This window comes from Cricetulus griseus, chromosome 6 (assembly GCF_003668045.3).
Source record: "Cricetulus griseus strain 17A/GY chromosome 6, alternate assembly CriGri-PICRH-1.0, whole genome shotgun sequence".
In the NCBI taxonomy this organism is placed as follows: Eukaryota; Metazoa; Chordata; class Mammalia; order Rodentia; family Cricetidae; genus Cricetulus; species Cricetulus griseus.
In genome coordinates this window covers 147,057,198-147,201,376 of record NC_048599.1, presented here as the reverse complement: position 1 = coordinate 147,201,376, position 144,179 = coordinate 147,057,198, and the positions used below count along the sequence as shown (strand labels likewise).

The 144,179-nt window shown below is 45.9% G+C and overlaps 2 protein-coding genes across 4 annotated transcripts; one reads left to right on the top strand and one right to left on the bottom strand.

The window, feature by feature from the left end:
• The first annotated feature begins 41,611 nt into the window (after window positions 1-41,611).
• Window positions 41,612-64,389, top strand: Stom (stomatin). The gene is made up of 7 exons (XM_027423675.2): window positions 41,612-41,766; window positions 51,623-51,726; window positions 52,698-52,770; window positions 54,340-54,422; window positions 56,535-56,738; window positions 57,993-58,127; window positions 62,421-64,389. The coding sequence occupies exons 1-7, from the start codon at window positions 41,676-41,678 to the stop codon at window positions 62,619-62,621; spliced, it is 891 nt and encodes a 296-aa protein (XP_027279476.1). The 5' UTR covers window positions 41,612-41,675; the 3' UTR covers window positions 62,622-64,389.
• A 6,458-nt stretch (window positions 64,390-70,847) lies between these two features.
• On the bottom strand, window positions 70,848-126,614 carry Gsn (gelsolin). 3 transcript variants are annotated; one of them, XM_035446724.1, is made up of 19 exons: window positions 126,487-126,614; window positions 113,439-113,506; window positions 97,406-97,476; window positions 95,975-96,179; window positions 95,306-95,460; window positions 88,462-88,623; window positions 86,095-86,244; window positions 85,103-85,192; window positions 83,566-83,698; window positions 82,133-82,221; window positions 81,766-81,981; window positions 79,368-79,501; window positions 76,795-76,885; window positions 75,651-75,821; window positions 75,014-75,188; window positions 74,086-74,210; window positions 73,812-73,889; window positions 72,141-72,201; window positions 70,848-71,263 (listed from the first exon to the last, which is right to left on the bottom strand). In XM_035446724.1, the coding sequence occupies exons 3-19, from the start codon at window positions 97,427-97,429 to the stop codon at window positions 71,094-71,096; spliced, it is 2,229 nt and encodes a 742-aa protein (XP_035302615.1). In that variant the 5' UTR covers window positions 97,430-97,476; window positions 113,439-113,506; window positions 126,487-126,614; the 3' UTR covers window positions 70,848-71,093. The 3 variants fall into 3 exon arrangements, with proteins under 3 accessions (XP_035302615.1, XP_035302616.1, XP_027279479.1); XM_035446725.1 differs by having other exon boundaries at window positions 97,406-97,467; XM_027423678.2 differs by lacking the exon at window positions 97,406-97,476.
• Between the last annotated feature and the right edge of the window lie 17,565 nt (window positions 126,615-144,179).

Below are 144,179 nucleotides of genomic sequence, written 5' to 3'. Positions count from 1 at the left end.
ATATGTATTTAAATTTAAATTATGCATATGAAAGAAAAATATATTGTCTTTGGCCTATTTTACTTGTCACAGTAGATGATCTTCAGTTCTGTCTATCTTCCTGAAAATGACGTAATTCGGTTTTTCTTTATGGTCAAATAAACCCATTGTACATATGTGCACTATATTGTCTCCATCTGTGCATCTGTAGATGGGCATCTTGGCTGACCTCACAGTGGCTGCTGTGAGATATGCGGGAGTCTCTGTGTGCTCTCTGGTTTCCTCAGATATACATATACCTAGGAGTTTTATAGCTGGATCATGTGGCAATTCTATTTTTAGTTACCTTTTTTTTTCTTTTTTGGTTTTTTCAAGACAGGGTTTCTCTGTGTAACAGACTTCGCTGTCCTGGAACCCGCTCTGTAGACCAGGCTGGCCTGGAACTCACAGAGATCCTCCTGCCTCTGCCTCCAGAGTGCTGGGTTTAAAGGGGAGTGCCACCACCGCTGGCTCTTTTACTTTTTAACTTGAATTTTGTACAGGGTGAGAGGTGGGGATCTGGTTTCATTCTTCTACACATGGATAGCACGTTTTTCCTAGCACCATTTGTTGAGAAGGTTGTTTCCCAATGCATGTTTTTGTTTTTACTATCAGATGGTTATAGCTGTGTGGGTTTATTTCTGGGTCTTCTGCTCTATTCCACTAGTCTACGTATCTTTTTTTCCAGTACCGAACTGCTTTTGCTATGGTTCTGTAAAATAAATTTGAAATCAGGTAACTGTGATGTCTCCAACTTTGCTCTTTCCAAACAGGATCAATTTGGATAAATTTGGGATCTTTTGTACTTCTGTATGAATTTTAAGGTTTTCTTTTCTAGTTCTGTGAGAAGCACATTGGAATTTTGATGAAGTTTGTGTTAAATCTCTAGAACACTTTTAGCATTGTGCCCATTTTCTTAGTACTAAAATGGAACTCCAAGTCCAGGAGAGGTCTTTCCACCCTCTATCTTCCTCAGATTCCTTCTTCAGGCTTTTAAAGCTTATGTTATAGAATCTTTTACCTTCCTGCTAAGTTTATTCATAGTCTTTTCTTTTTCCCTAATTATTTCACATTCTCTTTCCCCTGGGCTAACATCTACAAAATGATAGAATCCACTCCATCATTCCCGAGTGGTTAAATCTTGCTATTACAGTTTGCCCTTAACATTCATTGTCATCAGTAGGATTATCCAGGGTTACCCTCAGACAGTTTTCCTTCTCTCACTTTTCAGCAGCAACCTGTTTTTCTTTTAACTGAGCAGGATCAATCTCCCTACAAAGCACAATTTAGTGAGATTCTAGGGGAAGGCAGAAAATATGAATGAAGAAAGCTACTTTCTCTTCAATTACTTAACAATGGACCTGTGTTATTGTAGGAAGCACCACACATTGATAATTCCAAACATCTTCACCAATTCTGTAACTGAGTTTTCAGTCGACTGTACAACTGTATCAGGCTAGTTGGTTTTGGACAATGAGTGTACATGATCAGATTAATGGTTTCCATAGCTCAAAAATCTTAGTTATACTCTCTTGATAGATGCTCACCCTGTTCAGAAACTGTGTAAATAGAACGTCATGACAGGGATGTTGTGGCTGCACTTGCATAAACACAACTTAACTGTAAAAGTGAATTTGTACCCAACTTCTTGTCTATTACAGTAAAAACATTTCTTCCATGGTGGGAAGGATGCACTACTCAATCTACCGGTGGAAGACTGCCTGATCCCCTTGATAAATGGTGCTACACACTGGAAACTCAAAGTTTAGATTCTGCTCTTGGTAATTTAGCCACTCAATAGCACCAACAGACGGATTAGCTCATTAAGGGGAGTCCATGTTGTTGAGTTTATGCTTCTGTCTTAGCTAGGGTTCTCTATTGCTGTGAAGAGACACCATGACCATGGCAACCCTTATAAAGAAGACATTTAACTGGGGTGGCTCGCTTACACTTTCAGGGGTTCAGTGATTATCATCATGATGGGGAGCATGGCAGAGGTGGTGCTGGAGCTGAGAGTGCTACATCTTGCAGGCAACAGGAAATCAACTGGCTACCACACTGAGGGAAGCTTGAGCAAAAGAAACCTCAAATCCCGCCCCAACAATGACACGCTTCCTTCAACAAGGCCACACCTCCTAATAGTGCCACTCCCTTTGGAGGCCATTTTCTTTCAAACCACCACAGCTTCTATTCCTGCCATCGCGGACACTTTGTTCACAGACCCATTAAACACTAGTGTGTGGAAAGATGAAGAATGACAGCCACAGGACAAGCCATCCGGTCCATCTCTATTACAAGGCCTCTGTGCTTGGGAAGTATTCGTGCTAGTTCCTTTGTGCTCATTTCTGAAGGATCCATTCAAGTATCTCCTCTTCAAGCTCCCTTGTTACATCTTTCAAACATGTTCAAGTTTCTGACTAATGACTAAAGATCTGCCTCCCATAGTAAATGCAGCCCTGTGTCACAGGCCACTGCAGCTTCTTGGCCATAGTGACAGCAAGATACTCTGCTCGGGATCCTGATGTCCTAATGTCTAGGACTTGTCTTGCCTATTCCTCTTCAGTGACATCCCCAAGTGAATATGCTTGTGCTAGCAAAGATAGAGATCTTTTTGTGAATAAAGTACAAACTTTTATTCTTCCTTCAATGTGTTATATGGCACTCCCCATAAAACTGTTAAGTGGAAGGTAAGGAAAAGACCACAAGGCAGCAAAGTAGATGCTATAGCCAGTAGGTGTCAGAACGATGTATGCATTCATGGAAAACCTTGTGTCTTCTGGATTCACTTGAGTCTGAACTCACAATTTCCATTTGATGATAGACAGCTGTTGTACATGTCCGGCTTTGTCACAACATTTTATGTATTGCCCCAACAACTATGGGCAGTGACAGTAACCATTTAGAATTCTATGTTAATCATTCCATTTCTAGTAGGGCACAATAGAGCAAGTTATGAACTTCTCAAAAGAAGAATAAAGGTTCTATCAGTAGAAATCGGCATAGTTGCAAGCTCAGATATTTGTTCAGTAATTTTCCTGTTAAGTCTTGCTTAAAGAAGACATGCAACATTCTTAACCACTTACACTTTGACAGAATTAGAGTGGACTTGCAACACCCCTGCAGAGCCTTCTCCTGTCCCCGGGCAATTCCCAGAAGCAGCAGTCAGATGTGTTGTGGTGTAGATGAGTCAGACCAGTGTTTATGAGCAGGCTTTCTGTTGTCTCCAGCGAAGGAACCTCAGGACTGACATTCTTGGGATCCTGAACTAGGAAAAGATTTCACATTACTTTTTGACAGTGTGACAGGGCATTATGGCTGCTACCTAGTCATCTGTGGCTGAACATAAAATAGCACATTTTGCTAGACGGGAACATTTTTAGGCTTGTATTATGGTAAGAAAGTGTGTGTGTGCCCGGTCTACAAAAGGGGGCAGAGTTGGATTGATTCTTCCCTACCTTTCTTGTCTACATGGAAGGCTTTACCCTAACAAAAACTCCTTTCCCAATTTCAATATTTCTGATGAGAACTTAAAGGATAGAAGTCAGTCTAGAAACAGAGCTACAGAGGCAAAGGCCCTAGTACATGCTATGAGTTTTGACTGAAGCCACTAGTTCATCATAAGCAGGAAGTGGTGTTATGGGTGGAGAAATGAGAGGAATGGGAAGGTCAGGTGGGGTTGTACAGTGGGGTTTATGTATTATGCTAGGAGCATGAACAGCATTCTATGGGCTAAGGGAACGTAGTAGTGAGTTTCCACAGGCTGGGGACTCAACTGCATCTCTAATCACAGTTTTTACAGAATGTAACAATGGCACAGAACAAAAGCTATTTGTGGATTATACCTATGGCCGAATTAAGACATTATTAACCACAGATTATCAACAATTGGAGCGATCAAAAGGTGTTTATCTCCCAGATAAAGATGGCAGATTAAACATATCAATACAATATCACTACTTATGAAACCCCACTAAAACATAGTAAATGGATTTTTAAATCCCACAAACCTATCAGTACACAGAGAGGAGATAGTAGCAAAATTTTAGAAGTCATCCTCAAGGAAAATGACTCAAAATACTGTTGGAAAAGCCATGATCTGAAATGACATATACTACAGATTCTTACAAAGAGGTCCTCCAGCCTGACCTGTACTCCTCGGAGTGTCTAAGGGGAAGAAAAAGACAGACCAAGGAGCTGGCATAGGTTCCAGATGAAGGAGACATGGCGCAGTGCAAGTTTCTAAAACAGGAAAAGAGCATTGATGGGGAACTGGTAACATCCAAATGAAGCCTGGTTTAGTCAACAGCAGGGTTTGCCATCATTTCTTAGTTTTAATAAATATGCCAGGGTTATGTTCAATGTCAGTATGAGAGAAGACTTGGAGAAAAGTATGTGGGAACGGTCTATCTGTTCCAGTCCTAAGACTCTTCGCAAGCATAAAATAATTTCAAGATTAAGCTTTAAAAGTACCACCATTGTGAAAGGAGAGAGAGACCTCTGATTCCCCTCTCTCACACGTGGCACTTCCTGGAATTGATGATCTCCGAAGTACAGACTGACAGAACCAGGTTGAATGGCTGTGGTCCTGGGAAACAGGAGCATGAGCTGAGTATGTGCACACACTTTGGTGAAGCTGACCATAGAGGTTCACACCCGGCTGCACACGCCGCTGTACAGCCCTGTGCATCAGAGAGAGAGCACACACGAGTGTCTCCACCAGTGTCCCCACCAGTCTCCCTCCAGCAGTCAGGGCTAACAGAAATTTCATTTTTGCTCTTTAACTTCAAATTCCACTTGTTTATTGATGACATTTGAGACAGCAACAAACTTTTCTTGCCTATTAATCTATTCCTGCCATTTTGCTACAATCACTCATTAGAGAGGTCTTATGTCAATTCTTCGAGATTTTTCTATATACGGTTGTGTTGTCTGTGATTTTGTTTTCTTCCTTCTCAAACTGTATGCCTTCGTTTTCCTTTCTGCATTGGTTACTTTTTTGTCATAGTGACTTGACAGAAACCACTTAAAAGAGGGGTGATCTACATCGGGCTCCTGGAAATACAGCCCATCAACACAGGGAAAACATGTCGCCTGCAGCTGTTTAGTCTATGGAGACAGGAACATGGACAGCAGACAGGAAGCAGAAAGCTGGAGAAGTGAGGCCTCCAGTCCCCTGTGCACAAAGTGCTTATCTCAACTGCACCCTGTCTTTGTGTGAGCCTGATTTGTCCCCATCTTTTTTTCCCCCCTTTGGTTTTTTTGAGACAGGGTTTCTCTGTAGCTTTGGAGCCTATCCTGGAACTAGCTCTTGTAGACCAGGCTGGCCTCAAACTCACAGAGATCTGCCTGCCTCTGCCTCCTGAGTGTTGGGACTAAAGGCATGTGCCATCACTGCCCGACAACTTGTCCACATCTTCATCTTGGTGTTTGCTTATTTTTGAGACAGGCCTGGAACACAGGCATAGTGTGCCTGTGGATGACTTTGAATTCCTGATCCTCTGCTCCCAAATTCTGGGACTGAGGCAGGCACCAGCATGCCTGGCTCTTGTCCAAACTTCAGACATGCCATTCTTCTTTCCCTTTCCCTGACAAACATTCTCCCACTCTACCTTTTTTCTCTCGTTAGAGGTGGTGGGAACCATCACACCAAAGCCTGGCTATTAGGTTATCTTGAAATTTTCTCCACCAAACACATTAGCCCATTCCTTTAGAACTCAGTGTAACTGAGTTTTAGGTCAAGGGCAGAACAGAGTCATACTCTGCCAGAATGTTGCATAAATGGCCTCTAATCGTGAGCTCGGCCTTCACTGTACTCACTTTTATCAGCATCCTGGACTGATCCTTGGACACTCCCTCCAAAGCAACCCGTCGAGCTCTTCTTACAGCTCCGCATTCCTCCTGCAAACCTTCCTTTCAAAGGCCTGAGGACCATACAGTCAAGTTCGTCACAGCAATGGCCCACTTCTCTGTACAAGAGTTTTGCCTTGGTTATTATTTTTTTTGTCACTGTAAAGTAGTAAAATAACCAACCAAAGAAATTTGAGGGAAGAAGGTTTCATTTTAGCTCATGGTTTACAGCAACACAGTCGTCACAGCATGGAAGGCACTTGTAGTCTTGTATGTTATTATGAGTTAGAATACATTGTCCCCAAATTCAGATGCTAAAGCCTTTGATGTCTTTGGTGTTGGTACCTTGGCACAGAGCTATATTGGAAAACAAGATCTATAAGGTAATTAGGTTGAAATTAGGTTGTTAAGGTAGACCCAAATCCAAAATGATGGCATCCTAAGAAAAGGGAAATCTAGACACAAGCAAATAGGAAAGAAAATATGAAGAAGCAGAAAAATGAGTTATTTAGATATCAAGGAGAGAGGCTTGGGACAAATCATTCTCTTATAGTGCATAGGAACAAATCAACCCTACTAACACAATGGTCTTGGACTTCTAGCCTCTAGAACAGTGGGTCTCAACCTGTGCATTGCAACCTCCTTGTGGGGGCTAGAACAACTCTTTCACAGGAGTCATACACTGGATATTTACAATTCTTAACACTAGAAAAATTACAGTTATGAAGTAGCAGCGAAAATAATTTTATGGTTGGGAGTCACAACAACATGAGGAACCGTATTAAAGGGCCACAGCATTAGAAAACTTGAGAATCACTGCTCTAGAATAAGAAAGGCAAATTTCTGGTGCTTAAGCCACCCAGTCTGTGAGACTTTGTTATAGAAACTCTTAACAACTAATGTGTGCAAAAGAGAATACTAGATCAATAAGGACAGGAATGGTTGTCATTTTGTTTATTGATACACTGTAAACACTTAGTACGCCATCTGGCAGATGGTAGAACTTCAATAAACATCGACTAAGTGAACTCACAAAGCAAATTAGTGAGAGTGCCCCTTAGACAAATCTATTAAATACCAACAATGCTATCATAGTAATGCCTCACCACCGCAGTAAGGCCCCTAAAGCTGGACTGCTGATGTCTTACCACATACTGTGATGTAATGGATCTGCTGCCACACCCCAAATGAACAAAACCTCCCAGTGCTGGCTCACATCCTGGAGCAATTTCCTGAGAAAAAAGAAAAGACAAAAAAGTCTTACTGTGATGCAGTAAATTAGAATTAACTCATCCAGAGAAATATATCAGATGTGCCATCTTGGACAGAATGGCACAAACACACTGCTTGTTATTCCTGTTTCTGCAAGGCATTTGATTGGCTGACAGCATTAAAGGAAGCAAGTGCAGCCTGGATCAGCAGTTTGAAGTCCTTGATAATTAAGAACTTCCTGTTCTTATTGAAGTCTTTCTTATGGGCACAGGAAAAAGACTGATTAAATTTCCTCAGGACTCATTCAATTATGGATTCATAGCACATCTTTCAACCCCATCTCCACGTCCTAATGTTATCATTATCATTGTGATCAATCAGTATTTAATTAGGTGACCTGAATATGCTAATCAAATACCAGAAACATAAAAGAAAAAGCAATAAAAATATACATTCTGCTTTTTAGCTACAAATGCCCTTTTCTTTTTTGTGGAGTCAGTGAGAGAGAGGAGGAGACACGCACAATCTGAGGGTGAATCTGGGTGGCTGTCAGCTCATCTATTGAAAAAGAAAACACTTTTAAATTCTATAGTTGCACATAGGAGTGGGATAGGAGAAAGGAGGCATGTGAGCTGGGGTGTAGCTTGAGATGAGGGGTTGAGGAAGCTAGTATTAACTGGTGCATAGCATATGACAATAGACACTAGTCATATGTTAATGAAAGGACCTCAAGTTCCTCTTGCCAGAGACTAGAATTTGTCTCCATTTTAGCAAGTAGGAACTTTCTTCAAGCCCCTGATGGAATGGAAACTTGTCTAAATGCCTTTAGGGAAAAAAAACTTTTGTGGGGGATCAAATGTAAAATATTGAAGTTTCTTTTTGACTTAAGTTTATCCAAATAGCTAAAGCTGAAAAGTGACTGTGGGGCCCAGAACTTGGGCACTGTTAGTCCCCCCCCACACCGGAAAACTCAGGCCTCCGGGGTCCCAGCCCAGGACCGAGGAGACCCCAATCACCAGGCAGATTCGAAAGCTTGATGTAAACTGCATGAGGCTTTATTGTTGTTTAACCAGCTAACCCCATGTTAGCTCGGGTCTTTCACCCACCCACCATGGCAGATGGCTAGCAAAGACAGCTTGAACCGGCTGCATAGAGATCTTGTAGGACAGCATAAGGGGAGTGTCTAGGGGTACGCACAGGCTCAGGATTGGTGTGCCTCCAGGCTTGGAGGGCTTGCCCTGTGTTGATTGGCCAACTGGTTGTTATGGCCCATAGGCCCTCCCAGGGTGGTTGTTATGCTCTGTGCGTCATTGCTGTGCACTTATCCATAAAGCACACCCAGAGCCGTAAAGCATAGCGCCACCAGCTAACTTCTGATTGGTTCCTTGCCACGAGACAGGCATCTGACTTCTAGTGACTAGGACAAGGTCATGGCAAGCACGTGTTACTGTCATGGCTGCCGAAATGGGGAGCTGGTCCCTTCAGGCACATTGCTTGGGCACACTGCTGTCATGGCAGGCTTAATAAAAATCAGCTAAAAAAAAGTAAGCCTGAGTTTCAATTTACTGGCAGGTAGCACTGGGCTCCTGACATCATCCAGAGAGGGCCAGCATCTAAGGGAATGTACCTGACTTTCCAAACATCCCAACCATTAGATAAGATCACCAGATGTCCCTGAGCTTAGAACATACCTATTCCCCTTTTACCAAGACACCCCCAGACAAATGTCAGCCAATCAGGGTTTTGAACCCTGGAAATTCCCTCACCCCCAATTTCTACTATAAAAATAAACAAACAAAACAAAACAAAAAAACCCTACCCCACTCGGGCTGGCACTCTCTGCTCTCAACCTCCATGTTGGACTGACAGAGACTCCAAGCTCAAGCTTGAATAAAGACTCTTTGCTTTTGCTTATGAGTGCGGACTCTGTGGTGGTTTTGGTGGGACCCCATGATCTGGGCATAACATTTGGGGGCTTGTCTGGGATCCCCAAACCCACAGGGACCACTGCCCCTTGGAGCCTTCAGCCAGCCGATAAGTTTTCTGTGTTTTTTCTTTCACTTTGTGTCTTTCTTTTTTGGATATACTTTTGTAAGCAGGCCAAAGTTTGTACAGGTTTTTATGTATTGATACAAATTTTAGAGTTATTTTTGTTATGGTATATGGATGTTTCTGTTCTTGTTTAATATATTATAGCCATAGGACATATTCTAGACTACTGAGGGAAACCACAAGAAAGACTGTGGCAAAAGTTTTTATGTTGTCTAGTGTTGGAACCCAGCCCCCATGGGGTCTCTAAGAGTTGTTTTCCAGCATAACCACAGGTACCTCCTGTTTGCCTGACCTCACCCCACTGGGATCAATATCCTGTTGTGAACCCTTTGACCTGGGTTTTTTGTAAGTTTGTATATAAGGCTGCTCCACAATAAAGGTGGGAGACATTCTCTCAGCAAAGGACCAGGAGTCTTGTGGTTCATCCAAATCTCCAGGCTTTCACCCAATACTCGGACTTAGTGGCGAAGAGCAGCCAGTCTAGAAAGCGAAAGAGTAGGCAGGACACTGACATAAAAAACGAAAGAGAAAGGGAGAGGAATTTGTCTGAAGTAAAAATGTCTGAGGAATCAGAGGAATGGACTGAAGCTATGAGGAAATTGTAGAAGACCAGAGGGGATGTGAACTATGTATGCTGTGGTTTCTCATATCTGCAAATACTGAATTTGAAAAGAAACTATAAAATAAGTTAGAAATTTGACCATATTAGGCTAATTCTTATTGGAAAGTTTTGTTTGTCTTGCTGAAAAGTTTGTCTAATTCTGGAGAAAGTTGTGTATGCCTATTTTGTTGGAAAGTTTTGTCTGTGTTTTCTTGTGTGTTTGTAAGTTTTGTTGCAAGCATGGAGTTGAAACAGAAATGGTTTAGATATTGTTGCTGTCTCTGCTGCTGACAACAGCCAAGCACCACCCACCACTGCTGTGACTGAATTTATGGGCATGGCTTAGAGTCTGTGCCTGAGGTCTGGTCACAGGACTTGGGTTAGCAGAAATTCAGATGTCTTTTTGATGTAGATAGTATTAAGAGTGTTTTATTCTGTTGTTTATTGAAAAGCTGGCTCTAGAGTTGGATCATGGCTCTTCCTTCACTAGACCCAGGCATGCCTATTTAAAAGTTTCTTCTATGTCCCTGTGTCAGTCTGAGCCCCTGACATAGTGAAAAAGAGAAGAAAACAAAACAGAACAGCCAAAAATTTTAACTTTGTTTTTGTGAACATTATGTACCTTGAGATTATTAATTTATTTTGTTGGATATGGTTAAAAACTGCTGAAATTAAAACTAGTAACCCTGGAAATTGATAATTTAAAATCTATGCTGGGGTAATTTTAAAGGAACCATGAGACATGATTCCACTGTGGATTGCCATCATTTTTAGTCTGCCACTTGGCTGGTTGCCATCTTTGCTAGATTTAGAAAAGATGATGTCATATGATTTCACAAGCAAATGAGCTACTAAGGAGGCAACAACAGGTCTCCAAATTATTTTGGATTGGGATGGCTTTTTGTATGATAATTGGTGTCTTGTCCTGAAAACAAGCATTAAAAAATATATAAGATTTAAAATAATAAAGCTACACTTCAATGCTTTTATACTCAAGAGTGTGCCTTGCTCTGGCAGATAAACTTTGTATTTTAAAAGTCACCTAAAAGTCATCTAGGTGATAATCGTTTTAAAGATATGGGGGGTCCTGGGAAACAGCTGAGGGTTGCAAATGTACCGCAGAACTAGAGTACCAAAGAGTCCGGTTACAAGGATGGACCTTAACAGTTTTAGAAATGCCAGTGCCCGGTGACAGTCACCAGAAGCACCGGCTACAGTGAAATGGAGCAGTAGGAGATCTAGAAGCCAGGCTGGCTATGTATATGTTATCCATGGTGGAGCCAAAGAGGTGGTCTAATCCTCTCAAAAAAAGGGGGGGGGTACTTTATTTTTAATATTTCAGGAAGACATTTGAGATATTTAAAATTTCTTGAAACAGTTTTTAAAATATTTAAACTTATAAGGCTATGGGACATTTGTGGTTATGAAATGTTTTATGGTGTCAATATTTGGACTTAAAAGGCTAAAAATTAGGGTCACAGCCATAATCACCAAATGCTAATCATTGCTTGTGATGCAGCAATTGTTGAAGACTGGCGATTGTCGGAGCTGTGATAGGGACCAGCAGAGCAGCCCTGGGTCTGGTCCTGAGCAGGGCAGTGTGGGTGAGGGAAAGGATAGCTAAGACAGTTAACAATCAGAAATACAAAATAGCTGTCAGGAGGGCAATTTCAGTCCATACTGAATGTGCCTCAGCTTATTCATACACCATCTTAAGTAATCAACCAAAGGTGGGCACAATGGCAGAAGAGTTCTATTATCATGTATAAAGGGCAAATAGCAATTACTTCCCTTAATCCTAATGACACTCCATAGCAGCACATATCACTTGGCCTGCAGTCCTTCATAGCTTCATAGTTGTACGTATCACCTAGCCTTCAGGGTGAGAGTAAACCTGCCTGGGCCCAAGTCTATTGTTATTTAGATTGGAGCCATTCACCACTGTGGCCAGGGCATCCTGTAGCCATTAAGCTCATGTCTTAGAGACAATAGGAGCTAGTTGAGTTCTCTGAACTCATGGCAGGACAGAATGGATTTCTATATACAAGCAAGACAATGACCTAAGCATTCTGGCAAAGGACCTGGGGCAGCTTCTAAACCCATGGGTCTCAATCCTTTGGGGGTAGCCTAGGACCACCTGCATAGATGTTTGTTTTAAGATTCCTAACATTGGCAAAACTGCAGTTGTAAAATAACAATGGGAAAAATTTTATGATGGGAGCCACCACAACACTGGAAACTATATTAAGAGGTCCAGTGGCTTAGAAAATGTCTCTCCTTTCTCAAGGTCTATTCAGGCTTAAGAATGTATGTCAAGCCTCCTTGTCTTTGATAACTTTGTTAAGCTTAAGCTATTTGGATAAACTGAGTCATGTAAATGTTTTCTATTAACACTAAAAGGAGCTTCAATTAAGAAATTATTGGTTTTTTAAGGTTCATACTTAACAGAGATAAAGCTACAAAATCCTTTTCCCAAGGTCAGGCATTTAGATAAAGCTCCCATCCACTCAGAAGCTTAAACAAAGTTCTTGATCACTAAAAAGAGAGTCACCTTCCTTACCTCTGGCAAAAGAAATTTGTGGCCCTTCCATTAACATGTGGCTATAGTGCCTGGCAATTTATCAAAGGCAATGCTAAACTCTAGGCTCCTTCCTGTTCCCATTTCACCCTGGGATCTTTCCCTTGTCACTTTCCAGAAGACAGCCTTAACAGCTTGGTTCAAACTTGCTCTGTGTTTATTCATGAAATGGCTATTTTGTTTTGGTTTCTTTCCTGAACCCATTATCTGTGATTAAAAGTTTTATTTTAATACTGGAAGAACTTCAATTCAAGATGATTGTTTTTAAAGCTAAACCTGACAAAAATGTAATGGAAAGTCCTGGTCTTATGGAAGCTGCTAACTTATTGTAGACTGTTAGGGAACACAAGGTAATAGTCAGCCATCTTATAAATAATCAAGTTAGTTCATTGTAGTCATGTTAAGTAATACAAGTAACTAGAAACAAAGTTGTCTATTCAGATATACCTGGACAGCCCTCATATACTTCAGAGATCTACAGAATGTGGCATTTTTAAAAAATGTTGATTTTTAAAAAGCTTATTATATAGAGACTCCCAGATCCTGGCAGTGGCCCAGGGTCTCCAAAGAAGATGATGGGGAACCTCGATGCCTCCACCTGCATTTGGCAACACTGACCAATGGGTGAGAAACCCCAGTGCAACACCTGCCACCAGAATCCAGCCCAGACTTTGGACATCAGGACACTGGAGAGTTGATTGCACCACTTTTGCCTAGACAGAATAAGGTCAGTCTTTTCCATGTCCCTCCTCCACAGGAAAGAAAAAAAATACTCTCACCTTATGTGCCTGGTAAAGACTGCTGTTCTGATTGTAAGAACATACACCTGGATGGCCCGGTCCCCCTAACAACAGGCGGGGCTTGCACAGGAAAACATGCTAAATCATCACCACATCACCCGCCACGCATTACGGCCTGTGTGAGGACTCTGCGCATGTGCAAAACACCATCGCACATGCACAGCCTTCCCTTTAAAAGGTCCAGCCTTCTACCTTTCTCCCTTTTTGGCTCCTCTTGGGTTGGCTGACAATCCAACCCCATCCTCCCCCCTCTTCTGGTAAATAAACTCCACGTGGGTTGTTCCTTTCTTTATATCAGCAGCTGCAGCCTAAAAGAACAACACTGATACTTCTGCTTCCAGTGCTGTGGAGACCTGGGTATGGCTGACTGGGTATGGTCTGGTCCCCGTCTGCTTGATCTATACTCAAGTATAATTTATCTTCTTGGATGTCTGATAGTATTGACAATTAGGCTAGCTATGACTTTTCAGCAGGCAACCAGGTTCTTTACCAAGGCTTAATATGGGCCTAAAAAAAGCCTGAGTATATAAAAGCTCATAAGCTTTGAGGGTCTCAAAAATGATTTGAGATATAAATGCAAGTTATAGAAATATAAGTAGATAATTTAAGATATTAAAAATGTTCAAATTGTTTTCCTCTTCTATGATATAAAAGTTCAGGGCAGTGGTAGCATACACCTTTAATCCCAGCACTCGGGAGGCAAACAAATCTCTGTGAGTTCGAGACCAGCCTGGTCTACAAGAGCTAGTTCCAGGACAGCTTCCAAAGCCACAGAGAAACCCTGTCTCAAAATGCCCCCACTCCAAAAACAGTTCAGAGCTTAGTATTTAATAGAGTTCTGATAAACTGGTAGAGCAGCTACTACTTCCTGTTCAGTCACAAGCTCAAGATTTTGGACTTCTTTTGGCTGTCATCTAAATATAAACTTAAAGAGCTTCTCATCAGGCCAAACCTGACTCTCTGGACAGAAAAAAAAAATGTACATGCTTCTAACCCAAATCTGTAGTAGTTTTTGCTAGGACTCAAAGTTATGGTCTCAAACTCACAGAGATCTGCCTGCTTCTCCCTCCCTGGTGCTGGGACTAAAGGCATGTGCCACCACTGCCCAGCTATTCCTGCTGCTTTACACCTGCTTTTTCTATAATATAGATTTCAGTACAGATTGGTAACACTAATATATTTAAAACTTTTGTGTCCTTTTGTAAAATACAAAATTCATATAGGCTTCAGAGGATCAAAAATCGACTATAAAGCTTGGATCCACTTCTCACAGGTCAAAATTACTCCAGATAAGTACAGCCTATGCTTTTGCCACCTGTGTATTCCTGAGGATGGGATTTTTCTCTCTCCTGGTCTTGGGACTCCTGCCCTTCCCAATTACTAAGACTATGTGACTAAAAGTTCAAAAAATACGTAAATTTTAACTTCTGTCCCTAGTTTAAACTTGTCTCAACAGGTTTCCAGTTGGCTGGCAGACACATCCGAGCATCCATTGTTGACTACAACCTGCTCCAAATGACTGTGAGCTCTGGACTTGCTAAAAGCTGCTGTGGACCAGCCCAGCAGATGTGAATTCTCCCTGTCTCTTCAACAGAGTCTGCAAACCGGATTCTTCTGATAAATACCCCAGAGCCTGAATTCCCTCCTTGCTTTTGAATAGCATTTCAGCCTTCTTGGGCCCTGACAACAATTCCCCAATCAGCTAGAAGTAGTTACAGATAAGAATATGTCATCCGGTGCTCCCTGGTTGAAATGACGAGTCAAAAGGAAACCCCTGGCATGGGGGTCAAAATGGCTACCTATAATAACCATTGATATGCAAATGTCACTGCCCCCAAAAATCTATCAGCTAATGGCTCTTGAGTCCCAGTATCACCCTGTTGAGTACCTAGGCAGGCAGGACCCATGATTGTGTCCTGTCATCATTGGTGTTAGGATTCAGCCATTATGCTGGCCTGCCCCCCTCCCCAGCCTGGTAGGATGAGTTCAGGCAGTATCCTGGCCAGCCCAGGTTCTTATGACTGCTACATCACTATCTAGTCTGCACAAAGGTGCAAAGGTCCCCAGAAGCAAACTCTGCCCACTTCTGCTCCCTCTTTCTCCCACCTCCCATCTCCCCTGCCCCCTATTCCTCTGAAGGGGCAGTCAGGACTTTTCCTGTCTCCCTCTCTTATCTTTCTCTCTCTGTCTCTCTCCCTATCTTTCTCCCCCCCCTTCTCTGCTCACTTCCTTTTCCCCCAGTAAAACTTCCCTCGCCTGCCATGGATCTGTAAAGGTTCCCTCATTCCTTAATTATAACAATTGGTACTTGTAAAAGGGAGGAATGTGGGGCTCAGAACAGCTTGGACACGCTGCTTCCATGGCAGGCTTCATAAAAAGCAGCTAAAAAGTAGGCCCAAGTTTTAGTTAACTGGCAGGTAGCACCTGGTTCCAGAAAAAGCCATAAGCTGACATCACCCAGGGAGGGCCAGCATCTAAGAGGATGTCAAACATCCCAACCATTAGATAAGATTAGATAAGATCACTAGATGTCCTTGAGCCCTCTATGCACCTATTCCCCTTTCACCAAGACACCCCTAGACAAATGTCAACCAATAAGGGTCTTGAACCTTATCTCCAACCTCTACTGTGATAAAAAAATAAATAAAAACAAAAACAAAAAAAAACCCTACCCCACTCGGGCTGGGCACTCTCTCTGCTCACAACCGCTGTGTTGGAGAGACATAGAGTACAAGCTCGAGCTTGAATAAAGACTGTTTGCTTTTGCATGTGAGTGTGGCTTTTGAAGGACCCCATGATCTGGGCATAACAGTGAGCAAAGGCAAAGCTAGACAAATGCTGTTCAGTTGGAACCTCCAGCTCACTTTTGCAGTCTGGGAAGCCCCATTCCTGTCTCTCTCAATCTCCAAACCCCATCACCTCAAGTCTCTGAACAAAGGAAAGACACCAAAAAGCCCAGTTCCAGTTCCCCTTGGCGGCTACTGCAGCTTCCCCCCCTGAAGTTGCCAGCAGCCCGAGTGTCCACCATACTTGGACACAAACCCAGCTTGTGGTGGACACATCATCACCCTTCTCCTACAACCTAGACAAACTCACTGCTTTAGTTTGGTTGGGCAGCCTCTCCAACTTGGGGCTCTGGGACTGGAGAACCTGCCCAGGAGTTGTTTTGCTCAACAAACTTGTTATACTTTTTCAATTCAGCTTAATCTGGTTTACTGTGTTGGCAGAGAAACTTAATATGGGGGCAGAAAAGCTATTATCTTGATGCCAAAACCTGGGAGGAGTTGAGCTTCCAGCTGGGTGGGCTGGGTCTTCTGGCCACATTGGGGCCACTTGTAAGGTTAAATAAAACGAAGCGGGTACCTTTTGGTGGGCCTTGCCAAGGTATGCCACTAAGCAAACACATCATGAGTAACATAGGTTTATTGGGAGAGGGGGAAAGGAAAGGCCATGTCAGAATGGGGACATGAGAGAGGTAGGCAGACATAGACAGACAGACAGACAGACAGACAGACAGACAGACAGACCAGAGGAAGAAAAGAGGCAGGAGAGGAGCAAGAGAGGAAAGAAGGGGCAAAGAACAGACAGAGGAGACAAAGAGAAGAGCAAGAGGCAAAAGAGACAAGAGGGGAAAGGAGAGGCAGAAAGCATGAACCGTGCCTGGCAGGCACTTTAAATGTGTGCCCACTTTGCACAGCTGACAGTGGAAAGGCCCCTGGCACCAGACAATGACATAACTGCTTTGGCAGCAGAGGCAGGCTGCTGCTTCAGTGAAAACTAACTTTACTCCTCTCCCTTTGTCTTCCTCTCTGCCAGACATAGTTAACTTTCAACGTGGGGTAAGTCATTGGTTTTCCAGCCACCACAAAAGGTACCGGGTGCTTCTTCCCAGTTCAGGACCCTCAGGACCCTGACAAGCCGTGGCCACACTAGCAGAGCAGAGACAGTCTCTATTCTGGGGTGCCCTGGGTTTGGAGAGGTCTTTCCCAAGAGGATGCCCCATCCCCACTGCTTGACCCCAGGTTATTGCATGGAACACCTCACCTAGTCTTGTGTCTCCAGCACTGACTTGGTAATGGGTAACACTGGGTGTAAACCAGATTCTAAATCACCCCTGAGGTGTCTGCTGTGAAATTCATCCAAATTGGGGCTGTCTCACACCATAAGCCCCAAACAAGTGGTTTGAGCCCCCTTATGTCCAGTACTGTTGAGCTCTGCACTCCTTACCCTCCCCCTTAGCCAGTGCTCCGTGGCCCAGGTTTTGGCAGGGTTGTGGTGGCTCCAGACACTTTCACTCAGGTACTGACCCTGTCCCTCCAACCCTACTGAGCCTCCTGAGTCAATGGCACACCCACCTCTCCATTTCCTCTGGTCTCTATTGTCTCTTCCCTGTTCTTCCTTCCTTCCTTCCTTCCTTCCTTCCTTCCTTCCTTCCTTCCTTCCTTCTTTTTTCTTTCTTTCTTCCTATCTTTCTTTCTATCTTTCTTTCTTTCCTTCTTTCTTTCTTTCTTTCTTTCTTTCTTTCTGTCTGTCTGTCTGTCCGTCTGCCTCTCTCATGTCCCTACTCTGAGATGGCCTTACATGTTTTTCATTTTCCCCATCCCCCAATAAACCTCTTGCACTAACTCTGTTATTATGTGTTTTCTTAGTGGCATACCTTGGCAAGGTCCCTGAAAGGAACCCACTTTGCCTTTTTTTTTTTTTTTTTTTAATCTTTCCATTGGTGACAAAGACTCCCTAGGCTCTCCTGGCATTTGATCTGGCCACGCTGGGATCTTACCCACCCTCTCCACCAGCAACAGAGCCACTCTCCCCATTTGTTCTGTCTGCTATTCCACCCTAAACTGCATAATGGCCTGTGGAAGTCAGAGCCAGAGGCCTGCTGCTGCACGCCCGGCACACACCTGTTCTCCCTTGCAGCATCTTAAGATCTGACCATTTATCTATGCATTTGATTCCAAATTCTAGAGTGCTATTCTTCAGCTGTGACTGCCCCCTACCCTGCATCACCATCCAGGTGGGTACATGTGTGCCTGCAGCAGCCTGGGACTACCACAGCTTCCTGTCTTCCTCTAGGGTTTCAGATTTTATTACAACAGCTTGCCTTCAGTACAAATGAATGGCCAAAACTGGCAAATGGTTTCTCACAAATTGTTAACTGCTACTGCCACAAACAAGTGATCCCCAAATATCTTACACCTAAACTTGCTCTGCTACACTTCCAAGTCCCTTACCTCTGAAGGGACTAGCTCCCCATTTCGGCAGCCATGACAGTAACACGCACTTGCCATGACCTTGCCTTGGTCACTAAGAGGTCAAATGCCTGCCTTGTGGCAAGGAACCAATCGGAAGTTAGCTGGCGGCACTATGCTTTATGGCTCTGGGTGTGCTTTATGGACAAGTGCACAGCAATGACGCACAGAGCATAGCAACCACCCTGGGAGGGCCTATGGGCCATAACAACCAGTTGGCCAATCAACACAGGGCAAGCCCTCCAAGCCTGGAGGCACACCAATACTGAGCCTGTGTGTACCCCTAGACACTCCCCTTATGCTGCCCTACAAGTTCTCTATGCAGCCGGTTCAAGCTGTCTTTGCTAGCCATCTGCCATGGTGGGTGGGTGAAAGACCCGAGCTAACATGGGGTTAGCTGGTTAAACAACCATAAAGCCTCATGCAGTTTGCATCAAGCTTTCGAATCTGCCTGGTGATTGGGGTGACTGTGGTCCTGGGTTAAGACCCCCGAGGCCTGAGCTTTCCGGGGGTCTAATACCTCTAAGGCTCTACTTTACACTCTCTTCTATAGCTTAAAATTATACTGTAAACTCTTGTCTCCAGACTTGTAAGTTGCTTTTCTGACATGGTTTAAAATCTACATAATTTGTAACAAAGTCTGTTTCCCTTGGAAAGTTTTGTAAATTTTGTATGTATGTATAGATATGTGCCTGTAAGACTTCTTGTGGACATAGAGTCACACAAAATTGTGTCAGGCTCAATTAAATGTACAAATGTATGTGGCCACTGCATGTTTGTTTCTGACTGGTCTTGGATTACTGTGTTCTGTGTGTTTTGGTGATAACTTGGCTGCTACTGTTGCAACTATCCACCTGAGCTCAAAATTTGCCTCTGGGCTTTCTGGACACTGAATTTGGTGTAATAACAGAGATTCATATGTTATTTGGGTGTAAATAATATTAAAGTAGCTTTATGGTGCTCTACTTTATAAAAAAAAACAGCTAAGGGAAATGGGTGGAGTTAAAAAGTTTGTAACAAAAAGTTAAAACTGATAACTCTGAATTGGGGCTGTTCTGGAAAACAACATGTGGTTTGCCACCATCTTAAACTAAAGTGGACAATCGTCAATTTCACTAGGATTGGAAAAGAGGGAGGTCATTTGATTCATTGCTATCTTTATTAAAGGTGACCACATGGAGCAGGCCTACCAAGGAGGCAACAACAGGCCTCCAAGATATTTTGGATTAGACTGGATCTTTGTATAATAATTCCTGTCTTGTTCTGAAAACAAGGTTTATGAAAGATATGATTTAAAACAATGCTGGTTTAATGAGGTATTAAAGCTGCACTTCCATGTGTTCATGTAGTAATATATTGTTCATTATTTATTAAAGCCACTGAAGATCAAAATAGCAAAGCAGCTATACTAGTTACCCATAGAAGTCAGGCAGTGATGATGTGTAGGGAGCCGAAAATTATGCTATTAGAGAATTTCTCGGGGTCCAGACCTCCAGTTCCAGTATCAGGGAGCTCTAGTCTTCATTGTATTGCAGATGCTAGCTTATTTGCTGTTGAATGTCATAACCTCAGTGGAGAATATCCCCTGGTTTTACATCTCTACAGAACTAAGCATTTGAATAGGCCTGCACCAGAGTGGAGGGCTGTGTCTACTGGAGTAGAGACTGTTTTAGGTATCTGCTGGTGGGGTCTACAGAGAGGTTGAGGAGAATGGCCACTGCTATCACAGAGAATGGTTAGAAAGCAGTTGAGGAAAATGCTAGACTAAATGGGAGACTTCAGTTTGCAGCATGGAACTGAGAACTCTCCAAAGATGACAAGATGCCTGTGTCTGGTCTTTATCACTGTTGGGTTGCTAGGAATTTCCAAGTCCATGCTCTCCCACTCAGGCTGGACCTCGTGGCTTCTGTGATTTGGGACTGAGACATTTCGGGCCAACACAATGGTGCTCATCTTTAATCCCAGGTCTCAGGAGACAAAGGCAGATGGATCTCTCTGAGTTCAAGGCCACCCAAGGCTACAGAAGATTGAATTAGTCTAAAAGAGAAACAGAGCTCACGCCTCTGATTCCAGGACTCATGAGAGGTATTTAAGACAGGAACAGTCTCAGCGCTGGCATTCATTCTCCAGCCACATTGAGGATAGGAAGACATTCATTCTCAAGCCAAGCTGAGGAGAGGCAGCAGTCTGAGGTTTAGTGAGAGTTTGTGGAGACAGGACCAGCCCTTTCAGCCTGAGGTAGAAGTAACAGCTAGTGAATTGGCTACTCTGCTTTTCTGATCGTCAGTGACCTTAATAAATCATAAATAATATATCACCACATGTTCATATATAGGGCAAACTTGCTGGCAGTCAGATTTTGATTTTTGTTTTTTATTTTATTTAAATAACATTCTGTGTTGATATATTATTTATGATTTAATAAAGCTTGTCTGAGGGTTCAGAATGCAGAGCTAGTCACAGCCATAGAGGCCAGACAGTTGTGGTACACACCTTTAATCCCAGGACTCAGAAGACAGGCAGATGGATCTCTGTTAGTTCAAGTCCACATTGAGTTACACAAAATTGATCCAGTCCTAAAGAGAAACAGCTCACACAAAGGTAATCTCAGCACTTGGGATCCCACGCCTTTAATCCCAGCACTAGGGAGGTATAAAAGGAAGAAGCAAAGGGTCTCATGTGGAGATCAGTTCTGAGGATTCATGGATCACCTATTTTGCTTTTAGAGGTGAGAGCTAGTGGTCAGCTGCTTTGCTTCTCTGATCTTCAGCTTAAACCCAATTATCTATCTCTGAGTTTTTATTTTTCCTGTTAAAACATTCCTCTCATCCATTTTACATAACAACTGAAATTTCCCCTCCCTCCTCTCCTCTCCATCCTCCCACCTCCCAACCATCACTCCAATACTCTTCTGTCTCCATCCAGAAAGGGGCAGGCCTCCCAGGGGCCCAAACAAAGCATGACATACCAAGTTGAGGTAGGACCAAGTCCCCATACACACTTCCCCACACCCCTGTGGCAAGACTGGGCAAGGCAACCCAGAATGGGGAACAGGTTCCCAAAAGCCAGCTAACCACCAGGGACAGGTCCTGAGTCACTGCCAGGAGCCCTACAAAGAGACCAAGCTATACAACTGTCACCAACTCTTTGTTTCATTGATTCTTTGCTTGGTTCTATTTGTTATTTATTTATTTATATTTATTTATTTATTTCAGCCCTGGGTTTAATTATTTCCTGCCATCTACTCCTCCTGGGTGAGTTTCTTTTTGTTCTAGAGTTTTCAGATGTGCTGTTAAGTCACTAGTGTGAGATTTCTCCAAATTCTTCATGTGGGCACTTAGTGCTATGAACTTTCCTCTCAGCACTGCTTTCACAGTGTCCCATTAGTTTGGGTATGCTGTGCATTCATTTTCATTGAGTTCTAGGAAGTCTTTAATTTCTTTATTTCTTCCTTGACCCAGTGATATTTCAGTGGAATGTTGTTCAGTTTTCACGCATTTATAGCTTCCTGTAGTTTGTGCTGTTGTTGAATTCTAACTTTATCCCATGGTGATCCAATAAGATACAGGGGGTTATTGTGATTTTTTTGAATCTGTTGAGATTTGCTTTGTGACTAGTATGTGGTCCATTTTAGAGAAGCTTCCGTGAGGTGCTGAAAAGAAGGTGCATCTTTTGTGTTTGGGTGAAACATTCTGTAGATGTCTGTTAAGTCCATTTGAATTATAACTTCTATTAGTTCCCTTATTTCTCTGTTAAGTTTCTGTCTGGAAGACCTGTCTATTGGTGAGAGTGGGCTGTTGATGCCTCCTAGTCCTGGTGTGTGGGATTTGATGTTTGATTAAAATGTTTCTTTTACAAATGTGTGTACCCTTATATTGGAGAGGCATAAATGTTTAGAATTGAGACTTCATCTTGGATTTTTCCTGTGATGAATATGAAATGTCCTTCTTTATCACTTTTGATTAATTTTAGTTTGAAGTGTGTTTTGTTAGATATTAGGATAGCTACCCCAGCTTGCTTCTTAGGTCCATTTGATTGGAAAATCTTTTCCCAACATTTTACTCTGAGGTAACGTCTGTCTTTGAAGTTGAGGTATGTTGATGAAAGTTTCTGTCCCACCAGGTCCCGCCACCATTCAGCCCCAAATAAACACACAGATGCTATATTAATTATAAAACTGTTGGCCAATGGTTAGGACTTCTTACTAGCTAGCTCTCTCTTATTAACCCATACCTACTAATTATGTATTTCCACATGGCCTTATCTTACCAGAGAACACCTGGAGCATCCTATCTTCCTGGTCTCTACATATTGTCTCCTTGAGGCCTCTCTCTCCTCTCTCCCCAGCATTCTCCTTGTCTCCTAGTCCCACCTAACTTCCTGCCTCTACTGGCCAATCAATGTTTTAGTCATCAACAAATAAGAGAAACATATACAGAAAAACATCCCCCATCTTCTCCTCTTTTCTGTCTAAATTTTAAAAAGGGGGGGTTAACTTTGACATAGTAAAATTATATATAACAAAAGAGTTTACCGCTAGCATTGGGAGCCCTGCTCACTGCCTCAACTCCTTTTTTGTCTGCATAAGTAGTAAAAACTAAATCTGCCATGCAGCATGTTGTGTGGCGCCAAGACGTGGTCACTGCTGCCTCCAGGGCCTCATACACACCATTTAATTGTTTGGTACAGAGCTTCTTAAAAGAGCCCTGCACTTTTTGCCTCTAATACCGAGTCAGGAAGCCTTCCTTAAATGAGCTGCAAGCCTCTGCTTGTCTCTAGCAAACAGAGCCAACCCAAGAAAATGTTGCAACCAAGAAGCCATGCTTGACTTTGTTCTGTTGTTTTTAGAATCCCTTTTAGAGCTTTTGTCAGGTTTTATGTGAAAATTCTTGCAACCCATGTTGGTGGCACCAATTTGTTGATGAAAGTTTCTGTCCCACCAGGTCCAACCACCCTTCAGCCCCAAATAAACACACGGACGATATGTTATCAAACTGCTTGCCGATGGTTAGGGCTTCTTACTGACTAGTTATTAATCCATAACTACCAATCTATGTATTTCTATATGGCTTTATCTTACCAGAGAATGCCTGGCATGCCCTAGTGGTGTGTTTCTTGTATACAGCAGAAGGATGGCTCCTGTTTTCACACCCATTCTGTTAGCCTGTATCTTTTTATATACAAATTGAGTCCATTGATATTAAGGGATATTAATGACCAGGGATTGTTAATTCCTGTTACTTTTTGGTTTTGGTAGTGGTGGTAGGGTGTGTGTGGTTCCTTTCTTTGGGTTTTACTAGTGTGAGATTCTCTATTGCCTGTGTTTTCATGCATGCAGCTAACTTCCTTGGGTTGGAATTTTCTGTCTAGTACTTTCTGTAGGGCTGGAAAGGTATTATAGATAGGTATTGTTTAAATCTGGTTTTGCCATGAAATATCTTGTTTTCTCCATCTATGGTGATTTAAAGTTTTTCTGGGTATAATAATCTGGGCTGTTACCCATGGTCTGTTAGTGTCTGCAAAATGTCTGTCCTGAACCTTCTGGCTTTTAGAGTCTCCATTGAGAAATCAAGTGTAATTCTGACAAGTCTGCCTTTATAAGTTACTTGCAGCCAGACTTTGTAACATAAAAGTAATCCACTTGATAGTGATTTTCTAAAAATCACTAGATACTGAATTGTTTACACTTTTCAAACTTGATTTTGCCGTCTACAAATTATGGCTGTACTCTATGACTTCATTCTTGAAATAAAAAGGTATTTTACTTGGATATTACCAGAACACACAGTTGAAAGATCTTAAACTTCTTTAAAAGAAAATTTGAGTTTTACAGAAAGATTAAATAAATTGGATATTTTTAAGAAACAGTTTTTAAAATGCTTAAATTTATAAGACTATAGGAAATATTAAAGTTGTAAGACATTTTATAGGAAAGCCTTTGTTAATATATGATCTTGATAAATAGGTAAATAAAAAGCTAAAACTCAGGACCACAGCTAAACACCAGAGACCTCAGAGGTATTTCTATCTTATGATGCAGCAAGATGATGACCTAAGCAGTCTGGCAGAGGATTTCTCCTTACCTAAGGTCTATTCAGTCTAACAGAGATGGATTTAGGAATGTATGCCTAACCTCCTTGCTTTTACTAATATTGCTAAGCTGTAGCTAGATTGGTAAACTAAATCATACAAAGAACTGTTCTATAATGGTGAAGTATAAAAGGGTCAGGGATGTTCCCAGTCTCTTTATGGACTGTATTTTGAGTTAAAAATTCTTGATATTAAAAGTGCCTCAATTCAGAAATTATTTTCTAAGGTTAAACTTAACAGGGATAAAGCTATAAAATCCTAATCTTAGCCAGGTGTTGGTGGTACACACCTTTAATCCCAGCACTCTGGAGGCAGAGGCAGGCAGATCTCTGTGAGTTCGAGGCCAGCCTGGTCTACAGAGCAAGTGCCAGGATAGACTCCAAAGCTACATAGAGAAACCCTGTCTCGAAAAACAAAACAAAACAAAAAAATCCTAACCTTAAAAGACAGAAGTTAATAGTCATTTGCCTCATAAAGATGAAATTCTTTGATATGTTCCGATTTAGTTTCTTATGTAAGTTCTCAAAGTTAAGCCTAAAACAAGTAACTAGAAACAAACAATGCTTATCTAGTTTGCATAGACTTAACAGATAATGGTCCTCAAATGCTTCAGAGATTAGAAGATGTGGCATTTAAAATGTTTAATAAAAAAGCCTTTTGTGATAGAGGGACATGCTGACTCCTGGAAGCAGCCCTTTTTCCTCAGAAGATAATGGGCACAGAAGAACCTCCACCTGTAGCTTGCTTTAAATGAGGCAAAGCCAGCAACTGGGTAAAAAATTGCCCTTCACCTCAATTGCTACCAGGACACTGTCCAGGCTTTGGACCAGCAGGACCCCAGAGAGATGACGGCTCCACTTTGCCTAGACAAGATAGGCTGCTCCCCAAGTTTCTACTCCACAGGAAAGGCTATCAGATCTTCTGGGCCTGGCAGCTGAAGTCTGATGCTACCTGGGACCTCTGTCCCCAAAGACCATGGAGGAACCTCTGGTAGCTTTCTAGGTAGCCAGTAAGTCCCTATCACTTTTAATAAACCACTTGGTCTGCACTTCAGCTTACTCAGGTGAAACTTATCCTTCTCAGATCTGTTGGGGGAAGATATATTTGTGTTGATTATTCTGAGACCAACAGTAGAGTCTGACCTCAATTTGGAGAAAGGAGTCAACATTCAGTTGGCTGGGGTAGAGTATAGCGTTTCTTGACCAACTCAGAGGGAGATAAAAGGATACATGAAGAAGGAAGAGGAACCTAGGGTGGCACAATCCTTATTGATCTGGGAAGTGGAGAGAGGAAGATCCTGTCCCGTCACTCTGTGGATCTCTCAGGTTTATTCCCTAATATTTACTCCCAAGTTTTATTTTGTAATAAAATGATAAAAGAAATTACTGTATCTGGTATCCTAATGAGGTTTACAAAGTGGAGTCAGAAATAGATTAATAACAGGTAATTTATTAAGGAACAGTACTCACGCAAGGTAGCCAATGACCCGGTTTGCACCGGAGCAGGAGGGACCCACATGATGCTTCCTAGTGAGCTCAGCCAGGCAAAAGAGAGAAAGGGGACCTGAGTGCACGCTTCCCTCCTACTTAACCCCTTATTACAGCACTCTGACCATGCCCAAGCGGGCGTGGTCATCGGTACCTCTTAATCAGGGTTACTCCCTACAATTCTCCTTTTAGTCTAAAGAGGATTTAAACTTAACAGTATAAATTATCTATAATTAACAATCATAAAGGTGAATTACAAGAAGATATAATAATCTATTTATATCACATCCTAACAATATCTATTCCAACTAAACCCTAAAGTCATCTGAAAGAGATGTCCAAGGCTGAACACCTCCTTCCAAACCCAACCCTAAACAACAGGAAACTAGCCCTAACTAGGTGTACATTATCCTAGTAACAACACTGGGGAAAGGGAGCATAGTATTCTCCAAGTGACTTCCTGCTGAAATGGGATGACGATAACCTCGTGAGGTCCTGTAGGAAGAAAATGTTAGAGTAGTGAAAGTCTTGAGTGGATTATCTGTAACACAAGTATCCAGTCCATGTTTGGTGGGCGATGCTTGATTGAAGGTCTAGGTTGAAGTCCTTATCTTGATTGAAGTCCTTGTATTGATTGAAGTCAGTACCCGAAGCTCTGGCCAGAGTGTCAGTTCAAACGACTCAAGTTGGATCCAGTGGACTTGATGAGGTGTGGCCCATTTTCTTTCCAGAGAGTTCAAGGATTGCTGTTAGGAAGTTCTTCATTGGCTGTGGGGAACTTAAACATAAATGTTAGCAGAGAAAATTTAACTTTCATATGTATGCATACCAGGAAAGGCAACAATAAGGAAAATAATAATTATGAGGGAATTTATACTTTCAGAGAAAGAGCCGAGAATAGACAAATGACAGTCCCCAATTTTTCTCTTATTCTGTATTATATCAATTGGCTTCTTGATATAGTACAGAAACTCTGAATTTTATTTTAACAACATGCTTTGATTTAGAGGAGAAAAGCCAAATCCAACTCTAAAGCCAGCATTTGGTTTAATTGAATAGGGACTAGAAAACAAAGAGAAATAGATTTTATAGAGAGATTTTTAGAGTTTACCATATGACAAATTCCTTTTGTTTGATGGTTCTTTTTGGATAGCTACCTTCTCTTCCTTAAGTATCCACCCATGCAGTGTCCTTTTGCTTTCTGGAGATGAGTTTCCCTGTGAAGATAAAAACAAAACACTTCCCTATCCTTTGTCAGGTTTCTATACAATTTATGAGATACACCTTGGTGGATGACCTGTCATTTCTCCTCATCGAGAGGTTTTTCTTTTTTGACTTGGATCTTGATCAACTTTGATGGTATCCAAAGCTTTTCTTCTCCTGTGGAAACAAATGCAAAACCCCTTCCCCAACATAACACATGTCCTGGTTTCCATACAGATGTCAATACATCTTTGAAGTATACTGGCTGATTCAGTTCAGCAGTTTTTTCTGTAGTCCAGTGTCTTTCTGCAGCTGTTTGTCCTTTGTCATTAGCATTAAGAAAGTTTAGTGTTAATAAAGCATTATGTAACCTATGTTTGGGGTTTTTTGTTCCCCCGGCCTGTTTATGGAACATTTCTTTCAGTGTTCAATTCTATCCCTGTACCACTGTCTGATGGGGAGATTGAATTTTGTTAATCATATAAAATTCTAAGAATTTCATAGAATTGTTAAGTTACCTTGTTTCTTCATTTACATGTGCTTCTAAACCTTTAATATTCTCATCCTATCTGGTACTATCTGAATGACATGTGAATTGCCTTCTAAATATCCAATCCTAGACTCCAGCTTTTGGCCTGTGGCAGTAGATTCATCAGACATGGAACGAATTGTCTGTGCCAGTTCACTAATCCTGTTCTGGTTCTTAGCTATCTTTCCATTTAAGGCATCAGACATGGAACAAATTTTGGTTTCTATTTGGCCATGAGTTTGTTCTACCTGTGTTGGTAATGTAGCATGGCAAGACTTAGTATCCTCAACTTCTTTACATAAACGTTTCATGTGTCGCATTTCAGAGATCAAGTTTCCCTGAATAGCTTTTATATCTTGCATCCAACTTTCTAAGCTGTCCTTTTCCCTGTGTCTCAGTCATCTGGTTAGAGATATCACATGAACTACGAAGCTGACCACTAACATAGTATGTAGGTATATTACCGGCAAGTCATAAGCCTCCTCTAACATTGAATTCACGTAAGAAGCAAGAATAGTAGCAATTGTCTGCATTGTCAGATGTTCTGCCATAATGTGAATTTACCTGTGCCGGCTTCCCTTCCAGAAGCAGTAACTGTGTTTGACCAGCAGATGGCTCGGGTAGGCAGTTGTGGCATATGCTGGTAGGATTTGCTGAAGGAGGCAGAGGCAGGAGGATCACTAGTTTAAGGCCAGCCTGGGTCCTGAGAAGAGAGGACACATGCCACTGGCATTCTCAATAAGATAAGTCTTTATAAAATATATAGATTAATGGTTATGGTTGATACTTAACACAGAGATAGCAAATAAGAAATCCTAGTCATTTTCTGGCAGCATTGTAACTAATATTAATCTCTATGTGTTATTTGGGGGCCCTAACGAGGCAGTGAAACTCAGGCAGCTGGTGGAAAGCGTTATCGTTACAAATGGTACCCACATGGTTTTACAAACTTCCACATAAAAACTTCACAAAAACTTTAAAAGGGATTTGAGAAACAAAAAGAACAGAGATAAGCACAGTTTCTTGATAGCAACATTTTCTTGGATGAGCAATGTTTCCCAGGCTTTAAGAGACAGGCACAGATGTAACAATAATTTCACCAAAATCTTGGCCTCTTCAGGAAGTAAATGTTCAGCATCTAGGAATTGGGACTTTATCTCAGGTCAAACAAGGTAAACGGTGTGTCAGTTATATATAGGGAACCAGACACAGAAATCCACAACCAAGAACTAGGCCTAACTCTGGGAATCTAGTCGAAGAGGAGGAGGGAACATATGAACAAAAGAGGTCAAGATCATGATGGAAAAATCTACAGAGACAGCTGAACCAAGCTCATGGAAACTCATGAACTGTAGACCTACAACTGTGGAGACTCCAGGGGACTGAACTAGGTCCTCCATATATGGGAGATGGTTGTGAAGCTTGGACTATCAGAAGGACCCCTGGTTGTAGGACCACAATACAAACCTGGTACATGAGCTAGCTTGTTAGAGCCCATTCCTTATTGTAGGATGCCATGTTCAACCTTAATGTGTGGGAGAGGGGCCAACCTATTATGTCAGACTTTGTTGACTCCTCATGAGAACCCTTACCTGTGAGAAGGAGTGGACTAGGGGTTAGCTCATGGGGGGGGCAAGGGGATGCTGGAGGAAGGGTGGGAGGAAGAACTGTGGTTGGAATATAAAATGAAATTTAAAAGAATAAATTATTAAAAAAGAAATCTGGAAAATGGAGAATGTTAATAGATTTAAGAGGCATAAATAAGGTGATTCAGCCAATAGCCTCTTTACGACCTGGAATTCCCTTGCCTTCTCTATTACCTAAAGGATGGTCTATTATGGTGATTGACTTAAAATTAATTTAAATAAAAAATTAATTCTCATGGTATTATTAGATTTTCCAGACATTTTAATATAGTTACCGACTCTCAGTATGCAGAAAGATGTTTTACATATTGAAACCATTGAACTTATTCCAGATGATTCAGAATTAATTTTGTTATTTATTCAATTACAACAAATAATCAGAAACAGATATCTCTTGTATATAACACATATCAAATCCCATACAGATCTTCCAGGCCCTCTAGCACAAGGTAATGATGAAATAGATTAGCTATTTGTAGGAAATGTGCTAGAAGCCTCAGAATTTCATAAGAAACACTTATGTTGATAACAAGGGTTTAAAGAAAGAATTTTCTATCACTTGGCAAGAAGCCAGGGAAATTATAAGGAAATGTCCCACTTGCTCTTTATATAACCACTACCTGCAGGAAGTAACCCAAAAGGTACTCAAAGAAATGAAATTTGGCAAGTGGATGTGTTTCATATTGTGGAATTTGGAAAATTAATGTGCACCATACCATAGAAAGTCAGATTTCAATGGCAAATGCTTTGAGTTCTGAAAAGGCCAATTCTGTAATCACACATTTATTAGACGTTCTGGATATTGAGGGAATACCTGTACAAATTAAGACTGACAATACTCCAGTATATGTCTCTAGTAAAATGAAACTGGTTTTATTTGCATATTATAATATAAAGCATATCACAGGTATACCACACAATTGTACAGGACAAGCAATTATAGAAAGATCAAATCACACTTTAAAAGATACGCTTAATGACCAGAAAGGTGTAATAAAGATGCTCAGAAACAGATTGCACAATGCCTTATTAAGTTTAAATTTTTAAATGCTAATGAGAAAGAAATGACAGCTAACAACTTTGGATAGTAGAAAAAAACTGTTGTATTAAATCAGCCTGTATACTTTAAAGATGTGTTGACCTCAGAATGGAAACCAGGATATGTGTTATGTTGGGCATGAGGTTTTGCTTTTGTTTCCACAGAAGAAAAGCTATGGACCCATCAAGATGGATAAAGATTAGGTTTGAACAGGAGAGATCTCTTGCTTAGGAGAAGTGATAGTTCATCAAACTGCATAGTCATTGCATCTGAATTAACTTATAAGACTAATAAATAAGCCGGGTGGTGGTGGCGCACACCTTTAATCCCAGCACTCGGGAGGCAGAGGCAGGCAGATCTCTGTGAGTTTGAGACCAGCCTGGTCTACAAGGACAGCCTCCAAAGCCACAGAGAAACCCTGTCTCGAAAAACCAAAAAAAAAAAACAAAAAAAACAAAAAAACTAATAAATTAATACAGGTTAGTAGTTAGTCATCTATAACAATCCAACTTATAGTCATGTTAGTTATATTTTCAAGGTCAATCAATCTATCTATTTGAAATAGATAAATGGTCCCCAAACATGTCAGAGACTTACAGAATATGGCATTTTAATGTTTTAATAATAAGACTTTTCATGACAGTAAGACATGCCTATTCCTAGCAGCACCAATTTACTCCAAAAGAGGATGGGGGGGGGCATCAAAAAACCTCAATACAGAGTTTGCTTTCACTTGTGGCAAAGATAGTCACTGGGCAAAGAAACTGTCCTTTCCTCTACTGCTGATACATATTGAGGAATACAAATGGAATCAGAGATAGGTTATTAACCGGTAATTTATTAGGGGATGTACTCACATGAGAGAACAGCGACCAGGTTGGCACTCTGGCAGCTCAGACCCAGTGCTGGTTCAGCCCAGAGAGAGAGAGAGTGCGCCAGCTCTCCTCCTTTTATCTACACCCTGCTATGTACCTGTGACCATGCCCAAACAGGTGTGGTCGGCAGTACCTGTAATCAGGCTCTCTCCCTACAGATACATGCTGTCCAAATTGTACAAGCAGGACACAAAAGAAGGCAACTGCTGAGTCTTTGCTATGACAAGGTTGGACAGTCCTTCAAAATTCCTGCTTCACAGAAAAGTCTGCCAGATATTCTAGGCCCCTAGGCCAAGGGTGGATGTCCCAACATTTCAGAGGAACCTTGAGTATTTGATGACTAGGTTAGAGATAGCTTAGCTAGTTTAACAGCACCCCCACCCACCAAGGCTACAACCACTTGATAGTTCATTAGTCGGGTTTACCTTGTTCACAGGCTTCATAGTAAAGGTTTTAGATGTAACATTCCACTAAAGAAATGTAGAAAATGACTTAAGATGTATAAATGCAAGTTGTTAAAGTATAAGTAAATGATTTAAGGTATGTAAAGATGTTTTGGACTTCTGTCCCCATTCTATGCTGTTGTTACACTGGGATTTCAGAGGTTCAGAGCTTTAGCACTGATAAATGGAGTTCTGATAAACTGACAAGAGCAATGAATACTCACTATTCAGTCATAAGCTCAAGATTTTAAACTTCCTTTGGTTGTCTAAGAATAGACTTTAAGGTGTGTTTCGTCAGACTAAAACCAGGCTCTCTAGACAGAGGAAAAATGTTCATTCCTCTTAACCAAAGCCATAGTCTTTGCTATGACACCAACATATAAATCTATTCCAGCTGTTTTATAGACACCTGCATGTTCCTGGGGAAAGAGTGCTGCTACTGTATCAACAAATCTGGCATGATGTAATATCGAGTCATTCCACAAACTGTCTGAAAAACTTCACCAATACAGCCAGGGCACATCTCTGTTCCATTCTTTCTGCCAGTCTTCGCTCTTCCCATGGCCAGCCCCATTCATATGCCTGGTAGTAATAATCTATCTTTTCTTCTAGCACCTTGCCTTCTCCACTTCCTCTAGGAACAGATTCGTGAGGTCTCCAGGGTGGCCATTAACCAAATGCTTCTTCTCCCATGCCTCCTGCTGAGCACTAGTCTACCAATCCGCAACTCCCCCTCCCGATGTTGTCCCATGCCAACAGGAAGTAGCCAGATTTGAATTGGTGCCCATTTACCCTAAAAGGTTGGGGTATTTGGTTGAAACCTCCAGCTTGCCCCTACATTGTCTGAGAAGCACCATTCCTCTCTCTCTCTCTCTCTCTCTCTCTCTCTCTCTCTCTCTCTCTCTCTCTCTCTCTCTCTCTCTCTCTCTCTCCAAACACCACCTGTGCAGAGAGCCTCTGAACAAAGGGAAGGCACCAAAAAGTCCAGTTCCACATTCTTGGCAGCCACTGCAGCTTCCTCTCCTGAAGCTGCCAGCAACCCAAGTCCCCTCCTAAAGCTCTCAGTTTTTTACCATATGTGGGCACAAACCCAGCTTGTGGCAGACACATCATCACCACTTTCCTACAACCTATATAATCTAGCCGCTTTAGTTCAGATGGGTAGCCTCTCCAGCCTCGATCCCTGGGACTGGAGAATTCACCCAGGAGTTGCTTTGCTCAAATAAACCTATTGTTATACATTTTTAATTTGGCATGATCTGACCTACGCATCTTCAGAGAAACTTATTATGTAAGCAGAAAACCTATTAAATACTACTGTGAACCTGAGTAGACCTTAGGAACTTATAAATTTTGATTATCAAATATCAAGCATATGTTACTTACCTAAATTTCCTAGCAACATGGTGTTAACTTGGGTAAGAGTAGGCAGAGTTATCATGCTATATGGTTCCACAATGGCAGGATTTTGTCCAAAGAATTATTTTGTTTATTTGGAGAGGCTGCCATCATCCATATTTTTATCCTTTACCAGAGGAAAAGGCATAAGAGAACACCCATAACACATAGTGAGATTTATTAAAAACCAAAGTTAAAAGGTGCTGGAGAATTGTGATCTGAAAAGTTAAAATGCTGGAACTTTGTCAAGCAGCAATGGTTCATGACAAAAAAAAGGCAGAGTAACCAAGATGACTGGATTATAGGGAAGAGCAGCTGGGGGTAGGAAAGCCTAGGCCCTGGGCTGGAGAAGTTTAGGGTAGGGGGTGGGATATGCCAGCCATTCCCTGTAACAGGTAGGGACTGAAGGATTCTGGGAGAACCTGGCAGCCAGGTCTACTTTGATATGTTAGATAGCAGCTCAGTTGCCTGGATTTGAGACCTAACAATGTACACATAATTAAAAATAAAATCCTTTTTTTAATTCATCAAAATTATAAAAGGGGCTGGAGAGATGGATCAGCAGTTAAGAGTATTTATATGCTTGCAGAGGACTGGGTTCAGTTCCCAGTACTCATATGGTGGTTCATAACCATATATAGCTCCAAGTCCAGGGCATCCAACATTTTCTCCTGAACTCTACAGGAACCAAGGCACACATGTGATACAGACATACATCCAAAGTAAAACACTGACATACAAAAAAATATGGGGAGGTGGGTTCCAGCAGGATTTCCCTGTAGCTTTGGAGGGTCTACTACAACTCACTCTGTAGACCAGGCTGGCCTCAAACTCACAGAGATCCACCTGCCTCTGCCTCCCAAGTGCTGAGATTAAAGGTGTGTGCCACCACTGCCCAGCCACATAAATCTTTCAAAATCCTTATAATAGGTTTATTAGAGGTGATAAAATTGTAAGCAATTTTCTTTTCTACTTATCCATAACTTACCTAAGTTTCCATTTTTAAAGTCTAAAGTTTGTAAAAAGTTCTTAATTGTTCTAAATAATGAAAACCCAGAGTCAGATATAGAGTAAAATGCTGAGAGATCAGAGAGAAAAAGGAGCAAGCCAAAGCCACCATTACCTCCTTAGCATCTCAGGGGACAAGAGAGCAAGTTTCTATTTCTTCCTACTTATATCCTCTCTCCATCTGGCCTTCTGACTTCCTGTCTGTCAGTACAGACCTCCAGACCTCTAGTGACAAGCTCCATCCTCTGATCTTCAGTACGGCTTTATTTTTTTTTAATTTATTTATTAGTTCTAGTTAGGGAACAAGCTTGTTTCACATGTAAGTCCCTTCTCCCTCTCCCTCTCCCTCCCCTCACCCCCATCCCTCCTCCCCCACCCCCAGCCTACCCTCCACCCACCACTCCCCAGGCAGGGTAGGGCCCTCAATGGGGGCTCTGCAAAGTCCACCAAATCTTCCTGTGCTGGTCCTGGGCCCTTCCCCATGTGTCCAGGGCCAGAGTGTAACCCTTCACGTGGGATGGGCTCTCAAAGTCCCTTCTTGCACCAGGGAAAAGTACTAATCCACCACCAGAGGCTCCCTGGAGTGCAGAGGCCTCCTTATTGACATCCATGTTCAGGGGTCTGGATCAGTCTTGTACTGGCCTCCCCGACAGCATCTGGGGTCGACATGCTTTCCCTTTTTCAGGCCAATTGTTCCTGTGGGTTTCTCCAACCTGGTACAGACCCCTTCACTCTTCATTCCTCCCTCTCTTCAACTAAATTCCAGATTTCAGCTCAGTGTATATCTGTGGATGTCTGTCTCTGCTTCCATCAGCCACTGGATGAGGGCTCTAGGATGGCATAAAGAGAAGTCACCAATCTCATTTTAGGGGAAGGGCTTTTAGGTTATCCTCTCCACCATTGCCTGGATTGTCAGATCATGTCATCCTTGTAGGTCTCTGGAGATATCCCTGGTTCCAGATCTCTTCTTGGACCTATAGTGGCTCCCTCTGATATGATATCTCTCATCCTGCTCTCTCTCCTCTATTCTTCCCCCAACTCAATATTTCTGCCCCTCCATTTCCTCTCCTCTACTCCTCTTCTCTTGCTCTTATTGTAGCAGCTCCCTCCCCCCTACCCTCATGCTCCCAATTAGTTCAGGAGTTCATGCCACTTCCATTCCTGGGGACCATTTATCCCTTAGAGTCCTTCATGTTTCCTAGTTTCTTTGGTGAAGAGGATTATAGGCTGGTAATCCTTTGCTCTATGTCTAAAATTCATATATGAGTGAGTACATACCATGTTTGTCTTTTTGTGACTGGGTTACCTCACTCAGGATGGTTTCTTCTAGTTCCATCCATTTGCCTGCGAATTTCAAGATTCCATTGCTTTTTTCTGCTGAGTAGTTCTCCATTGTATAAATGTGCCACATTTTCTCAATCCATTCTTCAGTTGAGGGGCATCTAGGTTGCTTCCACGTTCTGGCTATTACAAACAATGCTGCTATGAACATGGTTGAACATATGTCCTTGTTGTAAGAACATGCACTATTTGGGTATATACCCAAGAGAGGAATGGCTGGATCTTGAGGTAGACTGATTCTCATTTTTCTGAGCAACTGTCATACTGATTTCCAGAGTGGTCTTACAAGTTCACACTCCCACCAGCAATGGAGGAGTGTTCCTTCTTCTCCACATCCTCTCCAGCATAGATTGTCATTGGTATTTTTGATTTTAGCCATTCTGACAGGTGTGAGATGGTATCTCAGAGTTGTTTTGAGTTGCATTTCTCTGATGGCCAATGATTTTGAGCACTTTCTTAAGTGTCTTCAGCCATTTCAGATTCCTCTGTTGAGAATTCTCTATTTAGTTCTGCGCCCCACTTCTTAATTTCATTGTTTGGTGTTTTGGTGGCTAGCTTCTTGAGCTCCTTATATATTTTGGAAATCAGTCCTCTGTCAGATGTGGGGTTGGTGAAGATCTTTTCCCATTCTGTGGGTGGTCGTTTTGTCCTACTGACTGTTTCCTTTGCCTTGCAGAAGCTTCTCAGTTTCAGGAGGTCCCATTTATTAATTGCAGACCTCAATGTCTGTGCTACTGGAGTAATGTTCAGGAAGCGGTCTCCTGTGCCAATTTGCTCAAGGGTAGTTCCCACTTTCTCTTCTAGAAGATTCAGTGTGGCTGGATTTATGCTGAGATCTTTGATCCATTTGCACTTAAGTTTTGTGCATGGTGACAGGTATGGATCTATCTGCAATTTTCTGCATGTCCGAATCCAATTTACCAGCACCATTTGTTGAAGATGCTATCTTTTTTCTATTGTATAGATTTAGCACCTTTGTCAAATATAAGGTATTCATAGGTGCATGGGTCAATATCAGGGTTTTCAATTAGATTCCATTGGTCTATCTGTCTATTTTTGTGCCAATACCAAGCTGTTTTCAGAACTGTGGCTCTATAGTAGAGCTTGAAGTCGGGGATGGTGATGCCTCCAGAAGATCCTTTATTGTAAAGAGTTGTTTTGGCTATCCTGGGTTTTTTATTTTTCCATATAAAGTTGAGTATTTTTCTTTCAATGTCTGTGACAAACTGTGTTGGGATTTTGACGGGGATTGCATATTGCATACAAATATGTTCTGTAGATTGCTTTTGGCAGGATTGCCATTTTTACTATGTTAATTCTGCCTATCCAAGAGCATGGGAGATCTTTCCATTTTCTGGTATCTTTTTAAATTTCTTTCTTTAAAGTCTCAAAGTTCTTATTGTACAGGTCTTTTTTGGTTAGTGTTACCCCAATTTTATGTTGCTTGTGCATATTGTGAAAGGTGATGTTTCCCTGATTTCTTTCTCATTGGATTTATCATCTGTATATAGTAGGGCTACTGATTTTTTTGAGTTAATTTTGTATCCTGCTACCTTGCTGAAGGTGTTTATCAGCCATAGGAGTTCCCTGGTAGAGTTTTTCGGGTCACTAATGTAGACTATCATGTCATCTGCAAATAGTGAAAGTTTGACTTCATCCTTTCCAATTTGTATCCCTTTAATCCCCTTTTCTTGTCTTATTGCTATAGCCAGAATTTCAAGTACAATATTGAAGAGATATGGAGAGAGTGGACAGCCTTGTCTTGTTCCTGATTTTAGAGGAAACGCTTTGAGTTTCTCTCCATTTAGTTTGATGTTGGCTATTGGTTTGGTGTATATTGCGTTTATCATGTTTAGATATGTTCCTGTTATTCCTGTTCTCTCCAAGATCTTTATCATGAAGGGATGTTGGATTTTGTCAAAGGCTTTTTCATCGTCTAGTGAGATGATCATGTGGTTTTTCTTTTTCAGTTTGTTTATATGGTGAATTACATTGATGGATTTTCGTATGTTGAACCATCCTTGCATCCCTTGCTTCAGCCTACTTGATCATGGTGGATGATTTTTCTGATATGTTCTTGGATTCGGTTCACCAATATTTTATTGAGTATTTTAGCATCAATGTTCATGAGGGATATCGGTCTGTAGTTCTCTTTCTTAGTTATATCTTTGTGTGGCTTGGGTATCAAAGTGATTGTTGCCTCGTAGAAAGAGTTTGGCAATATCCCATCTGCTTCTATTGTGCGGAACAGTTTGAGGAGTACTGGAATTAGCTCTTGTTTGAATTTCTGGTAGAATTCTGCAGTGAAGCCATCTGGCCCTGGGCTTTTTTTTTGGTTGGGAGGCTTTTGATGACTGCTTTTGTTTCATTAAGGGTTATAGGTCGATTTAAACTGTTTATCTGATCTTGATTTAATTTTGGTAAGTGATATTTATATAGAAACCTGTCCATTTCCTTTAGATTTTCCAATTTTGTGGAGTACAGGTTTTCAAAGTATGACCTGAAGATTCTCTGGATTTCCTCAGTGTCCGTTGTTATATCCCTCTTTTCATGTCTGATTTTGTTAATTAGCATGCTATCTCTCTGCCTTTTGGTTAGTTTGTCTATCTTATTGATCTTCTCAAAGAACCAACTCTTTGTTTCATTGATTCACATATAATTCATATATATTCATATATATAATAATCAAAACTTATAGTTATGTTAGTTAGGTTTTCTAGATATACATAGATATATTTCAAATGAATAGGTATTCTCCAAAGCCTTTCAAAGACCTTCAGAATATTGCATTTAAAATGGTTTATTAGGATTTTTCATGACAATGAGATATAACCATTCCTGGCAACACCAATTACATCAGAGAGGAAGATGGGCATTGAAGAAACTCGTTGTAGAATTTGCCTTCAATGTGGTAAAACTCGCCTATTGGGCAAACAGCTTCTAACAGTAAGCAAGATATCCAAACAGGACAAGCAGGTTACAAAGGAAAGTGACTGCTGAACTTGCCAAGGGGCAGGATGGTCCTTCAGGGTTCCTGCTTTACAGAAGAAAGCAACTGATGAATTTTGTCAAAGCAAGACAAAACAGATCTTCAATTTCCTACTTCATTAAAAGGTCTGCCAGACACTATGGCCTAGGGCTAAAGATGGATGTCCCAACATTACAGAAAAACTTTGGGTGACTGTCCAGGTAGCAAGATGTCTCTGTTAATTTTAGTTTATACATTATCTTTCTGAGGTCTTTGATGGAGCTGAAGACAGATAGTCATGGTTATTGTTTTCATAAGTTATGATAAAAGATAAGTTACATATAAAATTTTAGACTCACAAAGATAGAATAGATATTTCTTTAAATTTTGCCAAATTTTAATGTACTAAATATTGCTAACTATAGCTCTTGCTTGATAACTGTTTTGTTATATATAGTTTTACTATGTTAAAGTTAAAACCTTCCTTTTTATTTAGACAGAAAAGAGGATATAATGGGGGGTGTTTTTCTGTATTCTATGAATATGTTTCTCTTATTAGTTGATGAATAATTGTTTTGGCCAATGGACAGGCAGGATGTAGCTAGGCAGGAAGTATAGGCAGGCTACCAGACCAGGAGAATTCTGGGAAGAGAAACGCAGAGAAGCAGTCATGAAGGAGTCACCATGTAGCTACCAGACATTTGCCAATAAGCCAAGATCATGTGGAGATAGAAGGATTAATAGAAATGGGTTAATAATTAAGAGAGAGCTAGCCAATAAGAAGCCTGAGCCATCAGCCAAACAGTTCATAATTAATATAAATCTCTGTGTATTTATTTGGGACTCAATGGCTGTGGGACTGAGTGGGACAGAAACTTCCATCTACACACATTTTTCCTCTGCTTCAGTGGTCCATGGCATCACTGGGATCTAAATTCCCAGTCGGGGAGCAAGCCATCTCTCCAGTCCTCTTAGAAAATTCTAACTTCTAATCATTCTGTAAATCTTAAAGGGAGATATTTGCGCCGTGTGTGTGTGTGTGTGTGTGTGTGTGTGTGTGTGTGTGTGTGTGTGTGTGTTGCCTGCGTGTATGTAAGTGCTTTGCATGTATGCCTGGTCTTCTCAGAGGCCTGAAGAAAGTAGATGCATCCCTTGGAGCTGATGTTACAGGTGGCTGTGAACTGCCCAGTGTGGGTGCTGAGAACTGAACTTAGGTCCTCCGAAAGAACAGGAAGTGCTCCTAAGCACTGATCCCCTAAAATTTATTTTTAAAGTTTATTTAAACCAGGCACTCACATAGAATTTGTGGTGGCCAAAATATAACAGTATTACTGGCAAGTGTCAGTCAAAATATTTAACTCAGATTTGGAAATTCTTATCTACTCTCAAAAGTTTGTTCTTCATCTGGGGCTCAGAATTAACGCTAGAACTGATGCAATCTGAATTGAGTGCCAGCAAATGTTTACCAAAAGCCTCTGTCCCAAAGGGCGGTGCTTCAGAAATGACGCTGGCTGAGATTGCCTTGAGAGTTCAGTTTCATGCAGGAGCAGTACAGACAAATACGCTTTGAAATACAGTAAAGCTGTGACACCTAAATACCTTATCGCAATATGCAAGGTGGTTTAATTTCCTATTTGCTTTGCTTCCCTGAGAACCACAGCATATACAGGAAGTTCATGCCTCTGGGCCTTATTTATGGCAGAATGGAAAAATAAATGAAACTGTGGGGTTTATCAAGGATGATTCCAAGAGAACAGACCACTAAACTACTATAGCCCTCTCCTTCTCTACTAAACAGCTTATTTATAAAAGACGAATAATGTGATTACATGAGCTAAGACACCATCCCCAGGACTATAAACAGCTCTTTGCAAGTATGTTACCTATTTTATGGGAAGTCATTTGGGGAGAGCTGAATCACAAGGTTTAAAAGTCTAAAACCTTCACCCTCAAACAAAGGTTGGCTTGATTCCTCTCCACTGTTAGTGTTTCTGTTTTCTTCAGGACAACAAGAGCTGTAAGAAACATTTATCATTTCATGAGGAGAAACCATTGCACAGCATCTGAAATTATACAGCCAATACTGATTACACTGAAAAAAGATAAAGTGTTTCCAAGAGGAATATCTGGGCGTGATGAAATAGCTCTGTATCTTTATAGCTATGGTCATTCGAATTACCTGTGCGGTAAAACGACACATTGATGTACTTATTCTGTCAGGGTTCATTTCCTGTTTTGAGACTATACCTAAATATGACTACAGACGTACCGTGGGTGGAGGGTCTTTCTGACCTCTGTAATGTCTTTTCAGTTTCCTGTGATTCTGTGTTTATTCAAAATAAAATGATTTTAAAAGTTTATTATGTGTACCTTAACATTTCCCTGAACAGTTTGCATTAGGACCAACCAAAAAGAATAAAATGGCAGTGGTTTTTCGGTTTTGTTTTTGTTCTGGGGTTTTTTGAGATAGGGTTTCTTTGTAACTTTAGAGCCTGTCCTGGAACTCGATCTCTAGACCAGGCTGGACTAGAACTCAAAGAGATCCACCTGCCTCTGCCTCCCAAGAGCTGTGATTAAAGGCCTGTGCCACCACGTAAGGTTTTCAGTCATGAACCTCAAGGGAGGCAACTGGAGACTGGGGGTGTTCTGGCAAAAGCTTCTTCCATAGCCTGGACACTGTAAACATGTAATGTTAGAATCCAGGCCTTGCTCTCGTGAACAAAAATGTCGCATTCCCAAGGTTGGCTGGCTCCTTGTCATCTTTCAGGGGACGCCCAAGGGCCACAATCCTTATTTATAGACACCTTCCTGGTTCTCTGTGCTGTTGCCTCGCAACACCCTTAGCTTGTTTATTTGTGGTATAATATAAACTCGAGACAGACTCCTTCCTCTCACACCACCTACACTGTGTCCCCAGGCTGGCCTCAGCACCCTGCTACACCAGGGCACTCCTTCCTCCTCGCTGAAGGCTTTGGTCTAGAACCGCTCCTAGGCACTGCCCTGTTCCGGAATCTTCTCTGATCATCCCTCCGGAAGCTGGGGCGAGACCTTGGCGGGGCCTTAAGCATTCCAGTCCCGGGGCCTCTCTTCTAGACCATGCCTCGCAGACACCGCCCTTCAGGACACGCCCCTCTGGACACGCCCCTTAGTGCGGGCTGGGCAGGGGCGTGTCCTCTGCGTTCCCGGGCGCCTATTGGGAGGGTCCCTGGTGGGAGGCGGGACTGCGCCCGGAGCTCGAGCCTGGTGGTTGCTAACGGCTTTCTGTGAGTCTCTGCTTTCCGCGCTAATATGGTGAAGAGCGACTCCGACCCAAGCAATATGTCTGAGAAACGACATACCGAACACGTCGTAACTCAGCGGCTCCCAGAGTCCTTCAGGGGTGAGTCCCTCGTCCCTGGCATAGCCGCCCTGAGCCCGCCCTGGCTACCTAGCCCCCAGCCTGCAGCAAGAACCCCGCTGACAGCCGGGTCCCCGAAAGGCGCGTCTCCCTGCACTGTGTGCACTTCTCAGAGCCGCGGTCTTCTCCTTTACCCCTGGTTTCTCGGGCTGGTGGATGATGCTTTCAGGGTGCCGGGGTGCAACCTGCATCACAGCCAAGAGGGCGCGCCCTGGGCAGTGGCGTGTATCCATTGCTCCGGAACCTAGCAGGCAGGGGCTCGCTTATCCTTTGGGTCCTGGATGCCACGTCAGGTGTCAGCCCTTCCTTATCTCACGCCAGGAACGAGGATCAGGGCAGTCCCTGGCAGTCACGGTGGTAGAGGCGACTCTCCCGCGGGTTCAGTTTGCCCATTTTCCTTTCTTTCCTGCCCCAGCGCGCCTCATAAGGGAAGCCGTCCCGCCAAGCATCCTTCATCTACCCCTCTGGAATGATTCCCCATTCCTCTGGACCAGGGAGACCAGGACTCCCACCTGCTTCCCTCCGTCCCCAGCTTCGGGAAACTAATAAGTTTTATAGGAAAGGGCTAGGCGTGTAAGCAGAAGAAAGGAGGACTCTGGATTTCCTTCCGTTGTCTGCCTTATTCTATCCTCTTTTGTCTTAGAGATCCCGCCTTTCAGGTAAATAACCCAGTGCCCACCATCCTAGAGTCCTTCCTTTCTAGTCTTGAAGGCAAGAACTGTAAGAGGCCCCATCCTGTGCCCCATGAAGAAAGTAATCCTTGAGCCAACTACCTACTTGAGCCTTTAAATTGGATAACTCCTTGGGATCGGGAGATGCCCAGTAAGATAATAAACCTCACAGGAGTTCTGCTATCCTCTCAGGAGCTTTACTGACCCAAAGGAAATGTTTCTGAAGATGGAATTTCAGAGAGGATGACACAGTGGAAGAGATTTAGGGGACTGAGTGGGCTTTTCCAGCAGAGAACACCGTCATCCATGCGGATTGTTTGCAAAGGCAGTCTGTCTTCCCATGCAAATCCCAGCCCCTTAGCCAGGAAAACCTCCCTTAATTCTCAGGAGTATCACAAGAATTTCAGGCCACTCCAGAGTCAAGGTGTAAAGCACCAGGCAAGAGTCCCTGGGTTCCATTGTCAGTATCCTGCATAAAAGCATGGGTGTGCGTGTCTTTCTCTATGCTCTCCCTCCCAAATTGGGAGGATAATAAAATTAAAGAAAGTAATAGTAAAATAAACAAAAACCCACTCTTAGTAGGCTAGGCTGTGCCCAGACAAAAGTGTGGGTATATTGGTAGACTCCGAAGTGGGAAATGGATTTGGAGCAGCACCCTGCAAACAAATACAATCTCTGCACTCAAAGATCACTCCGTTTTCTCGGTCACAGTGCAGTTTGGGTGTTACTTTTAAATCCCATTTCTTGGTTCTACACTTAGCTGTTTTAGACAGAAATCTTTTAGAACCGGTGAAAACAATTGTGCTCTTTCTGAAGTATATACAAATGAAATTTTGCTTGGTTTTTGTCTTTTTTTATTTTAAAACCTTTACATTTATTTACTGTGTCTGTGTGTGGCTGCCTTGTGGAGGTCGGAAGACAACATGCAGGAGTGAATCCTTTGGACATGCAGGGTCCGGGGGTCAGATTCAGGCTAACCTTACTAACAAACCAGCGCTTTGCATGCTGAGGCGTCTCATCTTCCAACTTTATTTTTTTGTTTTTGTTTTTCGAGACAAGGTTTCTCTGTGGCTTTGGAGCCTATCCTGGCACTCGCTCTGTAGACCAGGCTGGTCTTGAACTCACAGAGATCTGCCTGCCCCTGCCTCCCGAGTGCTAGCACTAAAGGCGTGCACCACCACCACCCGGCATCTTCCAACTTTCTAGTTTGTTTTTAATGGTACTCCTCAGAGATTTAACATTAGGAAGAAATCTGTCACTATAACACATTAGAGTTTCTCAAATGTATGTCACATGTCAAACATACTAAATGCTTTAAAAATATCCAATTGCAGGAAATGTCTTTATTCCCCATCATTCAGTAAGGAAACCCAGAGATGGAATGATAAAATTACAGACAGTCTAAAAAATTCAGAACCAAGTTTCCAACCCAGGCTCCAACCTTCCAAGCCATTTTCCTGATCCTACAGCTAGCAATCCATAAAGCAGGTACCAAGGTATATTCTGGTGCAACTGAATGACTTCACTAAGAGACATTAAACATAGGCAGCCCAGGGGAGCCAAGCATGAGTTAGGACCTCTTGGATAAAGTCACTCTAGTGGATGGCTTCTGATAGAAGCAATGGAATTACAGAGCCCCAACTCTATGTCATTGTGTCTTTGTAGAGAATTCTTTCTAGAGAGTTAAATATGACCAAAGCTAGGAGTAATGAAGGAAGTTTGCCTAAAGCCAGTGTGTTCGGTTTCCAATGAAACAGTGTAGGGGATTGCAGAGATGTTGTAATGAAGAGCTTTGTCAACAAGATAAGTCCCTTTGGGAGGATCTCTTGAAAATAAGCAGAATCATGGGACTGATGTGTTTATTTCAGTTGTTACAGTTGATCAGATTGGGGAGAACTGCAGAACTTCAATAATTGACCTGAGTTACACCATCAGTGGTAATAAATGAACTCAAACTAAAGACCAAAACTACAGAAGCTGTTGTGTTGTGTATATATTGTTTATGATTAAATAGATTTCAGTGTCCCTGAATAGTGTAAGTTTTACACTGTAAAATATAGAGTAACTAACTATCTAGTCTGCTTTTGAATATGTAAAATGTTGATAAAGTGATGCAGAGGGCATGAAAGATGAGTTTTTAAAGAGGTCCCAGAAAAGCAATTTCCTGTAAGCTGTTATGAACACATAGCAGTATCTGCCAAGAGCCCTGTACATACTTCTGACATAATGCTTATCGAATGGTATTGTAATTTATCAGTTGGATTCATCTGATGAATGCTTCCCTCTCATTTTTAGCCTAATTGTAAGAACTCAGTATGAGCCAGGTGTGGTGGTTTACGCCTTTAATCCTAACACTCAGGAGGCAGAGGCAGAGGCCAGCCCAGTCTTCAGAGTGAGTTCTAGGAGAGCTAAGGTTACATAGAGAAACCCCTGTCTGGGGGAAAAGAACTCAGTATGAAGCCCATAGTAGCTGAACAAAATGTTTGCTGAAAAAAATAGGGAAGTGGAAGCGACTAAGTCATGTTATCAAGTGCTGATGAACAGCTTCTTTTATTGTTCATTGACTTTAGGATATTATATGTTTTTACTAGAGACAGACTACTTCTCTAGGTTTGCATTAACAGTAAAGGAACTATAATTGGCAAGAAAATATATTATACCTAGTAAGGAGCCTCATTTATGAAAACAGAAGTTGAGGAGCAAGAAGAAAAAAGTATGCACCAGTTTTTCATTGCACACTTGTTCCTTCTTTTTCTGGCTCTTGTCTACATTTTGGGACTACTAAAGAAACTTGAACCTCAAGCTTTTGTTTGCTGCTTTAGTAGGTGGAGCCTTGAAAATACAACCAAGAAAATGTCTTCAAGTATGAGACAATAAAAATGATGCCAAATTTATTGTCCACTGGAGTGAGCTCTTATGGGAAGATGGAGTCGTGAAAGGAAATGGGAGTGCATTAGAGTGAGAAGCCAGTTCCTCGATTCCAAAGAGTCATTCAGTTAGGCTTCACCTTACTTCCCTGTCTCCCAGGGTTATCAAATAAGATATCAAACTCTCATAGAGAAGCACTAGGGAACCAGGAATGCTAACACAGAGAGTATTAAAAGACAGATGTAAAACCTGTTTTCTGCCCAGAAGGCTGAGAGAGATGGGCAAAAGCTCGATGGCTTTTGCACTATCTGTGTGGCCAAGACCACACCAGATCCCCAGGCCTTATCATGAGCTTGTTTTTCCCAGTCAATCTGGCCCTGTCTTTGTGGAATATGTCACATGTACTTTACAAAGGGCTTCAGTGTAGTCACGTCTTAAGCTTTATTGTCACACAGGATTGAGTTAATTATCATCAGGAAAGTTTTTCAACCAAATTGTACTGTGCTTGAATATGCCTAAAATAAAAGTTTGAGTCAACACTGGCTACTAAGTTGAATTAACCAAACTGCCTTTTTATCTCTCATGGATCAAACCCTCTGCTGACCACGGTGGTCACAGAGACAACACCCCCGCCCCAAATACATGTGAATTTTTTTTGAAACTTTAAAGATTATTATGGTAGTGCTTCATGGGGAAATCAAAGAATAAAAAGATTAGTGACAGCTAGACTCACAGAAATACACTCAATTCCCATTCAATTTGCATTTAGGGGTAAGTGTGAGAGATATATGACAGATGTCCTGACAAAATTTAAAACTAATTTACTGCCCCATATATGATCTGTTCCTCCCCCTGAGATAGAATCCCCAAGCAGATTGTTAGTCTTGATATTTTCTCCACGGTATGTAGGTCCCAGAAGGCAATCCACCCAGTAAAACACTTATTCCTTATAAGCTATTAAATAATGGCCTCAAAGTGTCAAGCATTTTATATATTTTCTCATTTGGTCTTTGTAACACTGAAATGAGTACTGCTCTTGCTTCCATTTGACTGATAAGAAAATGGAGTGGTAGGATTGGAATCAGGAACTAAATTAGCAATAGCTTACATATGTCTTAGCAGTTCATCTGGGGGAAGAATTAGGAATCTAATGATAAAGTGTCCTATGCTTTTTATTTCCATTTTAAAAGAACATAATGTTTCACTCGAAGACTTTTTTTGGTTTTTTGAGACAGGGTGTCTCTTCCCTCTGCCTCTGCCTCTGCCTCTGCCTCTGCCTCTGCCTCTGCCTCTGCCTCTGCCTCTGCCTCTGCCTCTGCCTCTGCCTCTGCCTCTGCCTCTGCCTCTGCCTCTGCCTCTGCCTCTGCCTCTGCCTCTGCCTCTGCCTCTGCCTCTGCCTCTGCCTCTGCCTCTGCCTCTGCCTCTGCCTCTGCCTCTGCCTCTGCCTCTGCCTCTGCCTCTGCCTCTGCCTCTGCCTCTGCCTCTGCCTCTGCCTCTGCCTCTGCCTCTGCCTCTGCCTCTCTGCCTCTCTGCCTAGCTGCCTCTGCCTCTGCTCTGCCTGCCTGTGCCTCTGCCTCTGCCTCTGCTCTGCCTCTGCTCTGCCTCTGCCTCTGCCTCTGCCTCTGCCTCTGCCTCTGCCTCTGCCTCTGCCTCTGCAAGTGCTGGTTAAAGGCGTGCACCACCATAGTTTCTTAACTATGGATATTTTTTTGGGGGGGGGGTCAAGACAGGGTTTCCCTGTTTTGTTTTGGAGCCTGTCCTGGAGCTCACTCTATAGACCAGACTGGCCTCGAACTCACAGAGATCCGCCTGCCTCTGCCTCCCAAGTGCTGGGATTAAAGGCATGCACCACCAATGCCCGGCGACTATGAATATTTTTTAAGATATCTCAATAAAAGAGTTTTGAAGAGAAAGAAACACTAACACATGAAGTGCCTGTCCTGTCTGCATGAATCTTGGGCTGAGTCTCAATTTAATACTTAAGTACTCACTGGCAAATTGCTTTCCTCTTTTTCTGAAGGGTCCTTGTGCTTCTCCACAGGGGCCATACTTAGCCCTTCCTGAGAAGAAAACATCTGTGGCCTGTTTTGTTTTATTTTTGTTTTTTAAGAATAAACACTTTAGGAAAGCTGTTGAGGATTCCTTTAGAACAGAATGGCCTGAAGTGTCCTCTGGAATCCCCTCTGAGGCCTCAGACTGGTTCCTGTAGGAGCTTCCCTTTCTCTTCCCAGAAAAAAATTCAATTGCTTCACTCGATTTCCATTTTGGCCAGTGTTTTTCAGTGCTTGCTGTGTACAAGCCGCTCTCCTTTATAGTATCTTTCTTACACCATACCCACGTCCAGAGAAATCAGCCGGCTAGCTCTCTGTTTAGGAGAATAGCCTTTTGGGATTTTTTTTTTAGGTTTTTAAATTTTGTTTGATGTGTATGAGTGTTTTGTCTATATGTATCTGTGCACACTACATGTGTGCCTGATGCTTATTATGGCAAGAAGAGGGCATCAGATCCCCTGGAACTGGGTTATGGATGGTTGTGAGCTGCCATGTTGGGTGCTGGGAACCAAACTCAGGTCCTCTACCAGAGCAGTATGTGCTCTTAACTACTGAGCCATCTCTCCAGCCTCTGTAAATAGTGTTTGAATTAAAAGAAAAAATCCCTTCAGACCAACTTCTACATTTGTATACATTTTTAAGGGTGAATGTTTTGCTACACATGAAAATCGAATTTCAGTGTACATAATGGGTTTTGTTGGAATGCAGCCATGATCCTTGCACATGCTGCCCGTGGCTGTTTTTGTACTGCCATGGTAGACTGGAGTATTTGCTCAGACTCTGTGGGCTGCGAAGTCTGTTTCCTCTTTGCCTCTTTCAAGGAAAAGCTTGCTAAATTCCAACAGTCTACTGCGGAATGATGGTGTTTAAAAAGGAGGAACGAGAGGAGGACAGTTGTATCTTGAATATAAATGCTTTAAGAAGAAAATGAAAGTTTGCCAAGGCTTTATTTTCACTGACCATTTACTCCTAAAAACCCTGCTAGTAGACACAAATAGCATGTGTTTTTTAAGATAAAATTCCCAGAGTCCTATCTGTCTCTTCCCAGACAATACTGTTCATGACAGTTTACAACATAAAGTGTTTCACCCACATTCTGGGTAAGGGAAGGAAAGGATTACCTCTAAATACTGCAACTCAGACGGTTTCAGCAACTCTTCAGCCCATCCCTCTCCCTTTGCTCAATGCTGCATGTGATGGCGTCCTAATTTTAGATGTGAGACATGTCTCTGGCCTTTCTCAGCAGAGGAAATGCAATGCATTGTGAACTGTAGAGTAATTGGATTTCAGTGGTGAATGGGATTCATTACTCCTAAGGACTTTTAGTCATGCCAGCTCCAGTTCATCTTAAAATAACCCAGCTGGCACACAATGGATAGCAGCATAAACTTCTCTGAACTTTGGTCTAGGAGCTTACAAGGGAGGTACTCCTACTTTCCCTAGAGCCAGGTAACTTGTATAACTTGTACATTTTTATGTTTTAGTTTGATTTTATATTAGTTTTCTTGAGTTAAGTTCAGCTTGAATAATAATAAATTTAAATGTAGATATATATTATCTTAGGTCCTTTTGAAATGTATTATTATTATTATTATTATTATTATTATTATTATTATTATTATTATGTGGTTACAGACAGGATTTCTCTATGTAGCCCTGACTGTCCTGGAGCTCGCTCTGTAGACCAGGCTGACCTTGATCTCAGAGCTCTGCCTCTGCCTCCCAAATGCTAAGAATAAAGGCCAGTGTACCACTGCACCTGGCTCATTTATTTTTATTTATTTCAGTCTTTTGCTATAGGTGAGTCTGTGTAACACATGCATGCAATGTCTCTAGAGGACAGAAGAGGGCACTGGATCCTCTGGGATTTGAGTCACAGAGGGTTGTGAGCATGGATACTGGGAATCAAGCTCAGGTCCTGTGGAGGGTTAGGGTTAGGCTCTTAACAGCTGAGCCATCTTTCAACCCCATAGGCCCTGGTTTGATTGGTTAAAAGTTTATTCTTAATGTGGTTTTCAGAAAAGAGTTTCACAGTGGAAAAAGAAAATGCATAAAAGCATGGCAAAGCAAAGTTTACAGCCAAGTATAGTGGGATCCTTGATCTTTCGAAGTTCTCCCCCTCCTCCCCCTCCCCCCCACCCAGTGAAGTATTGACAAGTATTTAAGTGAAAACATCTCAGGAATGTTGATTGCTTGTTACTTGTCATTTACCTTGTAACTTGACAGAAGGAGACAACTCGAAACTAGAAACTCTGAGGGAATGAGGCTCATGGGAGTTGCTTTTTCTTACTTGCCCAACAATCATGGATGACTGAGATACATTTATGAGCCTAGCAGAACCTCACCTCCCGAGAAATGTAGTTTATGCACCTTGTGGCCAGATGGGAGAGAATCTTGGTGGTACAGAATGGATCATTTCACTGTAAAGGGAGTAAGAACACACCTGTGACAGTGCTGCTCTGGGGCTGCTTCAGTATTTCTAGCCAAGCATTAGATATGGACAAGACTGTGTGAAAAGTTTCTGCACCCTGATAAGCTTCTCTGTTAATGCAGCAATCCAAATCAGACCAAATCAAACCGAATTACAAAAAGCCATGCTGGTCTCCAGAGCAAGCTCCAGGACAGCCTCCAAAGCAATAGAGAGAAACCCTGTCTCAAAAACCAAAAAGAGAAAAAAAAGAAAAAAGAAAAAGTCCACATTTAATGGATACAATGCTCCTGGATGGCCTTCCAGTCCCCCAGAGGGGAGACAGGAAAGGGAGACTGGAAAATTACGAGTCTATTTTCTGGGGGACAGTTTAAAATACCCTATGGGAGTGGTCTTGAACATCTCTGGGGGAGGGGTCATCATTTCCTTCTGAGATGCAGCAGGGTTTGGAAGTTGATAGGGGAGAGTAGGGGCTTGGTGAAACTTCCGCCATAGCATTCCAGACTCGTTGGGTATATGCATGCCAGGGCTGAGGCGAAACTTCCACAGTAACTTCTGTCCAGTTTTCAGACTACACACCTAACTCCCTGGTCCTCATCTCTGATGCCATGTACTTATCTGGGTTTTGAAGAATTTCAGTGTAATGATGGGATCTGCACTTTTTTGTATTAACTTGTAGAACTATTTAACTCTTTTTAAAAATGTGTTTCTGTGAGTGTGCATGTGTGCATAGCATACATGACATAGTACCAGTGTGACAGCATGTGTATAATGGTCAGAGGACAATTTACAGAAAACAGTCCTCGTTTACCATGTGGGTTCCAGGGATCAAACTCATGTTTCCCCATTTTGGCAGCAAGCACCTTTACCTGCTAAGCCATCTTACTGGCTCCTTGTAAACTTCAGTATTGCAATAACTTTGACTTTTAAAAAGTCAAAGACAGGAAAAGCTCAAGTTTATGACTATAGAAGGTAATAAAATGTATAAAAGAACATTAGTTAGAGGGAGAAAATATGCTACTAACTTTATTTATTTGAAATTTAAAATATAGTGTGAACCAATAAAGAGGTTGGAAGAATGTATTGAAATAGTTACTGCTTCTGGGTTTAAAGTAATTTTCCTTTCCTTTTTATAATTTCTACATGGTTTTGCAGCAGGATGTGTATGTAATACACCTGTAATCAGACAAAGGCACTCTTTATATGCAGAAGAGGGAGGAAGACCAAGTCCAATGATATTCATGGCAGCATTGTTTTTAATAGCAAGAAACCAGACGCCCTTTACTAGTCAGGAAATGGGTGGCGGTGCTTAAGCTGGGGCAACTGTGTGCAGAAGCAATTTGTATAAAGACACTGTAATGGGATTATGTGCCTGTGTCGTGGTTTTCATCATGAGTCATGCTGCTCCATGAACTAGAATACCATTTTCTTTGTCTCTGCCTTTTTTCTGGCATTTTCCTTGCTGTTAGGAAGCTGTCGATGGTTGTGCTCTACCAACCCCGCTCCAGTCTCTCCATCTTGATGTGGGCCACTCCCCTCCCCCAAATCTAAATCTTCCTCACTGTACGCGGGTCTCGTCAGAGCTGAGTACTCTTCCTTTTTGTCATGTTGAATCACGAGTCAAAATAAATAAGCGGTATTGAAAAGCGTTTGCTTGGTAACACGGTGGGTAATGAATGTGAGAAATGAGTAGGTACTCGTATTTCAGGTCTGTGTGAGAATTAGAAAGGGAACTCAGGTAAAACAGCCAGCAAAACGGCAAGCACAGAGCTGTTCGGGGAGAGGTGCCCATCACAGGCTGTATGTTTTTGTTTCAACAGATAACCCCAAGGCAGAACTGGGACCTTGTGGATGGATTTTGGTGGCTTTCTCGTTCTTGTTTGTAGTTGTAACCTTCCCGATATCAATATGGATTTGCATAAAGGTAAAAGCTTTTCTTCCACTTCTGGAACAGGGCCAGCTCCTACCTCTGTAAGCCACTTGATCTATGGGACAGAGGGCTGCCACACTGGCCTGTGGTTCTTTTTCTCTCACCTCCCTTCTGGAAAACACATTCTGCCGATGAATTCTAGTCAATATTAAAACTTGTTCCCGCCACTGTCCACTCAGTCCTTCCCACAGGCAAAGTGAGGATCACATGCAACAGTTGTCTGTGTCAGGGTGTGAGACTACCCTACCCCTACAGCTAGGATGGCAAGTCTGGGTGGGCATGCTGACAGCACCACCATTGCTGTGTTTCCTCAGCTGTAAAACTGGGGAAAATGGCAGTCCCTGTTTCAGATGATGGTCGGGATTAAGTGAATGCCTACTTCGACATACTGACTGCAGAGCCTCGCTCTCCAGCACAGTGCTTCCCTACAAAATCACTGATGCATGCCAAATAACTGTCATTTGCATATTCCTGAATAACAAATACGCTGCCGGCGTTTACTGACAAATTTTATTATAATTGATGAAATCAGAAGAAGAGCTATAAGCTTTTCTGAGCAAACAAAACATGGATAATTAGCAAGGATGTTGATGGCCGAGGGTGGGCCTGGGGATGGATTTCCCCTACTTTTCTCTGATCCCCAGTGTGTCTGGTCTGTGTTTGGGGCAGGGGCTTCCAGGTAGTGCAGGTTGGCCCAGACTCATCACCCTCGGGCTTCTACTTCTAGAGCCCTGCATGTGTCACAACTCCCAGTGTCTATAGCTTTTATGATAAGTATAAGAAATTATGTATAATAAATAAACACTGTGCTTGGAAAGAGTAAACACCAGTTGGCTGTTTATGGACACTGTCTGGAAATGGAGACAATGCCAGGAGGCTCTGAACCTGGTCACAGCAAAGACATGTTAAAGAAGCTGTGTCCATAAATGTTCATCACAGTGACTTCATTCCTGTGTTTATTCCAGATTGTAAAGGAGTACGAAAGAGTCATCATCTTCAGACTGGGTCGAATTTTGCAAGGAGGCGCCAAAGGACCTGGTCAGTACTAGGTTTCAGTCTGTAAACTAAAGTGTTGTGTTTTTTGGTTTTTTTTTTTTAAACCTATTTGTATATATGTGGCAAGGCGGGGCTATCTGCACATGAGTGCTGGTACCCACAGAGGCCAGAGGTATGGGATCCACTGTAGCTGGAATTACAGAATTTGGGAGCCACCTGGTGTGGGTGATGGGGATCAAACTCTGGTCCTCTGAAGGACCATCATATGCTTGTAATTGCTGAGCCCTCCCCACTGATGTGAGCCCCCATTGAGGCCTTTGCTTGCAGCAGAATCTGTGTAGCAGTCAGTAGCCCTGGCCTGTCTGGGCACTGCCCTGCTCTTCCGTTACTATCTGCTTAGAGTGATTAGGTTATCATTGGCCTTGGCCACAGCTGTGGGAGCTGAGCGTGAGCATCCCAACCCAGGAAAGACTTGCTCAGATGCTGAGCTCGCAGGAGTGTGCCACCACACCCAGAGAGAAGAACACAGTTCCCTTCTCCAAGGGCTTGCCGTCCAACAACTGGACACCAACAAAGAAGCAGATAGCTACACCCTGTGTTTAGTGTTCTGATACAGTGGCCACAGAGCCATGAAAGAGAACCCACAGAAGACACAGAGAAGAGCGACTAACCTGAAGTAATAAATGAGGCAAAGCTTTCCCATCATTTATTATTTATTTTTAAAATACTTATGTTTATTGTTTTAAAATTATAAGTTAGCCAGGCATGGTGGTGCATGCCTTTAATCTCAGCACTTGACAGGCAGAGGCAGGTAGATCTCTGAGTTCAAGGCCAGCCTGGTCTACAGAGCTAGTTCCAGGACAACCAGGCTACACAGGAAAACCCTTTATCAAAAAACAAAAATAAAATAAAAATAAAAAATAAATAAAATTATATATTTATATGTGGATATGTGCACATGAGTGCAGATACTTTCGGAATCCAGAAGAGAGTCAAAGCCCTTGGAGCTGGAGTTACAGGCAGTCATGAGCTGTCTATAGGGTTCTGGGAACTGAACTTGGGTCATTTGAGAAGAGCAGTAAGCACTCTTAACTATTGAGCCATCTCAGCCCCTGTTTTTTTCTTTTTTGTTTTCCTTTTCTTTCTGGTGCACTATCTCACAGCCTGACCTGAAACTCATTGTGTACCCTAAGCCAGCTTCAAACTCTCATCCTTCCAAATATTGTAACCATCTACATGTACAACTATGGCTGGCCTGTCTGAATGCTGAGGTGTGAAGAGTTGTTAGCCACAGAGAGGTATCCCTGACAGAAATAACAACATATGCAGAGCCATGTAGGGGGAGATAGCGGAGTAGAGGTGCTGTAGGAACTGCGCCCAGTGAGGAAGCAGGGCCTGAAGAGAGGGAAGGAGACTAGAGAGGCAGGGCAAGTCCTACATGGTGCGGGACTTGAGGCTCAGGAAAACGACTCAGAGAGAGAAACTCTTAAGTTCTTAGGTGAGAAGTGAGTGAGGGACGTTAAAAACAGCAGTTGAGACTGAGTCCCTTAGAGCTGATCAAGAGTAAGCTGAAGGTAATCGTGTCTCTCTGATGCTGTGTATGTTTTACAGGCTTGTTTTTTATCCTGCCATGCACTGACAGCTTCATCAAGGTGGACATGAGGACCATCTCCTTTGATATCCCACCTCAGGAGGTGAGCAGTTCTCACCCTGACCACCTTCTCTTTTCCCATCTCTGTGACTTTGAGCAGGTCCTGAAATCCTGTGTCTCCATGTCCTCAGCTGTAAAATGGAGGTTGGAATGGTGAGAGGCCTACTTAGTGGGGTGTTGTAAGGAGGGAGTGAGACCGCACGGGGACTGTTCAGCACGGTACCCGAGGCTGGAGTGCTGTGTGCACTTGCTGCTGTTATTAGAAACACAGTGTGATACACAAGGACTTCGAGTTATCGTCATTGTTGTTTCATTGGTTTCTGACAGAAAAAAAAATCCAATCTAATTCAACATTCTTTACAGGGGCTTCATTTTTATTCCAGATAAATTTGTTAGAAGCCAAAGATTTAGAAACTTCTCATTTGGCATTTTAGGAATTTCTGTGGTCATTTCGTGCTTTTTCAGGCTTCTTCACAAACAGCTCACAGTTGACATTCGCATTCTGTTCCTGGAAAAATGCAGTCACAGTGAGACGTCCTCGGAGCCAAGCTCTTGGGATTTTCTGTTGCTTTCCCCTCTGCTCAGGGCTCACTGCACTGGACACCAGCTCCGTCATGGCCATTTGATACCCATATGTTAGGAGACATAATAACCATTGCAGACAGCCCCCAGGCTGCTGAAGGGGCTAGCTGTGGGGGCAGGAAGAGCAGTGTTCCCTGGGCACAGGCCCAGTACTCAGCATGATGTCAGAGCCTAGCTTTCTCTTATCATAAATCACAAAATCCAAATTGGGAACTTCCTTACTGGTACTGATCCAAGCATTTGGTATGGGTGGACATCTGATTCCACACATCTCCAGATTCTCTGCATGTTTCCCTGTCACTCAGGAATGTGGGCTCCCCAGATCCCTTGGAGAGCTGGGAATTGTGTGGCATTTCTGGTGTAAACACTGTGGTCATCTGGCATTTTGCTGTGAGCTTCTGCCTTTTGCTGCTCCCTTTCCCCTGCAAGCTGCCAAACCCAGAGTGGATTGGAACTTGGCAAGCAACTCTTTCCCATCCCCTGTGATCTTGCTGCAAGGGGAGATAAACACTGCCCACAGTAAACAGTGAGCAGAGATACTGCAGCTCCCAATGCAGCTGTGGCAGCCACAGTGGCAAGATCTGTGAGTGACATTCATTTCCCCATCACAGTATAACAGGTTGGCACACAAGATGATAACGAGCTGTACATTTGTTAGCAGGTTCCCCTCTTCTCCAACTAAACAACAAAACTGCTGCCTGGCAGGGCTATGAGGCTGTTTAGCTGTTGCTATTACTTTTCATTGACATAGCTGGGGTCAGCTTCCTTCATGACACCTCCTCCCTTGATTGTCATAAAAATATGGATTGGAGACAATACTGCCAGCCTCTTACAGATGAGGGGTTTCCAGGTCACATGGCTCACAGCCCGATACGGCCCACCGCACTGGGTGCCAGCAGAACCAGTTCAGGTTCTGGATCCCACTCCTGCATGGCTCATCACTCATTTTCTAGGATCTCATTTCAGTTCATCTCTCACCTGGGGACCCTCTGCCACGTGTCAGTCACACTGTCCAATAGAGAAATAAAGAGAAACTGCCTCTAAGAAATTCACAGTCACCAGGTGGTGGCACACGCCTTTAATCCCAGCACTTGGAGGCAGAGGCAGGTGGATCTCTGTGAGTTTCAGGACAAACTGGTCTACAGAGAGTTCCAGGACAGCCAGGACTACACAGAGAAATACTATCTCAAAAAAAGACAACAACAATAAAAAAGGAGAAACAGAGGCATCCACACATCCCACTCAGAGTGTCCCTCCACAGAGGTCCCGGGGATGGGCATAGGAGGTGTGCCTGACCGTGAGAGTCAGGAATTCCACTGAGAAGACATTGAGTGATGGGAAGAAATGAGCCAGAACAATGCCAGCTATGAGTCGTATCTCAAAATCGTTGAGTGATTGAATGAATCTCTGGAGTGGGATAAATAGGAACATTTTATTAAGTCTCTAAAGGTATAATTGACCTTCTGATGCCTTACTCAAGAGAATCAGCTGTTGCCTAAGGGTTCAGAGAAGGGCATTTGTAGTGGCAACGAAGAAGCTGTGCTGGTGCACGATTGCCTTTTTCCTCCTGTAGGTCCTCACTAAGGATTCGGTGACAATCAGTGTGGATGGCGTGGTCTACTACCGCGTTCAGAATGCAACCCTGGCTGTGGCAAATATCACCAATGCAGATTCAGCAACCCGCCTCTTGGCACAAACCACACTGAGGAATGCCCTGGGCACCAAGAACCTGTCTCAGATCCTGTCCGACAGGGAGGAGATTGCACACCACATGCAGGTGAGGAAGGCATCGATGCCGGTCAGCCCGGGGAGAAAACTAAGCTGAGTCCATGCCCGCCACGAGGGCATTGACTCACCAGCCAGGGGTGGATGCCCTTTTTTCTTTTTCAGGTTTCCAGATATTATAGAAATGTTTTCAGACAAACACCCATGGGTTCATAGCACTCAGGTGCATGCTGCTTTTAAATTCCTTCCAGTGTTTTATTTTTCCTGGGATCCATATTATCTTCATCGTAGATCATAACTGTAAAGGTCTAGCCTGTGGACAAGTCCATCAATCCCCACATAACCTCCATGCTTTCCAGCCATGACTGGTATAGATGTTACCATAGTAAGACTGGCTTGTTCGGGCTGTAGAGGTGGCTCAGAGGTTAAGGGCACTGACTGCTCTTCCAAAGGTCCTGAGTTCAATTCCCAGCAACCACATGGTGGCTCACAACCATCTGTTATGAGATCTGGTGCCCTCTTCTGGTGTGCAGATATACATGGAAGCAGAATGTTGTATACATAATAAATAAATAAAATCTTAAAAAAAAAAAACTGGCTTGTTCAGAAAAGATACTGTAGTATCAATATGAATTCCTGCCATTCATAGAGGCTTCATTGTGGTTAAGTCTGAAGCTTGTTTTGTTTTGAAAAGGCTGTCCCTACAGCTCAGAGTGCCCTGTAATCTGCTCTGTGGCCCAGGCTGGCCTTGCAGTTCTGCTTAACATTACTGCTCCCTCCCTGCTAAAAACAGATGACCTGTGTGACACCATCACAACTGCATAAGATAGAGAGTATGGTTCATCCCTGCCCTTCTAAAGAGAGGAGTGAAAAAGGGATTACACGCCATCATCACATTAACTCATGTAGACAAACTGCTAATAAAGGAAGCTTAGCACTCAGGCTGACTACTGTATCTGTAATAGTGTTTGTTTCCCTGGAATACAGTTCAGCTGTTCACTTGTATATTACCCGTACTGCTCTTGACCTATGAGAGCAGGGCAGAATATTGGAATATTTGCAGTAGAGACTGCAAATAAACAGTTCCTTTATGCCCCTTAGAAGTCTGCCAGCACCTGCATTAGCTCATTAGTAATAGAATCGGAGCAGTTTCTTCGCTCTCCAGCCCCTGCTTCAGCCTTCCTGTGATGCTATTTCTTTGCCACTGTCACCAAATCTTATGGACACCACACACTAGCAAATGCAGTTGCTTTTGGCATATGGACAGGAGCGTTGGTTCCTCACTTGCTGTCTCTTTTCCTTCCAGAGTACACTGGATGATGCCACTGATGACTGGGGAATAAAGGTGGAGCGTGTGGAGATTAAGGATGTGAAACTCCCAGTCCAGCTCCAGAGAGCCATGGCTGCAGAGGCAGAAGCCGCCCGGGAGGCAAGAGCCAAGGTACTGTTTCCTATTTGTTCAGGTTCTGTTTTGTTTTGTTTTCATTTTATTTCCTTTTTAAATTTCTACAGTAATAAAACACTCTCATTGAAAAAGAGTGAAACAACCGTGAATGTTTAGTATAGAAGCTGTTCCCGTCATTTCAAATCCTATTTCCTCTAAGTGTGTGTGTGTGTGTGTGCATTTTGAGACCAGGCCTCTCTGAACCTGGACCTCACCATCTTGTAAGACTGTCTGGCCAGCAAGGCCCCAGGACCCACCTGCCTCTGCTCCTCAGTGCTGAGATTACAGAGGTGTGCCACCACGCCTTGCATTTCTGTGAGTGCTGGGAAATCCAAACTCTGGTCCTCATGACTGCAGAAAGCACTTTATCTGGTGAGCCATCTGCCCAGTCCTATACTTGCATTTTCTTTAACCAGGTTGTTGGGTTATTGGCACAAGTGGATCCACACAACATATACTGTCCTGTACCTTGGCCTTTTCACTTAGGTCTCATGGGACTATCGGTCTATTATGGTTGTATCGTTCTCAGGGATTTTGAGTCATATGCTTTATTTCCTCCGTTCATTATCAAAGGCAGATTGACAGTTAGGACACAAGCTAGTTGCCTCAACTTGCTGCCACCCATCCCTCACTTGTTCTCATGGTTGTCACTCCCTCTTTCCCAGGGACTTTTTCCTTCATACTGCTTCTTCTTCCTGTTGCCACAGTTCTCTTTCTAAGTTTTCCCTTTCTTTTCATCTTAGTCTTGCCTTTGTCTTAAGCCTACATGGGTGGCCCTTTTGATAGTGCTAAGGAAATATTTGTTAAGCTAACCTCAAAAAGAAATGTATCTTTTAAGAAGATAATGTATCAAAATATGAAGATATCTCACCAAAGCCAAAGACTGGAAATAGAGGCAGGCCTCTCCAGAGGTGGACCCAGGCTTTGTCTCACTGTAAACAGCCCATGGTGGAAGATGTCTCACTCCCAAGTTCACAGTATTCCTAAGGGGCCAGTAAAAGACAGACTTCCTGTGTAGAAGGGGATTCTCTCTGGCACAACAGGGTGGAGACCACACCCCGGCATGACATACAGCCCTTCCCTGTAAACATCGAGAGCAGTTTTCATAGAAGGGTTTGCTGTGCCTTTGACAGATCTCCTAAACACAGTAACAAGCCAGTTTGTCATCACTAGAAAACATTAGTAGTTAGCGACTCTCTGACCACAGAGCCCTGTCCATCTCATGGGATTCCAGTTCAGCCACAGACTTTTCATTATAATTTCTTAGCCAACCTGTACCAAACAGAGGAGTAGCCTGTTAACATGCTGCCTCAGCCAGAGTCTTCTTGTCTTTTGGGGATATTCATGGATGCTTATGACATTGGAGAATTCTCAAGTGCTTTCTTGTAAAACCATCACTTTCAGGAACTAAAATATATAAATAAAATTGTACATAAAATACATGTACAGTGTTATTAAAGTTTCCTCTTACCATTCAGTTATTTGAAAATTAGGAATTGCTTTTACCTTATTATCTGTCATTAGCTAAAAGCCCATTTTTATACCACGTAGAAAAATAATTTCTCATCCACAGAATGTCAGACTTAAAGGGTCCAAAGGTGACAATGCCTTGCCCCCCAACCTGTGCCTTCTATTTCCATGTCAGTAATTAGTCGCAGAGCTGTTCCCCTGAGCTTAGACTCAGTATCAGAATCCTTTGGCAGCACTCCAGATAACAACCCCCAACTGCTTGGATAGGCCTCAAAATGAAACTTATTTGCCACCCTAATCGGTAAAAGCTGAAGCCCACAAGAGTAGAGTGATTTCCTCAAGGTCCCACAGTTGATTAGTGATGGGAACTCTCTACTCCCCTCTTTCCCTTCCCTCCTCCTCTGGGACTTGCAACATAGTCCTCCCACAGCATTCTGAATAGTCCCTGTCTTCTTTCATAACGAGGAGCAAAGATAAAGGAGACCAGTTAGAACTCTTGCTACCATACTGTCCCTTAGGTGACACTATCAGGTTAGCCTGACAATTGTGACATGAACCTGTCCTCAAGGTTGGGATTCACACAGTGGGCCTACTTCTGAAAAGCATACTAGTGGCATAAATAGCTCTGTAGCAGCTGTGACCTTGCTTACCCTCAAGTTCCCATGGGAGACAGAAGGCACTGCCTCTTCAGCAGCAGGTTCCAGAAGAGAGAGCTTAGACGTGAGAGGACCCAGAGACACAGACTCCAGAATGAGAGCCCTCAAGTTAATTAGCCACAGGGAAGCTCATGTTCAAGTCACAGGCAGATGCCACCCTAGATATCCACCAGAATGACTTGAAAGCACAGCGAGAGAGGAATCAGGAGCGGGCAGGCAGGAGCTGGAGCCCTTGTGTTCTGCTGTGGGGATGAATGCCTGTTGGTACCATCACTCTGAAAGGCAGTTTAGCTGGATGTTTGCAGAGTCCGAGGCCAATAACTCCACTCCTCGGTGTGTATCTTACAGAAGCACACTCATGTTTATCAGGGGTGTGCACAGTGACACTTCTCCCCAACCTGGAAACTTTCCAAGTACCTATCCTGAGTTCGATGGATAAAGGTGTGGTTGTTGTCAGGCAGTAACCATGTGGAGCAAAAATGAATGCAGAGCTGCTCCCAGACGTAATTTGAGAGAAGGAAGCCATTCAAAGGTGTCCACACAGGAAGACACACAACAGATTCTCTAGCCATGCTACTAAATGCCACCATTTTAAAGTTGCCATAGGTTCAGTCTCCAGCACAATGGAACAAATGATAAAAATAAATGGTTGGCTATGGAAATGAAGTGTTGATTTACGTGGAATTGCTGTACATTTGGACAGAGACCCTATCAGACTCAGGGAGCTTGCTTTGCTCCCTGAGAGGCTGTGCACAGTGTTCTTGTCTATGTCTAGACAAAGGCTGCAGCATCATGCTCCTATCTTTGGTAGCTTGCTCAGAGTAGCTTTTTGATGAACTAATTGTGCCCATCATAGTGGGTCTGGCTTCCTGGCCAATAACTTGTTTAGTGATTGGAGGTGAGAAGTGGAATATCTGTGGTCCGTGTCCAGACTAAAGTGGGCCTAATTGGATGTATGAGATGATATGAAAGAAAGTCTGACCCCCCACTCCTGGTGGGATGTATTTATGCATTCTCCAGGGGTTGCCTCAGAACCCACTGCCCAGTTCTCTGAGTGTATCTGGAACTTGCCCCTCCTCTCATAGTCCAAGGTGGGACATGATAGTTTGTTTGTGTAAACTGAAGGTTTAATCCTATAAATTGGATCATTTCTTCAGTGAGTACAGCATTTGGTACCCCCTATCTATTTAATGATATCATTCATGCAACCAGAATTTGGAAACTTGGGACTCAGATCCTGACTTCTCCCCTTCCATACCCATCAGTCTCAATAGGCAGAGGCAGGAGATCTCTGTGAGTTTGAAGCCAGATTGGTCTACATAGTGAGTACCAGGCCAGCCAGGCTACATAGTGAGATCCTGTCGCAAAAAACAAAAAGGAAAACCAGAAACTCTATGTGTCTATCAGGTCTGGGCTTGTTCCTTGCTGTTCTTCTCTAACAGTCTCTACTCATTCAGCACTTGGTTTCCTGGCTCTGTCCGCCGCACCATGACGCCAGGAAATGCTGTCCCATTTCAAGAGGAGTGGATTAGCTACTTTTCTATTGCTGTGCTGACACACCATGACCAAGGCAACTTATTTTATCGTCCTACAGCAATGTGTCTAGGATGGGCTAGAATGAAGGCTTCCTGTAGATATGAAGAGGGCTCTGGAGTGTTTCAGACTTTCTCCTAAATGAATCCTCTCCTAGATACTCTCCTCTGAAGGCAGCATGTGAGGGGTCACTCCCATGTATGTGGATGGTTTTGTTTGTTGTCATGCACCCCCTAGCATGCACACAAGTTAGTGTGCTAAAACTCATACTGCCATCTTTTATCAAACAAGATCTTTTAGGTTTTGGTTCAATAAAGCCTTTCCTTTCTTTGAGTTCCACCTGACGTGCAGTCGGTCACTCACCCCTTTGCTGTGAACTGTTCAAAGCCCTGTTCAATACGACTGTGATTCCCTGTTCAATGGGAGACAGGCAGCAATAAAAGACAATGCCTTGAGCCAGACACATCTTAAGCAAGTCAGTTTCAAGAGAAAGAACATCTGGCACTGAGTGTCTAAGAGTTGATGGATTCCCAGGAAGTCCCGTATGCTGCCTAAGGCATATGAACCAGACACAATGACTGCTGGGTGGCACCATGCTATTTGCCAACTCACCTCTTCTCCCCCTCTGTAGGTGATTGCAGCTGAGGGGGAAATGAATGCATCCAGAGCCCTGAAAGAAGCTTCCATCGTTATCACCGAGTCTCCTGCGGCCCTTCAGCTCCGGTACCTTCAAACACTGACCACTATCGCTGCGGAGAAAAACTCCACCATTGTCTTCCCTCTGCCCATCGATATGTTGCAGGGCCTCATGAGTTCCAAACAGAACAAGTAGCACTGTAGAACTGTGCTGAATCCCTCCCGAGGTAAAGTGGGAGCCAAATTAGCCTTTCACTCGCAGGGAGATTAGCAGGAAGCTTGACTGTCCCCATCCTTCCCTGTTTCTGTATGTAGAGTGAGGGGCTCTTAGAAGGGACAGGAGTCCTAAGAGCAGCTGAGAGACTCACTTTGGAGTTAGGAGTGTAACTCAGTAGTAGAGCACTTGCTTAGCATGCCCAAGACTCTGGATTTCACTGGCTTGTAAATGCCAAGAGAGATGGTGATTTATGTACGATAGATAACCTTACTCTTTACCTATGGCTGTGTCTCTATTCTGTGGTAGGCTGGAGCCCCCTTCTAACTTTAAGTCGTTCCAAGCCCTATGTGAGCGTCAAGCCAGGGCAAGGGGTATAGTCCAGACATACTACCTACCCCCCACCCCGTGCTGTCTCTGCGCAGTGAAGACTGTGTCACCCTCTTCTCTGGGCCACCTGTGCCTTCCCTTCAGGGAATCCCCAGTGTCCCTCCAACCAACCTAAGCCCAAACTGTGTTTTGGAATAATCCTGTCCTCTCCCATGACCCTGTCAGAACCCGAAAAAAAAAATGGTCAGCGTCAATGAGGAGGCCCAGCTGGCCCTCCTGTGACGGTACTTCTCCACTGTGGGGTCCTTTTGAAAATAGAATTTGCAGTTTTTACAAACCCTTCGAGTCCCTCCCCCAACTTTCTGTGTTGCCTTTAAAAGCAGCTAAATTACTGTCACAGAAGTGCTTTTTCTCACTTTTGCCTATTTCATGTATCAGGTTTTTAAATCATTTTGATTTTTAAAAATAACTTTCTACATTCTATAAATAATTGTTATATGCCTATTTGAATAGTTTAAGTACCAAAGTACTTTTTAAAAAATCTTAAGAAAACCATTATATTTTGCTCTCTGCATACTATTAACTATTATATACTGTGAAATATTGTGATTACTAATCCTACTTATATAGTTTAAGGAATTCCTAGCACATGATCATGTCACCCCTGATCCTGTCATCCCTAATCATCCCTAATCCTGCACAGACACAGTGCTGAGCTCTAGGTGCAGAGGGAGAACACATGTGTGACTAGGGTTTTTTTTTGTTGTTGTTGTTATTTTCATATAAAACATTGATGCCAGTAGAGGAAGTGGCCGGTCCCTCTGGACCACAGTTTCTTATTGTGACACCTTCCCCTTGGCCTGGAAAGCTTGGTGATGACTTTTGCAGCATCATTAAGGCTCTTAATTCACCTGGAGAAGCCTGAAAGCATGGCTTCCTGTGGCAGGAGCAGCTCTGTTCACATCGCCATAGCTGTGCACTGCCAGAGCCACGTGGAACCTCCCTCCCTCCATCCCTCACACCCCAATTCTGAGCCTTGAACCCAGCTGGGTTTTCTAGAGGTGAATGGAGAGCATTTCCACCCAGGACTCAAGTTGCATTTACATTTTGAACTTAAAATGGTGGTTTCATCTGTTTGGATGTGATTCGCCTTCCACTAAGAACCAAGAAAACCCATGTCCTGTATGGTACATGTATGGTAATGTACCATATGTACATGTATGGTACACTTGTTCTCTAAATTTCTCCCTCCAGACACCAACCGGCCTTTGCTTCTGTGCTAGTGAATTAGTAACTCAGTAGGCTGAAGTTCAGTCGCAGTGAGGGGTGGAAAAAATCGAGCTATGGGGAATGGTGATGGTGTGAGGGTTTTCCCAAGTCCTCGCCTTCAGCCGTGTACAATAAAGTGTGTTCCCTGTAACCAGTTTTCCTCTGTGGGAGTCTTGTTTCCCTCTGCACTGTTGCCTTAAGAATTTTGCTTGACTCTGCATTTATATTTGAGGGACCCTTAAATCTTAACTTCAGTTTTAGGTTCTCAAACCTTACTGATTCAGGACAAAGAGAGGAGTTGGCTGAAAGTCTGTAACAACATGTTCACAACACAGTCCTGAATAGAAAAAAAGAAAACACAAAACACAGGGTTATTGTACTTTCAAGAATATTGTTTCTTGTGAGTTCTCACACTGTCCATCTTCCCACGCCTGGCTACCACCTGTGAGTCCCCACACTGTCTTCCCACGCCTGGCTATCACCCTGTGAGTCCCCACACTGTCTTCCCACGCCTGGCTACCATCCTGTGAGTCCCCACACTGTCTTCCCACGCCTGGCTACCATCCTGTGAGTCCCCACACTGTCTTCCCATGCCTGGCTACCACCCTGTGAGTCCCCACACTGTCTTCTCATGCCTGACCACCGCTTTTTAGCAGCAAACCTTTATTTCTCTCCAGTGTGTCCACATCCATAGCACTTAGTGCTTCAGTGAAAACAGGGAGGCTGTTAATTGGCTACAGAAGGTGACCTCAACTTGGTTCTCCACTCAGCTCTGTTTCTTAGCATTGGGTTTTCTTACCACTTAGAGTTTCAATCCTGTTTGTAAGATCACAGAAGTCCCTCATAGGAATCTACAGATTCCCAGCTTGAATATCGTGCAACTGAGGGTTTCTCCCCCTGCACCATCCAGTCTGCACCACAACCTTGGATGGTTCCTATCTGCTGTCATTTTGAGAGTGTGTTAAAAGCTGCAGAGCATCTTTGAAAAGTGCACATATGGGGGAGGACACAAACTTGCATAGTTAAGGAGGGGCGGAGGGGAACACTGATCCAGCTACTGTGCCTGGGAGGACATCAAAACTCCTGAACAACTTATCCCTATATCCTAACTCTACGAACGAATACCCAGTTACCTAGAACAGCTTTGTACAAACTAAAGATTACACTCAGGAAGTGGTATGTATAGGACCAGGCCAAGGAGAATAATCTCTGAATTCATCAGAGCTACTCGTCTCTTACAATGATGCCCATGACATCAAGTATAGAGCAGCTCCAAGCTCAGATGAGGCTCGGGTTTGTCTAAAGGAGACACTAAAATGATGCACGCAGCTGTTTTGGGGTCTGCCCTGTAACCAGAGGGGTTCTGTGAGGGGAAGTTGAAAACCATTGTTAAAACTGAGGTTCTAGGAATCTAGAGACTTAGCACTCAACAAAAGCTGAGGGTCTTCCCTAAAAGGTTCTGAGGGAGGGACGGTAAGGTGGCTCAGTGAGCAACGGCACCTGAGTTCAAATCATCAGGACACACACGGTGGAAAGAGAGAACCAACTCCCACAGGTTTTCCTCTGATCTCCACAGATCTGCCATGCCATGTACACGCACCCCACACACACACAAAACAAAATATATTTTTTAAAGATTCTTGGGTAAGGGACTAGAGCAATAACTCAAAGGTTAGAACTTGTTCCTCTTGCAAAGAAACCTGGGCTCCCTTCCAGCACCCACATAGTTATGGGGTGTTCACCATAGATGACCACTCAGGCATAGTTTATAACCAGTTGAAAGTCTTTAGCTGTCTGGGACAGGTATTTGGGGACCCAGATGTATCCTTGAGTGTCCAGAGCATGAGGTTTCTGAAGGCAGAAATGACATTGTGGCAGCCTGCCCAGGCTTCGAGGTAGGCTTTGCAGAAACAAGCAATTGTACAAAAGCTGTAACAGTTAGCTGGAGGAGGTTCAGCACAAGCAGGCAGCTGACCCGACTAAGATAACTTAGCTGGGACGTCCTGACCTTGGGTTCCTAGACTAAAGCTGGGTAATGTCCATGGGATTCTCCATCAAAAAGACAAAATTCTGGTTAAAGCTGAAATAGTCTCAGCAAAAATACAAGATGAGGAACCTCTACACTATCTGACCTGTCATGACAGGCAGCTCACAACCAGCAGCAACTCAGTTCTAGGGGACCCAATACTCTCTGACTTAGTACCAGGCACACATGTGGTGCACATGTACACACAGATAAATGCTCAAAAATACAAGTAAACAAATCCTTAAGATGTTTCTGGGGGAGGAAGAAACGGTTTGGAAATTGAACCCTATGGGAATGACTATACACCACAAAGCAGTAGGAGTCTACTGCTAAGGTTTTTATTTTTAGCATCTGGCCCCCAAAAGAGTCAACAAAATAGCCATCCACTGTGTCGACTTGCCTCAGAACCTCTGCCTTGTTCCCTGGGATCCCACTAAGAATGCTTAGGAAAAGAGAAATTCAACCAGCAACCAGATGACTGTGATCTGGCCAGGAATGGACATGAGGATTCCTAAGAACTGAAGAAAGGTTTTCTGTGGACTTGGAAGCAGCTCATTCTCTCTCTACAGAGAAAACATTTACAGACAATGAATTTGTCTTTCCCTCAGCTTGCTGATGCATAGTTGAGAACTAAAATGTCTGTAGACACCTTACTACCTTTCTGAGGTTCAAAGCCAACAGAGCCAGTGGGAAACCTAGACCTGTAATGGTTTGAGTCAGACACCAAAGCCCCTGGACTCTGAACTCTCACAGATGTTCATGAGGCAACTTGGGTTGGGCTGGTTCTGCATCCACTTCAACCCAGCTCAGGGCAGGCTTATTCCCACAATGCACTAGGATCTATACATCTAATTTTCCACCACTTAGCAGGAATCCTACATTGGGTTAAGCCAGACCCACGGATTTCAAGGAAGTAACCTGGCTTTGTCCACAGCAACCTCAGTCTCCCTGAAAGGAAGGTGCTGTTGTAGGACACTGACCCTGGCAAGGTGTGAACACACATCTGCTCTCCCAGATTAAGAGGCAACTCTGCAGGAGACCACCAAAGTTCAACCTGATGAACCAAATGGGTTTACTGGGGTCACTAACAGCTGCAGAAATGACTCAGAGACAGCTGCATCACCAACACTCACCCCAGCATGGGTGACAGTGCAGAACCTGGGGAACCTGGAGCTCACAGAGCTTACAGGTGGGAGAGGTGTATCTTCCAGGCTTGGAATATTGAGCGTCTCTGGGGCAGCCTGGGTTCTCTGAGCACATCTCCCAGCAGCTTGCATAAACTTGGGCAGGGAGAGCCCTAATGGATCTGGTCAGCTTCAGGAACTTTCTGAAACTTTTCTGTTGTTTACTTCTGGAGTTTAATGGGTGGAGCTTCGTGAGTTTCTCTCCAAGATGAACTGTTTTATCTCCCAGGCCCTAGGAGCAGTTTCCCCTCCTGCTAAGCATTTTCAGTGTGTTACCCTTGTCGGGCCAATTGCTTTTCCTACCAAGAGCCACCCTTTGGAGGTAAACAAGGCAGGCATAGAACAGAGTCCAAGACCCTTGGCACAGTGTTCAAAGCTCCTGCCCACTGCTCACTCCCAAGCTGCTTCTCCATGTCTGCCCTGAGTGCACCCCTGTCCCCACAGCACCCCATCTTTGTTTCTGCTAGACCCCTGCTTGCGATGACCTGCCTTCACCCCCAATCCATCTCCTCTTCCACTTGGAAAATTCCTCCTCTGTTGCCCTCATCGCTCTGGCAATGACGCAGAACCTCTGGAGACAGGGCCCCACGGGAGCCATGCCTCTAAAAAGCTCCCTGGACAGTTTCTGGGCCCAGCCAGAGCTGGAAACAACAGTGTAAATACAACTCTCATAGGCTTCCTGCCATCCAAACATCACCCTGGGCTCTGTTCTGTACCTCCCCCCTGCCCCCCCCCCCCCGCCACACACATACACAAGTTCCATTCTATAACATGGAGTGGCATGGCCATGATGGGAAAAGGTGGCCAGAAGAATCTAAAAGGAAAGAAGAGAGGGGACAGGCTCTGTCCTTGAGTCCCTTGCACTGGTCTGGCACCTCCAGGAACAAAGCTTTTGAAGCAATTCCTGGGAGCGCCCAAGAGGGAGTATTGATGCTCTGAAGACCAGTCGAGATTCATGCCTAGAGGAACCACATTGGACAACCAAAGAGTGTTTTGAGTAATAGAATGAACAGAAGGGACCAGCTGTAGAAAACAGGTACAGGCAAACACCACAGGAGGTGTCTCTATGACAACACACCTTGTCCACTTCCTACTCTGTCAAGGCCAAGCCTCCTCCTAATGACAGTGCACAGGATCAGAGAAGCAAAACTCACATGCTCTTGGGAGATACACAACTCATTTGACAGCTGGCTCAGAACATTTGACAGAACATTCAAAGAATATATTTTTGTGCCCTGAATTCACAACAGCATTGTGCACAATAGTCAAAAGGTAGAATAATTCAACCACCCAAGGGGGATGAATGGATAAATTAGATGACATAGGTACATACAATGGAATAGTATTCACCCATAAATGTAGATCAAAGGCTGCTTTTGAATGCATGATTCTAAGTAAATAAGCCGGACACAGACAATAAATATTGCATGACTCCTCTTAGGTGAGATATGCAGAATAGGCAAATTTATTGAGGCCAAAAGAATAGAGATTTCCCAGGGCAATGGAAAGAGAAATGGAGGATTATTATTTAATAATAAGAACTTAGAAGCAAGGAGCAGTAAGTGCACACCTTTAATCCCAGCACTTGGGAAGCAGAGGCAGGTGGATCACTGTGAGTTTGAGGCCAGCCTGGTCTACAGAGCTAGTTCCAGGTCAGCCAGGACTACACAGAGAAACTCTGTCTTGAAAAACCAGTAACTATTTATTTATTTTGGTTTTTCAAGACAGGGTTTCTCTGTATTGCTTTAGAGGTTGTCCTGGAACTTGCTCCGTAGACCAGGCTGACCTCAAACTCACAGAGATCTGCCTGCCTCTGCTTCCCTGGTGCTGGGATTAAAGGCCTGCACCACCAATGCCTGGCAAAAACAAACAAACAAACAAAAAAACAGTATTATTATAATTTATTAATATCATTAAACTCTTAGATTGAGGGTTATAAAAATGTATGGATTGGGCTGGAGAGACAGGTCAACTGCTAAGAGCACTGGCTGCTCTTCAAGAGGACCCAGGTTAGATTCCCAGCACCCACAGGGCAGCTCCTAAGTGTCTACAACTCCAGTTCCAGAAGTTAGATTTCCTTTTTCTCACCTGCTCGGGCACTGCACACAAATGGTGCACATATATACACACAGGCAAACACTATTACACATAAAATTAAAAATCTTTTTAAAATGTTTTTAAAGTTTGGGTACAGGCAGTGGTTACAGCTTACATCACATTACATATCTGTGTAATATCACTGAATTGTATGCCTAAGACTGATTAAAATTACTCTGTCAAACACAGCTTACTATGCAAAAAAATAAAAAAAAAAACAAAACGCAAAAAACTGGGCTTGGTGTCACATACTTAGAATCTCAGTCTGGGGGAGACCGAGGAGGAGATTTGCAATTCAAATAAAACCTGGACAACTTAGTGAGACCTTTTCTCACAGTAAAATAGAACAGAGTTCAGGGAGGGGGAGGTGAAGCTGCTCAAAGGGTACAGGCACCTACAGCTCAAGCCTGGTGACCCGAGTTCCATCCCGAGAACCCACATATTGTAGGCGAGAAGGAATACCTCTCTCTCTGTCTCTCTCTGTCTCTCTCTCTCACACACACAGAGAGACAGAGAGACAGAGACAGAGACACAGAGACAGAGACAGAGATAACGAGATAGGAGTGTAGCATTTGGCTAACTTGCACAGGATCTGGGATTCAACCCCGAAAAAAGAAACAAAAACAGATCATACCATGGAATTAAAACAAAACAAACACTGTGGTACTAAATGGTGAGCAGGTCTCTTCTAGTTGGCTTCTTTCCTTCCTTCCTTTCCTTGGTCAGCTTGCCTCTTGGTTGCCGGCTTCCCGTTTTTTGTTTTGTTTTTGTCTACTAGACACAAGCTCGGGTCACCTGGGACAAGGGAACCTCAGCTGAGCAATTGCATCTACGGGTGGCCTGTAGGGAAGTCTGTGGAGACATTTTCTTGTCTAATAATTGATGGGGAAGGGCCCAGCCCACTACAAGTGGTGCCTGGGTTGTATAAGCGAGCCTTGGGGAGCAAGCCGGTAAGCAGCACTCCTCCATGGCCTCTTCTTCAGTTCCTGCCTCCAGGTTCCTGCCTTGAAATCCTGCCCTGACCTCCTTCATGACAGGCTATAAGCCAGAGTGAAAGAAGCCATGTTCTCCCCACATTGCTTTTGGTCAGTGTTCTTATCACAACAGAAGCAAACCTGGACACTCCTCAGTAGTGTGCCATCGGCTTCTCAAGGACCAAGATGAACACACAAGGTGGGCGGAGTTCATCTGCTGGCTCACAGCCCATGGGAAGCACCTCAGAATGCTCAGGGTTAGAAGCAGCTTCAGAGACTATGACTATTGGGTGCGTGGGCCATGGCATGAGGAAAACAGCGGCACAGCTAGGAGAACACACTTCAAAGGCTTTTATTGAGCTTAATCTCCAAAGCATGAATACTTGAGGCAATTTTGTACAGACCCTCACTTTTCCCAGGGCTACTGTAAAAAAAGAAAAAAACAAAAAACAAAAAACTAAACACACACACACATACACTCTACATAGTTTTCCCGCTTGCCATATGATCTCTTTGGGAGGTGGACAATTCTCAAAGGCACTGACTGGTGACATTGGTGGCTCTGGTCCTTTACTCAGGCAGACAGCTCAGCCAAGGCCCTGTCCAAGGGATCCACCGACCAGTAGTTGTCATCCCAGCCGAGGAACCAACCCACAAAGGATGGAGGCTCAAAGCCCTGCTTCACGACAGTGATGGGGGTCCGCCTGTCCCGATTAGCTGGGTCTGTCTCGATGTAGCGCTTAGCTGCAGACACACATGGAAAAGAAACCCAGGGACTCTTAGTGTCTCCTCCTCAGGGAGAGTAGAGACTGCAAGAGAATATGCTCTCAAGCCTACTGACCACCACCATCGCTTACAAGGAAAGACCTCACGTGGACTGCCCCCAACACAGGAAGAACAGGAACTTCCACCTAAATTCCTGCTTTACAAAGTTCTCTGCCCTTCCCTAGTGTATCATTTCCCCCTGGTGATTAAGATATTAAACAAAGAAACCAGTCTTGGAGGTCAGCCTCCAGATTAGCTACCAAGATCCTGCTTTTCCACATAGGTACCCTAACAAGGGAATCCCTGGGCATCCTGGGAATTGGAAATGGACTGGCCTCTGTTCCTTTCTTCCCCCGGGGAAACCCTCAGGCATTCTGAAAGGACACATTTATCTCTTCACACTGCCATAGCTTAGACCTGGAATGTCCCTCAAAGCCTTGGTCCTTAGCCTGGGCACAGTGAGAACTCTAAGAGGTGGTATCCTCTGCTCCTTGAGGCATGCCCTTGAAGGTGATGTGAGTCCTCACCCTTTCATCTCCCTTTCCAAGTCCCAATGGCCTTACTCTGTAAACACTCCCCAACTCAATGCCTCACCACAGGCTCCAAATCACCAGTCAATCGACCTGGGTGGAAACTTTCAAAATAAACCTTCATCATTATGAACTGCTTGCCTCAGGTAGTCACAAAAGGCCACTGGGACAACACCCCAAATAATGCTAACTCCTAGAACAGCATCAGAAGCTGCTCCCACCTATCCACAGCCAAAGACCCCACCCACCGCTAATGACTCCTCCCCCACCCATAGCCAAAGACCCACAGCCAGAGACCCCACCATCCTAGAGCTTTGGATCCTCACCAGATGTCAAGGCTTCTGTCTTTTCCTCTTCCTGTGAGTCCTTCCCAACCCAGACAAAGACCTGGAGGCGAGATGTGAAATGAAAATCACATGAGAGGTGCTGGTGACAATCACTGCCAGATAAAGAACAAGGGTGGAGGTGGCCTGGGTGTCAGAAAAAGACACAAGCCCCAACAGCCAACAGCCTTTAGACAGCGACTGGAAAGGTATGGGACAGATGGGGGGAGGAGGCAAGGCAGTGGCCTGCAAGCACACTTGCCATTAACATGTGTTGGCCTAGAATAGCATTGTCTTTGAATTTGGTTATCAATGATGGCATGTGAGTCTGGCTTTCCAACTTCTCCCTAAACCACAAGAGTGTTGGGGGCTATCGATCACACTGTGAACCCCAAGTTAGCATTTGCATTAATTAAATAAAGTTGACCTTGGGTCAGGAGGCTGAGTTGGCAACTAGTTGACAGAAAGTAACCACTGAGCTTCAGAGGGCATCCAGGATGTGACAGAAGGAGGAGGGGCACAGCTTGTTTTGGCAGAGCCAGAATACAGGCTTTTTGGGGAGAGGCCGGCAAGAATAGAGGTTAGCTAGTTGCTACTCAACTTCTCTGAGCTCAAAGGTTTTCACGCCAGCCTTTGACTCTCAAGTCTCATTTATAAACAGAGTGATAAGAGATTTAGTTAAAGCCACCTTTACCTGGGGGAACGGATTCCCACCAGGCTGCCAGAGAAGCAGGACAATGACTGTGGAGTTGCAATTGCTGACTGAAATAGGAGTAGATTACAGCACAGTCGCTGTGCTGAAGATAAACAACACAGGAGGACCTGGAAGCTGGGCCATCACCTTCACTGGGATGGAGCTGCCCTTCGGTGGGCAGGTCCAGTTTGCCTCAGGCTACACCATTCCTCATGTCTCCTCACCCCAGCTTGCTTCACTTATAATCACTGCAATACACCGATTCTCTCACTGAGCTGCCCCAAAGCTGCCCCAGGGGAGAAAGACAGGCTTGGGCCTTTGTGTCCAGGCATTCTACAGCCTGGAGGATGCTGGGAGCAGGCACTTGATAGAAGCGGTTATTAAGCTGGTTTTCCCATGGGGGTAACATCCCAGAGTGGGGCAGAGATGATCAACTTGATGTAATCCTTCATTCCCAGCATTCTCCACAGAGCACTGTTCTTATGCTCAATTGATGCTAGGTGAGTGAATGAATGAATGAATGAATGAATGAATGAATGTCATCCCTGCTGGGTCCTCCACAGCCGCTTCCCTAGCAGAAGACATGAGAAAACCCAGTGACAAGCCTTAATACGCTGGGCAGCTTATACCTGCACATGACACACTGCTAAGTTCAGCTTTCTTCATACAGACTTAAAGCCAGAATTCACACTCCCCTGAGGATAAGGGGAGAAGAGCACAATGCAGGGTTGTGCAAGCTGGGTTTCTACATGCTTTACAGTTTCCAGCGGCCATGCACCTGCCAGGCATATCCCTCCGCTTCCATTTTACATCTGAGGAGATGGAGGCTCAGAAGAGGGGCCATGGCTTACAGCCGTTCAGGACCTCCCTGGAAACACCTGGTGTTTCCTCCTTTATCCCCTCCTTGTGGCTCATCATCTTGGAGCTAAGAGTCCAACCTCTCCCTCTACCTTGGCCTTCTCCTTCTCTCCTTCACTCACCTGGTCCCAGGTATCCAGGAGCATGACATCATCAGTAGCCAGGTCTTCCTGCATAAGTTCCCCAGGAACCTCTTCGATCTGAGAAGAGTCAGAGAAGGTCAAGAAGCATCACACCCTCATTGGTTCCCAGGATGAGTACGCAGAGCTGGTCCTGCCTTCAGGGACCCTTCCCCTGCACTGGGCTAACAGACTGTGTGTCCAGGTTCTGAGGTTAATTGACTCCCGAACCCACCTACTTCCCTAGGTACAGCAGAGGTGTCACCTCCAGACTCACCACAAAACGCCCGATCCTGTTGGAACAGGCAAAGAGGCGAGGAGGATGGGCATCCATCTTCTTGTCCTTCAGCCTTGGGGATGTGCGGTAAACAGTCTTGCCACCTAGAGCCTCCCAGAAGCCATCTACGAGGGGAGGTCACATTAGTTGCCGAGGGAAACCATGGCCCATAAGCACATCTCACCAGACCCCAGGTCCAGCTGGCTGCTCTCCATTTCAAGATCCCAAGGGCTCAAGTTCAGAAAGCTGAACTTAGCAGAAGGGAACAGAAAGGCCCGGAGAGGGCAAGCTGGCATAAAACACATGGCAGAGACAACAGCCCTACAGGACAGGACTAATTATCTCCACCCAGCACATAGAGGCCCAGACACAGCAATTCACCTAATTCACACAGCCTGGGAATGGCAAAGCCAGGATGCAAATCTTTTCTAAGTCCAATTTCCATATTCTTGCTACAATACCTGCTCGGTCTGCGTGTATTCTGTCTGTATGGGGCCATTACCACATGTCCACTCATTCCCACATTTCAGGTATTCAAAAGCCACAGTGAGCATCAGCCACCAACCTGGGGCTAGGAAGCACAGAACCTCTATCCTAATAGCAGTTTCTGCTGGGCAGAGAGGCTGCAGACCAAGCTACCCTTCACCGCTTCCATGGGATATCAAGAAAAAGGGTTCTGAGTATCAACAGAAAAGACCGTGAGGGCTGATGCCTTCCTCTCTGTAGTTTGAAAGGTGAGGGGAACATGCACTGACACTGTCACCCCTGTCATCAATTCCCGAGGCCCTCTTCGACCGTCTACACCAAGTTCTCCTTCCTTCAGTGACTGGAGATGACCCTGTCATTGGCCATCATGCTCATTTTATCCTTCCGCTCCCATTTAACACATGTGAAGGGTGTGGAGGAAGTGGTGGGCCCCAGCTCTCACCTGGCTCACTGCCTTCCTCCACCTGCACAGGCTGGGCTCGCAGCACCCTCAGCAGCTCCTGAGCCCCAGTCTTCTCTGCCTCACTGGCTCCTGCACCCACCCACAGGTAGGCAGCTGAGGGGGTCTTCAGCACAAAGGCATCATTGGAGTTCAGAGCACCAGCCTTAGGCATCACCTGGAGGTGGATGGGGCAGGCAGCACTCAATCAGGAACATGGAAACACAACCCAGCCCTCCTGACAGGCCAGGGACCCTGCAGCATATAGACTTCTTCTCCTTAGAGATGGAGAGCATACTTTGGACATGGAGAGCTCAGGCTAACACCCACACTTCTGGATGCACTGCGATGAGTAAGAATGATCTGGAATTTGGGGCTGCATTAACAGAAGGTGAATGTTCAAAACAAGTAGGTAATAGAGTGATTCTCCACAGTGAAGAGACCACTGTGGTCTACTACAGTGGGATCAGAAACGCAGTCCAGCCCTGATAGAGTATGGGGCTGCCAGGGCAGGATGCCCTGAAAATCTGCTTCCTCATCTCACACAGGCCCATCAACCCTGAGCCACTGGAGGTCTACCGAATGGGCCTAGAAGATATCAGGAGGGCAATCCTGCCCACATTCTGGGACTTGGTGTTACCTCAACGGCTCTGGTGGCTCCAGAGCTGCTGGCTCGGACTTGGAAGAGGCGGGTACTGGCGGGCGTTGTCTGGCCACCATCTCGGGAGGTGCCACCCTTGTAGATGATCATGGGCTTCCCGCCAAACAAGCTCATGAGGTGTGCAGGCTCTTTGCCTTGGACCACTCGGCTCTGGCAGTGAGAGAGGAGAAAAATAGGTTTGTTTTCCTTCCTTTTTAATAATTTATTTATTTTATATGCATCAGTGTTTTGCTGGGAGTGTTGGAGTCCCTGGAACTGGAGTTACAGACAATTGTGAGCGGCCTTGTGGGTGCTGGGAATTGAACCCAAGTCTTCTGGAAGAGCAGCAAGTGCTCTTAACCACTGAGCCATTTCTCTACCCCCCAAAATCAGCTTTTCTATGTGGTCCTGGGCCATTCCCTCCAGAAAGGCTACCACATCTGACTATGGCAGCACCAGAACACTGAGTAGGGCAAGCTGGAGATGATGTCACTGCCAACTGTCCCTAGTTCCTGTCTTGGCTGTTTTCCCACCCTCCGCCTCTGTGAAGACTTGCCCTGCAGCCCTGAGTCTGGTCCAAGAACCAGGGGAGCACAAGTTTGCAAATATGACCTTAAAAGGAAGGATAGATTGCTTGGATACATTCTCCCAGAATACTGATGTCGGTCCTAGACAAGTGAGAGGGTGGAGGGATGCAAAGGGCCTTCCAGAGTTGGAGGCACTACTATACCCAACACAGACCCAACCTCCCAACTCTCCCCTGTCCCTGGCTTATCTTCTTTCTTATACCTAAACACAGCATGTGGATTTCCTTTTCCTAAATGTGCTCGGCAGGAACTAACTGTATCACCCCTGCTGCACAACCAAGGGAGAGTATGGAGACAATGCCCAGTATAGACAGTGTCTATATATCTGGATGCAGATATTAAGCCTAGTACATAGAAAACCCTGTATAAATATTTGTTGCATGGGTAGGTGCATACATAGACAGATGGATGATTGGATGGATGGATGGATGGATGGATGGATGGATGGACGGATGGATGATGAGTGGGCAGATATATGGATGAGTGGATGAATAATTAGGGAGGTAAATGAACAGACAGACCAAGCCCTGGCTGAAGTCCTAAGAGGACTGGCTCACCTGGACAGGAGTTCCTCCCAGCTCCTCATCTAGCTGGGCAGTCAGGATGGCGGACGCAGCAACCTCATCTTGGGTAGATTGGGCACCCTGCCTAGAAGAGGGAGAGAGACTCAGCACTAGTTTGTGTAGAGCCCTGGGCCTCTTCCTCTCCCTGAGCTCCAGCAACCTACAAGCCTCCTTGTTGTAGGGATGGAACTAGGATGGAGAAGCATGGGGACTGTAGGAGGACCAGACAACAGCCTCACCATCCTGCCCACCCCTAGCTCAGCAGACTGTCTTCTTATTCAGGTCCTAGTATAATAGGTAGATTTCCTCATCCTAAATGTGCCTGTGGAGAATTCCCTGGGTCATCCCCTGATGGACAGCTATGAGAGGATACCATGACTCAAAAGCAAAATATACAAAAGTAGTCATCTCCCTGTATATAAAGACAGGTCAGAAACAGCAGCTGTGATATGTGCCATCTGTAGGGAAAGACATCAGACATAGCCACATGGGGACATTATAGATAATGGTAGTGGCTTGCCTAGTATGTCCAAGATCTGGGCTCAATCTCTGTCCCCCTCCATGTCCTTCCCAATAGTATGTGTATTATCTAGTTTGTAAATGCAGCTGCTTTAAAAGTATGGGTTTGGCCAGGCGGTGGTGGCGCACGCCTTTAATCCCAGCACTCAAGAGGCAGAGGCAGGTGGATCTCTATCAGTTCAAGACCAGCCTGGTCTCCAGAGAAAGTTCCAGGACAGCCTCCAAAGCCACAGAGAAACCCTGTCTTGAAAAAAAAAAAAGTATGGGTTTGTTAAACTGAGTTCAGGTACATGATACCTGAGCATCACTCTTCAGGGGTTTATGGTCATCAAGGAAAAGGGCAGGGTGTGTCACAGATGCCAGAGGACTTAGGGGACACAAGGAAAAAACACCCTGTGGGATCCTAGGCCCTAGAGATGTCCCATAGGGTCTTGGGTTAGGGCCTGGGCCAGAAAAGCCACAGGAACGGAGAGACATTGATACTGGAGTAGACGCAGACAAGTGCACAGCCCTGAATCTGCCTGGCCCACAGCTGCCAGGGCTGTGAAGTGAAGCAGGCGGGGCAGTTCGGATATGAGAATTGGCCAGATAATTGGATATTTTTATTTCTGTAACTTTTCAGTGAGTCTAAGATTATTTCAAAATGAAAACTTTAACAAAGAAGAAATTCAACAACTATTAGATAACAGTCTGAAACTGTCTAGTAATAGGGACACCATTCTCTTTCCCGCCCTTCCTTCCTTCCTTCTTCCTTCCTTTCTTCCTTCTTTTCTTCCTTCCTTTCCCTCCCTCCCTCCCTCCCTCCCTCCTTCCTTTTCTTTTGACATGGTTTCACTGTGTAGCCCTGGCTGTCCTAGAACTTGATCTGTAGACCAGGCTAGCCTCCTGTCATGGAGATCCACCTGCCTCTGCCTCCTGAGTGCTGCTATTAACAGTATGAGCTACCATCATTTTCTTAATGTTTGTTTTTCAGTGCTAGGGGAGTGACCCAGAGCTACCTGGATCTATGAAAGTGCTCTGCCTCTCCTGACCCCAAATACAAAGTTAAAGTCCAATAAGATACCACTTTATAAACTATCAGACCAAAATCCATGAGTTTAACAGTACAGTCTGCTGAGGTGGAGCCAGGGAAACAGGGACTCTTGCATGTAGCTGGCAGGAATACAGGAATTTGAAACCGGGGCTATCTATCAAAATGACAGGTCCATTGACACTGATCTGGCGATCTATTTCTGGGAACTCAACACAGAGAGACTTCTCTAAATATCTGACTGTTTGCTAACAGTTATTAATCTTGACGGTGCTGATGAGATCAGGTGACTAGCACACAAGTATGCATGGGTGTGGGGAGCTCGTTGATAAATGGTGGTATAGCAACCCAAAGGCATGGTACAGTTGTTAGACATGCACACCTACATCAGGAAGCTGTCAGTTTCCAGGAAGGCTGTAGCCAAAAGGCAAGCCACAGACCAATACACTTAGCATTTGCTTACATTACATATCCTTCCAGTAATTATGCGAAAAGAATAAATAAAAACGCCAAACTGGTCAAGAGGAAAGGGCGGGGCTTGTGGCTGAGTCAACAGGGGCACAGGTGGGATGAAAAGTTCAGAAATGACACTTTTGGACTCTGCCTTGGGTTTGGAGCAATGTGATTATATGTTCTGCTTTAAAACAATTATTTAAATAATATTGTAATTGACATATATAATAATACTACATGTTTATGTACTACAAAATCATCTATATTGCTACAATGGAAGCCTCTGAGAGCATAAACTGATAGTAAGATTTGTCATTGATTGGCAGGAGGTGCTGGGTTGGTGTGTCTCTGTCCCTAAGATGGGCATGTCATATTCGATGGCAAGTTTAGAGTTGTGACTCTAGGTGAGAATGGGTCCCAGCAGGGTATGGCTGTCTGAACTCAGGCCTCTATAATCCAGACTCCCTGAGGTCAACCATATTTCTCTTCCTCTTGTCACCATATTCAGGCACAGTAGGAGCCACACACTCCCACTAACACCAAGCAGACAGCCTAGGTCCCTCACCAGTTGTAGATGATCTGTCCCTGGCGGCCACCATGTCGATAGTTGTACAGAATGATGTAGCTGTCACCTCCATAGAACTGCCCGTATGTGGCAGGGTCCACTGGTACCTTGTTGGAGCCTTCAATTCTCCAGATCTGCAGGGGTAGAGTTGGGGTCAGATAACTGCAGTGTGTCCCTCTGTCACCTCGGACTAGCTGGTGACCCCAGCATAGTAGACAGTGTAGATAACAGGACAAGCTTTTCATGGTTGCATGGTGCCATTCAGGCCCAAGCAAAGTTAAATAATTTATCCCACTCACAGGGCTGCTGAGAGGCATGGCGGGGCCATGACCCCAGGGTTCCTGTTCTTCTCACCACATTTTGGCTAGACCTGTGCTCCCTTCTGAGAGGCCCCTCAAGATAGCTCTAGATTAGAAGACTGAGTCAGGCCTGAGTCAAACCTAACCCCCAGCCCTTGAGGGGTCATATAACTTCAGACAACATCACCTCTCAGAGCCTCAGCTTTCACTCCTGAAACATGATGGCAATGACAACAGTTAAGGGAAGTCCTTGAAGCCTTAAATTCTAGTCATGAAAATGGCATGATGCCCTGTGCCACAAGCAGGCTGTGAGCATCAGCTGCTAGCAAAAGGACTGTCATTACGTCTCCAACATTTCCATTCTCCTCATTGTTATGGAATCACTAGGATTTTATGGGTCATCTCACTCATGAGGGCCATAGTTGGATGACCTCAGAATGACCCCTGCAGGCGGATCTCTGCAGAGATCCGGTGACAGGACTTTAGTCGTCAGGAGGCCCTGCAGTGACACCTGGTGGTGGTAAAATGGAGACTCTGACCCACCCCATTTTACAAGAGAGCAAGTGAGGCTCAGAGAGGTTGCATGAGTGGCCCCAGGAGACTCAGCCAGGCTCAACTCTTTGTCCACTAAATACTTTCACCGTCTCCTCTCCACACCCTAGAGTAACAAAAGATTAGTATCCAGGACAGAAATGATGCCATACAAAGATGATCCCGTAGTATGCCTCTTAGAAAACAATGGGCCCAGGCCTGAAACAGACTCTGGGTCCTGAACCTCTCTGAACACACCTCCACCTGCACTGGTTCCAGGTGCCGCATCATCTCTCCCCTAAACCATCACAACCACCCCTTCCAGACATTCCAGCTTCGTTTCTCTGCCTCCTACCTATTCTTACAGTGTGTTTCTAAAGCCCGGGACCAAATCTGCCATACACCCACTAAAAAGACAAGATGAAAGGAAAACCCAAAATACTTGATTACTGCCACACCCCATGAATGGCATCAGCACCAAACTTGGATAAGCACTGTCTTCCTCAAATAGTGGGTCACACCTGGGATGTGTCCCCTATACCCACCCCAGCAGTAAACCCTACTACTGTGATATCCCCATTGCCACTGCCCTTCCTGTGTTCCCACAAAAATCCCCTGTGCTTCCTTTCAGCTCTGGGAACAACAGACTTCAAGATTCTGTTGTGGCTGTGGCCACCTCCCCTCCCATCCAGGCACTCCTAGGGAAAAGGAGGAGTCTGGCAAAGAGTCTGGCACATAGTAGGTACTCAGGGGATGCTTGTCGCCAACAAACAAAGTCGAACAAAAGAATCTCATCTGCAATAACTGGTGGAAAACATAAAAGAAACATGCTCAGGGAGACAGAGGGTGGGGACATGAGCCATGGGTACCTGGGAGGGAGGGAAGGGGGGGCATCCAGCCAGAGCTGGCCCAAGCACAGCAATACCATAACAAGCATCCAGAAACTGCTTTTGTTAAAAAGCACTGGCTCCTGCCTGTGACCAGGGGCAACTGAAGCTGGAAGGGCGTCTAGGCCTCCATTTGGCTTGGGTCTCCCTTACTCTGAGTCACTTGCTCAGCTCTGCTTGCAGATATATTACTCCCTCAAGGGGCATCTTGCTGACCTATCTCACCTGCCTTCAAGGCTAAAGGCAGAGATAATCACAGCCCGGAACTGTGTCACTGCAAGAGCAGCTTTCTCACCCACCCGAGATGATGCTGATTATTCAAGAGGGAGAGGCAGCACCCTGAAGTCTAACTGGCCTTAACCATAGGGACCTCCTAGACCTCCCTGCAAACTAGATTTGAGGTGATTAATCAGGCCACACTTTGACCAGGACTGCTTATTTACACACACCTCCAGCCCCAACTCTCCCTCTATTTAAAGCTCATGTCCATGCTGTGAAGATGGACTTGGGAATCATGAGGACCCTTTTCTAGCTCTCCTCAATGTGGCTACATTGATAAAATCCCCCATCTGCCCTTCACCATCCTTCAACCGGTGTAACGGGACAGGTGACTGAGGAATTCCAGGCCTGTGGAATCTGGCAGAGCCAGGCTTTTACTCTAATAAACCGTGGTTCCGATACCTGTTTCTGGCCAGTGCCGTCATCATCCATGCCATGCTGGGCGGCCATGGCGGTGGAGGTGTGCAGTGTTGCAGCATCGAAAGGCACCCGCTCCACATTGGCAATGTGGCTGGAGAGGTAGCCCAGGCCTGGGCCGTCTGTCTGATCTGGGTCCCTCCAGTTCTTAAAGAACTGCTTGAACAGCGGGGTCTCACCACCCTCTGGGAGGACTGAAACCTAGGAAATGGGGAGAGGAGTAGGATGTGGCAAGGCTGCCTAGCGTGGCTCTTAGGGCACCTCAAGTGTCCATTCAGTCCCCAAGAAGGATGAGGTCTCCTCCATCCCTTACCACCCCTGAACCTGCTCCTCCCTGACCTCAGACCCTCACCTGGGTCTGCCTGGGGTACTGCATCTTGGTGATGAAGTCAGAGGCCGTTTTGAGGGCAGCCTTCCGCTCCTCCGTGTTGGCCTGCTTGCCTGCAGGAAGTCAAAGGAATGATGAAAGGGTAGCAGCTGTGGCGGTTTAAATGAAAATGGTTCCCATGGGTTCGCAGGGAGTGGGTGTGGCCTTGTTGGAGTAGATGTGGCTTTGTTGGAGGAAGTGTGTCACTGGGGGTGGGCTTTGAGGTTTCAGATGCTTAAGCCAGGCCCAGTGTCATACTCTCTTCCTAATGCCTGCTGATCTGGAGATAGAACTCTTATCTATCTCTCCAGCACCATGTCTACCTGCATGCTGCCATGCTTCCTGCCATGATGATAATGGAATAAACCTCTGAACTGTAAGCCAGTCCCCAATTAAATGTTTCTATAAAGTAGTTGCTGTGGTCATGGCCTCTCTTCATAGCAATAGAAATCCTTACTAACACAACAGCTCAGAGGTCCCAGGAAAGGGGCGGCTGGCCTACCTCCCCACTCTCCTTAAAATTAGACCATAGCCAGGGAGGACCACCCCTAAGAGGTGAGGGCTCCTAGTTTCCCCTCTGAGGTCCTGGCCAATAACTGCAACCATGAAAACCACTGTGGTTCACTTACTGAACATAGATTTGGTACCATAATTGCACAAAGATTATTTCATTTAATCCACTGGACAGCCTTAACTCATAGAGGTATTGTTCCCCCTCATATATAAGGAAATGGGCTTCTCAGAGAGGTCACAGAAAGTTGGCCTGCTGCATCGGTACAAACACCAGGCTGCACACTTGATAGGGAGCTTCTTTCCAAGGTAACATGCTCCCCCCATCCCCACCCCTGCACACAGCAGAGCCTCTGCTCCAGCCCTCGTGACCCTCAAGGAGTCAGGTGAGGCCTTGGCCAGTCCATGCCCAGATCCTTCAGGGACAGCCAGCCCAGGCTCAGGGAGTCTCTCAAATTCTTGCATCTTCACCCACCACCTCCCTCCCCCTTCCCAGCACCAGTTTCAATGCATCTGAGGAAGGGGTAGGGGGTTCTTCAGATGTCTCTGGGCTCTCAGAATCCATCAGGCCCAAGAGCCTCACAGGAGATACTCCATCACAGAACGGAGAGTGAGCCTCACAATAACGTACTGCTTACCCTTCAGCACACTGGGCCTAGGAGTTTTGGACCCACACAGCTACATCTTTTCAAGATACATAAATCTTACATGGTGTCAATTAACTTCTCAGAGACTGACCTTGTCACACACTTGGCAAACATTCATCTGGGCACAAACAGGGACTCAGGCTCTGCTAACTGCAAAGCCAGGCATTATCTTAGGATCCTGATTGCTTTGCACTGTTCTCCCTGGGGCTGAGATCCCGGAAGCCTCTGCAGGCCAATGGAACCTGGGCACCTGCCCTGTACCTTTCCAAACAAAGATTTTCCCATCTCTGCCATGGTCCAGGATGAAGCAGTCCTCAGTTCTCAAGGCGCCCTGGGCGAATGGGTTCTCATCAGCTACGAGGGAGACTGACATGCTGCCTGCACTGTTGGAAACCTGTGGGGGATGAGAAGGAGGCACCCTGTGAACACCGGAGGCAGGTGAAAGGGCGGACCAGCGTCCAGGCCCACACAGCTCTGAAGCACAGTCAAACATGCAGTCTGGCATGGGACATGGATTCTGCACCTGGAATAAGAAGGTGGGTAAACGGAGGCAAGGGAGGATCTTGGGATTGGGCATGTGGCTCTGCTTGCCTAGTATGCACAAAGCCTGGGGTTCTAGTCCCCAGCACCACATAAACCAGCTGTGGTGGTGCACACCTGCAATCCGAGAACTCAGGAGGTGGAGGCAGGAAGATCAGAAATTCAAGGTCATCCTCACCTATATAGTGAGTTCAAGGCCAGCTGAGATACACGGTCATCTCAGTAAAAGGTATAGAGCCTCAGAGAAGTTGTAGAGTTTGCTGAAAAGCTTTTGAAATCATGAGTTAAGGAGAAGAAAAATGACAAGGGCCAAACACTCAGATTTGCCACTCTGGACTGTGCTTGGAAGGAACTTGGAGAATCAGGACAACGCCTCTAATTTGTTGACAGCATTGGCCCATCTCAGTTGTTCAATGACAAGTATGCCCACTTACATTAGGATGCTAAGGAAGAGCAGGAGGAGGGTATACAAGACTATCTCTGTAATATTCCTATAAATCTAAGATATTCTAATACAAAGAGTTCATTCAACTTAAAAAAAACAAGATGTCCACTAGTCAAATTTCACGAGACTGGGTGAGTAAGCAGAGGCTCCCAAGTCCCTGGAGAGGGAGATTTGGGAGCTGGGAATTGCCACCTAGCAAAGTCCATAGGCCTCATCCCAGATCCTAAAATGACAGGGAAGGGGCAAAGGCTGGCACTAGTCTGATGATGTGCACATGCCAAGGACCTGGGACGGGCTCTAGCACTGAAAAGTGCATCCAAAGGCTCACAAGGAAAAGGTTATCAGAAATGTTAGCCATAACTGTCACCCTACCCCAGTCCTAAGATTCTTTTCTCATGCCCCTCTCCCAGCCCAGACTCCCAGAAATCCTAAAAAAACTGCAAAGATGACCCTTTGGCTAGGGACAGTGGTGCCCACCTGTAACCCCAGGATTTAGACGGCTGAGGCATGAGGATCAAGGCTAGCCTGGGCTACACAGAAAGACAAGATGCTGTCAAATAATAACAAATAATAACAAAAACCCCAAACCAAAACAACAAAAGTTTGTTTCTTTTTTCAGGGAGGGGGCCAGGAGCCAAGTACTACATGATCTAGCAGAGAGCACCCTCTTATTCCCTGACTTCAGGAAAACAACAAACACTCCCTCGGACATGGGATATCAGTCCCCCAGCCAGGGCAGCTGAGGACAATGGAGCTTCCTGCCTCCCCAGCCTGACCCCATTTGGTATAGGGAATAGTACCCCTGGGGCTCACCTTGTAGAGCTTGGCCAGCTTTCGGTTGGCTGCATCCTCTTTGGCTGTGTCCTCGGTGCCTGCAGGCAGAGTTGGCTTGGGACCCAGGACCTGGAGAAGGTGTCAGATGTGGTGGAAGGGTGACCGTGAGCATGAAGGCTTCTGAGAGAGCTCCCCAGCAGGCCAGGCTACATGGAAAGAACCTGCCTGTCCCTGACATCTTCATGACTTGCCCTTCCCTCTAGGCGTCCCTGCCTCTAGGCTTGGCCTTCCCTCATCATCTACTTTGCATTGGAGCCCACTGCAACTACAAACACCTTCTGGCCAGGAGTGGAGCGGCTCTCACTCACCAGTCTCCATTCACAGCAAGAGGTGTGAGAGCTGGAGAGACAAGCTTACTGGCTCAAACAGCATCTAAGAGACTGTCAGTCAGAATTGGAACCATCACTTCAAGCTTATTTGCTTGGTTCCATTCGAGGTCTTAACATCCCACCACTGTCCCTGATATCTGGGATCTTTTTCTTTCTCCCTATAAAATCCTTTTGCTCTTTGCAAAAATCAGAACTAGATGCCCCCAGCAAGTGAGAGCATAGTGGCACAGGGCAGACATTTCTCTCTTCATTTCCTGGGGAAACTTGCCTCCACCAAAGCAAGGTAGCTGACAACCCCCATCATACTGTTAACCTAGTGAGCAGTAAATAAACAGCAATGTCAGAGAAGACACCTCAATAGTTCCAGATAGTCCTCAAGAAATCTCCTTCCTAACCTGCTCTTTTGGAAGGCGTGGGTCGTCCTCGCTGGAGGGTGTGACATGCACTCCCTGAGATTCCAGCTTAGTTCTCATGGAGTTAGAGTTGCAGGGAGCTATCTTCCTACTCCCTAAATGTTCAGGCCAGGTAGAAAACAGAATAAGGTCTCTAGGGGCAGAGAAGGGGCCTTACTAAATAACTCTTCTTAAAGGAAGGAGGAGCACCCTGCTCCTTTGTTCACCCCCTCCCATACCCCACAGACACCTGGAGCATAGCTTCTGGCTCTCCGCCCTCTTCAGACACGTGTACTTGGGCACGGCCACTTCTCTCGTTGTCCCGGATGCCCTTGGACACCTGTGTGGCCTTCAGCCTTTCAAATCTGTTGCTGCTGGAGCCACACCACTGATAGATATTCTGAAAGACAGAGACCCCAGGAGGTCAGAGCCCAGCCTTTGCACAGCCTGCCTGGAAGGATAACAATGTGCAGACTGTGGCTATGTACAAGCTCCCCTTTGGCCTGTGCTTGCGCAGGTAAGGATCAGCAGACACGCACACACACACACACACACACACACACGCCTCCCAAGGGCGATGGAGTGATCTCTGCATTCAAGGATACTGACATGTACTATGACATCTAGATTGCTGGCTGCTCTGGTTTGCATAGAAGTTGTTCCTCTGAAGTTCATGTTAAAGTTTGATGATCACTGTGTCTGTGTTGGAATTAACATTTTTCATGTAGGCTCAGTTTTTCCCGCTACAGAGCAGGTCACCTTTGTCTCTCGACTGTTTTGCACAGGGCCATTTGCCTATCAACATTGGCCATTTTGTAAAGCAGTCAATCCCCAGCCTGTGAGCCTAAATCAACTTTTACTTAATTTATGTAATCTCCAAGCTTCTGATATAGAGACCCCTGCTGGTGGCAAGCATTGTTTACAGCTCCCACAGCATCCATGACCTACACCCTCCCTGTGTGCTAGTTTATTTTTATTGACAACTTGACACAACCTAGAGACACTTGGGAAGAGGGAACCTCGGCTGAGCAATGCCAAAATCAGACTGGCCTGTGGCCATATCAGTGAATGACTGTCTTGATTGGTGATTGATGGGGGAGGCCCCTGCACACTATGGGAAGCAACTTTCCTAGGCAGGTGGGTAAGCAGCAATCCTCCATGGTCTCCACTTCAGTTCCTACTTGAGTCCCATCCCTGATTCCTCAATGATGGACTATGACATGGAAGTGTAAACTGAAACAAACCCCTTTCACCTCAGTTACTTCTCGTCATGGTGTTGAACACTGCAACAGAAAGCAAACTAGAACACCTTGTCAGCCAGCAATCCTACTCCAAGCCACATACCCACCAAACTGCAGGTATATGCCTAAAAAGACCCATACTAGAATGTTCGGAGCAGCCCAAACCAGAAACCACCCAGCTACCCAGGACAACATGGTAATGAAGCAACAGAGTACCTACAGAGTGGACTTTCACCAAGCAAGGAGCGAGTGAGCTACCCCAAAATGCAACAATATGGAGGGATCTCAGAAATGTAAGGTTAAAAGGAATTCAACACAAAAGACGAAGGTCCCCTGCACATAATTTCAGAAAAGTGTATAATGAGGCTGCCCTTAGGGGTGAAGGACTAAGAGGGAACAACCCATGCTTTCCAGGGGTCTACAGTTAGATGGGAGTTTGACGGTACCTTCACTGGGTGAAATGCATAGAACAGCAGTCAGCAATAGAACATGCCATGCCATTTTACTTCAACAAAAAAACTACACTGAGGATGAAGAGATGGCTCAGCAGTTAAGAGCACTGACTGCTCTTGCAGAGGACCTGGGTTCAAACCCCAGCACCCACATGGCAGCTCACAGCCCTCTGCAACTCCAGTTGCAGAGGATCTAGCTCCCTCTTCTGGTCTCTGTAGACACCAGGCACGCACACACAATACACAGACATACATACAGACAGAACACCAGTACACATAAAATAATTTTTAAGACATTTTTCAAAAGCCTATGCTAAGGCAAGACAGGACATTATACCACAGGTGCATATGTACAGAGGTTTTGGGGTGTAATGTCCGGCTATGACCATTTGCAGGTTTGGGCTCATGTGGAGCTGTGAGGCAAGCATTACCCATTTAGCAGTCAGTGGGCCTGGGGATATGCACCACACACATCGTCACATACCAGGAACACAGGCAACCAATGACACATATGTGGGCACACTGTGGGTACAAGTCTGTCTGGGCACTCATCATGGTGTTAGTGTCCACAGTAGATAAAAGCCTACAGTTTCTGCCCATAACTTCCATGTGCTTAGAAATGAGTGCCTGTATTTTAAAATGTATATAGCTGTGTGTGTTAAGAAATGCCAGGAAGTTTGCATATCAAACACATTGTGCAAATAATGGGGATGACCTGAGATCTATGCATACATGTATGACATGCTTGGGTTCACCTGTGGGAACCTAGGGGTACCAGACTCACCCATACTGGGTCTGCTGCCTGACTCTGGGCCTTCTGGTCTCTGTCCCCTGAGTGTTCATGTACCCATTCTTGAGTGTTTCCCTTCCCCAGAGTTCACCAAGTTCCCACAATGGCCCTGGAAAAGGGCAGGCACAACTCACATTTCCCAGGTCCAGAATGAAGCAGTCACCATTGTTGAAGCTGTCCCAGGACACAGGCACCTCAGTGGCACGGACTACACGGCGTCCTTTGACCTGGAAGAGCCTCTGCACCACCACCTCATTGGGTACCACGTGCTTGAATCCAGACGCCACGCCTCCTTTCTGTCAAGTCAAGGGGACAGTGTTAATCCAAGGGAGAAGGTCCAAGGACATCGATCCAGAGGGGGCACAGGACTGAGGGAGGGAAATTCTGGCCAGTGGATGCTCAGCTAACCCAGGACTTTCACTGTGACTATGTCTGATACTGAGACATTCTTTTCTGGGGGTTCAAAAAGTAACATTTGCCCAAGACCACACAGTAAGAAGTATTAGAGTCCCTACACACTACATCCTACTGAATCTTACACTTCACCCAAAAGATCCCTGAAGCTACTTCCCTGAATCAAAGGACTACAAACATTCCTCTCTCAAAACCAGCATTCCCCAAGGGACACTCTGAGGCAACCTACTCATGCTACCTTCAAGAAAAGGGATCCATGATCAAAGTAGGGAGTGCTCCTTACTCATCGGCCCTGCCTATTGCACAGTGCACATGACGACACGCAAAGGCTCCCATGGTGGACACACCTGCTTGCCTTCTGTTTCACACAGTCCCTCCCTAGTTCACCACTTTGTCCCATCGCACCCTGTTCCTGCACCTCTTCTGAAAAACACACATTGCCAAGTGCTAACCCACTCATCTCCGTTCTCCTCACCCTCCCCGGCTCTCTGAAGCCCTCCTGGACTTCTCTAGCCCACTCACCCATCTCCTCCCTCCTGCTTCCACTTGGGCCTTCAGAGGCAAGCAGCGGGAAGGGACAGCCCTCTACCATGGTGCCGGATGACTTTGGATAATCTTTCTCTCTCAGCTTCAAGCCTCTCTTCCACTCTTTGGCCACCACCAAACTCTTAAGGAACTTGCTCATCAGCTCCCCTGCCACAGTTGCCACATGCCCTTAGTTCAGTAGGAAGCCAAAGGAAGCTGGCTGGGATTTCTCCAGGTACTCACCAGGCCTCAACTGTACTCTCATTTTGTCCAGTCTAACCCAAAGCCCAGAGAAATGAAGACACTTCCTCAGGTGTGCTCAGCAAGCCTGTGGCACAGTCAAGGCTTACCTCCTGCTAGAGGACTTCTCCCTATTGCACACACCACAGGGGTGGATGCTAGGAGGCTTCTATAGGTCCTCAGACCACCCCAGCCACGAGCTGTCTGCTACCTCCCCGCAGTGCTGAGTCTGATATAGACATACAAACTTGATGGAAGCAAGGAGGGAGAGGCAGCCATTTCAAACCAGACTCCTGTTATTCACAGTAACAGTAAGTGCTATGGACATGTTTGTCACGTGATCATACCCACTGTGCCACACATGCCACACGGATCTCACAGGTGAGGAGAGCAGAGCCCATACATGAAGAGATTTTCCCAAGCTCTCACAGTGAGATGGATGGTGGAGCCATGATCAAAACGCAGTGTGTCCAAATTTCCAAACCCAACACCAGGTCTTCTTACAGCCAAGGTCCCAAGGGTCACTCATCTAGTACGGGCAGATTCCCATTGCTCGGGCTGGAGCGCCCTCTGGTGTCCATTCTTGGTTTGGCCGTAAGTCCTATTCAAAGCGTTCACTTCTGACACTGAGAGCTCTCACACTCCCAAGAGCACTCTGGCAGAGCTGTAGGTGCCACTAGGTATGAATGACCTCAGTGTGCAGAGGGGCCATATCCGTTGTTCCCACTAGTGACTTGGGAAGTCCACAAGTCAATATCAGGCCAGGAACTTTTCCCATCATAAAAAGAATGAATCTAAGGTCTGAGGAAGGCCCAGGTGGCCATGATGCCTGAGATCCAAGAATGTGAGTGGGAGCTGGAGAAGGGTAAGGACTGAGGCAGGAAAGTCAGGTGCTAATAGTCACCGGGGACCAGGTGGGGGTGGACACCTGGGCAGCATACCCTATCACCCTGTGCTCACTCCACAACCACCCACAGGAACCCAGGACACTATGACTGAGCAGTAATAAGGCTGGGCACCCACTGTCCAAGCAGGACTCACAAGCCTCTAAGGTAGGGCATCTAAGTCACTGCATCAATTCTTTGGCAAGACATAGCAGTAAAGAGGGACTAAGCATGCATCTGGGCTCCCCTTCCAGCTGGGGGCACAGCTGGTTTTCAACCCTGTTCTTCTGCCTTCTAAGAAGCAGCCTCACTGCCCTTCAGCTCTGAGACCCCTGAGAGTATGGGTCTCACTCAGCTGGATGGCAAGAATGGGGAATCCAAGAAGCTTTTCCAAATAAGTGGGTACCAAGAGGACCTGCTATACTGGCTCCTCAGACACAGGGAGTGTGGGGACAAGAGAGACTTGCCTGCTTGCTTTGTACACTCAGAAATATTTTTACTTGTTCAAACATGCCTTTCATTCTGCTATTTAAAAAATAACTCTTTGGCTGGGTGGTAGTGGCACACACCTTTAATTTCAGCACTCAGGATGCAGAGGTAAGTGGATCTCTCTGAGTTCAGGGTCAGCCTGGTCTACAGAGTGAGTTCCAGGACAGCCAGGGCTACACAGAGAAACCCTATCTTAAAAAACAAAACACAACAAAACAAAAACTCTTTGAAAGAAAGGAGGGTTGCTTTGTGTCATAAATCTCAGCCATCAGGAATTCTCCTTATCAGTTCCCTCCTTCCTCCCTCCCTCCTCCCTCCCTCCCCCTCCCTCTCCTCTCTCTCTCTCTCTCTCTCTCTCTCTCTCTCTCTCTCTCTCTCTCTCTCTGGATCTGGCATCTGCATGTTAGGCAAACACTCTACCACCAGGTGGCATCTTGGCCTTTTTTTTACTTCTTACTTTGATAAATTACCCACGTTGGCATTAAACTTGAAATTGACTCAGCCTCCCAAGTAGCTGGGACTATAGGCCTGTGCTGCCAAGCCCAGCTTCTCTTTCTTTACAAAGTTTATAAAGTGAAAGAACACCTGGGGCTGGAGAGATGGCTCAGCGGTTAAGAGCACTGACTGTTCTTCCAGAGGTCCTGAGTTCAATTCTCAACAACCACATGGTGGCTCACAACCACCTTGAATGAGATCTGGTGCCCTCTGCTGGCATGCAGGCAGAAGACTGTATACATAATAAATAAATAAAATCTTAAAAAAAGAAAGAAAGAAAGAAAGAAAGAAAGAAAGAAAGAAAGAAAGAACACCTGGTGTCTCTCATGTCTTGTAGGCACTCTAGTTACAGTTGCTGACCCAGGAGATGACACTTGGAAAGATACACACACATATACATACATACACACACATACATTTATATACACATACATATGCTTAAACACACATACATAGTTAGACACATACAGCCAAATATACACATACATACACACATGTACACATACACCCATATATACACATACATACACACATGTGCATACACACATGTGCACACACATACATACATACACACACATAATACACACCCACATATACACACACATATACTAAATAAAGTGAGTTCTCAGAAGATACCAGTGGATATACAAAGGAAAGGATGGGGATTTTTAGAATTTTTCTATTACTTTTTTTAAGGATTGATTATTTCCATTTATCTAATCTTTGGGTGGCAAGAAATCGGCATCAAATTCTTCTAACAAAATCCTGCAGGGTGAGTTGCTTAAAGAGCCATTCTCCGAATTAAAGACACCAGGCTGACAGACAGGTTTGTGGCAAGAACCAAAGTAACCCAATGCCATTGGTTTGTGCCTTCCAGGGTGGAGTCCCAGGACAGTCCCTCTGAGAGCTGCTCCTTAATGTCGGCTAGTCTATGTTAAGCTTGCCTTATTCAGCCAGTGAGAAAGGGGGTGGGGCACTAAAATTCCCATAAAAATGTAAACGACTAAAAACCTTCTTGCTGAGGCTGGACCTACCCATCCTCTACCCAGAGCCCTTTCCTAGGACAAGGCCCAGCAGATGTCTGGTTCCCAGCAAATTACTTAAAATAACCCAGCCCTTGGGGGTGAGTGGTCCCCAGGGTAGCAGATGAAGATGAAAGTGTGGAGGGGCATGGGGGGGCAGGAGGGTGAGCAACAAAGTATTAGAACCCCTCCCATACCACCCAGGACAGTGACAGGAATTATCAGGGTGATAAAACAGTACGGCCAGCTCTTCCTGGCAGCTCCGTGTCCCCTCTCTGGCCCTTCTCTGATCCAGGACAGAAGTAGCTCCTGGAGGCTTTCATAGAAACAGGTCTTGTGTAACAAGCCTGGCTCCTCAGCATCTATAATAGATGAGGCAGGGAGGCTGAGGACCTTGGTCTGGGGCTGCCAAGTGCGGGGGCGGCCTGAGGACCTACAGGAGGTGGTAAACAGGACTGGCTGCAGGCCTCACTGTCCTCCAGTGACCAGTCTCTTTCATGACTGAAGCCACAAATCTGAGCCCTGATTGGGATCTGCCTCTCAAGTGTTCCTCAGAGCACGGTCAAGAACATTCCAGAAAATCCCTTTGATATAGGAGAGGCCAGTGAGATGTGCAGGGGATGAGCCCCCATAGAGCTAAGATGGAAGGTCAGGACTCTTGAAATATCCACCCTGGACGAGCTCTCAGCTGTGCTAGACTCTTCACACTCAAGTCAGACTCTCATTCAATCAGTCACAGTTTGTGCGACCTTGGGCAGGGTGCTTCACACCTCAGCACTTCACTTTCCTCATTTACACAACATGGCCAGTACCAGCAACTACCTCACAGCACGAAATAAACTGAATGAAAGCAAAGGCCATGGCAAAAGATGTAAGAACACTCTACTAGCTTATAGGTCCATTCCACAGAACCTCAGCTTTCTCATCCACAAAATGGGAATACCACTGCCACCCTGCCAGCAAGAGTGAGTACAAAATATGAGCCTATAGAAAGCCTCACTGTACTGTGCCTATGGCTCCAAACCTGGGTCACCCAGAGCCTGTTCTGCAATATTCTCTGGCCTGACACAGATTTGTCCTTGTGTTCATGACAACTGTCATATTTATATCTGCTCAACTTTCCCCAAAACAACAGGTAACTGAGACATGAGTCCTCTAGACTCCCTGTCTCTTCCTTCCTGCGTTAAGTGGGTGGAATCTCTGAAGACTGCCAATTCTCTGAGTCCTTAGAAAGGAAGCCATCTGCCCCCACCCCACCCTGGAACCCAGTGTACAGGGCAGAGCCTGATAGAATGAGGGGGAGCCCAGGCTGGGTTCAAGTCTCCTCCTGGGGATAGCTCTGAGGATAAAAGAGGGTCACACAAGTTTCCAGTACACACCTGCATCGTGACAGCCACAGTGGGTGCTGACACAGGTCTGCCTTCCCTCTCTCCTTCCTTCCCTTCATTCCCCACTATAGATTATGTAGACAAGGCCTCTTATGTAGAAGCTCAGCTGGCTCTGGATGCACTATCTCGTAGAGGACCTTGAACACCTCTTCTGTCCCCTACATTCTGGGATCAGAAGTGTGTGCCACCACACCAGCTTGATCTGGGAGCTTGAAACTGTCTGCTGAGTAAATGACTGGAGAGGCCATGCTGGTCTTTCTGCAGCAGGACACAGCTCCCCACCCCTCCTTCCTTGGGATTTCGAGGACCCTGAGGATGGCAGGAGGAGGACCGAGCAGGAGCTCAGCCATGGTAACCCAGAAAATGGGGCTGGGTACATGCCAAGAAAGCCAGCCCAGCCCCACCCATCCTGAGCTGCTGGTCCAGGACACACCCTCCCTTGTTATCAAAGTCTCACAGAAACTCTCCCATCACTCAATCCCTGTCCCTCACCTGGAAGTGAGGGAGACACTTCTGCATTGACAAAGGACTCTGAGGGCCAGAAAGTGGCAGAGACATAGGCAGGGCATACGTCCTCCCTAGAAGCTAGTCATGGGAGACAAGTTGGTTTAGTAGAAACAACACTGGGAGATTGACAGGTGATCTGGGTTCTGGTCTTAGCTCCATTTTACTCACTGTGTGACACTGGTCCAACTGCTCAACCTTTCCATACTTTACTTGCCCTAGCCCCCATAAAATGAGAGATCTAGACTCATCTGGTTCATAAAACTTGTAATCCCCTCTCTACCCTTCTACTCTTCTACAAGAAGAACTAAGCTTCATAAACTCCTGAACCCTTCCAGGAGCCAAGTTGTGGGAAAGGAAGCCATCTGCCCCCACCCCACCCTGGAACCCAGTGTACAGGGCAGAGCCTGATAGAATGAGGGGGAGCCCAACCACCTCTGCACCAAATCCTCTCCCTGGGACTGTAGGGCAGGTACAACTGGCTCTCCAGAAAGGCAAGGCAGGCTCTGAGTGTCAGGGGCTGCTGGAGTTTGCACAGCATGTTGAGGTACAGTTTCCAGGGTTCCAGCTTGGCCTTGTTCCTGTCTGGCCAGAAACTTAGGAACAAACTGGTCTACACATGTAAAAGTCCAAGTTCAAGGGGAAAGGGGGCAGTGTGAATGAAAGGAGACTGTCAAATACCTACCATAGGGCCCTGTCACCAAAGCCTAACAGCTGTGGGGCTGGGACTTGGCACAAGCCCCTTAGGGGCTGCGAGAAGGCCACCCATGGGCTCCCTGTGACGTGAACAGAAAACATGACGAGGACAGAAAGAACCTTCTTTTCATTGTAAGGCAGTCAATGAAAGGTCAGAGAGGAAGTTTGGTTTGTCTAAGGCCTCCACATTGGGAAGAGAGACCATGGTTCAAACCCATGGCTGAGACTCCAGAACTTGACACTTGGCCTGTGTGTCCATCACCCCACAAGGCTGGGGGACTGTGAGCCCTGGCCAACCAAATAAAGTCAACATCAACCCACCTTGTACTTCAGCCCAGACTTGAAGTAGCCGAGGAAGGTGGACGATTCAAAGCCCTGGACCTCGCGATGCTGCACAGCCCGGCCATTCAGATAGTCATCCAGCTGCACAGTAAAGATGGCGGCAGCCCCACTCTCATCCTGGCTGCACTCATTGCCTAGGGAACATCAGGGTAGCATGAGACTAGAATCTGGAAGGTAGTCTCAGCCCTTTGGGGAGAAGACATCCAGAGCCAACAGCTCTACTCTGGCCTGGCTATAGAAATTGGGCAAGTCCCTCCCTACTTTCCAAAAGCCTCAGTTATTCCATCTGTATAATGAGGTAATCCTAAAACAAACAGATCAGAGCCAATGTTAGAGACTGTGAAGAGAAAATGAGGGAGTGATTGGAGCTCAGCCAAGGGCGTGCAGGGGTATTCAGGGTCCCCATGTCACCTAGCATACCTGTCAGCATGTCTATACTATAAAAACACTGGTGAGTCGTGAGAGGCAGATCACAGGTCAGGGGACGGAGCTGGGATCTGAACCTGACCAGGCTGGCTCTGGAGTGTAGTGGCATGTAACCACTAACCAAGGCCTGACTTCCATAGCACTCAGTCCAAAGTTTCCAGGTATAGCCATGCTTTGGGGGCTCAGGGGTGGGGTGAGGCTGAGCAGGAGCACTTCACTCACCCAGCCAATAATGGAGGTCATACTGTAGATTTCCATTCCTCAACTGCACTGTCTTCAGAATGACATACGCGTCACCTGTGAAAAAGTCTCCATAGAGGTTTGGGGGCACAGGTACCAGGTCAAACTTCTCCACACGCCAGATCTGCAGGCCAGGCTCCTTCCCTGCCTTGAGGAATTCAGGGTGCTCCACCACCATGGTGCTGGGCTGCAGAGAGACAGAGTCAGGCCTGAGCAGGGGTGCAGGTCTTAGCAGGAATGGACCCCAGGCATGAGGGAGGGCAGGTTCTAGCACCAGGAGGAACTCACTTGAGCCTCCTGCTCACCCATGGTGGAGGAGCATCAGCCCCTTTCTGGGAGTTAAGTGTGCCCTAATCCTCAGCCACTGCTCTCTCCCTGGTTTGTTGCTATGGAGGAGGTAGAGAGCGCCCGTCCTTTTCAGTTGCCAATTGAGAAAGCTAAGGCACAGAGAGGCAGGCTGTCTTTCTGGGACCCTCAGTGGGGAACAACACAGAGGGATATCCCTGGGCTCCAAGAGCACTTGTGTGTGAGCAGACTCTCCATGGCAGGGGCACCTCTCCTAGTCCCCAGAGACTCTGCTTGCTTTCTTCCTGCACCTTCTTGGCTTGGAACTCATTATCTGCCCCTCGGGAAACTGAGGATCCAAAAGGAAGGGGGCCTGACCCCAGGTCATGTGGTCTGTTTGCTTTTGCTCTTTGGAAGAGAGAGGATCACCTCAGGCCCCTCCATCTTCTGTCATACCCTAGGAAAGGATTGGCTTAGTGAGCCCAAGTGGCCTCCTGCGCTGTCTGCCTCCTCCCTCCTGCCCTACCCCAGAACCCACCCCATTTCCACATCTTGGAGAAGGGGGAAGGATGGAGCCTGAAGTCTGCAGGAACCTTTTAGGAGGAGAAGGTAAGGGTAGGAAAGCTGTCAGGCATGCTCTGGGGGTGGTGGTGGGGTGGCGATGGGACATAAGGTTAGGTTGGCACCTAATGATAGAAGTCAGCAGGTCACCTCAGCCAGAGGGAGGTCGGCTAGGAACAAAAATCTGGTGGGAGAAGTTAGAACAGACTGGGGAGGAAAAGTCAGACTGGTAGAGGAGAACATGAAGGGGAAACTGAGGTGGGTGGGTGGGGGAGGGAAGGGAGAACCACGGTCAAGGAGAGAATAACAGTCATGTCCATAGGTATTCATAGGAAAAACGGGGTGGGGGGGCACAGACATCAAATGAGGAATCTAAGAAGAGACCATCACGGAGGAAAGTAGGGCAGAGAGGAGAAGAAATTAGACATAGTAAAGAAGATGGGATCTGAATCAGTAGCGGAGGAAAGACCCAGCCAAGGTGAGGTTAGCCTGCGGGGAGGGAAACAGCCTTGGCCCAGGACCCCCACCCTCGCCCCCAGGAGCCCTGAAGCAGCAAGAAATACTTACAAAGCAACAAAACAGTTTTTCCATTCTACACCTGAATTACTCCCCTTTTCCTAGCGCTGTATCTGCAAAAACTTACAATAGACAATTACTCGGGGAGCTCCGGGGACCCCAGGGCACTCACCCGCTCCTCAGGCACCCGAGCTTGGGGTGCCCTCGCTCTGGCCTCGCCCCGCAACCTAGTGGCAGCACCGGACGGTGCGGGTGCGCACAGCGCCAGGATCAGCAGGCAGAGCAGCGAGAGGTGCGGAGCCATGGCGACGGTGAGGACCCAGGCTGCGGCCGCCGCACGGCGATCGCACCAACCTTTAAGTAGCAGGCTGCCCCATCCCGCCCCAGCTGGGGACCGCCCCGCAGGGAGGGCCTTGTGGCTTGCGGGGGAGGCGGGGATCTGTCCTGAATCTCGGAGGCTTCTGGGTTCTCACACGGACCCGAGTGGGTGCGGTCGCCCCTTGGACCCTAGTTTCAAAGCGGGAGATCCGGCATGGGGTCTAACATACAGCAGGCGCTAACTCATGAGAACTGTTTTTTCTGTGACCCATGCAAGCCCCTCTTGTTGATGCAACTAGCAGGTCCAGCAAAAAACTACACAAACAAAACAAAACAGCAAAAGACACCTAGCACGAACTAACCGTTTGTGGCGCTTTCTACTCAAAGGCTCATTGGAGCATCCTTTTCAGAGTAAACTCTCTAAAGATTAGAGCCCGTTTCACAGAGAGGGAATCCAGACAGAATAGTTCAGGGAGGCGCAAACTCATTAAAAGGACAGCTCATACAGTATTGTCAACCACTGTCTCGAGTACTTCTGGGTCTGAACATCTGGGCTACAAGCAAGGGCTCGGGCTCCCCACCAGTGGAGCAGAAGTCTTAGCCCCTGGTTCTACTTTCCTCAAATGGCATTTCTTTTGTTCTTTCAATAACATTTTTGTTTTTTAAAAGTTGTGGGTTTTTTTGTTTGTTTTGTTTTGTTTTTTGGCAAATCTTAGTCACGTCAATTGTACTAAGTTGTTGCCTGCTGACTAGATGCACTTGCCTCTGCTGGGGGTGACACTTTTATCTACCCTTCTTAGCAGATGACACCTGTTTCCTTCTGTAACCTTGTTTCTCTATTTCAAGTCCTCTCTCCTCTCCTCCTGGGGAGCCAGGATTTGAGCCCTCCCCCACTCCTCAGCTCGTCACTGGGAAGTTGGGGACCTAGGCTGGACTCCTGCATACTGTGCCTCTGTCTCCTACTCGGCATAGAGGTTAGATCTGGCCTGCTCTGATAGCCTGCTCTGCGGTGATGACACTCACTCCCCCCAGCTCCCTTTGGGGCCTGAACTGTGTGTTTTTTTATTGGATAGGACTGAACTTTGCCCTCTCCCACCCGTTTCTTCCCACTTAACAGGAAAGCCTAAGGGGACAGAGAGGACAGTTGGGAGTGAGAACAGCATCCCAGGGAAGGGACAGTGTATGAGCAAAGGGCAGGCAAACACAGGCCATGCCCAGTGAATAACAAGGGTCTGACCTAGGGGCGGGGTGTGGGGTGTGAAGCTGGCAAGGAAGGTGGGTTCCCCAAGACCTTTGTGCACTCCTAAAAACTCTGAATTTTATCAGGTCCTGTAGAAGCCTTGAGTTCTCTGGGCTCCATGGTCTAGGAAGCCTGTGGAGCCTGTAGTGGGCTGCCCTGGACTCAACTCAGAGTTGATTAAAACCCACACTACTCAAATAAACATTCTTAGTTGGGTGGTGGTGGGGCACACCTTTAATCCCAGCATCTGGGAGGCAGAGACAGGCAGATCTTAGTGAGTTCGAGGCTACCCTGGTCTACAAAGTGAGTTCCAGGACTGTTACCCAGAAAAATCCTGTCTCGAAAAAACAAAAAATAAATAGATGAGCATTCCTGATGGCATATGCCTTTTTAACCTCTCTAGATAACAATTAATTGTACATATTCGGAACACACGATACAACATTCCCTACAGAATTGCTTGCAATGGACAAGGATATTCATTGAAGCATTGTTTGAAAAGAATTGGAAAGGACCCAAAATGTCCTGAGGAAGTAAGTGATGGAGCTGTCACACAATGGACCACAATGCAGCTGGCAAGCAGGGTATGAGTTAGAGTCAGTTGTGCCTGATGGCACATAGTAGGCACTCAGTAGGCATGAAGAGACCTCCAGGTGCAAGAAGCAAATTGCACAATGATGGCTATAGAGCAGCTCTTTTCTTCCTTTCTATAAGGGTGTAGTTGATGTGCAAACCCTTGCAAAGCCAGTAAATGCCAAGCAGTTAGAGCCCTATGAATCTTGGAAATGATAGAGAGATTTCACTCTGGACACTTTCATGGCTTCCCAAGGCTGCAGGGAGTGCTCAGATCACTGTAATTGGCACAGGAACCTTTCAGGGTGGACATTTTTTATGCCTACACCAAGATGACGATCATGCAACCAGTTCATACCACTGAAAAACCACAGAACTGTATACTTCAGTGAGATAACTGTGTGTGCCAACAAATTACATCCTGGGACACACAATACAAAACAGCTTGAAGCACAAGATCTAAAATGTGACAAGAATATATCCAATAGAGTTGTTGGTTTTGTTTATGAACTGTAATCTAGAAAGAATGCTTTAGGAACATGTGTAAAGGGATATGTGCTCCTCAGCCAACTTGGGAAATGACAAGGAACCTGAGCCAGCAGCTGAGGTGGCTAAGCAGCCCCCTCGGGAGCCCTGTGGCCCCAGTTTGCCCAGTTGGTGATTAACAGAGGGCTGTAATGGCTTAGCCTCGACCCCTGGGGGTCAGTGACCACCAGCCCAGAGTCCCTGGCCCCAGGTTAATGATCACAAAGATGGTGCAGCTTTGCCGGCCATGTGGCTATGGAGTTTGGGTCACAGTGACCAAGGCCCAGCCTCTGCCTTCTGGGACCTTGAAGCCTAGAAACTCTCACTCCAAGGATCAGTGAATGGAGACTGAAAGGAGCAACTTTATTCTGTTCCCTGCCTGGAAGAGGCTTGAGTTCAAGGGAACGGGGGTGGGGGGTTGCAGTGAAGGTGAAAGGGGGATGCCCCAGTGTTAGGGAGGCTCTACCATAGATTTCCTGGATGACTGGGGGCAATTCATCGTCCCTTTCTGGGTCTCAGTATCTATGCAAAAGGCAAGGCCTTGCTACTCTGACTCTAAGGCCCATTGCTGGCCCCAGCATCCCTAGGTCCTGGCTGCACCATCCTGCCCAGAACCTACATGCTTCTGAGCTTAAAGGTTCCCATCTGCAAAATGGGAACACTGGACCAGGTCACCTTGGCATGTCCTTCTGAATCAGACCACCTAGGACCCCTGATGTGAGGTTCTGAAATCAGTAACAGCATGTCACCTCCCCTGTCACCTCACCTTGGGATCCAGTGAGGAATCAAGCCTTGGCAGCTGCCCTACAGAACCCTGAAGCCTCTCACTATAGAGCACAGAAGTGGATAACCCTGCCTTCTTTTGTTCCCTTCTTGGAAAAGAATATATGAATTCAGGGGAGCAAGTGGGTACAAGTGCAAAAGAAAGGAAGACACACCAATGATAGAGAAACCGAGACTCAGGCCACTCATGTGGAAGGAGGCATTGCTTATCTGGGGCTCCTGGGCTCCAGTTCTGTCTGGGAGCAGGAGACCTGGCCCCGCCTCACCTGGGCAGGGAGCAGCAACCCTGCGCAGGAAAGGGGTTGCTGTTGCTAAACCAGTCCAAGCCCATGCCAGGCAGTAGAGGAGTAGTCTCTAGAGAAGCTGGCACCAGCGCATCTCCTAGGCCAGGGCAAGAGGAGGTTCCAGGGAAGATCTTGAGCCCTCCAGATGCCTGGTGTCATTACCCAGGACAACCACATGTCTGAGGCCATAGCTACTGGGTGGAGAAAGACTGTGGTGCCTCCATTTCAGACTCAGGTCTGGGATGCTTGCTCTGACTTGAGTGTAGCTCTGCTTATCATCAGTTTGTCTGATGTGCACATGTCCCTGCTCTTTGCTGTGCCTTGGGACTCCCTTGATCGTCCATCTTGGCTATCTATGAGTCCTGCCCAGTGCCCCCTACATACCAGGAACCCACCCCCCTTGGTAGCTGCTGCAGGACTGAGTGGCACAGCTCATGTCCCTCTGTGGACCCCTCCCTCCCTGTGGTTGGAGCCAGGACCCCATAACCATCTCTTGACCTGTTCTTCTCTCTCAGACTCTTAGTCAATCTCCAGATCTCTGTGGGATACCTAGAGTGGCTACCAGATGAGATGTCTCACCCTCACCCTTGGCCACAGTGTACAAAAGGCCTTGGCGGGTTGGGAAGACACCTCCCTGTTCTGTTCCCTCGCCCCAGACACTGTAGCTCTTGATCTCCCAGGCACTGGAAGAGCTCCCTCGTTTCCCCAGAGCTTGTTTGCTTTTGGCCCATTGCTGTGCTCTGCTCCCCTGGGAGCCCCCACCCTTCTGGCCTAGGGTTCTGCCAGGAGGGACAATGATCAGTAAACAAAGAAGGCTGTTATGAAACCCAGTGACACCAAATAGGGCCCGCACAAGTTCTGGCACGCCCCATGACTTAAATGCACAGGTCTCGGCACCTGTAGTCAAGGCCTCGGTTTCCTCACTTTTAAAATGGAAGGGATTTTTAAAATGCATCCTGGAACAGCAGGAGACTCCAAGGCCTGATACACAGCATCATACCGGGGTGGTCTGCTGTCTTCCCTCAGAGACCCGAACCGAGCCCATCCACACCTACCAAACAAAAGCAGCCTGCAGCAGTAGGGGTAAGACTGCAGATTTCAAATGGAACTGGGGCATGGGTTGAGCTGTGCAATCTGGAGTGGGTTATTTCCCTTCCTGAGCCTTCAGGCACTCACTTATAAACAGGGATGGTAATACCCTATGGGAGCAAGCCAAAGGACTGCCAGTAGTAATGGCCATTGGCCTTCCATCATTGTAGATAACACCAAGCAGAAGAAGTGATGTCCATAGCTTAGACTTAAAACTCAGATTTGTGGGCAACCACACCAGAACCAAGGCCTGGGTCTCATGGAACAGGGTTCCCTGACAAGGCCAGCTGGGCCTCTGTCCTGGCCAAGTCTATCCTGGGTGTGGATAGCTATTGGGAAGATGGCCAGTGGGGCTTGGTTGAATCTACCCCAGGGCCTGCAGCCAGCTTCCAGGGCCAGCCCCACCTAGTGTTGTGAGGACATTCAGAGGAAAAGGCCTGGCCCTACCACCTCCTGGCTCTGTGCCCTGGAAGCAACAAGATTTGGCCATGTGTAAGAGTGCAGATCTTTTCCACAAGGACTCACTATAGCCATTGGTCTCTCTTGCCCTAAGGCAGACACTCTAGCCCTGGGAAGCTTGGGACTGAAAAGAACTGAGTCCTAGCCCCTCACTGCCCCCCAAATTATGTAGGAACCCCTAAGGAGCCCAGACACAAACACAGATCAACAGCAGGGTGAAGGGGCCCAAGCACAGGCTTGGTGACTTGGGGCAGGATCGGCAGGAGACCTAGGTGGGGTGCAGACAGAGGCAGGGTCTATAGTGCCCCAGCCAGAGCAGAAAGGGACAAGAGATGCTGCTGGAGTTGGATTTGGGCTCCCACTAGCAAAAGTAAGGGATTATGATCTACCCCCTAACTAGCTGAGTGGCTCTGAGCAAGTCTCCTTGGTGCTCAAAGCCTCAGTTTTCTTATCTGTAGGTAAGGATATAATATCTTGTTCTCATGACAGTCATAAGAATTTAATAAGGGAGCAGCTGTTAACCTGCAGAGGACCTCAGTTTGGTTAGCAGCACCCACATCAGGTGGCTCATAGCCACCTGTAATTCCTGCCCCAGAGTACCTGGTGCCCTCTTCTGGCCTCTACATTTACCTGTACTTACATCACACACACACACACACACACACACACACACACACACACACACACACACACACACACACACACCCCTACCTTAAAAATAAAAAAAAAGAGTAACCTTAAAGAATTGAAACTGGATGAAACACACTGGGGCTCAGTGTAGGTACAGGTGACGTCTGTAAAAAGAAAGCTCCAATTTTTGCTGGGTCAGTTGCTTGGGTGAGTTTTTGTCTCTCTGAGTCTAATTTTCTTGTGTGTAAATTAGAGACTAAAAGGCCTTCCCTGCCAAGTATGATGGTGTGTACCTGTAAAGCCAGCACTCGAGAGACAGAAGCAACTTTGAAGCCAGCCAGGTTTGCATAATGAGTTTCACCCAGGACTAGCTAGCAAGACCAGATCTCAAAACAAACAATAAAATGTGTGTGTGTGTGTGTGTGTGTGTGTGTGTGTGTGTGTGTGTGTGTGTGTGTGTGTGTGTGAGAGAGAGAGAGAGAGAGAGAGAGAGAGAGAGAGAGAGAGAGAGACAGACAGACAGACAGACAGACAGACAGACAGACAGACAGACAGAGACAGGGTCTTTCATAAAATAAATGTTCAAAATTACTAAGAGGCATCTGCATACCCATGTTCATGGCAGCACTGCCCACAACAGTTAAAACATGGAAGCAAGCCAACTGTTTATGGATGAATAAGTACACAGTCAACAATCATTCAAACAGAGAACAGTAACCTTTAAAAAGATTTCACCCTGATGAACCTCAAGGACACTCTGCCAGTCACAAAACAGCAAATACTGTAAGTCCATTTCCATGAAGTTCTGAGAAGAATCAGATCTATAGGAACATACAGTGAAGCAGTAGCTATAAGGAGAACGGAAATGTGGGGCTACTGTCCCAAGACTAGCCTGACTCCATGTTGGGTGTTAAAGCCATCTTACAGTGAAGATAAACCAGGTCCATTCCTGTTTATGATTAAACCTCTTTTTCTCAAGGATTAGGCTTGCTTCACCTGTAACCTTAACTACAAATGGTTCTGTACTGCCTATTCCAGGAAACTGCAACCATATCTTTGTTTCAAAATGTTCTAACCATCTTGCAACCCTACCTTTGTTTCAAAAGTTTGTTATACTACCTGTTGTTATAGCTACCTAGTTAGGACCACCTTGCAATCATGTCTTTGTTTCAGGAGGTCTTATGTCTAACTTGTTATGCTTATGTTCTGCTCCTGTAACCCTGCCAACTTTTGCCCTCCAAATCCCCCATAGCCCTAGGCTATAAAAATCTTGCCTTCCTCATGTCCGGTGCTGATCTCTTGAACCCCGCTTTTAGGGGGAGGCAGCTCATGTACATGAATAAAAAAGCCTGCATTAATTAATTGCCTGCTTTAATTTGTTTGGCAATGATGATTTGGGCCAGTGGTCTTTCTCCTCACATCTTTGGAATTAACAATTTCTGCAAAATGGAGAGTTCTAGGGATGGTCAGTGACGAGAGGTGCAAGACATATGATGTATTTAGCACCATGGGACCATGTGTTTAAAATGTCCAAGATGCTAAGTCTCGTGTTATGGCTACTTGGCCACAACAAAAACAACTGGGAAACTTCTGCTCATCTGATGGTCTCTTTCTGAGACAATGGGCTATCCAATAGGGATGCAGTCAAGGCGACTCATGAGGCAAGAGTGACCAGCCCTTCTGCAGGACTGCGCAGGCCTTGGGGCTCAGATACAGAAAAAGAAAAGGTGAGCACTGCCTCTGGCCAAGTTGATCTGGAGACCAAGTTCATTCTTCACCAGGATCCAACAGCTGAGCTCCCCAAGCCTACCCTCATAGGGTACAGCGACCGGGCCAGATGGTGTCGCATGCTCCTGCTAATGGCTCCATATGAAGCCCTTATGGTTCCATACTCTCCACAGCTAACAACCCCGACAGTTTCCTTGTGTTGGGCTGTGGCCAAAGCATGAGCTGATGGCCACTGCAGCCTGCAGGCAGAGGTCCCAGAGAGGACAAAGGGGCAGGCATGGGGAAGAGGTAAGAGATGACAGGCCGTGTTCAGGGTGGGATGAAGTGGTCCCTTTCTACAATGATCCAATTTCATTTTCTGAAGAACTTAGTGACAATGCTACCCTGCTGGATGTCTGGAAGGACAGAGGCCTCTGGCTCTGAGTGTGCCACTCAGCTGGTGCCTAGCACCCGTGATGTCCAACCATGGCCCCTCAGCACCTGCAGCTCACTTGCTCCATACCCTCCTTTGACCTCTACTTAGTGTTTACTTTCAAAGAGAAGGACAGCTGGGGGGTTCCAACCAAGGCCAGAGACAGGGTGGTGGCTAGTCCAGGGGAAGGTGACTGTCTTGGGAAGGGCCTCTCCCTACACCTGAAGAGCCAGCCTTCCTATCTACTTGGAGAATCTCTTTCCTCTATGGACTTACTGCTCTGTCCACTCAAAAGAACACAGATGCCAACATTCACAAACTGAGTATGACAAGAAACTCAACCACTCTGAACTTCACTGCCCTTGGACATAGAATGGCCAGACTTATGTCACAGATTGCTAGATCTACTATTAATTAAATTTTTTTTAATTCCAGAAAAAAAAAACTTCAATGGAGAGATGAAGGCCAGGGGCTAGCAAGGATCAGAGAAGGACTCACAAGATCTCATGTTCAGTAGGCCGGTGGCCACCACTGCTCTAGACCCCTCCAGGACCCCACTACAGACAGGACTCCCCAGTGTGGCCGTCTATGCTCTGGTGCCCACGTGCCCTAAGCATCATAGCTCAGTGACCACCGGGACATCCAGGCTCTGTAAGACTTCAGCTCCCTGCCTCGGGAACCCTGGAAACCAGCTATGTGACCTTGGTCCTGCAACTTGTTCAGAAGAAACAGAATAAAATGGTACCGAGAGGGCTCAAGAAACTGTTGCCTACAACCCCGCAGCCTCCTCCTCGGCAGCTCCCACAGCAGCTGTTAGCAATCTACACTCAGGCCCCAACAGTGGTGTAGCTCTCTCCCCAAAGGCCTGGAGGCAGCCAAGGAGCCAAGAAGAAGAAGAATGGGGAGAGGAAAATTACTGGTGCTGGCCCCAGCCAGTGCGGGGCGGGGGTCTGGCTTGGAGAGAAGGGAGCTGGGGGCCTGGCAGGCTCTTCCTGAACCATGGGCTTGGCCCCATTCCTTGACCCCTGTCTGAGCTAAAGGGATAATGGGCGTACTTGGGGCCCCAGTACTCTGGAACATGCCTACTCTTAGGCATCCAGGAGCAGGAGGAAACAGGCAGGCTTTGTGAGGTAGAGAACGGAAAAGGCTCCTGCCTGCTTGCTGGGCCCCAGGTCCTACCATGATAGAGTCCACGGAGCCTCGGAAGCCATAACTGCCAGAGCTCAAGTACCAGGGTCTTCCAACCAGCTCTTATATGCTGTACCACACCCAATGTCACATACACATCATGTGACTACTCACACTCCAGGCCTTTGTGTTCCTCAGACCTTGTGCCTAGGATCTACTTTGCAGCTTAATTTATGTCCCTCTTGCCTTCTGTCATGATTCAGTCACAGATACACCCCGCTACGTGCTGTTGTCTGTATCCACCTGATCCTGTCTCAGCCCTTGGAAATGAAACATGCCCTATCCTTGTTTGGGATCCATAAGTGATGGTCCTTACCTCAGGGATATTCACAGCCTAAGGAGCAGGGGCAATATGATGTCATAGTTAAGGACACACTCCCCAGCCTCTGTCATCACGTGACCTTGCCAAAGTAACTCGTCCTGTCAGTGCCTTGCCTTCTTCAGCTCCAGAATGTTAGGACAGTAACATTTACTTGACAGGGCTGTGTACATTAAAGTAAATAGCACACTGGTGTGCATCCCAACACTTGATATACTAGGTAAGTGCTTTGGAATGTTGCCCGAGTCTGCGTGTGGTGCTCCAGGGCCCACATGCCCCTTGTCCACTGTGCATGAGACACTGCATGCTGGGGGAATCCTAACAGACTGCAAGAGGGTGCAGTGATCCCTTCTCATAGAAGGAATCCTATGCTCAGAGCAGGATGACAATTTGCACAGGGCCAGAAAGGGGAAGAGGGGATAGACACAGATAATCAAAAGGGGAGGCTAGACATAGATGCTGATGGGGCGGGGAGGGGGGGGGTTAGACACAGACGCTGATTAGCTGTAGGAAGTGGAGGAAAGACTGCAAGCAGGCAATACAAGGGATCTTTCTGGAGTAATGAAAATGTTCTTGCCAGGTGTGGTGGCTCATGCCATTAACTCCAGCACTCAGGAAGCAGAGGCAGGTGGAGCTCAATGAGTTCCAGGCCAGACTGGTCTACAGAGCAAGTTTCTGGGAAGCCAGGGCTACATAGAGAAACTGTCTCTAAAAAAGGAAGGAGGGAGAGAAGGAGGGAGGGAGGGAGGGAGAGAGGGAGGGAGGGAGGGAGGGAGGAGGGAGGGAGGGAAGAAAAGAAAAGTCTCTCAAGCATGATTGTGGAAATGGCTGTAAAACTCCAAATTCAATAGGAATCAGGGTCCATGAAAATGGGGGGGTTATACATAGAGAAACCCTATGTAAATTTAATCAGTTATGTGAATTATTTCCCAGGAATGTTGTTGTGGGAACAAAAGTCCTTGTATTTAGCTGGGGACCAGGAGCTTTCCATTGTCGACTACCTGAAGCCCAGCTGAGAGTAGCCTAGAGGCACTGACAGTAGAGGGTGGCTGTGAACATCTCCATACACGGAGGTAGGCAGGCATAACTATTGGGAGAGCTTGGAAAAAGTACCAACTCCCAAGCCCAGCCCCAGCCTTGGAATGTGTAGAATTGGGTGGGGTCCAGAAACTCAATTCTAAGGGTCAGCTGCCAATGGGAATCACTTGGCAAAACCATACTTGGGGAAACTGAGGCTAAGCAGGGAAGGGGGCCTGTTGGGTCTGGTTGATCAAACATCAGGACAGCTGGGACTAACTGGTCCCCCTTCCTGTTTTTGTTTTCTTTTTTCCTTTCCCTGTGCCTCCCTCCCAGGGCAGGCCTCCCCCTGCCATCAGCTGTGACTCAGAACTCTGAGTCATTGTGGCACCACAGAAGGAACTTCTTAAGAAAAACAAACCCTTACACAGAGCTCCCTGGATCTTGGGAACAGAATAGGCCCAGTGGGCTGGGAGGAGGAGACAGAAAGGTCAGGGCAGTGTGGGAGGCCAGGGCTCCCCAAACCTGACTGTTCTCAGCCACTGACGTGTCCAGGGTACTACATAAGGAGCCTCAGTGTCCTCACCTGCAAATAAAACCTTCGGAACGCAAGCTCCATGTGCAGCAGGCATCACAAGAAGTGTGTGTGTTTCTGTGTGAGTGCAGATGTGTGTGTGTGTGAGCAGATGTGTGTGTCTATGTGCAGATGTGTGTGCAGATATGTATGCAGGTATGTGCCTCTGTGTGTGTGTGTGTGTGTGTGTGTGTGTGTATGCAGATGTGTGTTACATGTGTATGCAGATGTGCGTATGCAGGTATGTACGTGTGTGTAGATGTGTGTGTGTGTTTGTTCAGATGTGTGTGCCTGTTACCCTCTCCTTTGCTCCTTTAAAAATCCACCTACATAGGCTGGGGAGATAGTGCAGTGGTTAAGAGCACTGCTGCTCTTGCAGAGGACCTGAGTTCAGCTCCCAACACTAAAGGGCAGCTCACAAGCATCCATAACTCCAGTTGCAGGGGATCCAAAGCTCTCTTCTGGTCTCTTTAGCACCAGGGCCGAATATAGTGCTGAAGAGATGTAGGCAAAACATACAAAATAAAAATAAATACATTTTATTTTTTATTCTTATTTTTTAAGATTTATTTACTTTGATGTTTACCGGTGTTCTGCCTGCATATGTCTCTGCACCAAGTGCATGTAGTGCCCTTGGAGGCCAGAAGAGGGCATCAGAACAAGCAGAGAGCCTAACTGGTAGCTAAACTGTGGCCTGGCCTGAACAGGTTTCAAAGAGCCCCTCAATTCCCTGCTGCTCACCATTCCCCCTAGGGCTTCTGCCTCAGCCATCACTGGACAGGGAAGAAGGGATAAGGCCTCCTGACATAGGCCAGGCTGATCACAGGGCCTATAAATAGGACCCTGTGGCTTGGCCTGAAATAGCTATGCCAGGCCGAGCTCCACAGGCATCAGAGCACAAACAGTCCTTCTCCCCCACACAGTTAGCCAAAACCTCTTCAGGAAGCCATGTTCATGGTCCTTGGAGACAGAGGATTTGAGCAAAGAACCCCACCCACCTCATATGGATACTGGCCCTAGACCTTGGCTCCTTTTTCTGCTTCTTACTTCCATTGCAGAAGCCTGGGACTCAGTTTCCCAAAGTGTGAACTACGGAGGTTGATGTGTGCCCTTGGGCCCTTCATCCAGGATGCTCTTGGTCTGTCTGTGACACCCCCACCTCTCAAATACCTATTTCATTGTGTCCTGTCCCACTCAACTTGGAAATTGTATTCTATCATTGTTTTTAACGTTATTTCAGTGCTGGGAACCAATCCCAGGCAAGCACTCTATTGTCTGAGCTACAGCCACAGCCCTGTGGCACATTTCAAATTAAATATTGTTGTTGTTATTGTTGTCTAGGATTTTTAAGGATCTTGCCACCCTGAGTGCTAAGTGCAAAGAATGAAGAGTCGAACAAGTCCTGACCAGCCCCCATGCCCAGTCTTGGGCCAGATACCAGTGCAAAAGGCATTTCCAGCCCCACCCCCCAAAATAATCCCAGTGGCCTCTGTGAGCGTTGCTGGGAACATCGTGTTTCTGGTTCAGACTGCAGACTTATAGACAAAGAGGATTCCCCACGGGCAGCTTGTGACCTGGGCAGGGCCTCAACCTTACAGGAAAGGCTCCCCAGCCGTGCCATGTACACGAATATGCTGCAGAACATCCTTCCCAGCTCACTCTCAATCACCATCCACACCCTACTTCATGGATACAGAAAACAAAGCTGAGAGGCGTGTTCCGGTCTGAGAGACACTAACTCAGACTCTTACTCCTAGAGTCCAGGGCTGCAGTGCTGACTCAAGTCAGCCTAGCTGGACAGTGGGATCAAAACCAGACAAGAACAAAGAACAGAGAGAGCCAGGTAGGATATTCCTGTGTGTGTGTGTGTGTGTGTGTGTGTGTGTGTGTGTCTGTCTGTCTGTCTGTCTGTCTGTCTGTTTGTGTGTATGTCTATGTGTTTTTGTCTGTGTGTCTGTGTCTGTGTGTATGTGTGTGGCTGTGTGTTTGTCTGTGTGTCTGTCTATGTGTGTGTGTATGTATGTATGTGTGTATGTTTGTGTGTGTGTGTGTCTGTCTGTCTGTCTGTCTGTCTGTCTGTGGGTGTCTGTATGTCTGTGTGTATGTGTGTGTCTGTTTGTGTGTATGTCTATGTGTTTATGTCTGTGTGTCTGTGGCTGTGTGTATGTGTGTGGCTGTGTGTTTGTGTGTCTGTGTGTGTGTGTGTGTGTATATGTATGTGTGTATGTTTGTGTGTGTGTGTGTATGTGTGTGTGTGTGTATGTATGTATGTGTGTGTGTGTATGTTTGTGTGTGTGTGTGTCTGTCTGTCTGTCTGTCTGTCTGTCTGTGGGTGTCTGTATGTCTGTGTGTATGTGTGTGTCTGTTTGTGTGTATGTCTATGTGTTTATGTCTGTGTGTCTGTGTCTGTGTGTATGTGTGTGGCTGTGTGTTTGTGTGTCTGTCTGTGTGTGTGTGTGTGTGTGTGTATGTATGTGTGTATGTTTGTGTGTGTGTGTGTGTGTATGTGTGTGTGTGTGTGTGTATGTATGTGTGTGTGTGTGTGTGTGTGTATGTTTGTGTGTGTGTGTGTGTGTGTGTGTGTGTGTGTCTGTTTCATGAAAGGAAGTGACAGGGCTTCACTGGTAACACACGTTCTCTCCTACGAGATTCCAGCACTGCCCTCCCTGACCCACCCTCCTCTTTGCTTGCCACCAACTGACTGCTCTGAAACACCATCAATCAAGTCACTCCTCTCCTCAACAGCCATCTATGGCTCCCAATGACTAGAAAACTGAAGGTCTCTCCAGACACCTCCTCACCTCCTGCCACTCTCACCTCAGTCTCCAGAGATGACTCACTAGTCCTCAGGCATATAGGGCTCCTCCAGGTGACTAGCTCTCTGCACATAATCCTTTTGCCTAGAACACCCAATTCCCCATCGTAGCCCAGTGCTCATCTAATAGCAGGAAAAGCTGACTGGCCCCATGGTGTCTTCGAAAACATCTGGGTGCGGGCCACCATTGTCTCCCTCAGGGATTACAGTGGCTCTCCTCTTGCAGTTCACCACCTGTTCCAGAAGTCAGCAAGGGCTGGCTGGGAAAGGGTGGGAGGTGGGGGCAAAAAGCCAAGAGAATCCTGGGAAGGTGCACGTTCCCTAGGACTTCTCAACATCAGGTCTCACATGAAGCATCAGGGCACTTTCAGTGAGGAAAACCCTAAAACAACACCATGCAGGGTCATTAGGTGTGTGTGTGTGTGTGTGTGTGTGTGTGTGTGTGTGTGTGATGGTTCCACTAATGAAGTTCTCCAAGTCTCCCATTGGAACGCTCCTAACAGCCTCCAGTACCCTGGAGTAAAATCCACAGTCAAGGGCAGCATGGCCTGGAAGCATCCGGTCCCTTCCCTGGCCACTCCCCATTCCCTCTGAGGGATGCTCTCCCTTCCTAGCTCACCCTGCCAGCTTGCTCTCAGGCTTCTCTGCCCTGTCCAGAGAAGCGCCTCCCTCCCAGCTGTTCCCTTAAGCCACCCGATCCTCCTCCAGTGAAGAAAAAAACGAAGCCATGGCAGGCATAACCATCTAACAAGACCCAGGAGGTATGGAAAGGTTTTATTCAGGTGCGGTGAGGCAGCTCAGGAAAAGGGCAGTACAGCCTTCCAGCAGCAAGGGAGAGTGTTCTAGATGGAGAAGAACCAATGTGCCAGAGACTTGGGACACAGGTATCTGAGGATCTGATGGGAGGACACACCAGTGCGCCTTGCTTACACCCAAGTTCATGGAGGTGAGGTGAGGCAGCTGCAGTGTGGGGGACAGAGGAGCCACAGGGGTGAACAGGCAGACGACTCCTGAGACATTCAGATAGGCCCGAGCAGGCCTGGCCCTGGCCCTGTGGTGTTCTCAGAAGTTAGGCAGGCAGGCAGATTGTAAGGGCCTCGTGACAAGGCTAGCAAAAGCATACACAGAAAGGGACACCCCAGCTTATGGACTGTCAGAAGCAGGCATCCCAGAAGTCAGATGTGAGCCTCCAGTGGCAGCTGAGGCAAGGCCAGGCCTCTGGGCCTAGAGAACCTTCTAGAAACCCCTGGCTCCAAGGACCAAGTACCTTGATGAGCACCAATGGCTCTCTCATCTAGACTTTAAGAGGGACAGAGTTGTGGTCAACTCCTGTCACTGCCCAGAAGCTGGGTGGAGGATTGGGCAATGCAGGCAAGCAACACAGGTTGGAGGGCACTTTCCTTTCTCCTCACACAATTGGAAGTTCTATTTTGTTCAGGCTGAAAAGCTCTCAAAGTGACCCTCCTGGCTTTGCAACTCACACAGGCATCTACAGGCCTGTTAGATCCCCCACCACCACCTTGATAGACAAGGAGAAGACCGAATGCACCTGCCTTACAGGAGGAAAAGCCCAGGACCCACTTGTGAGCGAATCTGGGTCTCCTGGCTTGTTGCCCAGCACTCTGCGCTCTATTCAGCTCCTGAGTGCATTGCAACTCAGACTCACCCAGGAATCTGATAGGTGGGCCCACCCACCGTGCCAGCCAGGTGGCGATGAGTCATCCACCCTCCCATGACTCACACTCCTCAGGTGCCTCCTAAGGTCAACAAACCGGGGACTTGGTGGCCACAACCCAACTTCTTCCACCTCTCCACAACCTGCAGGGAGAGCTTCTACCTCTCTTCCTCGAGGGAACCTACCCCACCATAGAGCTCCCAGAAGGCTTGAGAACACCGCAAGCAAGAAGCACAGCCTGGGTGGGAGCCGGCAAGGGACTCTCAGCCTGCCTCACCCTGCCTTCAGGACCACCCTCACCTGCCTTCCGCTTGGTGAGGAGCAGAGATAATAAATCAGTATGGCCACCAGAAGGAAACCTTTCAATCCACAGAGGCTGTTCAGATTTCCACTCAGGATTCATCTAGATGCCCCAGGACACTAGGTGGGCAGTGGCTCTGTGTTGTTCTACCTACCTTACAGGGTTGTGCAAGGAGAAGAGAGCCACTCCGTGAGGAGATGCTGTAACAGCTGCTGATGGTACCTGGAAAGGGACCCAAGAATCTGTGTCAATGTCTGAGGTCACATGGGTAAATCCCATCTACCCTCATATCTCTAGCAAGGACATAATCACTTCCTGCCAGTGCTGCCCACACCTGCTGTGAAGGGTTAACCAGCCAATAGTGGACCTCAGGATGTCAGGCTATGAACTCCTTGGAGTAACTGTTTCACTCTGAGGCTGTGGCCCAGTACGACCTGGCAAACGCCACCTCCAAAGCATGTTAAAAGAGGGGCTGAACGACCATCCTATCTATCCTAATCCCAGACCAATGGTGGGCTGTACAGCTGAGCCTTCTGGCCCCTGCCTTCCAGGAACAACCTAGAACTTCAATTCTATACATCACTACTGAAAGTCCCAGTCAGCTCCCTGTGGGGAGCAGCCAAGAAGGCTAGCTCCTGCCCACTCTAGAAGATCTTGCTACCCAAACCAGCTTTTTCCAGCCAAGGGGAGAGTTAGGACCCCAAAACAATGGGGCCTCACAGGCTCCTGAGATGAGGATACAACAGCCCCTTCTTTTTCCTTTCCTTTTTTTTTTTTCTTTTTTTTTTTTTTTTTTTTTGTGTGTGTGTGTATGTGCGTGTCCGGGGGAATTGGAGTTAAATGGTACCTCTGTGGGCCTTCCTCAACTATCTTGCAGAAAATCCCTAATTCTTAGAGGCACCAAAGCACATGGGGCTGGGGGTTGTTTTTTAAAATGACAGACAACTATGCACATTTATTAACTCCAAGCCAGTCTCACCTGTTCCCTTGGGGGTGGGGGCTGCATATGTTCCCAAGTGTACCTTCTTTGTCACACTTCCCATTCAGCAAGAAGTGCCCCCAGCCACTATCTCCCATCCACATAAGGGTCCAGGCATCACCCCTCACAAGCTCCAGTTCACAGTGACTTCCAATTACTTCCTGCCAGTTCAGCCTCTGACTACACCAGAACACACCTCCACTCTCCCTCCCCACTGTCACCTCTCAGCTGAACGAACAGTCCATCTCTGACTCACTCACAGTGCAAACCTCCTCAGAGCAGGCCCAGACCACATCACTGGGTTACTCAGACTCTGCTGTGGCTCCAGTCTAGGACCCTTTATCTACCTTTCAATGTCTACTCTCTGTGGTCTGTCATGGCCAACCACTTGAAACCACAGTTCTCATCCATTGCCATCTGTGCCTGCCGGACTCCAGCCAGCCAGTGTGTTCCATCCCTTGTGTCCTCTGCCACACTAAACTGAAGCAGTCTATTTCTGTATAGGTCTCTCCCAGGAAGCTAAGTTCTGTTTATGCTGCCCCAGATCCTGGCTCCCTGCAGCTCTGGATGCTCCTGGGAGAAGCCAGGGAACAATATGCTTGCACACACGTCTGGCACGCATACTCCAGGCACATTCCCACAGAGCTTGCTCACAGTACAGATGCTGCCACCTATGGGCAAGAAAAGCACTACACTCTTTCTGGAATGGACACACATCAAGGACCACCCCAGCTAAATCTAAGTTTGTGGGTTCCCCTTCTGAAAAAGCTATAGCAACTCAAAAACAAGATTTGCAAGCTGCTGATACTACAAAGTCTCCACCCACATGCTCCCAATGGAACAAGAAAGGGAGGGTTTCTGTTGCAACCCCCACCAGGCCAGCTGCAGGCCGCTTGTTCTGAGTCAGCCTGCACCAACTACCCCAGAGTTCAGGGAGAAGGCAGCTCCCAAGAGTCAGGCTGTCCACCAAGAAAAGGCTAGCCTCTGGGCAAGGTGCTCACTGACAGTCAGTGTGCAAGCCACCAGGGGACCTCCATCTAGGCTGCTAGGAGGGAGAGTTCTGCTTCGTGGGTGGTGGAGGCTGCAGCAGCGGCTTTTCTTATCCCCTGCCGAGTCACCAGGAGGACTTTTGGACTTGATGTCCAGTCATACCAAAGATTCAAATGGCCGCCTCCAGTGACAAGTTGTCATTCTCTGTACACCTACCAGTTATCAGACTCTACAGGGAACACAGGAAGTCTGCTAAGCAGTTATCACAATGCTCATCTTTTCAAGGGCGACCCCAGGCTCAGAGAGGTGAAGAAAGATGCCATAGGTCTGGTCACACAGCAAGGCAGCTCCCAGTAAGTCAGACTGCTGCTCTTGGGTCTGGCTTTTATTCAGTATCAAGCTGTAAATAAGACTAAGCTTCTTGCTCACTTGGAGAAAGACCTGAAGCTTTGGTTGCTCAGTTTACAGAGGGCTTCTGCAGAGGGCTACAGGGTAGCCCTCTAAGCCACGACAGGCCACTACTGTCTCTTGTTTTTTATTGTTGTTTTCCCTTCCTTTCTTCTTTCTGTTTTTTTTTTTTTTGTTTGTTGGTTGGTTGGTTTATTGGTTTAAAAATTCTTAGCTCAGGGCCATATGAAAATAGACTGAGTGCCCCTAGCAACAGCGGTCATTCACATATTTACTGAGAACAGTATTTATCATCTTAAGTGTAAACCTTTCTGGTAGAGATGTTTATCAAGGCCACATTGCAGGACTTTCAGCTGTTCTCTCCCTTCAGAGCTTCCCACTGAGTCAGTCTCTCCTCTTGAAGGTCCCTACCTCTCCACCTCTCCATGACTTTGCAGGAAACTATTTCAACAACTGCTCACATTCTCGGAACAGTGAAATAAAGTCTGGCCCAGAGTTGGAAGAGAAGAGGGAGGCAGATAGGATGGGTAGAAGGAATCTCCAAGGTGAGACATTGAAAGACCTGAGTTGGGGCAGCTTATTGGTGGAATGCTTGCCCAGTAAGCACAAGGCTCTGTGTCCTACACCCAGCTCTGAAGAAAACAAAAAAGTACCTGAATCTAGACTGGCTGCTTATGCCTTACTGATAGAATTAACTTTTAGATATTTATCTTAAATTGACTATAATTGATTGTCCACCCCTTTTTTACTGAGGGCCTCATTTATCTCAGGCTGGCCTTGAATTCAAGACACAGCCAAAGATCTTGAATTTTTGATCTTCCTGCCCACTTTACACAGGTGAGCATCACCACACCCACTATATACAGGTATGCACTACTTCACCCACCTTAGCATGCTGGGGATCTAACTCAGAGCTGCATGCATGCTAGATAAGCTAGATAAGCTAGATAAGCATTCACTGTTGGTTTAGAATCTTCCAGTTCAGTGTGACCCCTGGACTGACAGCATCAGCATCAGCTGGGAGCTCATTAGAATGCAGATTCCAGGACCCAATCCAGCCCTAAGGAATCATCCACCTACATTTTCACTGAATCCCTGGGTGACTGTGGACATGCTAAGTCTGGGAGATTCTTCAGAACATCATTCCTGTCTACTTTCAAATCATTAGACATCTAAGGTGTCACAGTTTCACCTCCCTGATCTCAGATCTGCAGAATGGACAGACCACACCTTCACTTGATCTTGAGATCTGATCCTAGCCAGGTAGGAAAGATGACTTGGGAGGAGAGGAGAAGGCAGCATTCCTATTTCACAGAGGAGTGGGAGCCAAGTTAGAGAACCAGGCCAGACAGGTGGGCAAATGACTCACCCAAGCTCAGCAGCCAAGATGAGCTAAGGGTATGTCCATGGCCAAATTCTCCGATCTTCCCAGGCCTTGGGTTGAACAGTAACTGAAATAATTTTGTTTAGATGTGTACTTTTGAAATACCACAAGAGACGGCACTCAGGGAGCTAGGTGGGTGTTTGTGGAAACATGCTCACTCTCTCAGGGCGTGGGAACCCCTGGTCTGTAAAGAAGAGGTGGACTACATAGTTCCTGAGACCTGCAGAGTGAAGAGGTGGACTAGACAGTTCCTGGGACCTGCAGAGCGAAGAGGTGGACTAGACAGTTCCTGGGACCCATCTCTATAGGTCAGATGGGGAAACTTGTCAGGTGAGAAGGCAGTCAAGAGTGGCACCTTCAGTGTCACCACAGACACAGTCTCAGGGTTGGGAACACAAAGGTTGGTGCTACAGTCCCAGAGAGCAGCTTGGCATGGGCACGGTACAGATGCTTATGGTAGTGAGGAAACTGAGGCCTCCAAAGTTGCCAGGCTTCTCCTAAAGCCAAGAATCTTTCCTTTTAGCTGCTAACAATGTGGTGTAACAGGGGCCTAGGAATTGGGATTCTTCCAGGAAAATTCCATGTGGACAATGGAGATGGGCCACCTACAGGATGGGCCATCCTGACACCAAGAGAAACTCTGTTAATATGAAGATTTCCTAGCTTTGTTTTTCCTCTGCATTTTGCCATTCTGCTAGGAACCAGGTGGAGATGGACTAGAGGACCCACCTCAGTTTTAGACAAAACCACAAATAAATTAACTTTCCATCTCTCTATAGACTGTGATTTTCTCGTAATGTGGAGGACCTTTGGGACCCATGTGTGGGCCTAATGGCAGGATGTTAAGTCCTACAGTTCTCTGTACAGTGAAAACACAATACAGGAATATTCAGATGTATGCCGATGAGTGATGTGGGAATTTTCAGTCCCTTAACAAATACTATGTTCTGCGTTACACAGGTAGTCATTACAAAAAGGATTCAGCTTGGGCTTTGACCGGAAGGCCTCCAGGGCACCATGCTTCCCACAGCAGAATGCCATGAGCCTCCTGTCGGAGAGTGCAATGAAGCCAGGAGAGGTAGGAAAAACAAAACCTTGCATGTCCATTTAAATTTGAACTGCAGATATGCATTGATTTTCCTTTGTAAGAATGCCCTAAATACTGCAGGAAGGATAGTAATACTAAATAATCACTCATTCTTTATCTGAAATTCTAATTTAACTAGCATCCTGTTTTCTTAGTTAGTTGCTAAATATGGCCACCCAAGGGCAGAGTCTGAGATTTCACATTTCTTTCTTTTTCTTTTTCTTTCTTTCTTTTCTTTCTTTTTTTTTTTTTTTTTTGGTTTTTCGAGACAGGGTTTCTCTGTGGCTTTGGAGGCTGTCCTGGAACTAGCTCTTGTAGACCAGGCTGGTCTCGAACTCACAGAGATCTGCCTGCCTCTGCCTCCCGAGTGCTGGGATTAAAGGCATGCACCACCAACGCACATTTCTCAAAAGCTCCCCAATGCAGCCCTGGTGCGTTTAAAATATCACTTCCCACTCTGAAAATGGAATTTTATGCAACCACGAATTCTACAAGTTTTTAAAAAGACCATTTAAAGAGTCAGGTAGATAGTTCCCAGCTTCTAAAGGAATGTTCTAGAACAAAGTATTCTCGTGATTTTGTAGAGAAATAGTCTGGGAAAGTGCAAAAGGGACAGAGTCTAAGCTAGCCGGTGAAAATCCCTCTCTGAATGACACAGCTCAACTGGCTTCCACTTCCTGACCTGAAGGTCAAGAAGCCAATAACACGTGACCATACAAAGACCCTTACCCTTCTGCTCCAGCTCCAGGGTGCTTTGAATTGATAAGAAAACATCAATTCTGAGAGTCTGAATGATCTACACTGGGGAAGCACCATGTCGGCATGTCTCAGAACCGTAAGAAGGGGCGGGGGCTAGGGCATAGTGGCAAGAACAACTGGGCACTCTGGTGCATGACTGTAATCCTAGCACTTGTAATGGAGGTAAGCATTCAGGGCCATACTCAGCTACACAGCGCTTTCAAGGCCAGCCTGGGCTATAGGAAACCCTGTCCTAACAGCAAACAAAAATTTACAGAGCTAGTGTTGAAATCTGAACTTTACCCTTTACCAAAGCACAGAGGTGGTCCATTCAAGGTCTGAACCGAAAGTGCAAAGTTCCCTCTTCAGAGAGGTGATCCACTCCGGGTCCAAATTGCAAGTGCAAACTGGAAAGAGAGCCACGTTCCCTCGGCTCATTGGCCGAGAACTTCAACTCCACCCTTTTCTGATACTGGACTATGCAAAAGGATTTACTGAGAGAATGGGTTAAGTCTGAGGTTTCAGGAAAATGGTCTATAGACCTTCTGCAGGACAGCTAGACTCCTGATAGCCAGCTATAGTGCTCCTTCAAAACTGGGATTTCCCCACCAATGGTGGTAAAGACACAGGACCACTCATGAACCCCTGCCCCACTTCTGAATAACAAGTTGTCAAAATGTAGCAAAAGCTATCAAATGTCTCACAACTGAGCCAGGAATGCCATTTGTAATAATGAAGGAAGAACACAAGGACAAGAGGTGGCTCCGTGGATCCAAGCAATTGCTGTCATGCCCGATGCCCCCCATGGTGGAGAGAACATACTCCATAAAGCTGTCTTGTGTTCCCTGCCTTGGAATGCTCGAGTGCACACACACACACACACACACACACACACACACACACACACACAAATAAATGTAAATAAAAATTTTAAAAGAACATATAAAAACATTACTCACTAGGGTGTTCAGCATGGTATTGTTTATGAACAGCCAAAATGTGTGATGTTAGATGATTGTTAAGTGAAGGTACCTACCTGTTTACTAAGGGTGGAATAACAGTGATAAAAATCAAGTTAGCAATCATCACTTTTATAATTTACAAAAAACAGGGCTGAGAGTATGGTAAAGACATTGTCTAGCACGTATAAAACCTTGAGTTTGATACTAACACCAAGAAAGAAAAGGAAAAAGTTAAAAATAAACATAAATTAAATATACTATTGTTGTAGAATATTAGTTTAAGATGTGTTACATTTATTTATGCTGTAGAATATTTGTTTAACAATGCAAAGATAGCCAGGCCTTGGTGGCACACGCCTTTAATCCCAACACTCGGGAGGCAGAGGCAGGCCGATCTCTGTGAGTTCGAGACCAGCCTGGTCTACAAGAGCTAGTTCCAGGACAGCCTCCAAAGCCACAGAGAAACCCTGTCTCGGAAGAAAAAAAAATAATGCAAAGATATGTTCTTTAATGTTGCATTTGTTTAACTGTGTAAAGCTGTGTTACTGTGCCGTCTAAAACATCTCATTCATCTAATAAATAGCTGAACGGCCAATAGCTAGGCAGGAGAGGGAACTGGGTGGGGCTGGCAGGCAGAGAGAATAAATAGGAGAAATCTAGAGAAGAGGGAGGAGTGAGAAAAGGAGGTAGAGGAGGACACTAGGAGCCAGACACATAGACACACAGCCAGCCATGGAGTAAAAAGGAAAGAAAGACATATAGGATAAAGAAAGGGGGAAAAGCCCAGAAGCAAAATGTAGTTAAAGAGAAACAGGATAATTTCAGTTAGAAAAGCTGGGGTAGAAACAAGTCAAGCTAAGGCTGGGCATTCATAAGTAGGAATAAGTCTCTGTGTATTTATTTGGGAGCTGGGTGGTGGGTCCCCAAAGAGAAAAAAAAAAGCCAACAACAACAAAAAAAAAACCTAAATACTAACATTTTAATCTTCTGGCCCATAAGAGTAAGAGTTTATGCAGCATAAACACACACTGGCCTATTTAGGTATAGTAACCCTGAGAAGACTCTTAACAGTTTAAAGAACCTTTCATGAGAAAATATTTATATTATCATATTGAGAAAAAAGCAAAAAGGACAGAAAATTATACACACAGTATGACCATCATGTGGTGTTGAAAATGTCAGGAAGTGGAGGCCAGAGAGACAGTGCTCTTCTAGAATACCCGAGTTTAGTTCATAGCACCCACATCAGGCAGCTCCACGTCTGTCACTCCAACTCCAGATCAGACACCTCTGCAAGCACATACACTGACATGCATGCATCTATGCACAGAAACACTTGCATGCACACAAAAACAATACAATAAATATTTTTAAAAGAAAATGCCAGCTTGGCAATAGTAGCACACGCCTTTAATCCCAGCACCCAGGAGGCAGAGGCAGGCAGACCTCTGTGAGTTCAAGGCCAGCCTGGTCTACACATGGAGTTCCAGGATAACCAGGGCTACAGAGAAACCCTGTCTCAAACAGAGAAAATGCCCAGAAGAAAACATTCCCAAAAGTTAGTAGTGATCACTTGGGTGCCAGTCATGGATATATTTTGTTGTTTTTAATTCTTTAAAAATTTTTATTTTCCAAATTTTCTATCACAAGCTCCTGTTACCATGAGGGAAAAAGGTCCACTGAAGAAGCAAAGCATAAATGCCACCAAGCTACTCCCCAAGTTTAACTAGTATTTACTTAGTATTCACAAGAGTCCAGCCCAGCCACAGCCTCTAAGCTGGGAAAGCAAGGGCCCCACCCTAGTGGCTAACATACATGGAACATATATCCTTTGCTTGATAAGTACTTGACCCAAATGACAGATCTGTTGAGGTTAGAAAGTAACAAGACACCATTTGCTTAGCCAATTTAGCAAAACCAAAGAATTCACCCCCCACTGACCTGGCCCCTCATCAAAGTTCCCTACCAGGCTCCATGGCTCAAACCCTTTATGAATTCCTACTGGAAAAGCCAGTTTCAGGGAGACTTTTATAACCAGGAAAAACAAAGTAACAAAACAAAACAGAAAATGGACCAGACATAGTAGCACTTGCCTTTAATCCCAGCACTTGGGAGGCAGAGGCAGGTGGATCTCTGTGAGTTTATGGCCAGCCTGGTCTACAGAGTGTGTTTCAGGCCAGCCAGGGCTATATAGCGAGACCCAGCTCCCATTTCTCAAACCAGGCATTGAGTACAGGAGGGTGCCAAGGCACCGTGCAGAAATAACAATGGGAGGCACTAACTACAGAGTACAAGACCTGGGAAGGAACCTCTGGGCAAGGAGACTCAGTGTTCCAGGACTCAGTTTCTTCATCTGCAAAGTGGGTTACACAAGGACAACATCAGGGTTACTCTAAGGAAAAAGTTAAGCCACTTGACTCCTCTAGGGAAGGTCTCAGTTTGCTTATCTGCAAAATAGAGTCAATATTTCTTCCTTCCTAAGATTATTTAAACAGTAAGTAAAACAGTAAACGCTGAAGGTGAACTGGAGATCAAGAAATAGTGTCTGGGAGTGAAACCCCACTCTCAGTTTCCTGTCTGCAAAATGGGGCAACTGTTTCTGCTCAAATTCTTGTAGGCTCTGTCCAAATGCAAGTAGGACCACAGAGTTTCTGCATCCGACTGCATCTGGCTTTACTGCCACTTCTAGGCAAGAAGGTACCATGTTGGTATGCCAAGCACAAAGCCCTCTAACTCAAAAGCCATCCGGGTTGGGCGAACCTGACAGTATGCCACCCACCCTATGGTGTGCAATGGACACTGGAGTCCATTAAAAAAGCACTCAGAAGCCAAATCTTACCCTTCATTTTGTCAGTGGCACAGACAGGACCCCAACTCCAGCCTTTAGTTGCCTAGCCTCACCCACCACACCCACTGCTTTTCTTTCCCCTACCCTGCAATTGCCCATGTGGTCCCAGGCAGGGCAGGAGCAAGTAGACACATCTCAAGAGGAGGGGGAGGGGGAGCCAGCGGCAGCAGCAGGAACTAAGCCTGCCTGTGGTCTCCAACTTCACAAACCACACCAGGCTGAAATATGACACACGCTCATTCAGCTGAAAGGGAGGAGATATTTTTACTTAACATCAGCTGCCTAAACATTGCTCTCCCCTCCCCGCCACCACCACCATACATAACTTCTGGGACCCCCTTTTCTTTGCTTCAGCTCAATTTTCTTAGAATGTACTTTCCCCAGGCTTTTGGGATGTCTAAGAGTGTCAAATAGTAGAAAGGAAGGACCAGTTCTGGCCAGGAGCCCAGCTAACAAAAGACCTTGCCTGCTTCCAGGAGGCTTAATTTCCTAAAATAGATGGGAGACTGAGCCACACTCTGGGAACCTGTTGATGGTAAAGAACATATGTGCTTATAAATAACTGTGAGGCCTCTCCAGTCTTCCCTGAGCTGTGCAGACCAAGTCCCAGCACCCATGTAAAAGCGAGTACACAGGCACACATCTGTACCTCCAGGTGCACAGACACACATCTGTATCTCCAGGTGCACAGACACACATCTGTATCTCCAGGTGCACAGGCACACATCTGTATCTCCAGGTACACAGACACACATCTGTACCTCCAGGTGCACAGCACACATCTGTACCTCCAGGTGCACAGGCACACATCTGTACCTCCAGGTGCACAGGCACACATCTGTACCTCCAGGTGCGCAGGCACACATCTGTACATCCAGGTGAACAGGCGCACATCTGTACCTCCAGTACAGTACTGAGCGTGGAAAGAACAGAAACAGGTGAGTCTCTGAGGCTCTTTGGCCAGGCAGCCTAGCTGAACTGTTGAGTTCCAGGTTCACTGAGAGACTATCAAAAAATAGTGGAGGGTCTGGTGAGATGGCCAGGCGAAGCGAGTACTTCCTACAGATGCCTGACAGCCTGAGTTTGACTCCCAGACCCAGGTACAGGTAGAAGGGAATACTGACTCTGCAAAGTTGTTCTCGGACGCCACATGTGCACCCCAGCATGCTTACCCACACACGCACATAACACATACACACAGTAATAATAAATTAATAGTAAATAAAAACTTTCATAAAAATAAGTGAAAAGTGATAGATGCCTGAAACTGACCTTTGGCCTCTACACATACACGTGCATGTGCACACACGTGTCCACACACACACACACACACACACACACACACACACACACACACACACCACAGACATATAAAAAGCACTAAGAATGCAGCCCCACACCTAAGCTAGCACTTGTAATTTCTCTTACATTCTCTGGTCAGCAAATACTCAACAGCTGTGGGCCCAGGCCAGAAGCGTTTCCTTGAAGAAAACCAAAGATCAGTGTTTCATCAAAGCGCTACAGGCCAGAATGATAACATCTCTGTGGACAGACACATGTCATCTAAGAGCCAAACTGCCCACACACAGTCAGGCCCCAGAGGACCAGGAAGCAGGGAGTGCTCCCTCCCAGGCACAGTGCTCACTGTGACAGTCCACCTCAAAGGAAAGAGGAGGACAATCAAGACAAACGAGCCTGTCCCTCATTTTGAACCTACAGCAATAATCTTTTTATTTTACAACTATTTTTTAAGAAGAAAATCCACTACACTGAGATACTGACAATAACAGCATCTACCAAGTAGCTGCGTCCCATCTGTTTTCAGGTAAAAGTTACCTGTTGGCCATCCCAGCAGGCATTGCTATGGCTTGGACCTGCCTGCCAACCACGAGACTCATCCTCAGGGCCTCGCTGCCTCTAATACAGCCCTTCCCCCTGCACCCACACATCAGCCACTAGGTCAATGAGTTCTTGGTCACAAACCTTTCCTGGCATCTTACTGCCTGTGGAGTAAAGTCTAAGTCCCTATTTTAACCAGTTCTGTCTTCATCACAGTCCCAATTCCAGCACTCCAACCTTGCCCCATCCTCCAGTCTAGCTATGTAGAATGCACAGAAAAACTCAGCGCCTTTGCACAAACTGCCCCTGCTTCTTGGAATAGCTCTTGCCCTGATCCCTCTTCTTCTGGCAAACTATTACTCATTTCCAAGGCCTGGCTCAACCAGACTGAATTAGTCACCCCCTCTTACTATGCTGTAACTGAGTATGGTCTAAATATGTCAAGATGGGAAGTATAGGGAGTGCTCTCCTCCTTGGGGCTCTTGAGCCCCTCCATGGTCAAGACCCAGAGCATCAGGTTAGGAGGGAAGGAAACTGATTGACAGGCAAGCCTGCCTGCTTCCCCTGGCTCTTGTGAGGCTCTCATAAAAAGACTATGGAAAATTGTGGAATAAATTCCCTCCTGGGGTTGACACAGAAATCTTTGCTTCTGGATAATTTACACAAGTGCCAAACCAAGCTCCCTTGGCTGCTTATGATTTCCCTGGCATTTATAAATAGGGAGGCCCAAGAAAGGAAGACAGTCTCAAAGAAGCTGGGCACCACCGGATCCCTGTTCCCATGCTGCTGCTTCCTCTTTCTTTTAAAGTCTCCCCCCAAGTGTGGGGCAGCATAACACCTCTGGCCAGTACTGCACAAAACACCCACGAGTCTAAGGTCCCACGAAAGGAATCAGGAAGAATAGGCTGGCGCTGGGCCCATGCCCTGCCACTGCCTCCCTGTGTGACTCTGGCCCTTGGGTCACACTTAGAGATGGAGTGCAACTCCACAGAAGGGGTCAATATAAAGTGGCTCTGAGGTCCTGGTACTCCGGTCAGAATCATGGTCCCTGGGGAACAGGATGGTCAGAATTAAGTCTTTGAAAAGTCCCAGAGGTCAAACAAAGGCAGACACTAGCCTTTCACAAATGCTTCATACCCAGGAATGCCAGGAAGAACTCCTGGGTCTGTGAAAAGATTCCTCCCTGCTCTGTGGAGACTCTAAGAATGGAATAAAGGGATGTCTGGGCTCGGGTCAACCTACAGTTGGATCTCCTGCTTGCCTGTATACCCCAGCTCTCAGACCTGGGGCTTCCCCTGCAGGCCCGGCAAGCCTGGACCATGGGGGAAGTTGCTATAATAAAGTTGGGGGAGAGTGGACCTGAAAAGTGATGGAGACCCTGAGATAAGGTGCTCCTAATCAGGAAGGCGTCGACGTTCGGTCAGAAGTTTCTTCTCCAGGCTGGAAGGTAATGCAACACTGCAAGGCGGGAAATAAAACAGCTAAATGCCTTCAGAACGGTCATGAAGATGTCAGGCACGCACAAGGAGGAACTTTCTAACAGTTTTTGGGCCCTGAAGGAGGAAGGTGTTGCTCAGGAGTGAAGACTCCACTACGCGGACTCCTCACCCGGCCACTGTTCAAACCATGCATGGTCAGTCACCTCTCTCGGGGTCTGACACCCCCAAAGCAAAGATGACTCGGGCCCAGTTCCCCGCACTCGCGGGGCGGGTCGAGGTGAGGTCCAGTGCCTGCAGCACTGAGGATCTAGGCGTGGCGGAATGGACCGCTCCTCTTCACCTCTAGCTCCGGGCCACCTCCCTCGGTCTCCTGGAGAGAAGGCAGGTGAGCGAGCACGTCCTTCTCCCGAGATGCCCACGCGTGGGCCGAACCCCAGACTCATCCGACCTCGGATACGCAAGGGAAGGAGAGGAGATTAAGCTCAACCCACCCCGAAAGCCCAGGACCCGAGCGGCCCGCCTTCTTACCTGCGGCGGCGCGGGCAACAGCGGCTGCTCAGTCCAGCTGTAAGCCCAGCTGGTTCCTGGAGTCGGGGCGGGGTGCTCTGCGCGAGCGGCCGGATGGGCAGGGCACACACCGGAGCCGCCCTCAAGGCGGGGCAGGCTGCGGGGGAGGAGCACAGCTGGGAGGATGAAGACTGGCTCCAGGCTAACATTCATCCTCTGTCCGCCTGAAGGTGTCTACCAAGCCCTCTGCGGTCCACAGGAGGAAACTGAAGCTGGGAACATGGAGGGCAATTCTGAAGGGGCCCAAGGTAGTGAGGAGCAGACTCGGGTTCACCAGGGCGAGGCTGGGGGCAAAGAGTGGGTAGTTTGCGGTGCAAAGCTAAAGCAGTGCCGGGAGGTCCTTCAGAGGCAAAGCCCTCCATCTGGGAAATAGCTCCCTGCAGGAAGAGGTGATCTGCAGTCCTCCAGCAGCTTGCCCTGCTGAAGAGAACAAGGAGAATCTCTTCTAATGTCACCCAGAAGTAAGGAAGGAGAAATGCCAAGGCAATCCCATCCTGATGTGTCCAGCCTGGGGACTCTGGGCAATGAACTATGAACTTAACACATCTAAGGCTCAGTGCAGCCACTTATCAAATGAGCCTCTCATGGTGGGAGGGGACATGACTCGACTTTGTGAGAAAAGACACTTAGCACAATGGCAAACACAGAGGATCATCTCTCATAAACAGATGTTCACATTAGTGCAAAAGCAAATGTTCCCTGAGGGCACTGGTTGGGAACATGAGTGGAAGGGCACTTCCATGCAAGTGTAAGAATTGATTTCTCCCCACTGCATCAGACAACACTTGAGCATTTATAAAGGAGCAGGATACAGGATGCAGGATGCTACAAGCATGGCTTCCCTTTGGAAGAATTCTCACACCACTCAGGATGCGATGTCCCTTCCAGTACAACAGTAGCTCATGTTCACCACAGTAAAGCTCCCTCCAACACAAGGTGAAATGTTCCGGGATTTAGTAATTACTAGGTGCCAAGAGTGGTATTTTAGTGGCAGAGAGAGAAGAACTCAGAATTTCCTAGTTTAGTCTTTCATTGAGAAGTAGCCAGGGAAGCCACAAGGCCTGGGGAATCCCAGGCTGGCTCATCCTCCCACCTACTCTTTTAGGATCTGCAATGCTTCTCATGTCACCAGCTTTCGCCTTGTCTCTTTCCTGTCTCCTGAGGGAGGCGTCACGATGTATGGTTTTCAGAAGAGATGACTGAGCGACAGAAAAGGTGGGTTCTCTGGGTCTGGTCCTCTGTGAACAAGACTTGGCTGTGGCTCATATGTTCAATGTCCTGTGTCATACTCTGCCATCCTTCCTGGCTTGGTAAACTGCCCAGATCCACTTCCTCTAAAACCTAGAGTGTCCACACTAGGGGAAACTTACACTCCCTCTGTAGGGCCAATGGGCTGGGAGGCAAAAGCACAAGCTGCTTGGCTTTCCACTGATGCTGAGCCCAGGCATACACATTGTTTCCAAAGCCAGCGGTGGGAGAGGAACCTTAAATTTGTGTTCCCTCGAGCTGAAGGGCATCACATTGGGGTAGAAGAAACACAAGAACATTTGTTCAAGCCCTCATGGTAGAGAGGAGGGGACAGGTCAAGAGAGCAAAGGGCTTGTTCCTATAACTCTAGGCTGGAAAATGCAGAGCTATCTCCTGAAATTAATTAAAGTATGAAGCTACGATGATTGACGCTTGCAGAGGAGGGCCAAGCACATTCCTGCTCCTTCATTTCTTGGTGTTCCAAGATGCTCAGGGGATATTCTAACCTGTTCTTTCCTGTCAGGTCTGCTTTGTAGGGGTTCTAGGAGTCCCATTCATCTTCTTGTCCCATCCCCTTCTTTTCTGGACATCTTGAAGCCCATCATCAGTCAGGTGCATTTGTCCTGGATCCTTGCCTGCAAATGGAAGAATCTTGATGTAGTCTTTTGACAGAATACCTCCCCATCCTCAAAATGAGGATGAGAGAGATGAAGGCCGCACAGGTCATTCAGTAAACAATTCGGAGGTGCCTGCTTCCTTCAAGAATGCCTCACCCACAGATCCTCTCACTGGGAGCCCACACTTGTACTATACCCCTCCCACATCCTCCTCTTTTTCAACATACTCCAGCCAGAGTAGCAGGTTCATACTACCCAAGCCTGGCTTTTCATAACCTCACCTGTACATGCTGGGGTGCAGTCCCAGGGGTGAGTGACAAGGGGCTGTAGCTTAGCTGATAGAATGCTTGCTTTGCATGCACAAGGCCCTGTGTTCAATCCCCAGCATTTCATACAACAGGCATGGTGCTGCATGACTGTAGTAATCCTGACACTTAGCAGATAGAGGCATGAGGATCCGCTGTTCAAGGCCATCCTTCACTATACAGTGAGTTTCAGGACAGCCCGGGCTACATGAGATGCTTCCTCAAAAAGAAATTCTTTGTTAATTAAAAACTGAGAGAATTCTGAAAAACACCTTTACTAGGCAGAAGGCTGAGGCATCTTTGGAAGGATGGAGGAGAAAGAATGGATATGAGAAAGGGGGATCAGCTCTTCTGTGAGGGTACAGAACAGGCAGGCGGAGGATGTGGGGAGACATAGCTGGAGGCAGGAAGGGAATCTGCTTTGCTCTACCTGCTACCCTTCAAGGATGACTAGGGCCAGCTCACACCAGCTCACAGGTAAATCTCTGGGAATGTTTTAAAGCTGATTTAAACACAATTTATGTAAATAACAATTCATGTGAACTCACAAATTACACTGGAAATTCATTCTCAAAGCATGAATTCCAAATTACTTTTACCATAGTTTACACTACTGGCTAGACTTTTAAGGTCATTCTAGCTATATTCCCATAAGGTAGTAACATAACACTACGTGTAATTGGGTACTATTTCTTGTCTCTTTCCAGTTCTACCTTCCTGATATCATGCTGGTTCCAGAAATCAGCCAAGGTAGAAATCTTTACTGGAATCAGCAAAAGCCTTAAGTCAGAGCTTCCAACAACCTTCCTTCAAACACCAGCACAGCACAGCCCAGCCCAGCAAAGCACAGCACAGTCCAGCCCAGCCCAGCACAGCATAACACAGCACAGCCCACACCCAACCCTGCCCTGCCCCGCCCCCACCTGCCTACTCTCTGAAGTCACATCGTTCCACTGAGACTCAGTGGCAGGGGAAAATATGTCTGCTTGATTTTTAACTATAAGCCCAATGTCAAATAGTGTCCGGCACAGACCAAGGGCTGACCAATATTTTCAGTGGATTACTTAGTGAGGAGATGCATTTGGTCAGATGCAGGGATTGGAACACATTATGGGTCTTGAGAGTGAGTTGAAAGAACTACCAACCCAAATGTTTTGAGTGTCCTGGGCAGGAATGTGTTTGCACCATTGTTTTCTTTTAATTTATTGTGTGCTTGTTTGGTTTGGTTTGCTTTGTGTGCTAGGGAGGTTGAACCTGACACACCTCCGCTATGTGCTAAGTGCCTGTGAACTAGACCTGGTTCCAGGCAACCCCTGACAACTAGAAGACCCATAGTTTATGGGTTTCCAGACCACTGGGTTTCTAACAGGCATGGTTCTGTAAATATGCCTTAAATTTCTGCACATCTGACATCAGCAAGGCCTACTGATTCTGTGGCACAGTACAAGCCATCCCCACCTCCCCCTCTCTCAAGTCACATTGTCAAGCAAGGACCCAAAGTACCAGACATTCGTTCATTCTGCCAAGCTTGACACTGCTGCTCCCAGCAGGCCCTATGCTGTTCACAATAATAACAACATGAGAAGCACAATTACAACTGTCACATATTGCATTACTTTCATTAAGCCTTGTTAACTTTGACATCACAAATTAGTAAGCTAGGAGAACCACAGAATGAGCTTTGAACCCAGATCTGTCTCCAGCACAAATCTTTTCTGTGGCCAACGTGAAAGGTAATTGTGGATCAAGGCCCTATACAGGATCAACAATTATATTTCATCTAAAGGGCTCAAGAGACGGCCCAGCAGCTAAAAGCACTCGCTGCTCTTGAAGAGAACCAAATGCACAACAGTTCAGCTCAACACCACTCTAACTCCCACTTTCCAGATGGAGAAACCAAGGCTCAGCAGCAGGGGAGACCTCTTATCTCTGCTGCATGCCTGGGAAATGGCCAAGTTAGAACAGAAGCCAATATCTTGGCAATCAGGGAACAAGGAGTGTCACAAAAGTCACACCACATAACAGACCTCATGTAAGAGATTTACTGGGGGCGAGAGATGCAAAATGGCTGCCTTTGAGAGGGGATGGAGACAGCTGTGTAACAGGCTGTGATAGTGGGCTTCTTAGGGGATATGGATCACGCGCATATGGAAAATATGATGTCAGATTGGCTGTTACTGATGATGGGGGCCAGGTGTTGGCACTGAGTCATTGCAGGTAGGGAGGAACGTGGTTCCTGAATGAAGTCAAAGGACTTTTGGTGGTTCTCCCACCACAAATGCTCACTCTCTGAAACTGTATGCCTCAATAGACTCTTCCTTCTAATAAGTTATTTGATCATGGTGTTTTGTGATGGCATTAGAAAAATAACCAAGCTGGGAGGTGGCGGCGTACACCTTTAATCTTAGTGCTCAGGAGGCAGAGGCAGGCAGATCTCTGTGAGATCCAGGCCAGAGATAGTTCCAGAACAGCCAGAGCCCTTATGCAGAGAAACCCTGTCTCAAAAAAAAAAAAAAAAAGAAAGAAAGAAAGAAAGAAAGAAAGAAAGAAAGAAAAGTAACTAAAACAGAAAAGAGTGACAGAGACAGAGATTCTAGTGGAGGGCATGGGGCCCTGCTGGCCTCACAGCCCATGCCTGCCAGGGATTTAGCAGGAAGAGCAGCCTTTGTTCTGTATGAATCAGGCCAGCTGTTTGTGAAAGGCCAGCCCTGCTCTTCTGGGTGCTGCATACCAGAAAGCATTAGGCTGTCCGTGCAGGTCACCAGTGGGAGGAGGGGCAGTGCTTTGTATACAGGACTGTACCATAGACAGACTTAAATTATCAGCATACAGAACAATGGGCTTTTCATATTGGCAATTTCATAGTGGCAATGTGTCTTAGAGTTGAAACACAATCAGCTGGCAATACATTACCTTCTTTGGGATTAAAAAAAAAATTCAAATAAATAAAACTCAGCAGAGCCCCTAACAGGGCTGAGGTTGAGATTTTAGTCAGGAAACTAAAGGCTGAGGAAAGTTAGTGCTTGTCACAGAAGCTGGAGGGCCTGAGTTCCAACTCCAGCACTCCAGGAAGCCCTGCTGTGCCTTAACTCCAGGGCTGGGGAGGGGACAAGAGGATCCTTCCTGGCCAGACAGGTAAACCCCAGATTTAGAGAGTCCCTGTCTCAAAAAATAAAGTGGATCCAGACTTGTGTTAGACCCCCGAAAACTCAAGTATCCGGGGTCTCAGGCCAGGTTCGCGGTCACCCCAATCACCAGGCGGATTCGAGAGCTTGCTGCAAACTGCACGAGGCTTTATTGTAATTTAACGAACTAACCCCATGTTAGCTCGGGTCTTTCACCCACCCGCCATGGCAGACGGCTAGAAAAAGACGGCTCCTAAGGTCTCCCCAAAGATCTTATAGGGCAGCGTAAGGGGAGTGTCTAGGGGTACGCACAGGCTTACGCACAGGCTCATGATTGGTGTGCCTCCAGGCTTGGAGGGCTTGCCCTGTGTTGATTGGTCAACTGGTTGTTATGGCTCATAGGCCCTCCCAGGGTGGTTGCTATGCTCTCTACGTCATTGCTGTGCGCTTGTCCGTAAAGCACACCCAGGGTCGTAAAGCATAGCGCCACCAGCTAACTTCTGATTGGTTCCTTGTCACAAGACAGGCATCTGACCTCTAAGTGACCAAGGCAGGTATATGGCAAGCACATGTTCGGCTGTTATGGCTGCCAAAAGGGAAGCCGGTTCCTTCATTCCCCCATTTTCTTTTTTGTAAATTCCAATCATGGAATTGCTGTCTCTCTAGCATCCCCATCAGGGAGTGATAGATACTGTCATCCCCATGCAAGGGAGTTCCTTTTGACTTAGCATTTTAACCAGGGAAAATGGACGGCGAAATTCTTTTCCAAACTGCTTCCTGCTGACTTTGGGACGAAGTTAGGGACCCCAGAAGGTTGAAATGCTAGTCAAAAGCAAAAAGGAATTTAGGCAATGGGGAATTTATTAGGGGCTTCTGGTTAGCAGACACTGTTGCAGAGACAGGGGGTGTCCATATCAGCTGAACTGGTTCACATCCACAGCAAGTCCAGGGCTCGCAGTCTACTTAGAACAGCCTGTAGTGAGTACTGATACTCAGATGTCTGCCAGAAGCAGAAACCTGTTTAAGACATGTTTAAACTAGGAACAGAGGTTAAAACTTATTTACTGAAGCCCGCAGTGCAGAAAAAGCAGATATCTGTTTAAACAGCAAGAACATATTTATAACTTTGAGTCCTAGCAAAAACTGCAGATTTGGGCTATAAGCATGTACATTTTTCTTCTGTCCAGAGAGCCAGGTATGGATTGGACAGAGGTGCCTTTGGCCTGATGAAAAGCCCTTTAAGTTTGTACTTAGATGACAACCAAAATAAACTTAAAAACTTTGAACTTGTGCCTGAACAGTAGATAGTCACTATTTTATCAGCTAACACACTTACTAGTCTATAGTGGATCTGACTGCCTGATGCTGTCAAGCTGACAACCAGTAATATTTCAGAGATCTGAGAAGGGTATATTTTATCTGAATCTATTAAAAAGTGACAGACGCCAGTCAGAAACAAGTCCATATACAGTTAGCCAAACCAAGTTTCTCCATTACCGCTGGAGGCAGGTGTCTCAAAGAACAGCAATCTTCGCCAGGCCTATACTGTGAGAGTTTTTTTTCCTCTCTGTGGAAGAGGGACATGGAAAAGACTGACCTTGTTTTGTCTAGGCAAAGGGGTGCAATCAATTTTCCAGTGTCCAGCAGCTTTGTCCACATTCTCGGCCAGGTTCTGGCAGGCGGCAGGTTTCACATCTGAGCATCTCGCTCACTGGTCCAGGTGCAGGAACTGAGGTGCCTCGTAATCTTCTTTGGAGACTTTGGGTCACTGTCAGGATCTGGCAGTCTGTCTGACATTTTAAACTTTAAAGATAACAATTTAAATGCCATATTCTGAAGATCTCTGAAGCATTAGAGGTCTGTTTGTCTGTTTTAGTTACTTTTCTTAAGCACACATTAAGCATACAGGTGGCTAGGTAAGGTCTTATTTCTGTAAATGATTTAGTCTGACTGTAACTGGTTTTAACTTAGTAAAATGTTTGAAACAGCACAGCTGAACTTAAAACTGTATAGAGCTACCTTATATTCCTTAAACAGTAGCTTAACTTTTTTCTGAGGCAGGGTTTTTCTGTGACTTTGGAGCCTGTCCTGGAATTCGATCTGCCGGACCAGGCAGGCCTTGAACTCATAAAGATCCATCTGCCTCTTACTCCCGAGTGCTGGGATTAAAGGCGTATGCCACCAAAGCCCTCAACTTAAAGGCATGTGCCATCAACACCCTGAGCTTAAAGGTGTGTGTCACCAACATTTTAAACTTAACTTCTGAAAACACAAACTGTACCGTCTTATATAGATCAGTATCTTTTATAAAACAAGAACTTTACATTGTCAGGCTTTGCTTAGAAATAATTCTAAATTGAAGCTCTTTTAAGTACAAACATTAATAAAAACAAACATTTGAAAACTGGTTTTAAAAGAAATTTAAATTCCCTTAAGGTTTTTCTGTAATATATAGAAGAATTAACATTTTAAATCTTAATTGAAAAACTTGTTTCTAAGATGGTACCTCTAATTTTCATGTGGTCACCTTTAGTCAAGATGGCGGTTTAAGTATTCTTTTTTAACTTTAGCAAAATGGCGACCAGTCAAGTCATGTGACCAGTTACAAAATGGCCGTAACTTGCTTTGCTTAACATGCTTAAGCTTATACCAGGAAATAGAACAATTTTAAAACAAGTATATATAATTTACTTGAGAAATAAACAGGACTTTTTTTTTTTAAAAAACAAAATCAGCTTAATATGATTAAAATTTTAGACATGAGAAACCATAGCACAGTTTACATTTTTTTTTTAATTTGTAACAACCTTTTCTCTGACCTTCGACAACTTTTCTCTGACCTTCTACAACTTATTTTAACCCTCTATAACTTTTACTATTTGCTTTAACTCTCTTTAACCTTTTATTTTATTTTTCTGACTTTCTTAGACATTCTTAGACAATTTTTTTTTTCTTTTTCTCTATTATTTAAGCCTCCTACATTTTTTTCTCATTTGTGCTGCTGGTAAACCCAGACCCTTGGCCAATCCAGGGGTGGGAAAGACTCCTGCGGCCCCCCTGCATACCATGTGTGTAGAGCACAAAGAATGTCGGGCAGCTAGGCAAATGGCAGGGACCCACGGGACCGGCAAGTGGGGATAGGGAAAGACTCACCTACATGGGCCAGGCTCAGCTGTAAGGGCTGCAGCAGTGGTTCGAGTTCAGAAAAGCAGCCTCGGGGGACTCCAACATAACACATTCTAACCCGTGACACATGGCAGAACTCCTTTCCCATGCCATGTGCTTAGGGCAACAAGAAAAGACCCCTGACCCATGCATGCCACGTGCATGGGCAATGTGGGACAGAAAGAGATGCTTAAGAAACATATAACACAAATGACAGCACATTAGACAGCACAAACATTAGACAGGACAAACCGCGGCAAAGAAATGGTGCCCCAAACCAAAATTACAACCAAACCTTGGACTTTCATCCAGGGTGGAACCAAGGTTCTCGCAAGTCTGCTTACCCTATGGTTCAATTACAAATTCTGCGCAGATCAAATACAAATTACAAATTCTGCGCAGATCAAATCAAGCAACCCTCGGACTTTTGTCCAGGGCAGGACTTTAGGGTCATCCCCAGAAGTCCGAATTACAAATACAAATTCTGCGCAGATCAAATACAAATCATGGCACCAAACAAAACAGCAAGAGACAAAACAAGAAACATAGAACATTGAACATATATAAGTTTCGAGCTCGAATCATCTTACCTCCAAGATCGAATCCACTCAGGTGAAGGGTGGTCGAAAATCGCGGACGAGCCCCCAAAATGTTAGACCCCCGAAAACTCAAGTATCCGGGGTCTCAGGCCAGGTTCGTGGTCACCCCAATCACCAGGCGGATTCGAGAGCTTGCTGCAAACTGCACGAGGCTTTATTGTAATTTAACGAACTAACCCCATGTTAGCTCGGGTCTTTCACCCACCCGCCATGGCAGACGGCTAGAAAAAGACGGCTCCTAAGGTCTCCCCAAAGATCTTATAGGGCAGCGTAAGGGGAGTGTCTAGGGGTACGCACAGGCTTACGCACAGGCTCATGATTGGTGTGCCTCCAGGCTTGGAGGGCTTGCCCTGTGTTGATTGGTCAACTGGTTGTTATGGCTCATAGGCCCTCCCAGGGTGGTTGCTATGCTCTCTACGTCATTGCTGTGCGCTTGTCCGTAAAGCACACCCAGGGTCGTAAAGCATAGCGCCACCAGCTAACTTCTGATTGGTTCCTTGTCACAAGACAGACATCTGACCTCTAAGTGACCAAGGCAGGTATATGGCAAGCACATGTTCGGCTGTTATGGCTGCCAAAAGGGAAGCCGGTTCCTTCACTTGGATGTGTGCACCTTTAATCCCAGCACTCAGGAGGTAGAGGTGAAGGGACCAGCTCCCCATTTCAGCAGCCATAACAGCCGAACACATGTTTGTCTGACCTTGTCTTGGTTACTAGGAGGTTAGATCCCTGCCTCGTGGCAAGGAACCAATCAGAAGTTAGCTGGTGGTGCTATGCTTTACGGCTCTGGGTGTGCTTTACGGACAAGCGCACAGCAATGATGCACAGAGCATAGCAACCACCCTCCAAGCCTGGAGGCACACCAATCCTGAGCCTGTGCATACCCCTAGAGACTCCCCTTATGCCTCAAGCTGTCTTTGCTAGCCATCCGCCATGGTGGGTGGATGAAAGACCCGAGCTAACATGGGGTTAGCTCGTTAAACAACAATAATAAAGCCTCGTGCAGTTTGCATCAAGCTTTTGACTCTGCCTGGTGTTTGGGGTGACCGAGGTCCTGGGCTGAGATCCTGGAGGCCTGAGCTTCCGGGGTTCTTTCAGAGGCAGGCGGATCTCTGTGAATTCGAGGCCAGCCTGGACCACAGAGAGAGTTCCAAGGCAGCCAGGGATACATAGTGAGACCCTGTCTCAAATAAATAAATATGTGTGTGTGTGTGTAGAGTGACTGAAGACACCTCAGATTGACTTATTTTCTATACACAAACATGCACCCCAATACACATATACATGCAAGCAAATACATAAGACAATCTTGTACAGTTACAGAAGCTGAGGCAGCATGCTCACTAGTTTGAGGCCAGCCTAAGCGACATAGAGAGGCTGTTAAAAAAGACAAGCAGAAGTTAATAACCTGCCTCCTTTTCTGTCATCTTCAGGGGCTTTATTCTGCTACTTTTTTCTCTTCGTTTTCTTCCCTTCCTGGTTTTACTCTTTTTCTTCCCTCCCTTCCCTCAGTACTGTTTAGCAGAAAACAGCACCCCCACACACACTTTTTTGTTTGTTTTTTGAAGACAGGGTTTTTCTGAGTAGTCCTGGCTGTCCTGGAACTGAATCTGTAGACCAGGCTGGCCTTGAACTCACAGAGATCTGCCAGCCTCTGCCTGTCAAGTGCTGGGATTAAAAGTGTGCACCACTACCACGCCTGGAAGAAAATAGCATTTTGCTGGAGTCAAAATAATCTTGGTGAGCCAGCTGCCCTGCCTTCTCCTTTCAGATGACCTGGGACGAGAAGCTCACTTCTCTGAGTCCACCCCATCATATCTGCAAACTGAGACTCTAGAAATGGACTACTCAGAGAGCTCACACCTGGCTCCTGGCACCAGGTGTGACTAGCTCTTGACTGTGGTCACTATCCCAGAACTAGCTTCTGGCCCCAAGGACAGGCGACCAGGGGCTATCTCCTAAGACCCACTAGAGTCGACCTCCAGCTTACTAACCTTTAGGAAAGTCACTCTGGGCTATCTAACTCAACACCTTTACTTTATAAGAATGTGCTAAGACTATAGTGCTGATGCAATCCTTTCATTTATTTCTGCAAACGAAATCAAGACTCAAGAAACTCAAACTGTGATCTCTGTTGTGAGACATTTGATCACACCGTGAACCCTGAGTTTGTGCTAATTGAGTAAAACTAGCTGACAGCAAGTAGCCATAGAGTTAGAGGGAGTTCGGAAAACCAATTGAAAAAATGCACAGGCAGTAGTAGGGAGGGACTTTTGAGTTTGGCGGTCTCTTTTGGTTTGGGATCAGGGAAGTCTCTTTCCTAGGTCGCTGGCTAAAAAGGAAGGTCATCTGGTTGCTTCTCGGCCTCTCTGAGCTCACAGTTTTTCAGCACAGTATCTGATTCCTGATCCTTTATTGGTAAATAAAACAATAGAGACTTAGCTAAAAACTACATTTAGCTGTAGTGGAAAAGGCGGTTCCTGCATGACACAGAAGTCCTGCCAGGCCTTGGCCAGATCAGCCAGGCAGTGATTGCACAGCCACTGTCTGTAGCTGAAACAGCAGTAGAATCAGGTGCAGTGCTGTGCAGACAATAAAATAACAGATTCCCAAGAAGCATGCTGCTTTGCTTTTCCTGCTGAGTGGCCCCTTGCAGGTCCAGGTCACTGAGCAGGTGCTGGGGGCCCAAAGCCATATGTGGCTTCTCGTATAGCCATTCTCCAAGATCCCAGCTGGCCAGGAGCCCTGTACAAAACTTTGTGGGTGTAATCCCTCACTCCCCTTATAAACTCTGGCTAACTGTTGTTTCCTGATGCCATACACATCCTTCCCTTGAGGAATAAAAACACAGCCTTAAGGCAAGTTTGAGGAAAAGTACCCCAAAAGGACTTAAATTTTAAAAAATTATCTTATTGTGGCAGACTGGAGAGCTAGCCCTGTCCCCCACCCCCGACCTGGGCAGAGTGGGAGAGCTGGCCCTGGGTGGGTGCAGGAGAGTGGGTGGGCTGACCCCCCCAGCTACCATCCCAGGCCCAGATACAGGGCTTTGAGTTGGCCCCTCTCCAACATCTACCCTATCTATCAGGGCAGGAGCACATGAAGGGGCCGGTCCTGTAGACCCAAAGCTACAGGATCCCCACAACAAAGGTCAACAACAGGATATCCAAGAGGACTCCCGATAAGGGTCCAGTTCAATGACCGGTTGCAATGAACATTTGCAAGTAAAGCTATTTTGGCTAAGGGTATACCAGGTGATATACTGCAGCGTCCATGGCCTGATTTTTTATTTGTTTGTTTTGTTGTCTTTTGGTGAGGAGATTGCAGGGGCAGATATGGAGGGACAGGGAGATGAGTAGGTTTGGGGTGCATGATGTGAAATTCACAAAGAATCAATAAGAAGTTAAAAAATAAAAAGCAAATGGAGAGTGCTGGATGTCTCTACAATTTTGTTCAAATGACTGCAGAACCTGGAAAAGCTGTTGCTGCTATTGATGCATAACATACTGCCATTATTGGTCTTTTTATATAAGTATAAATATATATATACATATATAATTTGAATTTTTGTAAACTTTAGCTGTGCTGTCAACTTTGGAAAAAAGTATCCCAGTTTACCGCGTTCAGTTGGCATTGTACAAAAATTAACACCCATATTGTTCTAGAAATGTTGAACTTAATTTTTTTCCATTCGTACAGGGGTAACACACTGTATTAAATATGTAAGGTCTTAAAAAAAAAAAGAAGGGATTTTGAGAGCCCATCCCATATGAAGGGATGCTCTCTTGACCTGGACACATGGGGAAGGGTTAGGCCTGGCCCAGGATAATGTGGTAGACTTTAGGGAGCCCTTTTTGAGGGCCTTACCCTGCCTGGGGATAGGAGGGAGGATGGCTAGGGGCAGGTGAGATGTTGGGGGGGGAAGGATAGGGAAAGGGAGAAGGGATTGACATCTGAAGCAAGCTTGTTCCTAATTTGAACTAATAAAATAAAAATTAAAAAAAGAAAAAAAAGAAAAACAAAATACGCATGCATACTAACACCTCTAGTTATAGACATTTGGACATGACACATGGGTATGTCTAAATCTCATCCTACTCCTCCTTCACTAGAGACAAATTACTGACTGACTCTTATCTTCCTTTTTGTATTTTCTACAGGTTTTGTTTTTACAGCAAGCCAGCAAACATCTTATTGTTACTAAGTGGACTTAATTTTTAAAGGCAGTTTTAGGTTCATAGCCATGCCGAATGCAAAGTAGAGAAACTTATGACATACGCCATGTCCCTTACATACTTACAGTCGTCTGTATCCCATAACAGGCTTTCCTCAGTTGCTGGTAACCCAACCAGAGTGACCTGAGTCTGTGGTAATATGTCATCTCCCAAAGTCCATGGTGTTGCTAGGATCTGTTCTTGGTGATGGGTCTCCCGGAGGCACCATGATTTCCTAACAGCAATGAAAATATAAATAACTTTTAGATTTTCAAAAATGGGTTAATGAAATATTCTGGGTTATTAATGGGAACGTGAGTACTGAGGGTACCATGCCTACCCTCCCCAGTCTCTTCAGGATCTGTAGATGAAGCTGTATTGTTAACATGGAGAACTGGATTTGACTCATTATGGCAATGTTCTTGTCTGTCTTTCCCCTGCCCACGAGTGGTTTGGGAAGTCCGAATCAGCTAGCTCACTTCTCACCTCATCCTTAACCTCATCCCTGTGGGTCAAAAGATACCCTGTGTAGAGATATGGTTACAGAAACTGAGGAGACAGAGCAGAAAGGGGGTGAGGGGTGGGGGAACATCCCATGGTAATTCACCAGAACAAACTTCACAGTGAGGGGCAAGTTCCTCTGTGTGCCAGGCTGTCTGGGTTCCCAACATATCCTTCCTGCCCCCCCACCCCAACCCCAGGAGAAGCAACAAGGAGAATGGATTGGAAGCCCTCATCTCAAGATTCTGGAGAGCAGATACATGCTATTAACCTTATATCCCCAGGATCTCACAGATAACCTTGTCTTTAGTCAGTAACCAACACATGTGTGAATGAACGAATGAGAGAAGGAAGAAAAGCGGAGGCCAGGAGCTATCAGGACAAGGGGGAATGTTGAAAGGACACTGTCACTGGCCATCACTTTCCCTTAACAAACATCCTGCTGGGTCCAGTGGCTACTCACCTGTGGTCCCAGGACTCCAGGGGCTGAGACAGAGGATCGCATGTTCAAGACCACCCTGCTCTACATGGGGAATTCTGTATCAAATAAATTAAGAAATTAAAAAATAAATAAAATAAAAAGCAACCCCCCCAAAAAAAAAAACAAAAAAAAGACAATGGGCATTGGTGGCGCATGCCTTTAATCCCAGCACTTGGGAGGCAGAGGCAGGCAGATCTCTGTGAGTTCGAGACCAGCCTGGTCTACAGAGCAAGTGCCAGGATAAGCTCCAAAGCTACACAGAGAAACCCTGTCTTGAAAAACCAAAAATAAAATAAAATAAAATAAAAAGCAAGGTAATTAAAAAAATATTATGTTATATGTATAAGTGTTTTGCCTGCATGTATTCATGATTCCCACAGAGGTCAGAAGAGGATCCCTTGAAACTGGAGTTAGACAGTTGTGAGCCACCATGTGGGTATTGGGAATTGAACCTGGGTCCTCTGGAAAAGCACCAGTGCTCCTAACCACAGAGCCATCTCTCCAGGCTCTGTGATTTGCCTTTTAAAGCATACAGCTTAATCGTGACATAAAATACAACTGGTAGTATGATCTGGCCTTACAGGGACTTGTGAGGGACTCCAGAATTTGACATGTCCAGGACGGGGAGTGGGTGGGGTTGGTAAGCATTACGGTTATCACCACCCAGACAGACCGGTTCCCACTGCCCTGCCTGGCACAGTGACCACAGGTGATCTGGCCTCTCTATCTCTCCAGCCTCATCTTGTTCCTTCCTGTCAGAACTCTGTAACCACAGCTGCTGAATCACTTGCTAGTACCCTGGTAGCTTACCGAAAAGTCCCCTCCCCTCCCTTCTCTTCTCCCCTCCCCTCCCCTCCCCTTCCCTTCTCTCTCTCTCTGCCTCCCTCTCTCCTCTCATTCCTCCCCTCTCCCTCCCGCCCCTGTCCGTGTCTCTCTCCTACTCACTATAACATGCCTCCCACTAAACTTCTCCTCATCTTTTCAGACTAGGAGGCTTCCTCTGACTTCTCCAAGGTGTATTATAGTAGCTGTTCTCTGTGTTCCCACGGCTCTCATCATCTCTCTATCTTGTAGAACTGGGCTCCTCTATCCTGTTACTCTTCACCCCAGAACCCCACTGAAATCTCTTGTGATTGATGGTTGTGTGTAATGACCTACTGTGACATATCTTTACATACTGCAATCAAATATCTCACAAGCCTGGGCTACAGAGTGAGTCCTGGACAGCCAGGACTACATAGAGAAACCCTGTCTCAAAAAACATTAAAACAAAACAAAACAACAGCCTTTTAGGCTGTCTTGAGAACCTGCAGTCCCATGTCCTGCTGCTGCTGTCCCAGACTCACAGTCTACCTCCAGCAGTTAGTCTTCCAGCTCTGCACATGTGTCCTGAGAGTCTCCTCCACTCCTCTGTGTGTGCTGGCTTCTTTCTACCTTCTCCACCCACAGCATTTTTACTTCTGTACACCCAGTTTGGATGCTGTCGTCTCCATTTTGATCCATCAAGGTAGAATTAATTAACTGGTACTAATGGCAGATGAGGATAACAAAGTCCTGTTCATCTCCATTGGCCACTTACTACTAACCAGCCCTGGGACTCATGTCAGCAAATGTTTCATGGGACTTGACCGATTTGTCTTATATTTCGGTTTGGATAATAATCTTAAGATAATTGCCAGTGAGTCTTTAAGAAAATGAGCATAAGCTTTATGTATGCCGTGCCTCGATTTCAAAGTCTCTTTTTATAACACAAGCAGGAACAATAAACAAGGGAACTACTTAGAGAGTAAATTTCATGACTACAAAGGTACTTCCATCAGATGCAGCCCCTGGTGTGTGGGTTTTGAAATGTTATCCGTAGCTAAAGACATTAGCATTCCCTTGGGTTGGGGAAACCAACCAAAGCCACAGCAACAAGGGACTCCAGGGGCTGCATCTCATCCCAGCGTCGGGATAAGGCAGAATATAGACTTTGCCATCTGTTTCTCTCTGGGCCTACACTTTATTATTCTCACTCAACAAGCCTAGGTTTTCTTCTGCTCAGAAAACAACCACTTGAGCCATAGCTAACAGCTACCCAGGTTTCAATTCCTTTCAAAATGGTAGCCCTATCCTTTGTTTCAAGGTTCCAGAGAAAGGCTGTTCTCAGTGACTGGGTGCTAAGCCATACCTGGGTGCTAAGCCATACCTGGGTGCTACTCCATACCTGGGTGTTACTCCATACCTGGGTGCTAAGCCATTCCTGGGTGCTAAGGTAAGCCCCTGGCTGTACCTGTGGCCACTGTACATGACTGACTTTGCCTTTATGAAGAACTAAACTCCAGAGATCAAGGACAGGGATGGAAAAAAAAAAAGCAATCACTGTTTATAGAAATCATAAACTATTCTTGAGAAAATAGCTTCTGAAATAGATAATGTAACTATAAGCACTTCCTATCCAACAATGAAAGTTAAGGACACAATTTGAGAAGGACTTCTCATTCCCTTGCCATCCCCTTACATACCTGCCTGGCCCTCCACACAGCCCTACCGATTCTATCTTACAACTCTTTCAATGAAATGACTACCTCCTCACAAACTTCTTGCCTCAGACATACTTTATCATTTTTGGTCTAGACAGGCAACATCCTCCTAACTGTCTTGACTTCTAGTCTCATCTTGCCTTTATCATCTGCCCCATAATAGCCTCCAAATGACCCTTCTTACAAACATATAATTCTATCAGTTCCTTGTGTCAAGCCCCTCACAGCAGCCTCCTGGCACAGCTCTCAAGGCCCTCCTTGACAGGGCCCGCCTCCTCTGCTCTCACCAGGGCTGCTCTCTGTCTGCCCCCTCCCCCCACGAGGCATCCATTTAGATCTGCATGCGATGATTCCCCTGCTGTGTTCTCTCAGGGTTGTGTCATTTTATCTTGAATCTGTTCTGAGCTCATAGCCTGGCTGACATCAGGAATTCGGGGATGCTATGGAGGGGTGGAGGAGGAGGGAAGAGAAGGAAAGAAAAGGAAGGGAAGAGAAGGGACCTGGAGAAAGAAAACAAGGAGAAGCAAGAAAGAAGGGGGGAAGCAAGGAGAGAGGGGAGAGGGAGGGAGGGAGAGAGGCTGGCTTAACAAAGTCTCTCAGTTTCTCTTTGAAACCCAGTCTCTCCTTCATGAAATAACACCTATTCTGTTTAGTGAACAGGCTTTGGGGGTGAGATGAAGAAAAGATTGTGAAAGGTTCAGGCATTATGTTGGCCTGCCCCTGTTACTTGATGGAATCCACTCAGGCAATACCCTGGTCAGCCCAAGGTTCCATGGGAAAGAAGTCTGCACGCAGGTGCAGAGGACCCCTTAAAAAGATAGGCCCCTGCCCCCTTTTTTTCTTTCTCTCTCTCTCCCCGTCTCTCTCTGTGTGTGTGCTC

Excerpts from the sequence above, each read along its gene's own strand:
- Stom (XM_027423675.2), top strand. The coding sequence starts at position 41,676 with ATGGTGAAGAGCGACTCCGACCCAAGCAATATGTCTGAGAAACGACAT. Across the intron at positions 52,771-54,339 it reads AGGAGGCGCCAAAGGACCTG|GCTTGTTTTTTATCCTGCCA; the intron begins GTCAGTACTAGG and ends TATGTTTTACAG. Across the intron at positions 54,423-56,534 it reads TTGATATCCCACCTCAGGAG|GTCCTCACTAAGGATTCGGT; the intron begins GTGAGCAGTTCT and ends TTCCTCCTGTAG.
- Gsn (XM_035446724.1), bottom strand. The coding sequence starts at position 97,429 with ATGGAAAAACTGTTTTGTTGCTTT. Across the intron at positions 73,890-74,085 it reads ACAGGATCGGGCGTTTTGTG|ATCGAAGAGGTTCCTGGGGA; the intron begins GTGAGTCTGGAG and ends GACTCTTCTCAG. Across the intron at positions 71,264-72,140 it reads GACAGAAGCCTTGACATCTG|CTAAGCGCTACATCGAGACA; the intron begins GTGAGGATCCAA and ends GTGTGTCTGCAG.